General features: G+C 31.1%; 12 protein-coding genes and 2 long non-coding RNA genes across 19 annotated transcripts; 9 read left to right on the top strand and 5 right to left on the bottom strand.

Moving 5' to 3' along the window:
- Positions 1-2,684: 2,684 nt before the first annotated feature.
- On the bottom strand, positions 2,685-8,331 carry LOC148232435 (uncharacterized). Its single transcript, XM_088192108.1, has 4 exons — positions 8,247-8,331; positions 3,969-4,225; positions 3,611-3,904; positions 2,685-3,543 (listed from the first exon to the last, which is right to left on the bottom strand). Exons 2-4 carry the CDS (start codon positions 4,185-4,187, stop codon positions 3,124-3,126), a joined length of 933 nt encoding a protein of 310 aa, XP_088048234.1. The 5' UTR covers positions 4,188-4,225; positions 8,247-8,331; the 3' UTR covers positions 2,685-3,123.
- Positions 8,332-14,785: 6,454 nt separating this feature from the next.
- Positions 14,786-16,654, bottom strand: wal (electron transfer flavoprotein subunit alpha wal). The gene is made up of 7 exons (XM_088192421.1): positions 16,517-16,654; positions 16,172-16,312; positions 15,841-16,105; positions 15,546-15,761; positions 15,317-15,468; positions 15,134-15,244; positions 14,786-15,067 (listed from the first exon to the last, which is right to left on the bottom strand). The coding sequence occupies exons 1-7, from the start codon at positions 16,562-16,564 to the stop codon at positions 15,002-15,004; spliced, it is 999 nt and encodes a 332-aa protein (XP_088048547.1). The 5' UTR covers positions 16,565-16,654; the 3' UTR covers positions 14,786-15,001.
- Positions 16,655-17,607: 953 nt separating this feature from the next.
- DNAlig4 (DNA ligase 4) lies at positions 17,608-25,378 on the top strand. The gene is made up of 12 exons (XM_088192418.1): positions 17,608-17,671; positions 21,777-21,945; positions 22,016-22,328; positions 22,420-22,595; positions 22,656-23,028; positions 23,130-23,325; positions 23,471-23,597; positions 23,668-23,985; positions 24,078-24,215; positions 24,279-24,543; positions 24,615-24,901; positions 24,968-25,378. Exons 2-12 carry the CDS (start codon positions 21,793-21,795, stop codon positions 25,355-25,357), a joined length of 2,736 nt encoding a protein of 911 aa, XP_088048544.1. The 5' UTR covers positions 17,608-17,671; positions 21,777-21,792; the 3' UTR covers positions 25,358-25,378.
- On the top strand, positions 17,648-20,271 carry LOC148232438 (general transcription factor 3C polypeptide 3). Its single transcript, XM_088192420.1, has one exon. It carries the CDS (start codon positions 17,758-17,760, stop codon positions 20,197-20,199), a length of 2,442 nt encoding a protein of 813 aa, XP_088048546.1. The 5' UTR covers positions 17,648-17,757; the 3' UTR covers positions 20,200-20,271.
- A 1,010-nt stretch (positions 25,379-26,388) lies between the features above and the next one.
- LOC148232439 (uncharacterized) lies at positions 26,389-27,948 on the top strand. The gene is made up of 6 exons (XM_088191548.1): positions 26,389-26,523; positions 26,596-26,825; positions 26,891-27,041; positions 27,107-27,256; positions 27,322-27,516; positions 27,579-27,948. Exons 1-6 carry the CDS (start codon positions 26,448-26,450, stop codon positions 27,686-27,688), a joined length of 912 nt encoding a protein of 303 aa, XP_088047674.1. The 5' UTR covers positions 26,389-26,447; the 3' UTR covers positions 27,689-27,948.
- A 2,410-nt stretch (positions 27,949-30,358) lies between these two features.
- Syt4 (Synaptotagmin 4) lies at positions 30,359-38,459 on the top strand. 2 transcript variants are annotated; one of them, XM_088191992.1, is made up of 10 exons: positions 30,359-30,849; positions 31,972-32,106; positions 32,171-32,310; positions 32,369-32,613; positions 32,683-32,823; positions 32,885-32,998; positions 33,066-33,183; positions 33,281-33,408; positions 36,263-36,452; positions 36,522-38,459. In XM_088191992.1, the coding sequence occupies exons 1-10, from the start codon at positions 30,804-30,806 to the stop codon at positions 36,639-36,641; spliced, it is 1,377 nt and encodes a 458-aa protein (XP_088048118.1). In that variant the 5' UTR covers positions 30,359-30,803; the 3' UTR covers positions 36,642-38,459. The 2 variants fall into 2 exon arrangements, with proteins under 2 accessions (XP_088048118.1, XP_088048117.1); XM_088191991.1 differs by lacking the exon at positions 30,359-30,849 and adding an exon at positions 31,707-31,803.
- A 1,207-nt stretch (positions 38,460-39,666) lies between these two features.
- Positions 39,667-57,048, top strand: ClpX (Caseinolytic protease chaperone subunit). Its single transcript, XM_088191677.1, has 11 exons — positions 39,667-39,841; positions 46,034-46,204; positions 46,267-46,692; positions 46,929-47,117; positions 53,598-53,742; positions 53,812-53,903; positions 53,976-54,160; positions 54,262-54,432; positions 56,350-56,442; positions 56,521-56,649; positions 56,714-57,048. The coding sequence occupies exons 1-11, from the start codon at positions 39,757-39,759 to the stop codon at positions 56,888-56,890; spliced, it is 1,863 nt and encodes a 620-aa protein (XP_088047803.1). The 5' UTR covers positions 39,667-39,756; the 3' UTR covers positions 56,891-57,048.
- Positions 47,835-48,062, bottom strand: LOC148232442 (uncharacterized). The gene is made up of 2 exons (XR_015810598.1): positions 47,987-48,062; positions 47,835-47,954 (listed from the first exon to the last, which is right to left on the bottom strand). It is a non-coding gene; the product is annotated as an uncharacterized LOC148232442 (long non-coding RNA).
- A 1,357-nt stretch (positions 57,049-58,405) lies between the features above and the next one.
- On the bottom strand, positions 58,406-93,083 carry sigmar (Tumor necrosis factor alpha-induced protein 8-like protein sigmar). Its single transcript, XM_088191680.1, has 6 exons — positions 92,745-93,083; positions 90,589-90,674; positions 60,641-60,795; positions 60,430-60,567; positions 59,712-59,809; positions 58,406-59,643 (listed from the first exon to the last, which is right to left on the bottom strand). The coding sequence occupies exons 3-6, from the start codon at positions 60,791-60,793 to the stop codon at positions 59,466-59,468; spliced, it is 567 nt and encodes a 188-aa protein (XP_088047806.1). The 5' UTR covers positions 60,794-60,795; positions 90,589-90,674; positions 92,745-93,083; the 3' UTR covers positions 58,406-59,465.
- Positions 93,084-96,911: 3,828 nt separating this feature from the next.
- On the top strand, positions 96,912-110,292 carry LOC148232444 (OTU domain-containing protein 7A-like). The gene is made up of 7 exons (XM_088191455.1): positions 96,912-97,091; positions 97,393-97,533; positions 98,086-98,289; positions 99,271-99,457; positions 99,520-99,789; positions 99,860-100,031; positions 108,010-110,292. The coding sequence occupies exons 2-7, from the start codon at positions 97,407-97,409 to the stop codon at positions 109,483-109,485; spliced, it is 2,436 nt and encodes an 811-aa protein (XP_088047581.1). The 5' UTR covers positions 96,912-97,091; positions 97,393-97,406; the 3' UTR covers positions 109,486-110,292.
- LOC148232445 (uncharacterized) lies at positions 104,856-107,686 on the bottom strand. 2 transcript variants are annotated; one of them, XM_088191458.1, is made up of 6 exons: positions 107,442-107,686; positions 107,222-107,286; positions 106,833-107,132; positions 106,376-106,764; positions 106,095-106,294; positions 104,856-106,034 (listed from the first exon to the last, which is right to left on the bottom strand). In XM_088191458.1, the coding sequence occupies exons 2-6, from the start codon at positions 107,243-107,245 to the stop codon at positions 104,986-104,988; spliced, it is 1,962 nt and encodes a 653-aa protein (XP_088047584.1). In that variant the 5' UTR covers positions 107,246-107,286; positions 107,442-107,686; the 3' UTR covers positions 104,856-104,985. The 2 variants fall into 2 exon arrangements, with proteins under 2 accessions (XP_088047584.1, XP_088047583.1); XM_088191457.1 differs by having other exon boundaries at positions 107,222-107,375.
- Positions 110,293-113,178: 2,886 nt separating the features above from the next.
- LOC148232446 (uncharacterized) lies at positions 113,179-115,058 on the top strand. The gene is made up of 4 exons (XR_015810606.1): positions 113,179-113,272; positions 113,341-113,396; positions 113,460-113,511; positions 113,569-115,058. It is a non-coding gene; the product is annotated as an uncharacterized LOC148232446 (long non-coding RNA).
- Positions 115,059-116,800: 1,742 nt separating this feature from the next.
- Positions 116,801-119,745, top strand: LOC148232447 (uncharacterized). Its single transcript, XM_088191327.1, has 4 exons — positions 116,801-116,908; positions 116,975-117,036; positions 117,095-117,161; positions 118,477-119,745. Exons 1-4 carry the CDS (start codon positions 116,881-116,883, stop codon positions 119,622-119,624), a joined length of 1,305 nt encoding a protein of 434 aa, XP_088047453.1. The 5' UTR covers positions 116,801-116,880; the 3' UTR covers positions 119,625-119,745.
- A 5,155-nt stretch (positions 119,746-124,900) lies between these two features.
- LOC148232448 (uncharacterized) lies at positions 124,901-126,885 on the top strand. 4 transcript variants are annotated; one of them, XM_088191325.1, is made up of 4 exons: positions 124,901-125,020; positions 125,089-125,153; positions 125,214-125,289; positions 125,354-126,885. In XM_088191325.1, exons 1-4 carry the CDS (start codon positions 124,993-124,995, stop codon positions 126,607-126,609), a joined length of 1,425 nt encoding a protein of 474 aa, XP_088047451.1. In that variant the 5' UTR covers positions 124,901-124,992; the 3' UTR covers positions 126,610-126,885. The 4 variants fall into 4 exon arrangements, with proteins under 4 accessions (XP_088047451.1, XP_088047452.1, XP_088047448.1 ...); XM_088191326.1 differs by having other exon boundaries at positions 125,372-126,885; XM_088191322.1 differs by having other exon boundaries at positions 125,089-125,289.
- Positions 126,886-127,328: the final 443 nt, after the last annotated feature.

The raw sequence follows: 127,328 nt of genomic DNA on the forward strand, positions 1-127,328 counted from the left end.
GACTATATTGTTTTTTTGACCGTTTAAAAACGTCCATTTACTGTTCAAACCCAAACCTAACCTAACCTAACTTTTATTAGGGCAATTCCAAAATACAATCATAACCAACTCATCACTCAGGGTAAAATATGCGGAAGAATAAGTACAGACAGACATCGCATCTCACATATTGCTCCATAGTTTGTCTGCATTTCGATATTACACTTTGTTTTAAAAATACTATAGCTATCCTTACCGATATTACTATTGACTTCTAATATAATAGAGCGTATTAAAGTATATTAAAACCGAATTTTGGTCAATAGGAGAGCGCAAAAAACAATTATCACTTCTCAGAAGTCAAAAATTCACGTCAAAAGCAATAAAATCGTGTCGGCGCCGACGGCGACGGCACGATTTTATTGCTTTTGACGTGAATTTTTGACTTCTGAGAAGTGATAATTGATTTTTGCGCTCTCCTATTGGGCAAAATTCGGTTTAAGTGTGCTTCATTTGATTCTCGTTAGTAATACTATTATAATATAAAAAGTGTTTTTACATTTTCATTTGACTGAAATTTATTTTCAGTCAAATGAAAATTGTTAAAAGTGGATCTAAATAATATTCAGTTAAATGACATTTTTTTCTCCGACGCATTTATATGTATTATTATTATATATTTTTCCTAAATTAACCATTGCCTTAAGAAGTCTTACTATTTTTAAGTCACTGAGTTTCTCTAAACCTAAAATAATAACTTAACATCTACAGTTTGCACTATCTTAAAAAAAATGAAATAGTCTTTTACACTTATTTCTATTACACAATGAATTCGCGTCTCTAAAAAAATTTTTTTTTTAAAAACCATCTAAATTTATTTTAGAATATTTTAAAATAATTACGTAATCATTAAAATTAAATACTAACATGCTGCATGTTTTACGTGCTAGTAAATAATATATTTCTGTATTTACCCATTAGTGATTTATATAATAAAATGTATTAATATAAAAAAAATAGAACGTATCAAATAAGTTAATTATCTTTTATAACATCTAGGAAAAATCAGTAGTTTGTAAAAAAATTATTTAATTTATACGTTAACTGCAGTTTTTTATATTACTTAACTTTTTAATTAAAAAATAATAAAAAGTGCAAAAAACCAGAGCTTCTGTAATATTTACTAGAATGTATTACTTTGTTAATTTTTTTCTGGGATCTAAGACTTGTTTTTAATAATTTACTAAAAAATATCGGGACATTCATATTTACTTAAAATATTTTCAATTTAAATACTAATATATGAAATATAAAATGTATTATAATTTTAATTAGACCCTTTGAAAATATTCTCATTATTGTAAATTCGTTGTAATAAGAAAAGGGTTTTTCGAGTCAAAGCGTGATTTAGGCAAACAATCAAGTCTATATTTTTTTAATTGATAACTTTGTATTAAACCTTTATTTTCAATCTACACACTAAACATATTTTTTTTTATTTATGATGTTATTCTTATGGGAAACTATAAAAATCTCCATGGGTTATAATTTCGGTGCCTATTGAAATTTTATGTAGTAATTTTTTTGTGTCATACAAAAAATATTGATAATTTCTAAAATTATTAGAATATTAATCATACTATTTAGACACTCCTCCTAGTGATTGTTTCCAACAGGAACAATCAAGAAATATTTAAGTAACAATTCAAAATAGGAAAGGTTTTTAATTGTGCATGATTTTAATTGTGCATGTTGCAAAATAAGAATGAAATCCAAAAATATTTTAGATATAATTTTTTTAATGTATTCTATAAAATTCCACCATGCGGATGTGAAAAGAATTTAACTTTAATAGCTAATTATTTTAATTAAAATATATGGATATTATATAATTTTTTAAAAATCAAAAGCTCTTAAAAAATCTTGACTTTATAGTAATTCCGTTAAAAATTAAGAAATGGTTTATTTTGATTTTTAGTCAAATAGAAAAAAAATCATTCTAACAAACATTATGATGCTGTTAAATATGAAGAATACAATTTTATTCTTTTTTTCTAGAAAGTAAATGTCTTATAATACTAATACTAATTTAATAAATTTGTAGCGTCTGTAAAATTCACTTAAAACAAACAGATGTAGGAATTTTTTGTGGTAATTTATTAGTTAAGTTTAAGCTTAAAAAATATTTTTTATATGGGATTTTTTTTGCTGCTACTAAAAGTGTAGTGTTTGTGAATTATTTTTGATTGGTAACCAACAATTTTTAAAACAAATTTTTAGCTTTTATAAAATTCACGTTAAACTGAAGAAGGAATGTAATGAGCTTATTTATAAGTTATGCTTGAGCCGGATATTTTTTTATTTAGTAAATTATTTAAAATTATTTTTTTAAGGTGCTTAAAGTAATTAAAAATAAATACATATAGTTTACTGGATATTACTATTTTTAACTAAACTTATCGAGCTGTTTTGTTGCTATATTATAAAAAAAATATTCAATATTATAATTATATTAAATTACATATTGTTTTAAAATAGTTTTTTATAGCTTGTATTGAACATAAAGAAATAGAGCGACGGTCTAAATTTGCACACACTAATATACCGCAAATATTTGTTAAGTGTTGCACAAATAGCGAATTTATTATCAAGACCCTATAAAACTAATTTACCATTTATTATAATGAAATAAAAAACAATGACTCGGTATACGTAATTTTATATTTATTTAAATGCAGTCGAAATAAATCGACTTTCTTTACGTAGTTATAATAATATAATCGACATTTTTACGTAGTTGTACATTATACAAATTATTGTATAAGTATCGCCTATATAAGACATATAAATTTATCACAAGTTCTAACAACAAGCACTGAAATTTAATTTTGTTATTTGTTTATACATATATATATATATATATATATATATGGTATCTACAATATTTACAAAAATGGCTTTATTATTTTAAAATCTACCATTCAATAAATTAATTAATCTTACTATGGAACAGATCGCTTAAAACTAAAAAATACTTATCTTTTAATATTTTATAATGTTCATCATTATTTATAAATAATCACATCCACGGTTCGTATTTGTTTTATTATTATTGTCTATTTGCACAACTGTTTTATCACTTCACTACACTGGAGAGTTTCTCGATGATGAGTATAAACTACTGGATGCATCGTCGACGTCTGATGATGGTCCTCTATGAGCTGGCATCATTGGCGGTAGCAGAGATGGCAATGGTTGCATTCGCCTATCTCCGAAATTGCCTAGAGCTAGTAGTTCAAGGCCTAATTGACCGGCTGGTCCGTAGGCCAAAGGTGGTGGAAAAAGTCCACTCGGTATAGACGGAGTAGCCATCATGGGATAAGGTTTCACTAGAGAAGGCGTTCCTGAGCCTAGAGCAGCTAAGGCAGATGCGTATTCATATAGAGCTGCTTGTTGTAGAGGCGAAAATGCGTTGCAGAAAGAACCGCCTCCTAATCCACCCAATAAAGAAGGTTGCCAAGGGAATGGTTGCCTATTGATTTCACTAGGAGATTCCCATCTTATCTGCATAATAAAAAAAACAATTAGAAACAAATATTTTAATATATCGATTATAAATGTATAACAATACCTCTTCATTCCTTGTGTTATCAGACTGTATGATGCTATCGATAGTGAACGATTTTACTCTTGTTGAAGTAGGTATGGTAGTCGAAGCCGTCGCTGGTATCACCGGAAGAGGCTGATGAGGAGCTGTGATTGGCGGTGGAAGTCTCGCCAGAGACGCCATCTCTTGTTGTATATTCGCAGGAAGCTTGAATCTCTTCCTTCTTCTTAGAAAAGAACCGTTTTCGAACATGTCTAGAGCAGATGGATGTAAGGCCCAGTATGCGCCTTTTCCTGGCCTGTCTGGCCGACGGGCGATCTGTTATAAAAATAGATTGATTCTTTATTGTAATACAATGTAGTAGTTTTTGAGCGAATCTTACCTTGACGAAGCAGTCGTTGAAGGATAGGTTGTGCCTCAAAGAGTTCTGCCATCTTTGCGTATTGCGTCGATAGTATGGAAAACGGTCTGTTATAAAACGATAGATGTCCGCTAGAGGTAGCATCTTCTCCGGTGAGCTCCATATGGCCATCGCCGTTAAGGATATGTAGGAATATGGAGGCTTTTGTTCGCCGTAGGACTCTCGCGGGGGACGAGGCATGCTCCTGAGTCCAGGACCACTGGTTGCCCTTCCGCGACCTATGAAAAATATTCACGGATTAAAACCAACATCGCGTTGTTCACCGGTACACTACCGTACCGGTACGTGTAAGGGCACAGGGGTATTGGTTTGATTTTTTTGTGATCTTTCACTTTATTTTCATAACACAGAATATATTCTACAAACATCTATTATAAGTTTCATCTCGATTATAGATTCGCTGTAGGCTTTTGAATTAAAAAAAAACCTTTTAACACAGTTCAATGATATCACATTTTAGTTATGGTTATATATTATATTTAATATAATCTTTGCTTTGCTCTACGTATTTTTTAATATTTTTATTTGTTTCCAAAATGAGTAATGTCCTATTAATCATTTTTAATAAAATTCAGCCTTGTTCTTTTGAGAATAAATAGGCTGTAGTAATTTTTTGCTATTGTTACATAAATGAATCTTAATGTTTTTTTTAATTAAATAAATTGTCTATTTCTTTAATTATGAATAAAAAAACAGGATTTGTATGTAGAAATATATTATTTAGAAAGTCCATAAATAAAAAAAAATATTTAGCTACATTATTTATGTTAAATCTTTTTGATGTTTAGATTTTTATTAAAAAAAATTATGTTTTGCTAAATAATTTTTATTTTCCAGCCACAAGAAATCCTTACAACATCCTTTATTTAAATTATTTTTTTATATTGTATATTAACGTTTATCTTTTTGATCCTATGATTTTTATTAGAAAAAATATGTTTTGCTAAATGATTTTTATTTTCTAGCCACAAAAAAATATTTTGTTTTCTTCTCCCATCTAAGATTATTGAGTTTTATTACATATTTTTTGTAAATATGTTAAATATTTTTTATAATAATCACACTTGAGACCAGGAAAATCTAAGAAAACCTAATATGTGATGATAGATCAAAATTATATAATAATAACTACTTCCAATCTACCAAATTCAATGAAACATATATTTATATTACTCATTATTCATTTTGACACGCTGGGGTAATCTTTCATGATGGTCCTTTTAAGTAAATAAATATTTATGTTTTATTATATAATAACATTGATATTTGGATTAAAATATTTTTAATATATATTTATTTATTTTACTTATAAATTTTGCAGCACCTAAATTGCCAAAACTTTTTTTTACATATTTATATTTTATTTTTTATATCTTTAGTTGTAGTTACAACGAAGTAAACACAATCAACAACCAAGTAAATAATGAGAAGCCAAACTGAAATATTAAATACTAGTCTATTGACGATTCTCACTTACTTTTTATTAATATTTTGTCACAAATTTTAATCAGAGTAGCTGATTGGTTTTGAAAACAAAATCAGTGGAGCAAAAGATTAAATCAGTGAATTATTTTATTAATTATGAATTATTATTACAGTTTATAATTTATGCTACAATGTACAATTATTCATGAGATTAGGAAAATCTAGAAAAAACAAATCTGTAATGTTTGATTGAAATTATATGTACTATATAATAATCACTGATTCTAATCTCTCATACACGATAGAAATTAAAAGACCCAGGTTTTTCAGACAATCCATCCAGCTGATAAAATTTAACATAAAATATTTTTTTTTTTGGTGAAATTGTGTTTTGTTATATTCTTAATTTAATTTTGTATTATCATTCTTTCTACTCTTCCAATCTTCCAATCTTTCACTTTTACCGGAGATTAGCAAACTTTTGGTTGAGTAACCTATATATATTATTATAAATTGGCTTTGTACCAAAAAATATTATAATTTGACCAGCACAATAGAATAAATACTTAGATCTATATAGGTTCAAACCCCAAATAAATATTTGTGTTTTTTATTTCCTATATTATCTGAGAAATATAAATTATTGATTACTACATAATTATAATTCTGTTCGATTATCACAGATTTTCCTAATTTCGCATATGAATATTGTGATGCCTAATTTATACGAGTTAGGTCGTACATATTAGGTACATATAAAAATGATATATATAAAATAAAAAAATTGCTTATCATAAATAGATCCCTCTATATTTTAGATAAATTTCTAGCATCTAAAACATGGTAAAACCATTTTTTAGAAAAAAAAGTAATGTTTTTATGGATATTTTAAGCGTTATTAAATATAGATCAGAATATATTTTCTGGTGATGCCATTTATTTATAAAGATATTATTATTTTCACTGAATAGAAATATCATAATTTAGGACTTTAGATGAATAAATTTGTAGCTCGATTTTAAAAATCTTTGGAATCATTAATAACACAAAAAATATTTTTATTGATTTCATTATACAACAACGAAGCACTTTTTGCTGCAATAAAAAAAGGTAATAAATATACTCAAAAAAACGTCCAAAATTATGTTCTAAACAAAATATTTATTGATTTTGTTTGGCTAATTTGTTTTTAAATGTTTTTTTATAAAACTCGTATAACATATAATTGCGCAAAAAAATATTTTTTTAATATTTTATGCATTAAATATATTCTAATAGAACTAATAAAAGCCTTCTGATAGTCACAAAAACTTAGTAATATCAATAGTATTTGCACAACAATTGTGAAAACAATTCTTAAAATTACTATTTTATATAAAAGCAGCACGATAGAGCAGTGACTAATACCTGAAAGACCTGAGTTTAAATCCCATATTAATCCTATTGTTTTTCAATTTTTATCGCATCTGGGAGATCGTAATTGTATATTATTATATAATCTTAAATTAGCTTTTCCTAGATTTTTCTATTCTCACGGATGAATATCATATTGATTTATATAAATCGAGGTAGATCTTACGTATAAGGTAATAGTGAACTGTTTCAGCTCACAGAGAATATCATAAAAGTATAAAAAATATTATAAAAGTGACTATTATCAATAGTATTTAAGCCGTGAAATTAATGCTAACTTAGTGACGATTAACTTGGTAAAATGATTGTATATTATAATAAAACTTTATACATGCTTAGTGCAAAAATATTTTTTAAGATTAGTATATAATTTTAATAAATGCTTAGGCACTAATATAATATAACCAATCGCATTCAATTTATATTGCGTCTGTGAGATCGTAATTTGTGATTATTATATAATAATAAATCCGATCGATCATCTTAAATTAGGTTTTCCTACACTTTCCTAATCTCACGGAGGAATATCTATGCTAGATCGTGTATAGTAACATCTGTTGATTTTAAGCTGAAATACAATTTTATAATGAATAAAATAGATGACACTGATTTACAGATTTTAATTTCTGTCTGGTATTCGACTGATTTAAACACAAATGGATTTATAAAGTAAGAGAATTTTTTTTAAATAAGCATAATAGTTATTGAAATTATTTTCATGAAAGTGTATAATGAAAACTAGTAACTGCCTTACGTTTTTGCACACAAATGTTGCATTTTTAATTAAACTCATCGACTTACTGGTATTTTTTTAATGGCTAACAATGAGGACAATTTGATACAGTTAATATTCTAATGGACCAAAAACAAATACACTTAGTATCTGAATCTTAGTCCAGAGAAAAGCAGATGAGCTATTTTGATAATGGAGGAAAAATTTTCATATATAGTTATATACTAGATGGAAAATTTGAAGGGCTATGATAATCCCGATAAAAAAAAGTTGCAGAAATTGTTTCTAGTCTCAATTAACCTATTGGCGAAAATTATGAGAAAACACATGAAAAAAAAATACACATTGAATTAGTCACACCACGACAGTAACTACATCGAACAATAATATCATAATATATAATGATAGCGCCAAAAAAATCGTACTGATAACAAAAATCACAGATTTTCTTAATAAAAAAATCACTGTAAACATAAACAATAATTGTCTGTATTAAAAATACAAGTAAAAATTAAAAAATGAAGTAAAAATTAATAATTGGAATTTTTGAGTTTTCACTAAATTTTCCTATAGTTGTCTATGCTAATGAATATATTAACGCTTCGTTTAAACACACAAGCACCATCAAAGCATGGCTTTTTAATGTGAAAAATTGGCAATTTGCTCACCCAGACTCCCGACAGTGCCGTTGGTGTTTAGCTGGCATGTCAAGACGCAGCGGCCGGCAACCAGCCGACCCGAGGCCCGACCCAACACTGCAACGAGACGGCCAAACCCCACCCACTTTTCCCCCACTGCTTAGAAGGCTGGAATCGTGGGGCGGGGCTTGGCTGCTCAATTGTTTTATTATTTATCGGCGAGCGCTTTTCGCCAAGCATGGCGACTTGACAAACAATGTTGTTGTCAATTTTGCACTCGGCAAATTTATTGCACCATCTGAAACGAGTGTAAGTATGTGTGTGTTTGGTATGGTAAGATAATGCGGGAGAGAATCGCTTATCGGTTAAAAGCGGGAGGCGAGGATGAAATTTTTTTTGTACTGCGATGTTGGGATTTTGTGTATTTATTTAGAGTATTAATCGACTGATTTTTTTAATAAGCTAAGTCGAATACCACATTTGGTTAAAATATATCACATTCTAATAACCATGGAAATAATATTAGTATTTTTGGTTTCGTTAAAATATTATTGTTTTAAATTTCATTTATGGATCGAAAAATAAAATATTTTACTTATCTGTATAGTTTTACAATGATTAAGATAAAAGGTTTTCTAAGAGAATAGTCACTATACAAATACTTTTATACAATAGTTTTTATATATAGACAATTTTAAAATAGATTTTAATACCTAATGAATCTTACCATAATAACAAAATATAACTGGGAATTGTGATGACATATAGATTGTATATTCCAAAGTATATTGACTTGCAAAAAATATGTTACTATTAAATATTGTGAACGAAAGAGAAAGCATACATATTAAATTTAAAAAAATATAAATCTTATCCTATGTATATAATGTTGTATTTTATACAAATTGATTATTTAATATCTGACGATTTTGGGACACAAAAAAAATAATTTTGTATTTTATAAAAACAGAAATTATACCAATAATATAAAATTAAGTTATTCTATATTCTTACATATTTGTAAGCTCCCCAAATATACTCATCAATGTTATAAAAATAAACTGCATGTATGGTGATAAATGTTATATGTATAGTGTAATATCTTACGTTTCATATTAACTTACAAATTCTACATTAGATATTAGTAAAGGCAGATAAATAAATTACTTATGACTCGTTTTACTAAATAAAACTAGAGTAGTCAATAAAACATATTAAATTTGTAATAATATATCTACAAAAATATAAAATTATTTTTAAAGATTATTTGTTAAATAAAAAGAATTAGGATAGATATTTTCATAGTAGTATATATAATATTGTAATCGTTTACTAGAACCTTTAAAAAAAACGAACTTATAAATTTATAATAATCTTTTAGAGACATTTCTACTACAAAGCAATTTAAATAACCCTAATTTTTAATAATCATAATAAATAATACATTAACGATTAACAAAAAAAATATTACATATTTTAAAGAAATCATAAATAACAGGAAAAATTGTCTTTTAACATTTTAACGTTTCAGCAATTTTATATAATAAGGTAAAGTTTTTTTTTATAAATAAATATATTATATAAAATATTGTATTTTTAGTAAAAATGTTTTAAAATAAAAAAAATGTTTCTTATAACGGTATTATTTTTTAATCAAAATATAACTAACCATTTAATTATTATTATATTAAAACAGTATATAAACAAACTACTACCACGTAATTGTCAACAATCAGTATAAATACGTTAAAGAACACTGCATTAAATTTTAATTTAACAAATAAAAAACATAATTAATAAATATTAATCTCATTGCTTTTTTAATTAAATAGCCATCTATAAGTAAAATACGTTAAAAAAATGTGTTAATGCATTGCGTTTCTATGCTTTTATAAAAACATACAAATTTATGAAATTACTATTTTTTTTATTTATATATAATATAAAAAAATAGTGAATATCCCAAAATTGAGGAGAATCGCAATAAAATATTTAGAAATAAAAATATTCGCACTATGCGGCTAAAGAGAAATTTTAATACAATAATTAAAATAAACAAACAAACTGACCAGTTAAATACAAGTCATTTTTTACAGGCAAAATGTATATTGATATTTTGTTTATGTTCTTATCTTTGATGAAAACTGAATCAAAGAGTCGGAAAAAGAATTTTTTTTTCCAAAGATTTTTTTTATACATTCTTATAATATTGTTGATACATAAATGTATTTCTAATATAATATAACAACTTATTCACAATATTTAACAATATTTTGGGGGGATAAATTCAAGATGAACCCTTGTTTATTTCGACATCTATCGTATCTGGAAGATCAGAATTATTATATAATCATAATTCCGATTTACAATCGTAGATTAGGATATTCTTGAGTTTCTTAATTTTACAGATGAATACTGTATAAAAATAAATTATTAATATATCTAATAAATAAAAATATTTTTATTAAAATAATAATATATCTAACTAAGAAAAAAAATACACAATAAATATTGTTTTAACCCATAAGTTGTCAATCCTTTAGTTAATATCAATGTAATATATTGATGATATTAAAATAGATATTTTGAGTAAAATTATGTTTACCTCTGAAGCAAATACCTTACAGCTGATTAGAAAAGTCTATGATATTTTCTATAATATTGACAACAAGTCCTCGCCAAATTAGCAAAATAAAATACATACATAGGATTTCGGCAGCCTAAGTGTTAAATAATTATATTGTATGTTTTTTTCTATTACCGATAATTATGCAACTATACTTATAAAAACATTATTATTGTAAATCTACTTTTACAGTGGGGTAAAATCAACTCTAGCAAGATTGAAAGTGTAATTAAGTGTAAACTATTATATAATAATGCTTACATCCACTAATTAAATTGTGTAATCAAACCCACTAATCCTATGATTAAATCTTTAAAATGAGAACATATGAGACGTTGAGAATATTAAGGACAAACTCAAAAAATGCATATTTTTAAGTACTGATAAGTTATTGAGGTGTAAAATTCATCCGGCAGAAGAAGACTATTTTTTATTTTTACATGCCTTAATATATATATTTTAAAATCGGTTTAAAGAATATTATAATAATATGATAATATATAACATTTAGTTGAATTCGCTCTTAATATTTTTGACGCCTCTTAAGTACAAATTTGCACAATTGTACCTTGCTATAAATATTATTATAAAAATGCATTATCTCTCGATCGCATTCCGCACCACACATTGAAAAGCAATGCTCCTCTTCTGCAACGAAGCTTTTTTCCAGCGGTGGGGGTCGGCCGAGCTTCGATGGGCGCGGCTTCGCCGCAATTGGTCTAAAACTTTTCTTTGGGTTCGCCGACCGACGCATGTTTATATAATAAAGTCGCGGCTCGTTAATAAAACATCTCTCCCATCATAACGTGCCCGATGGGGCGAATTAGCCCCTCGACGATAATTATTCTCCTTGTTTGTTGCGTCTGTACAATTATCTCTTGTGTACGACAAAATAATAAATAATTTTCGCATCACGGAAAATAAACGATAATAAGCATGCGGTCGCATTTTTGAGTGGCACACGAAGATGATATACATAGTTACAAATGACGTCAGCGTCTAAATTTGAATAGTATAGAATAGTAATCGACGTTGTGTTTGTGTGTGTTAAGCTTTCGCTCGTTAATAAATTATTGCGCTAAATAGACGTGATCGAGTTATTGATTATTATTTTTTATGCTGATGGCTATACGAACAATTAATTTACTTTATAATATTATAGGCGGATAGAAATATGCTGATTCGATAACGAAATAAAAAATAATTTATTATATCATTGAAAAGATTAAATCAGAAAAGTTCTGATAAACATATATCAAAAATCATCCTATTAATTATTTTTTTATGAAAATGTTAAAGTATTAAAGAGCTGATATTTATAAAATAAATTTATGCTAAAGTATTAAATAATAATCAAACTTTGATTGTAAGAAACTCAATCGATCAGTTATTGCTGTTTAATATATGACGCTTTAAGTTATTGAGAAACATTGCCGTTTACTTAAGCTTTGTAGGTCACAATGTTGTACATTGATTGTATTTAAAGATGTGTTTAAATTACCGTAAAATATCCCAATATTATACCACTGAAATGAGAAACTACTGCTGAAAACAAATCAGGAAGTGACGTTTATGATGAAGTGAAATAAGATTCGTTGTCACTGATAAGAAAATAAAATAAAAGAAAAATAGTTGCATCATATGTTTAAAAATAGATTAAATATAGTGTGTAGTACTTTTATTTAGCAAGCACCCGCGTTACGCACAGGCAGAGCAGGCACCCGCCCGTGGCGGCCAAATCAAGGGGCAGCCCTCGCGTTCTTATTTAAAAAAAAATAAAAAACACTGTCGCTTATGATTTGTATATGATTATTATAACAGTATATTTTTCAATAACGAAAAAAACAAACTAAGATCGAGTCACTTGTTAAGTTATCAATTTAAATTAAGACAACCTCTTAACAGAATGATTGCCAGTCTTCTTCTATAATGTAAAGTATTATTTTTATATTATATAAAAGTATCCCCTTATTTTCAGATTTAGTTTTATTTTCACCTGTTGTAATTTTTAACTTTAATATTATTACCAGCCAAAATTATGCATCAAAGTGATACCAAAAATGTAGTCAGATAAGCTTTTGTGGAAGATATGCTATCCTTCCAAGTTTCAATAATTTCCTGTCATATCTTTCTACCCAGCAAGTAATGCATAATCTTCCTAACTTTCTGCTTAAAATATTTTTTAATCTGAAATTAATTTTTACTGATGCATGAAAGAAAGCAATAACTTATTTTATTATTCCAAAAGTGCACACTGTACCCCTACATATATGGACAATGAGAAATTTAATACATTGTGGGGGATCCTATTCTTCAAACTCGCGTTAAAATATGTAACAAAAAATGATCATTCATCAATAAGGACAAACTAGGATAATAAGACCACACAAAGTGCTCGTTACGACTAAAAAAAGGATTTCCCATAAATATCACGCAAAGATTATCCGGTGCATTGAATGAATATTTCTTTGCTACGAAACGGTTACAGGAAACAATATATCACCGTTAGGCTGCAACAGTGGTCGGCAAACTTATTAGCCAAAGAGCCAAATATGTACATTACAACGATTAACAAAAATTAAGAGCCAAATCTATTTATTAATTTAGCAAACCTTTGTTATAATTTTCCAAATCAACACAAAGACGTTCGAATTTAGAGCTCTATATTTTCTTGTTTTTTAAATCTGGTGCGAGTGCCCGTGGATATTTGTGCCAGAGCCGCACTTAAGGGGCCGAAGAGCCGCATGCGGCTCCGGAGCCGCACTTTGCCGACCTCTGGGCTACAACATTCCCGTTGCGCAATTCACTTCGGAGATGTCCCTCAAGCAAATGTAATTTTCTAAAGGCGTATACATATTTCGTTGTTCTAAGAAACGAATGCAACGATTGGCTGGATTGTGATTGGTCTACAAGCTTTGAAGCCCTGAATACATAAGGCTCCAATGAGGACCAGGCAAACACTTAAAGACACCGGCGAAAACTAGCAGACACTGCCCGCCCGCAGACTCTACCATACGAGCACCGCAACAGAGAGGAATCAACAATCAGATCTTTTATAGACATCATCCCTCCGCCAGCTTCTCCTCCACTACTTGCAGAATAATGATCTCGCCCATCATAATCTGTTGCAATATGTAATATAATCTAATAAAATTCTCACTATTCCACCTACCTCTTACTGGCTGCGAAGTCACACCCCTCATGATTAGAATCCCGAAAACATTATTGAAACAGGGTATTCTATTTAGCTGCATATGGAGTAGATTTTTGAATTCGAGTTACAATACTCACCGCTCAGTTTTAGGTTTATATTCTGTCTAAGTGTTACAATATTATCAATAATAGAAATGTCTTTTATGATTTTATTCAACTTGTTTCAATTGATTTAAAACTGAAATATTATATATTTCGTTTCGTGGCTTGTTTAAACAACGTGAAAAATCTTTTGCAGTTTGAGCTAAAATTTATTTATTTCGTTAGTGTATTTTTAATTTATTTTAATTATTCATCACAATATTCATCCGCGAAATTAGAAAAATCTAATCTGTGATGATTGATCGGAATTATAATTATTTAATAATCATTAATTCCGATCTCTCAAACACGACAGAAATTGAAAAATATTAAAGTTTATATGAGATTCAAATCAAGGTCTTACAAGTATTTGTCAGACTTACTTCACTGGTCTATCGTGCCAGTTATACAATAACACACTGTCTAACTTTATAAAATACAACAATAAAATATTATTTGCTGGTAATAAATACAGAAAACTTATGTTGTCTCTTATGTAAGATAGCAGCTTATTATAATAGATATTCTTATTTAATTCAAAACATTCACTTAATATTTAAATCAATATTTTTTAGTAATGTATAAGTAAAATAGACAAAATTAATTTATCTCACTTTTGACTAATATAAAATTAAATAAAAAACAAATTACAATTATATTTTATTGCTTTGGATGATTTAAAAATAGTATAAAAATATATTTATAATATATACTGAGTATTTGAACACAATTTTTTTGTGGCAGGTATTTTATAGCTTTAGATTGATAAAATCAAATAATCATGTATGTAAATATGCAGTAAATATATAACAGTTAAAATAGTGTAGTTTTTGTAGTTTAACAAAACGTATAAAAATTGTGCTTCTTATATCTTAGACGTAAGCTCTGGAACTGCTTTGAACAAATCAGCAACGAGTCCATAATCAGCCACCTATAAAACATACATTATATATTATACATATATCAATGAATAATACAAATGTATAAAAATACAGACTTGAAAAATTGGAGCTTCCGGATCTTTGTTAATGGCCACAATAGTTTTAGAATCTTTCATGCCAGCTAAATGTTGAATAGCTCCACTGATTCCGACAGCAATATACAATTCCTTGTAAATAAACAATATTATATATCAAATTAAACAGAATTTAGTTTATATTTATATGAAAAATATAATTACAGGTGCCACAATCTTTCCAGTTTGACCGATTTGAAGATCATTTGCAACAAATCCGGCATCTACAGCTGCTCTCGATGCTCCTACGGCGGCATTCAATTTATCGGCAAGATCGTACAGCAATTTGAAGTTATCTCCAGACTTCAACCCACGTCCTAGCAATAAAAATATATTTTAATATAATAATATAGATACATTATTGTATTATTTTTATTTATAAGATATAAATAACCTCCGGATATGATATTTTTGGCACTTGTGAGTTCCGGTCTATCAGATTTGGTCAATTCTTGAGACAGCCATTCGGTCAAATCTGATTTATAATCTCCTTCGGGAGCTTTTGCAACTTCAGCTGATCCACCTTCAGCGGCTACAGCTTCGAAAGAAGTTCCTCTAACAGTGATTACTTTAACAGGATCGGTTGATTCTAAAGTTAATATAGCGTTTCCTGCAATAAATTATATTTTGATATTTTCAGTAATACATTCTTAGAACAACCAGAGTATAAGCACTTATTGAATAATAACCTGCGTAAATTGTTCTAATAAAAGTATTTCCATCTTTAATGCCGATAATATCTGAAATAGGCGATACGTCTAATTTGGCAGCAACTCTTGGTAAGAGAGCTTTTCCAAAAGCGCTCGCTCCTGCTAAGATATGCGTAAATTTAAACTGTTGATGAGAAGCTAATACGAGGGGAGTGATAGATTCAGCCGTAAATCCTTTGAAAGCATCAGCTTCGGCCACCAATATGCGCGACAGGCCGGGGATCTTTGCCAATTGCTCTGCAACCTTAAAAAAAACATAAAAGAAATTACACAAAATAGATAAATTTTCATAATAACGTGAAATACTAACTGCTCCACATTGAGGACCAGCCACAAGAGCAGTCACATCTCCAGCTGGAAGCGACTTCGCAGCCGCGATTGCGTTTCTAGTAATAGACAACACATTGGTGCCGTCATGTTCTGCAATCACTAACGTGCTCTGTGATCGCGTCTGGAAAACGATAGCAATTTTATTAAACGTCACATAAAAGCGACTGTTATCTCTTGTTAATACAGTTAAATTGTCAAGGTCCAATTTATCTATCGAGTATATTTACATAATGGCATGTGGAATTTAATTGAGTGAAATTTTGCTCAAAAAGGGAATAAGCTCATGTTAAAATTAATTCAAGTGCAAAACATATTTTTGACTCACTTGTGATTGAATAAAGCGCAGCTGAGTGCGAAAAATGTTTCTCAACATGACGACACGATTCGTTCAAAGGGCAAAAACTGACTGACAGCTGTGCAGTCACGTGACACAGCTAAAACAGGGATCTATGCTACCGACGTTCAAACCAAAACACTTGAGATTTTGAGCATCAACCAGTATTATAAATTATAACAACTACAGATCCAAATAATTTTTCAGAAGTTAAAAAAAATTCAGTAAGACTATACTAGATTGTCTCACAAAAGTTTTCATAAAATCCTAAATTGCCAACTATACTAAATATGCCTAATAAATAAGATAAGACACTGATATGTTTAATGTCAGTTTTAAGTTAATTTAAATAAATAAATAAAAATATTATGTTGCAAAAAATACAAAATAGGGCTATGAGAGTAGTTTTAAATAAAAAAAGATGTACTAGTTGTAAAAGTATGATTGAAAGATTAGAAGGGTTTGATATTCAATAAATATTGAAGACGAATATTTTATTATTTTTATACATATAAGTTTGAAAATTATATGTTATCAGACAGGGTTGTAGCGTAAGGGGGATCAAAAAGAAGCATATCCCCCTGGATGCAAGATTGAGTTGGTTCTACCTACATTAATATTAAAATATGATATATTTGATTTTGCTAGGAGTCACATGGCATTATTAGTAAACTGTGATAACGATGGTTTAAATTTAACTGAAACACACCCACCCTAAGCGCATTTTATCTCGTTATTCGCTAAGAAGAATTAAAAAAAACTTTACTGTGTAAATGTAACTATGTTTGATGTAATCCAATATGTTTGTTTTTTTTTAGTTTTTTTCTATCAAATTTAATATAAATATTGTATTTACTATTTAATGTTTTTAACAATATAGTAATTTTTTTGTCGTGAAAATTTATGGCAATAACATTTTAAAAAATTCAAATAGTAAACATATTTAATAATTATGAAAAAAATAAGGGGAGGGCACCTAATAGCACTTTTTAAAAAACTTTATTTTTAATATAAATTGGTATTTATATTTAAAAATATAAGCTTAGGTTAAATTATATTATTTATATTTTATTGCTATCGTTATTAGTAACACAATTTTAGGCACATCACTAGCTGTTCCTGTCAAAATAAGACGTCAGAATTTAGGTTAGAATTTCATTTAGCGTCAAATCGTAGCGTTAGCGTCAATTCTTTATGACTATTTGTAGAATTTCTCGCGTGCGAATGTAAATATGGAACCGAAACGTAAAAATACGACGGACGCCGAACGATCGATAACCGAAAAAGAGTTAACCGATAAATTTCTTAGCGGCGAACTCACATTTTCCGAATATTCTGAACGTTGGTCACTCGAGCACGTGACCGAAGATGACGACGATGAAGAAACAGTGGAAGAGATCGAATTCGAAGGCGAAAGTAGTCACAGTGTGGTGGAGAAGAAAGTGCCTCAGCGTCGCATAAGGAAGCAGCTTCCGGCAGCGCTGTCCGGTCTGATGGGTGAAGCGAATCTGCGGTACGCTCGCGGCGATCGAGACATGGCCGAGAAGATGTGCTACGAAATCATTCGCCAAATGCCTCTGACTGCGGAGCCGTATCACACCTTAGCTCAGATATACGAGGCCGATCAGGACAAATCGTTGCAGTTTTCGTTGATAGCGGCTCATTTGAATCCATCCGACGGCGATCAGTGGGTACGATTAGCGAATTTGTCCAAAGAAAAAAACGATCTGAAACAAGCAGTCCTATGCTATTCCAAAGCTATAAACGCAAACCCTAAACAGTTGGCATATCACAACGGCAGATTAGATTTGATTAAATATATAGAGCAAAATAAGAGCAACGAAGAAAAGAAGGTTTTGCTTGCGAGTAAATTGACCTCTCAGATATGTTTAACTAGAATGATGGGATGGTATCCGGAAACTGAAGGAAAAACTGTTCTACACATCGGAAAGACGGTAGCGCAAGAATATCACGCAATGAACAATATAGCGAAAGCTTGTCACGTAATGGATAAGGCTTATTCGAGATTTCCTAAGCTATTCACGTTTGAAGATCTTAATTTATATTTGGAACTATTGCTCGCTATGAAGCAGTACGATAAATGTATCAATATTTTTGTTGCACATTGCGAAGTCGAAGTAGAAACTGAAATGCAGTACATCGTAAACGGAGATATAGGAGAAACAGTTACGAATATTGTAAATTGTTCGATTCCTGCTACGTTACCAATCGATTTACATACAAAATTATTCATTTGTTTGATACATTTGAAAGCCTTTCATCTGATCGAACCGTTTTTAGACGAACTCATATCTAACGAAGACGTTGAAACTACTGGAGATATATATCTTGACGTAGAAGAGGCTTTGACTAGTGAAAAATGTCATGAAAAAGCATTTCGTTTACTGCAAGTGTTGGTTAAGAGCTCTCGGTATAGTTTACCGGCCGTGTGGTTAAAATATGCGGAATGTCTATCAGCTCTAGATAGAAAGTTAGAAGCGATTAATGCTTATAAAACAGTCGTCGATTTAGCTCCACAACATATAGATGCACGTTTTAAATTATCTACGTTATTATTAGAAGCGAATAGGATGGACGAAGCTTTGATTGCTCTAGAGCAGAATGAATATACAGATGTTTTAGATACAGGTTTGTTGTATGAACGGTGTAAGATCTTAAAACAGAAAGGAGATTTGAGGCAATATCTTAAAGTCGGCGAATTGTTATTGAGTCGTCATTTTTTCGTCATTAGAAACAGAGATGAATTGGCAGCGTTTAAAACTAAAGATACGGGTGATACGTTGCGAGAAATTAGAGAAGCTCGCGGGGAGAATTTCGAAGAAGCAAACCCTTTCGTGTTTGAAGACGGACACGTTCAATTGACGCTGCAGATGGACTATGATTTATTGAACGATCTTCTCGAGACTGCATACAATATGAAAGAATACACCACAATGGAACGCTTGTCTTTCTCTGCCATGGGCAGTAAAAAATTCCACGAGCACAAAATGAAGCTGGAATTCTCTGCTCTTCTATCTTGTATTTACAACAAAGATTACAATTTCGCATTCATGATGATAAGAGAGTTTTTCATAGCCATGACTAGGAACAAAGGCGTTTTAAATACATTCAACATGATCATTCAGAGATCTCTAGCTCAGAAGCACAATAAATTCTTAACACGATGCATGCAAAGAGAAGAAAGCGAAAACATATCGTTGAGATTGCTCTACGCGAACTGTTGCTTAATAGCCGGAACATATAAAAACGCCCTCAAAGAATATATCAATTGCTATAAATACGAAGCGACTGCATTAAATACCTTACTTTGCGGCGTATCAATGATACACATGGCTTGCCAGAAATTCTCAACCAACAGACATACACTGGTACTTCAATGTATGGCATTTTTGTCACAGTATGAAAATTTGAGAGGACCTGATGGTCGACAAGAAGTGTTTTATAACATTGGAAGAGCGTATCATCAGTTGGGTTTGATGAATTTGGCATGTCAGTATTATAAACGAGCTTTGGAAGTCAAAGTTAATTTTGAATGTCCAGAAAGCGATGTGTTGGATCTACGGAGAGAGATTGCATTCAACTTGTATTTAATTTATAAAGATGACGCGCCTGAAGTATCGAGGATGTATTTAGAAAAATATATTATAATATAAATAAAATATGTTAAAAAAATCATTGTTCTTTCATTAGGCACAAAAAAACATTTAAAATTACACAATAACTATCTATTTCTAAAATAAATCTCTAAAAAGTATGATTAGTTTTTGACAATGCAACCATTCACTATACCTAGGAATTGCACGAGTTTGTTGAACACAAATCATACTCTAATTTTTCTATGACCATATTCGCTAATGATGAATCCAATTTAAGTCTTCAAAATTTAATTTTCTGCTAGGAATTTGCAGGCGGATCCATCAAATTGATTAAATTTGGTGGACATTATAAACGAGTATGTAGCCACTGTTACTTCGGCTAATTGTAATAAATATTATATGAATATGTATGTGAAATTACCTGCAGCTGCTGCTAAATATTATATGATTATGTACATGTGAGTACAATAAAATGATTTTTTAAATATCCAATTGTTGAATTTGATTTGTAAAAGGTTTAATTTGAAATGAAAAGCCTGTATAACAGATCTTAAAAACTAGCAATTATGAAAAATAGCTAAAATTGAAAAAGATTGTTCATTAACTGAGACGATAAATGAAGTAAAAAAATATGTTATTTAACAATTTAATTTTAAACAATAACATTATTAAAAAGAACGACAAGAGAGACATTTTTCTGGTGTGGTAAAAAAGGCAAGGATATAGCTATAATAATACCTAAAAATATGCAAAATGCAGATATAAACAAAATTGATTGTAATAATAAGACCGACAGAATTTAGAAGTAAAGCCCATATCTAAACGTGGTTTAATTATAATTTGTGAGTATCAAGAGGATGCATAAAAAATATAAGAAGTATTTAAAAAAATTAGGAGATATGTATGTACAGTAGACCCCCAATAACGCGGTAAATTGGGGACATGCTATTTGGGTGCCTATAGTTGTGGGACTAGAAAATACTCATACATACACATTTTTGCGATACATGTGGTGAGATATCCTCCTTTTGGCTTGCTCACACATAAAGTAACGGGCATCTAAATAGCACATCCCCAATTTAACGTGTTATTGCGGGGTCTACTGTATATCAGTGGCGTAGCCAGAATTTTGTCAAGAGGGGGGGGGGGGTTTGTCAAGAAAAAAGGCAAGATAATTCTTGAAATTTATATTTAATTAACATAAAATCACTGGCTGCGCTCCGCCAAGGGGGGGGGGCGGGGTGGTTCAGACCCTTCCCCTTCGTTACGCCACTGCTGTATATACAATATAAAAGTAGAAAATAAAAAATAATTGGAATTTCAGAACTAAAAAATATCCAATTAAAAAAGGGTATAATAAAACAAAATTCATGCATAATGCTTTTAGCAAGCCGTTGTGACAAATTTCGTCGCAACTGTCACGCGTGGTCCCGACAGCGCTTAGTATTTTTTTACAAACTTCACAAATTCAAAAAATCACATTTTTTCTTTGGTCCTTCGATCCATCCTTAAAAACCGACTCGGAAACATAGCTAAAAGCTGCAACAAAACCAATAACTAATTTTCAATCAGTATTAAGCCAAAGCAAAAATCTTTCATGAAAGGCTTCATATGTTTAAAATTTACTTTTTCAGACTAAATTTTAATGACATGGATGCCAAAAATAGTGATATTGGAAGTCGAATTACATTCGAGAACTTTTGCGAAACATGTGAAAAGCTAAAAAGCTTAAACGCGAATCAAAAATATGATTTTTTATCAAAGTATCTCAATGATTGCAGAAAATTATCAGACAACATTGACGTGAGTATTGTTTAGTATTTATTTATAAATAAAATAATTAATTTTGTTAAATTGTAATATTTTTTATTAGAATGTCGATTTGTATCCGATCATGAGATTGCTAATACCGCAAGCTGAACGGGAACGTCGAGCATACGGTATTAAAGAAAATACTTTTGCGAAGCTGTACATAAGAGCCATGAATATTCCGAAGCACGGTAATGACGCTTTGAAGTTAATAAACTACAAAGCGCCTTCGTCGACGGCTTCAACGAATGCCGATTTTGCTGAAGTCGCATTCTGGGTCCTAAAATCGAGGTGTCAGACCAGCAAAAGATTCACGCTTGATGATATAAACAGTCATCTTGATAAAATTGCTTCGTATCACGGAAAAAATCAACAACGTATGTATTTTTATAGTTTATTAATTGTTTCTCTAACTATTATGATATAATCTTTTTCCAATGAAACTATAAATTACGTATAATATTTAAGGCGCTATCGATGATGAACTAACAAAGATGATCACTGGAATGTCGGCAGCGCACCAAAAATGGATGATCAGAATAATCCTCAAAGATATGAAATTAGGTATGGGACAAACAAAAATATTGGCTTCGTTTCATAGAGATGCTCCCGATTTTTTCGACTCTACGAGCAGTCTACAAAAGGTATATAGACTTAAAATATATGTTTATTTATAAATAATTGATTGTGTTATTTATGTGTAGGTTTGCAGCACTCTTTACAGTTGGAGTGTCCATCTGAATGAAGTAGAAGTAGAAATGTTTTCGTCGTTTCGGCCCATGTTGTCGGAAAGACTCGATATAACAAAGATCAACTCGTTGATAAAGAACGATGACGTTTACTTCCTAGAGCAGAAGTTTGATGGTGAACGATTTCAAATCCACATGAAAGCCGGTAAATTCAAATATTTCTCGAGGAACGGATTTGATTATACGGATAATTATGGAGATTCGTTTGACGCCGATGGAGTGCTGACAAAATATTTGAAGGATAGTTTAAGTGAATCTACGTCTAGCTTTATAATCGATGGCGAAATGATGGGATGGCATAAAACCAAGGAGGTATTTAGTTCTAAAGGTGAATATTATATAAAACATATTATTTTATATATTGTAGAATCGTTAACAGGAAAGTTATGGTTTTTAATTATGCAAATCTAAATGTTTTATTTTTAATAGGAATCAACTTTGATGTTAAAAAAATAACTGATGATAGTAATTTTCGTCCGTGTTTTTGCGCTTTTGATATATTACTCTTTAATGATAAAATTTTAACAAACACTCCTCTTGAAGAAAGAATAATATATTTGGATAATCTATTTAAGAATGTAGAAGGAGTGATATTACACAGTGAAAGGCAAAGAATTACAGATAGGTTTGTATTTTTATATTAAAATACTTTTTTGCCAAAAGACGAGATAATTTAATTATTATGTAAAATTAAATGCCAGTTTCTGCTGCCATAGTTTCAATATATTTATAGTCGATATTGTTTTTTAATATGTTCTGCAAAATTTTAGTAAAAGTGTATTAGATAAATTAAATAGAGCAATTGATGATCAAGAAGAAGGCGTTGTTATAAAAAATGTTACTTCACTCTATAAACCCAATAGTAGAAAAGCCGGATGGTTTAAAATCAAACCAGAGGTTCAATATTAATAACATATTAAATTATTTATAATATATAGATTACATTTATTTTATTACATTTTTTTAGTACACTGAGGGGGTTATGACAGAACTAGATTTTTTGATATTAGGAGGATATTATGCAGAAAACAAACAACACGGAATCATCGGAAGTGTATTATTAGGTGTAGCCGATACAGAAGACAAAATAAATGATAAGCCTACAAAATTTCTTTCTTGCGGAAGAGTGAAATTAACAATCGCTAGGGATGAAACCGTAGAGTTGTGCACTAAATTAGAACCTCATTGGAACATTGTCAAGAAAGATGTACTACCTTCGTCAATTATTTGGACAAAAGATAAACCTGATTTGTGGGTCGAGCCAAAAAATTCATTCATTGTTCAAGTATAAATATATTATATATGTATATGTACCTACCTATATACATACCTATATACGAGTATTTTATATAACTATATTATATTGCATATTTAAAGGTTAAAGCAACTGAATTGGTACGCAGCACTCAATTTAAAACTGATCATACTGTAAGATTCCCGAGAATCGAAAAAATACGATACGATAAACCATGGTATGATTGTTTAACGTCAGAAGAGTTCATGCAATTAACAAAAGTATATTAAATATTATCAGTATATATAAGACATATTCTGATTGATGAATATATTACTTTTTAGTATTCACATGGAGTTGAAAAATTAACTGGTAGAAACATCTCCAGTGATGATCTTAAAGCAAAGAATGAAGTTTCTCCTAGAAAGAAAGCAAAATTTATCCATGTGGCTGATCAATTTCAGCCAGTGTGTGCCATAGACTTGGAAGAAAAGTCTAATTTATTTTCTGGTAAAAAATTTTGTGTCATAACCGGAAATGATAAATTCAGTAAATCAGATTTGGAGATGAAAATATTGGAGAACGGAGGTGAAGCTGTTCAAAATCCTGGTATTTTAAAAATAATTTTATTTATCATTAGCTTTTTATATATATAATAGTACTATCTGTGTATTTTTAAGGCAAAAATACATTTTGCATCATCGCTGGAAATCAAAACGTTAGAGTTGCAAATGCAGTCAATTCTAATTTATATATTGTTGCAACTGTTGAATGGCTAATTGAAACACTAGATGAAAAATACATAGCTGCCGGAAAACTAATGGATTGGAGTCCACAATATTTAATCGGTACATCATCTGAGGTTGCGGATGATTTGAATCTAAAGTATGATGAATTCGGAGACAGCTATACTGTACCAGCCACAATGGAGTCATTAAAACATTCATTTGCTAAAATTGAACAATCGGTAATGATTCTAAAAAAATATATTATTATTTAATTGCATTTAAAATTATAATATTTAAAATTTCAGATTCCAACTTATATAACCACAAGAGAAATGCTAGAGTTGGATAAAGAACTCTTCGGAGGACCAAGTCCTCATTCATTTATGAGATTGTGCTTTATTTACTTTGCGAATACTGAATTAGGTTCACGGTTTAAAAATATGCAATTTGAGTTTACAAAGTTGAATGTGAAGTTTTACGGCGGTAAATTTTGTAATGAAATAGATGATTGCACTACTCATGTGATAGTATCACTTGACGATGAAGCGAGTATTAGAAATATTTTAAAACATTTACAAAAACTAAATTACTTGATCCCCATTACAACGATGGATTGGGTTTTAAAATGTTTGGAATCGAAAAGTCTAATTAATGTTGGTGAGCATTTAGTAGATATTGAGAAGTATATAGATTAAAATTATTTTTGAGAATTAAAATGTATTTTATTAATAAAGAATATCTGTATTATTTTGTTTATAAACTAGATGTTATTTTTTTATTTTATTGTTGAGAAAAAATCCGCGTACTAGTGATGTACATGTAAAAGTTATTGAATTCAAATTGAAAAAAGTGTGTGAGTGGACGTTGCGTGAGGCCCGCCAGAGCTGCCACGAGAACAGAAGCTGTCCGTTACGCCAGTGCTACCAGAGTGCCACAAAGTTTTGACCACAATAAGCTTAAATAAATACATATATAAATAGGCAACGGCAATTAAGTAAAAAATATTAAAATAATACAACTTTCAATTGATAATGCACCAGTTAAAAGAATCCGCATAATTGTTAAATGGTTTATCAACACAACAGCTTATCAACAATTTAATCAGTATACGAATTGCCAAATTTAAATTTTTACAATCAAATTTAAAACCACAAAACTCAATTTCTTGAAAGTTGAGAACAAAATGATTGTGAAAACCAATTCCCGAAAAAAGAAAACGTGTAAGTATATAAATATTTATAAGAAAATAATAATTTCCAAAAAAAGGTTTTTCGGCTTTTATTATCAAAATGCATTAACGGAAGCACCGAAACGAAGAACAGTTTATAACACACTTCTAAAAAATTCTAGTTCTGTACACCTGTTTTTTAATATGAGACATATGAAAATTGCAAAAAACAGTATGTACTGTCAAAATAAAATATTTTGTTTGAATATAGATGATTAGCAACTTTGTTTTGATGACTCTTTCAATATTGGACCCGGCGTCGTTTGTCTCCTCTTTGCTACGGTAATATTTACATAATAAGAGAATATATACACTCGATGTACATCACGAGATTGCATAGGTTAATAAATAATAATAATAAAATATTTGTAATATTTTATTTTTTTCAAAGTTATCATATATTTTTAGGTTTAAAGTTTGATTTAAAATATAGAATGAGTATACATATAATGTAACTTTTATAACATATATATGTGAAAATATAAATAAGTTATGGCCGAAGTTATTGTTGTTATGGTCAACATATTTAAAAGTATTGTTTGAGTTTGACATTTGACATGATGATTCGGAGGTTGGCTCGCGGTTTCGACCCCTTTAAACAAATTAGACATTTATGTACAATACCACAAAATGGTAATCATTAAATTTTAATTTATTGAACAATATTTTAAACATTAAATTAAATTTTCAAAATACTATTTGCAGATGTAATCGTAGAATGTTCTGATTTAATAACTACTATAGGAATCAACAATCCATCAAAGAAAAACTGCTTGAACAGTAGTATAATAGAACATTTGAAAGATGCTTTCAGAGATTTCGATAACTCTGAATCCAGAATCGCTGTTCTTCATGGCGAAGGTGGTACATTTTGCTCCGGATTTGACATAAATGAAGTATTAGAAAAAGGATTTTCTCATTTTGAAAAACTAACTGTCAGTATATTTCATATATATTGTTTATACTAAAAAATATATTTTATGAGATTGAATATACTTAGGAAGAATGGAGAGCTGGATGGTTATGTAAAAAGCCAGTGATTTGTGCAATGAATGGATATGCTGTAGCTGAAGGATTTGAATTAGCATTAGTTTGCGATTTAAGAGTCATAGAAGATACTGCTTCTATGGGCTTTCTTGGTAGACGGTTTGGTATGATGTTCTCACAAATTTAATAATTTAATAAATGGATGTCATAATAAAGTTTATTTGTACAGGAGTACCATTATCATTGGGAGGAGCAAAAAGAATATGTTCTCTATTAGGTGGATCGAAAGCTTTAGATTTAATTTGCACTGGACGTTTAATTTCTGGTTTTGTGGCTAACGAATGGGGTTTGGCGGCCAGAAGTGTTTCTACAGGAACTGGTATATAAATTAAATAGAATTAAGTAAATTATAAATATTTTACATTTAATATTATTAATTTTTAGCTATCGGTCAATCATTTTCGTTAGCTAGTTCTATACAAAAATTCTCCTCTTCTTCTCTACAATATGATAAACTCAGTGCTATAAAAGTTATAATGCAGAATGAAAATATAAAAAAGGATATCGATAATGTTCTAGTAGAACTAAAAAAATCAGCATTTAAGGAAGCTGAAGAAAATCTACCTAAATTTTTGAAAGGTACATTGAGATTAAAAGTAATTTTTATTTTTAATATTTTAAATACATTTATTTTATTTTAGGTATCGGAAAACATGGAAAGTTTAGGAATATTAGAGATAAAATAATCCCGTCTTGGGATTCACTAGAAAATTCTGACGACTTGATTGAACGAGATGAAAAAAGCGTTTAAAATACAATTTCTATTAATCAATGAATTAACCATTAATTAAATTTTATTTAAAACCTTATTATAATTTTTTTATCTTAATTAGATGAAAATATCATGAGATAATAAAAAACATATTAAACAACACAAACTTGATATAAAATCATTGCTTGGATTTATTAGGAACATGGCCGTAAAACTGTTATGGTCAAAATAAGCCTACTTATTGTAAAATATGTACCAATATATATAAAAAAATACGAAATAAAAAATTTCAACAGTCATTAAAGTATTTCGCTGGTCCTTCCAAGCCCTATTGATGAACTAGAAAAACCCTGAAGGTTGAACTAGAATAAGAAGATAGCAAATTCTCATCGAAGAAAGAAGCCGAAACAATGATAACAACACGTAGTAGAAGGTCCCAATTCAGTCATATCAGCTGTAAATGTATACACTGGTTGTTTTAAGAATATATTTATGGCCGCGTACAGTAACGCTTTTATTAACCCCCTCTTCTTTCCCTAATAATGAATAATGTATTCACTGTGTTTACATATTTAGTGGACATCATGCATAAAACGAAATATTTTCCAGAACTAAAATTAACTATTGGTATTATTAAACTTGAACCTATGGAAAAATACAGCGCAAAATTTGTTGCTATTTTGCAAATATGGATATTTTTAATATATTAAACATATTTTTGTAAACTTATATTCTCTTAAAAATGTACAGAAGTACACATAGACGCATAGTGTTAATTTTCTGCTTTTTTGCTTATTTTTACACCAGCTGATATTTAATTGGTCCCGCAGTGAGAATATTTTTGTTAACTTGACTTCACTGATAATCACTGACATACTTAAACTGAACTTACAAAATATAATTTAATATTGTAATAATAATTACTGAAATTTATATAGCAGTGCTATCTATTGTGGATCAAGTTTACTAGCGCCAATTATTTTAAAATAGACTTAATAGATTCTCATCAGTTAACTTGGATCTGTAGACGTTTTCAGTATATTTATTTTATTTTGTATACAAAAATTCACATAGATAAGTAATTCTAAACGCAGAAAAAGCCAAGAGCATATTAATGTATCTTTAATTTATGAATTAGTAATTTGCCATTTTATAAGATCAAAGAAGACATTAGAATTATTTCTACATCAAATGTTTGCGTCATGGTCGTGGTGATTTTTCTACATTAATCAACTTGAATTGTAAAACTTCTGATGTTTTTGGTGGCTGATATGAAATATGTTGATAATTGTTGTGTATAATAGCTGTATTAATAATTAACTTATTAATACAGCTATTATACTTATTATTTTATTTCACTCAAACTAAAAATTAAATTCAGATATGTGGTGTTTTAAAATAACCGACGACTAAAATAAGTTTTTTTTTATTTTATATAATTGTTTTTTTTAAACATTTATTGTTAAAATTATAATTTTAAATGGAGTGGAATGGATCAGGTGTAGGGGTGTGTGGAGCCTGAATTTATATTACAGTAATTATTTATTTTACATATGCGTAAACGTATTTTTAATGTGCTTTAATTGTTTTTATAAAGTTATATTTCTAACAATTAAAGAGGAAAAGGCGAAGTATAATGGTTTGTGGAACTTATAAAAGCAAATTAACATTTTTTAAATGTTATTGACATAAATTTTCACGCCAGCAAAAATTGAATATTTTGTTAAAAACATTCAACAGTACGTTCAATATTTATATTAAGGCAAAAAAATAAAACACAAACGCATTGAATTATATCAAATATAGTTATCAAACATTATCCATAACCACTGGGAAGTTTTTAAGCAGATGTAAAAAGTGTTGTACATAAAAATCCACCTAAAAATTACAGCAAAATAAATAACATATAAAATAGCAAAACATCAGTAAGCAATTACGCTAATACTAACACTAACTTTAAAAAATAACAACTTTATAAAAAAATAAAAACAATACTTGTAGTGTATTGAAGATTAATTTTTTCTGATTTTGATGATGCAAACTGATCAATCACATAATCTAAATAATTTTTTTATGTTTATAGACAAACTATAAAGCAATATGCGAGATGCGACATCTGTTTGTACTTCTTCTCCTTATAATAATAATTAATTAATTCAAGGGGAGACAAATGCCCCCACCTGCTCCCCCCCCCCACTCCAAATGATGTCCCTGCTTAAAACTACACTACTAAAATTGTCCTAAAAATATTCGTCTATAATAAATAATTTATCCTCATTTTTACTTATAAACACATCGAATATTTCAAAATATAAATACATATGTTTAATAATAATCGTTGATATTGATTTCACAATAAAATTACATGAATCTATTTTTGTTTTGCTCGCCACAAAGGAACTACGCACATGCGCGTTTTTTTTCATTTACGATACTTAATAAATGTTTTTTGTATATTATGTATATTTAATGGTTATTATTTTTAGATAATCGTTATTTCTTGCTCCCTTTCTTTTCAATTTCTTATGATGATGAAATTTGCCCCGGTAAGTGTTTTCTGCTGTTTGATTCAGTTTGCAAATTTCATTCATCGAATAATTTCCAACGTCATTACAGCCCCCTCGCTCCAGCACTGACCTAGTGCACCCTTTACAAAATTGCCTTCTGAAAATTCTGCACGAACATCGAATCGAGCCAATTTTCAGGCTAGATCGTTAAAGAATAGGAAACAGGTTAAACGGGTCACCCGAGTCACTAGTCTTTCGATTTCATAATTGTGTCACGTAGATAGAGAAAGAGGGGAAGCTGGAGTGAGTACCGAGGTGGAGATGCAACATGCGCACGTTGCGCCCCTGCGGCGCCTGCGCCATCTTATCGATTCGCCCGCCTCCGACGTCGTCTATTTGTGTGAGCGCCGTCGCCAAACGAATAGCATCTCTATCTTCAACGTTTCCGTTTTGAGTTGGCCGCGGAAACAGCTAAATATCGCGAAACAGAACGGCAGGTGGTGAGCGGAAAAACCGTCGCGGCATGAGGGATCAGTCCCTCCTCAGTCGGTGTAAGATGTAAAAAGGCTCAAAGTGACTCAGATTCTTACTAGAATACGCCACATTCGACAATCGCACATTCAGACGACTTAAGAAACTCATTTGCCATGACGATGATCGAGGGTGGACCCGATATTAAAGCGATCGACAAAGGTAAGGGGAGTTTCATAATATAATATCGTCATCTACGCACTTAGAAGATTCTCGGCTTGTATAAACTCTACATTAAAATATATTATTAAAATAAAATATATTTAACAATATTACATACATATTACATACATATTAATAATTATTTATATTTTATAAAAAAATAAAAATAGATCATCTACGATAAATAATGTTTTATGATTTAAAAACATGCATTCATGCACATACAATATTGTGTTCATTATATGCGCTATTTATCCTTAAAATAATTTATTTTGCCCGCTAAACACAAATAATAAAAAATCTCAAATAAATAAAAACGATCATGCACTAAAATCGATGCTTTATGATTCATTAAAAAAAATTGTCACGTAGTCATTATTGTCAATCTTGATTTTGGCCAAAAAACTCTTTTTATTGATCACATTATATTATTTTATTTTTAACCTATTTACAACAATTTAAAAAAAATTGTGTTGATCATGAACATTATTTTTTTTTAATTTTGGTCGTAAAACATATTTCATTGATCATGAACATATGTAGATGTATTAAAAAACTTATAATGCGAATAAAAATAAAAATAGTAATATGTTAAATATATGTACATTATACCAACAGATGATGTATCCATGTAGGTACCTACGTTTATCTTTCCGCCCCCGCTTAACCTTTACAAGCCGACCCACGCATTTCTCCTCATATTATTCGCAATAAAGGGAGGATAATATCAAATGAAAAAAGAGATACTTATAATCGAGCATCAAACGCGTTTTTCACTTTTGCGGTTCTTATCGATTCATTTATGATTATGGAAACGATATTGAATATTAATAATATTCAGCGATAGGTATAGACTATAGACAAAGGTATGCATGATTAAAGAGTCGACAGTAATATCGCATTACAATGTAAACCCGCCTTTGTTTATTCTACCTGCGCACTCGTGTTATATAAGTACACATTCTCGCTTTTATCGAGGCTATTAAATTACCCGGCTAGATTAGTTGACATTGGCAATATACTATCTGGAAGGAAATCCTTTGTTTGGCCGTGATTCAGAATTTAGCGGTGCGAATACAATGGCAATTGAACTCTAATCGATAAGTAAAACTTATTTTGCAGTCTCGCCAGACGTTTTGACGGAATTCGACGGCGTCCTTGAAGCTGTTTTAGCTGGCGTTGCCGTTTTGGTAGCTGTCCTTACAGCTTTCTGCATTTGCTTACGCCGTCGAGGGATCGCTGCTGCTAATAAACTCGGTATATACTAATTTGCAAAATACTTTTAGTGGAATTAGATTATAAATAGATATTCAATTATTAGGAAAGCGCCATGGTCCAGAACGTCCATTGGCATTCCGCCCTCCTAAGCGCCCAACTGCTGTGCGAAGCCCTGGAGGCGGAGGAACTCATTATTTAAAGAAATCTCCAAGCCCTACCGGAACTGCCAAAACACCGCCAGGAGTATGTTCAATAATATATCAAAATATAAGTACTATGACTCAATAACCTATGTTTATAGCAAACACCCGGTCCATTGACACCAACATCGCCTCCGGCAGCCTCTTTAGAACAACCTAAAATATCATATCAAAATGAAACTGAAAAGGGAGCAGCTGAAGCCAAAACACCACCTACTCCCCTCAAGGAGTTACCTGGATCGCAAATCAGCATTCAAGAGCCTGTAGTGCCCAAACCAGGAGACAATGGAATAGTCGAGTCTGATGATACTCAAGTAAAACTTGGACAACTGCATTTCAAAATAAGGTATTACAACATTTAAATTATACTTACATATATAATTCAATAAACATTACTAATGCATTTATATATCAGGTATAAGCACGAAAAGAGTTCTTTGATTGTATCGGTCGTCAGATGTGAAGATCTACCAGCTAAAGATCCAAACATTGGCTCTAGCGATCCATATGTCAAACTACAGCTCCTACCAGACAAGCAGCATAAAGTCAAAACCAGGTAATAGTGCTAAAAACATCACATTTTGGAGACATGTTTATCGATCTTTATATATTTTTAGAGTGGTTCGCAAGACGAGGAATCCAGTTTACGATGAGGACTTTACGTTCTATGGAATCAACTTTAACCAGCTCTCTGCTATCACTTTACATTTTGTCGTTTTAAGTTTTGACAGGTATATAGTTGTAGATAAGGAAATCGTTTATTAAATGAATGATCTTTTAAAATGTGATTATTTTTAGATATTCTAGGGATGATATTATCGGCGAAGTGTTTTGCGCTCTGGGAAGTGTGGACTTATCCAGAGCTGGAGCTCAACCCATGTCATTGTGTCGAGAAATTCAACCGCGGAGCCTCAAAGTAAGTAATTAAAAACATGAAGCCAGTGCCTGCATGTCTGTGATGCAATTTATCTAATGTAAAGTCACAAGTTATTAATACCTAGTTTCTTATTAAGATTCGTTCGCAAGGAAGAGGTGAGCTACTTTTATCACTATGCTGGCAACCCGCAGCAAACAGGTTGACTGTTGTACTTCTGAAAGCTAGGAATCTTCCCAAGATGGACGTCACGGGATTGGCAGACCCGTAAGTTATTTTTACAAATACTTTTGTAGTTAAAAAATCGATATAATTTAGATGTTTATATTAAAGGAAGTCAATTTAGTATTTACCAGAGACAATTACTCGATTTATTAATACTTTTTGTAAGTATTAGATCATCATCATTTAACACTTTCAAAAAGTACTAGAGGGGGTCAAAAGCCGGCTTTGGCCTGTTCCAATATTATCTTCTTCCTTGCTCCACCCTGGCACACGCGGTACTAGTTGCTGCCGCTGAGTTTTCAGAAATATTTTACTATTTCATCCAGCCAATGCTTGCACTCTTATACTTAGGCTTACAAAAATTAAATTAGTCCTAATATGAGATCTCATTAAGTGTTAGATAATTGGATAATGAAGTGCTTCAAATATATTATACATAGAAACGATTGGTAGAACATTAATAAAATTAAAGATGTTAAGAGCTATATATGTATAAATTTGTTACATTAAAACAATATATAATATAATTTAATAGGTTTGTTACAAGTCAAAGCCGGTAATTCCTAAATGTTTGCAATTCCAATATTTATATATGAATCCATCAGTATAATAGTTATTCCATTTGTAGGTACGAGGAATTAACCCCCTTCGTAGTTTATGAATAAATAATACAAAAAATTATGAAATATTGAATGCAAATGCAAATTCATATTTTTTTCTTTTAAAATAATAATTTATACGAAAATTAACTTTCGTGGAATTAAATTTAGAAATATTAAATTTCGGGAAATCGTAATTATAGAGGAATTATTATTTCAAAAAATATTTTTCTAATATATAACGCATTATTATAATAATTTTAATGAATAAACAATAATTAAACATTGCATAAGGTATTAAAAAACATACACACATTTCCTGTATCAGCTCCAGCTAATGGCCAAAATGTTGACCATGTACAAAATTTAAACATATAAGGAATTTATAAAATAAATCGATTATTAAATAAATGCATATTTGAATGTGATTTTTCAATAATTTTTAATATGAAATCAGATATTTAAAAAAAACATTAAGCATTGCAACAACTCTGTTTACTAGAAATAATAGTGTTGCAAAAAAATTAATGTCTTCTTTTTAACATTAAAAAACTAGTTCACCAACTTATCATTAAAATTGCGATAAATGCCATTCCATACGGTTAGAGGAGAGCGATGTCGCGGTACTAAAAAGTGTTTGGAAGCTCTAAATTAAACAGTTAAATTATTACAATTTACACAAAAATCTTGAAAAAGTTATTTGATATCTCTAATAACAAAATAAAAATAAAATAAACCCACGAAGAAATCAATTTTACATAATATATTTTTATACATAATCGTAAATTTTCTTTGAATTAAAAAGTAAATAATACATTAATATACATTTTATTTATATATTATTACCAAAATATATTAACAACATTTCAAATGATAACACTATTTATAAGAGTTGTCAGAATATGTAATTTTAATTATTAAAAAATCGTTATATTTTCTAGCAACAATATATACCGTGATTATTACACAAATGATTAATATGTCCAAAGGAAATTTTGTCCAAACAAAATTTTGCATTTGAAGTGTAGATTTTATAACAATGCTAACACATATTATTATTCACAAAAATATAATTGTTTATTCTCTGTTTAATCCTCCCCTCGAGAGTCAGAGGTTTTTCTTCAAATTGCGTGCGACCTAGACCCTCGCGAGAAGATATAACAAGCGATATACTTTGAATCGTTAATTCTGTCTGATGTTTTTTCCGAGCCTTTCATACGCCAACGGTATAAGAACGGGCGGGAAACTCCTGCTCAGCTTGGTCCAAGAATCTTGGCCATAACAGTAGTTTTGCTGTTATTAATAATGATATTAGTGAGATATATAACCATTGTTAATTTATTCGTCGTTTCAGTAGATTTCCAATATAAATAGTATTATAAATTTTTTTTTTTTATTTCTCCCAAATGTTATCGATCTTGTATAAAACTCACAAATTTATAATTATAATAACTAATTATTGTTGAAATGTTAGATATGAATGTAAGCGTGACGTAAGCTCATTTGTAGCACTCGGCCGAGTAATCTGATGAGTAAAATCGGTCTATGCCGAGTAGCAGTCCGAGTGTCTCGGCCAAGCAATCGGCATGTGTAAGCTACGCTTTATTTTTTCTAAATATTGTTTCGTCAGTGCAAAAAAGCAACAAAAAAACGCATTCATGTGATCGCTGAGAACCAGGCTAATAAAACTATTAAAAAAATACACGTAAAACAAGGCGATGAGTTTTATAAATATAATATTGTATATTAATAATAATAACCTATCTCGACAACCACGTCTCGATAAAACCAAACCAATAACGCCCTGTGAATTTACACCTACTCATCAATCAGAGGACAGAAATTTAAGAGCATGTGATGATCACGCGTTGAGCGATCTTTTTGTGCACTGACTGTTAAAAATAAATACACTGTAGATATAAAGGGTTAACGTCGCTCTCCCGCTTATTGAAACGTAGTTGGTATGACAAGCTAAGGCGAATAGACACGCTAAGAATTCACAGACCATGGCCCTCCTTCTGTTGGAACGCCTTGCCGTGTGTTAAATTTAACGATTTCGCCGCGACACTTGTTTAGCGCGAGTGTTACCCAGCGTGGCTGATGTTTCATTGGACTAGATTTCCAGCGCTTATTACAGTTGAAATACACAATTTTACTGTTATAAAACAATAGGGTTTGTATGAGCAAAATAAAAGTACAAACAAAATTGTTTGATGGTTATATTCGGATTGGTTATATGACTTAAATACTGTCAACTTCAAGAGTAATTTAAGATTATTGCAATCTCTAATTTTCAGGTATGTTAAAATGTACTTACTGTACAACGGTCAGCGAATTGCTAAGAAGAAAACGCACGTGAAGAAGAGGACTCTCAATCCAGTTTTCAACGAAAGCTTCGTTTTCGATATACCAGCAGGCGGGGAAGGCTTAGAGAACGTTTCTTTGGAATTCTTACTTCTCGACTGGGACAGGGTGACCAAAAATGAAGTGAGTGTCGTTTAGCTCTTTGATTTTCCTTCTAGGATTCTACTTAAATATAATTTTCTCTTCGTTTAGGTTATCGGAAGACTGGAATTGGGTGGCACCAAAACAGTCGGCAGCGCTCTCCATCACTGGAACGAAGTATGCAATTCTCCGCGTCGTCAAATAGCCGATTGGCACAAACTTCGCGAATAAGCCAAATCAATCCCTTTTTCACACCAAACATAAACAAAATATACATATTTATATATAAATATACAATACATGGTAGAAACGCAAAATTAATAAGTGTTTGCTTATAGCGAACCTTCGGTGTTGACACTTAAACTAACTAAATAAATTAACATCTTCTGAGGCGAAACTTCTAGGATATAGCTTTTTATTACGCGTTTCATTATATTATTAAATTCTCATTGATAATATAATTTCTTGACCTTATCTACGTGGCTATTCCGACATAAGTATATCGTAAGAATAATCGGTGATGATGAACACCTGATTTGTATTGCTTTTGTGTGCTTAATTAAATAAAATGATTTTTTATATATGAAAAATATATAAATAAATCTTAACACACTATCTTATTATAATTATTTGTGGTTGAAATATTGTTTTTGAGTATTATTGTGCTAAGCACGTATTTGTATATTAATTTGACAGGAACGAAAACTATTGGAAGTTTGTACATAATAAAATATTTATGTATTGTGTAACAAAATTAATTATTAAAAAATGTTTCTTAGTATTTTAGTGAATTATTATCAAAAATTAACTTAGTTGAATGTTAATCTGTCGTTAACAGCTTATTCGTTATTTTGGAAGCCTTCTCTAAGCTATAAGTGAGATATTACCAAAATATACTCGTACTAGCACATTTGAGGCTTGGTATTGTAATATTTATTTATGATTATTTTGGCAGAATTTATTATCTTGTTATTTTTTATTATTTTAATTATAGTAGTATCTTCTATGAAGGTAAAAACAATGATTTACATCTGTATGTTACGTTGATATTATTTACAATTAAACTACATATCCAAATACTTAAAACTTTTTTATCAACATTTTTGTATATGTATATGTAAGATACTCTTATTAAATAATTTAAATCTTAAAGTTCTGCCATAATGCTTTTTTTTTAAAGTATTGTTTTAATTAATACCATATAACGAAAAACTCGATTAGTCGCGCAAAAATATGAAATATATAATAATATGTACAAAAATTGAATCCATGCTCGTAAACATTCCAAAAAGTAATATAATAACATTGACTTTACAAATGTAATGTTGTAAGATACGTAAATTAATAAGTTAACTTGCGCTATTAATATCGAAGTGCATAACGTAATAGCTTTATGATAAGGTAATCGAGAAGCAAATTATATATGTAACGTGTAATCTCCCTCTTTTGATTTAAAACATATTTATATGAGTTAATAATTGTAAATATGTATTACATCAATTTATATTTATTTTATGCATTTCAATAATGATAATATTTACATAAACATATTGCCACATATTAACACACAACACCCTCAATGTTTTTTGCTAAGCTTATAAATGGACGATTTTTTTAAAATACGTTTTGGCCAAAAAACGCCACATGCTCAACATAAATCACAACCGCATCGTATATTCCTGCATTTTATCAATGTTATATAGTCAATTGTTCGTAATAGGAAGATTTTAATACTCACTCGAATTACGACGTTATGATATTAAAATATACATTAATACGTTTTAACGCAAATTCAATGTCTCATATATGTGTTTGGGCTTGCGTCGCTTTTTTATTAGATTTATTTATATTAAAAAAATACGACATAATTATTAATAAAGAGTCATAGTAAAGATTTTGTCGTAGATTGTGATTACTTTTGTTTTCAATTGATATTTAGTAAACTTGCGTATTTTTTTATTAAATTGTACTACAAAGGATTAATTTTAATTTGTATGACGGTGGACGTATGTAACGTTTAATTTTGGAAATAAATATAATTTTATTTTATTGATTGTTTTAATTTAATTGAATAATACCAACATTTTTATACTAAGTATTGAAACACCATCAAAGTCCGGAGAAAAACTTCGTCGTCAGATTTGGTCCGGCCCAGTCATCATCTTTAAATCTACAGGAGTTTCATTTATTTTAAGAGATTAATCACGAATTTATATATAAACATAAATTAACTGCAGAGCCAGAACATAAATTGTTAAAAGTAAAAAGAATTTAATTTTTAAACTTGAACGCGTATGTCAAGCATAATTTTGTGGCACAAATGTTCTTTATTAAACTAATTTACAGTATTCAACCCATCAGTTTATTTGTAGGATTAGAAATTACAACAGACTTGAAATTAACTTTTATAACATTTATTTTATTTTTTATTACAAATCTGGCCATTGTGACTTAACAAGTTTATCCAATGCATCACGATGGTCATAACATAAACAATAATTATACCATAAAATAGTTTAAAAATAAAATAAAAATTAGCTACCTCCGAAAATATCGATGTGTTGGATGCGTCGTGCAAGAGGGGCGTTTATGCACTGACGCCTTGGCCGTGACGGGTAAGAATAAGAAACTTTATAAAATAATAATAAGTTATAATAATATCATCTACTGTTTTTAATAATAATTAAATCCTTTTATTAAATGCGAATTTTATAGTGTTTTTTTAATGATTATATACAATAATGAATAATGTGTTATGCTGTTTTATTACTAAATTTTTGAGAAGAATATTATATGAAAAATTATATTTATAAAATGTATTTTCAATGTACTAAAACTAATATTTTTATTATGACTTAAGTAAATTAAATATATATATATATATATATATATATTCATCAATTTTTATAACAAAATTCATATTTATACTCTCATTGCTTTCATACCTAGTTATTGAATTTTAAGATGATTTAGACATTTAGAGTATAAATATAAGATGATTCGTATTTAATTTATACTTGGTTTATAACCATGCTTAGCAACAATAAAAAAATATAGAAACGAATGTAAAATATATGTTCGTTTGTTTTTATAAATTCAAGAGGTAAAATTATTTCCATATTAGACGAGAAAATGTTTTCGAATTTGAAATTTTTATTCCGTTTCGCAATATGCAAAATGATGACGTAAGAAAGTGACTCGATGTAACGAAGATAACAGGTAAGCTCGCTAGAGCGTTTTGCGCGGTCACTGGAACATCTCTATCAGCGGTTGTCGCTGACGAGGGGGCTGTGTGTTGTGGCTCGTGTCAGGGCGCTAAGTGTCAGAGTGTCAGCGAGTAGCGGAGATGAGCGCCACGGCAACCGCCGCGGCCGGAGGCGCCAGACTGCTGCTGCGCCTTGGCAGGCCCAGGGGGCGCCCGTCCTCCGCAGGTACACTTCATAACCTCCGACTCTGCCCTCGCATATGTCGCGACTTGCGACTCGTCTTCCGAATATCCACGAAATACGCGCCCCTCATCTCCGAGCCTCCAAAAGCGACATAACATCTATATGAAAAGTTTAATTCTGCTTATCGAGCGCTTCTCATCTGTTTACACCAATATTATCTATACTGACTCAGCGTCGTGTTTTAATTGATACTGATTATATATAAAATAATGGTATAATTTAATCTTGTAAAAAAACACGCTTATACTGCGTCATAAATTCCATTTTACCTAAACGTCGATTATATTTTTATAGCAAAATGATGCTGGATGACATAACAAACAGTGTTGTGATACATTTTTAATTAAGGCGTTGTCATTGTGTGCTTAACTTTAGATAACATTGACTTTTCTGCTTATTTATCTATAAAAATATACATACATACGTGACCAACCGTTGAAAATAAAAAATGCTAATATTCCAACGTTTTTAATCCTTCGCGTTAAACTTGCGAAACATGGTTGTTAATTTAATATGTATTTATTTTATACAATACGTACGTATTTGTATAATGTTTATTAATTCATTTGACATCAGCATTAACTCTAATGACCTAGTTTTTTGACATTTAGTATTTTATATTTAAAAAGTGTAACAATATGGACACATACAATAATATCTTATGTCAAAATCGAAACAAAATTTTAATTATTTGATTTCTTTCAAAATTGATTATTCTATTTTTTAATGGTCGCGAAATTATATCTTTATGTCAAAATTGAAACGTAGAAGTATAGTCGACAATATTGCCATATAAAAAATATTTTTTTTAATTTAACCTTGGCCATCAACATCGATAAAAACGTTAAGATCAGTGATATCCAACCCTTTTAACCGAAATTGTCAATACGATTTTGCGAAGTTAATTTTATCGCGCAGCGCCAAATTTTAAGATACAAATATTCATGATAACATTTTGCTGATAAAATAGTTTTCTTTAACCTTTTCACTTACAACGCATGAACACTTGGTGTACATGGCAAATTGTGTAATAATTAATAATATAAAAAATACGAAAATTATTAAAATATTCATTCTCACTATTTTTCCTTCTTTTACTTTTTTGATTCTATGCACAGAGATTAGCATGGAATCATCACTTTTGCTAATTCCGTGCTAAGCTCCGTACTTGTAATTAGCGGGGAGCAACGCGGTGCGACGCTCAAAAACCACCGGTTTTACACCCCTACTGCGTGACACTACCGTGGTGTGTGTGTGTGGGTGTGGGTGTGTGTAACCATAGAATTCGCGCGTTTCTCAATTTATTATGTTTAAACCAAAACCTAACTAAAGAAATTAACCATTATTCATTGAGTATGTTTTGGCTTACACAGCAAATGGATGCTTCACAACTGTCAAAAATCGGTGGTTTTTAAGCGTTGCGCTCTGCTAATTAACAAGAGCTCGTATTTTTCGGGTCAGAATTTTAATACAGCTGTGGTCAGAATTCACATTAAAAGGTCAAAATAAAAAAATTAGATGGTCAGAATTTATATTAAATGGTAAGAATGATTTTTTCAGTCAATATTTATTCTGTTCAGTATTTATTACAGTCCATAGGTCAGTATTTATAAAGAATAGCTAGTATTATTATTACATGATCTGTATTTTAACCTCAGGGTCAGTTTTATGTTGACAGATGATCAGCATTATAATACATGGTCATTATCAATATGTTTTAAAGCCAACTTGTTTGGTTGGCCTCGCAACATTGTCAAATGTCAACACAACAAGCCAAGCATGCTCTCCCGCTTCGTTCGTCGCCCTGAATACCTTCGCGTCATGCATACAATTAAATATATTCGTTGAGTTTATTCATGGGGTGTTCAATGTTCAATGACTAAAGCTCGCTCGCTCGCACCTAACATGTCCAACGTTTTATATGATATTTTTAAAATAAATAATTTATTACTTATCCTATTTATTTTTATTTTACCCTGAATAATATAATTATGACCAGGCTTTTTAATAAAATTCTAACCGATATTTAGTTTTTATTCTGACACAAAGTTGATTTAAATTTAATTTATTGCCATCAATAATTACCCTAAGCTCTATGAAATATATACTTCGATTTTTAATCTGGGCATTTTTATTATTAATTTTCAGTTTCGACCACACATTTTGTTTGGCTATAATATATCATAATATTCGGTTCATGTACACTAGGTGTACATCACAGTAAGGCGAAAGTTAAAAAGGATCGCTATGAAATTTTTTGATAAAATTTAGGTCGACTCGTTCTGCGACACAGGCTAACATCTGATTCAAAATGTTCCCTGATTTATACAGAAGTAGTTATTTTATCATTTGCATTCATATATTTCTGCTACAGTTTTAAAAGCGCGCTAACTATTAGTAGGACTGAAACGAATAAGAAGCTCGAATATCGTCAACATTATTGCCATGTGTAATTTATTTATTATCAGTGGTTTTCAACATGTTAACAAATAAAAGATACGTTTTATTTTATATTTTTTTTAACTTTTACTTGTGGACAACTGATATTGGGATTAGCATATGACTTGTTACATATTTTGTTTTTGTTACTGTGTGAACGAAAATCCTCTTTCACACAAGTAAGTTGTACAAGAAGGTAGTAAACCTTGACTTTTTGATAAATTCGAATATTCTTCTGTTACGTCAAACCGAAAGTAGTTTAATGAAACTTCGTTGAGGTTAAATATCCTGAAATGATAAGATCTTCTTGCTTATCGTTAATATTGAAATGATTATTGTTATCTTTTATTCTAGAAACGATGTTTTTAGGCGATAAATTATTTATTTTTTATTTGGAAGTTCGTGAAAAACATCCATGTATTTTATTTGTGGTAAAAATATTTCTATTTTTTTCCTATAGCGTAAGAGAAACAATAAGTTTTGTGAATATATCCGCTAAATAAACATTTTTGAAGCGATCTATCAAGATGCATTTATATAGTACTAATATGATTTGCTGCTTTTCATACCTTACCCGATTAACTAATTTTAGTGTATAAGTATTCGTATTGAAAACATCGAATTTAAAATTAATATTTTTAATTATTTATTTTATGTTGGTTTATCCATATTATTAATATCTACATTACTTATCAATTGTTAATATTTTTCCTCGTTTAAAGTGTTCGGTAAGAGTGTCGATATTTTATATTTATAATTACTAAGTTGTGGGCAAACCATGTTGGCTACTAACTAACATGTATTAAATATTTAAAAGTACGTAATTTATTTTTGATATTTATCTTACTTTTACGGCAAAAAATAAAATTTTATTTTGTTTTGTCTTAGTAATTTTAAAAAAAATATCAATTTTATTTTTAAATACTAGAACTTTTAATTTATTTTAAAGACTATCAGCATTAACTTCAGCCTTATTAACTAATTAAATGAACACTATAAATATTAACAAATGATGATCCAATTGTAAATTTCTGTGTGGTCAACCACAAGAATCTAGTCAGATAAGCGTTTGTCTTTATCAACCGTGTAATAAGAATATATCAGTTTGACATTTAAAACAATTGTAACGTGATTGCTAATCACAAGATACAACCACGAAATGTATCACATTTACAAGTCATTCGTCCAATCAATGCTTCCTCCCGGTTCTTAACACTTGCACTTGTATAGACATTGACTGTCCTTTGTTTAGCTTCATTTGAAAGACGAATTTTCAAGTTGCCCTAATCCGTCCAAATCTCAGATCGTTATATGCGCGTCTATAATATAGAATCCTAAAATTATTTGGTATGTCAATGAAGAAGAAGAAGAGGCTCGATTATCATATTATGGCAATGAAACGAATGAAATAAAAAGTAACTCGTCGCCGGACCGGTTCGCGGTAATGCGAAAAAGGCATCGCTCGGTCGTAACGCCATTGACCCTAATAACAATCGAGTCGCTCGCGTTTGCGAATTGACAATATTTTTCCCTCCCGTGTTTACATGCGTCGCAAACGTCAACTGTTTCGCGCTCGTGCGAGGTGACGTAGCTGTATTGCTATAGCGAATCCTATGGAAATAAACCGATCGGGCTCTCGGCCAAGCATTTACGCTGACACCGAATTTCGTCATAATAATATGCAGTTCTTTTTTCACGGTTGCCACACAGCATTATTTGGCCCTAAGGCGACTCGGTCCGCCCTTGTCTCGCCCGTCAAATATTCAGCGAAATCGATTGCACAATAAATTATTATATGATCCAAATTTCGGCGATTCGATTGCGCAAAATCAGTAATCCGATTACGATCGTAAGTCCGCGCATGCGCGATTCTGCGCATCATACATGACTGACTTTGACTCGCTTTCGATTTCGATTAGCCTCTTCCGCGTATGCACGATAAACTTCGCGTTTAGATGGAAAAGAAAACGAAGAAAAAACATGTAGTGCAATTTTTCATTTTTGCGAAAATTTAATTAATTGAGTTGAAATATAAACGAATATGATCAAGTCGACGCGTCCAATTTAAGTCTATTCATTCATTGAATTCATTTTAAATTGGAACCAATAGGAGGCCATCAATATAAAGGCCGCTGAAAATCAATGTTTCATGCATGAGTGGCAGACGTTTTACTTATTTTTTAATCATAATTTAAAATTGTTCAATTTTTTTTAATATAAAAAATTTAAATAAATTATAGTTTCTTAAAAAATACATACTACATATTGCAGAAAGACTTACTGGAGAGAGGATACGATTATTGCGGTAGTTTTAATCAGATCGACATAAAAAATCTAAAAAATAGACCTTGTGAATATCTCAACTAAGTTCGTTAGCCAGTCTGATCTCCCATCTTGTTTCAACTATTCAAAAAAAAAATTCGTATAAACTTGAATAACAAAAGTAACAAATTAAATAGTCAAATTTTAAATCAATTTTGGGTCAGAATTTTATCAACAGCCTTCTCATAATATTAAGGTTAGAATTAATATCAAATGATTAGAATAAAAATATAGGACGGTCATGTAAATTAAAAAAATATTAAAACATTTATAAACATGAATAGGCATGAACACGAATCAAGTTCAAAAATATTTAATAATATAATTTTTTTGAAGGTTGTTATTGCTGTTTTATGGATATGTCATGACAACTGTAAAATTTTATTAAAAATATTCATAGATATCTCACACAAGTTCTTTATCTAATTTTCGTTAAAATAAGAAAAAACGTTAATGTGATTGACCGATGATTGAAAGCAGTACTCATTGTAGTGATGATATATTTTGAACATTATCCTAAAATGTCATTGAAATATGTGCGTTTGATTAAGTTTTTAAATAATAATAAAATGTCTGTGTAATAAAATCACGCCTTGTTTCAGTTTCTCTCGTAATTTTCGAAACAAGTTCTTCACTGACTTGCAAATGTTGCAGATTTTCTGCGTTGTGTCACATTTGAGAGCCACCAAACGAAATCGCATATTAAAAAACTCGCCGAGTGGCTGTTAGTTACGCATGCGTTGTCAAAATTTGCATTCCGAAATGAAATTATCTAACTTCATACCATCACGTCCCTTGAGACGCGAAAATAATGGCAAGCAGCGTTGCGAAACCTTTTTCATTTCGCAGTTTTCCAATTGTAATTACTCAATCGAAGCTCATTGTGTCGTTTGTTATCTTGAATTATTTCGATCGATTGAGTTACTAGATTTAGAAACAAACTTCACATGAGACGCAATTTAAGACCTTATTTTAAAAATACAACAATGACAAAGACCTTATTTTAAAAATTAAAGATATCACATATTGCATATCTTACAGGAGAGCAAAAACTGTTTAATATATGTATATCATTGAAATAAATTATTCTTATGGTAATAAAAATAAATTTAAAGTTGAAGGAGATCATCTGAATATTCAAAAAAAATATGTTGATTTAATCGCATACATTAATTTTTATTGTATATAAATAAACAAAGTTGCATAAAGCATCCTAATTAACCCATTTTTCTCAACAAGATTGGCATTGATACATGCAAGGTGATTTGTTGCCTGTTGAGTCGTATGTAACATTCATATGTTGAATGCTCGTAAAGTCGCAATTGCAAAACTGACATATGTATGCACATTGCTTAAAAAAAGTATTCTTACTAAATGCAATGTTTTAATTTTAAAATATATTCAATCTTTCAGTTACGACGTTTGCAACATCGGCGTCGGTGTGTAATACCGGCAATGGCAACATTTTATCAGCCGTATGGAATCCTGTTTCATACTCGTTACCGACTCCTGCCATAGGATGTAAAAGCAGTGACTTCTCATCGGGAGATCAATCGTCGGATGCAGCTAGTGGCTCATCATCAGGTATTTTCACTTGAATAATTATAGTTGTTCAACAAATATAATGTTTTTTTTTCAATACAAAGGCTCACCACCGTCGAACCCGAGCGGCTCTGGAAGCTCGACCGGAAACGGTAACGGCAAAAAGTCAACCCTGTGCTGTCCAAAGTGCGGAGATCCGTGCACCCACGTAGAGACGTTCGTCAGCTCGACGCGTTTTGTCAAATGCGACAAGTGTCATCACTTCTTTGTCGTGCTGAGCGAGGTCGATACGAAGAAGAGCCTCAAAGAGAACGGCGAGAGTAAGAACGGATTCTTCAGGAAGCCTCCACCGCCGCCCAAGAAGATATTCGAATATCTGAACAAACACGTTGTCGGACAAGAGTACGCCAAAAAAGTGTTGTCGGTGGCAGTTTACAATCATTATAAAAGGATATACAACAACATTCCTCCACCGGTGGTTTCGCCGCAGTCTCCACATGCTGATCAAACTCATTCGTTCACTCATAGAGGTATGTGTAAAAAGTTGCTATGAAACTTTTTCACTTTTAAATTTAAATATTTTAATCCTTAATAAAGTAAGCCAAAAAAACTGGTTGCTCGTACATTTTAATTTAAAAGTATTCGATAAAACGGCGAGTTTAACCAGTTTTCTCATGTATTGAATTAACCCGTTATACTTTCGCTTAAAAACTAAAATTTTTATTTTAAAAATTATTTTTGTTTCATATGTTTTTTTTTAATTCAGACTTGTTGCACATCACTGGCATCGGACACGGTCCTATCAGCTCCTCTGGCACGTCTCTGGGAAGCTCACCGAGTCCGACGAGCTCGTCGCCGACTGGGAGTCATTTGGGGTCTGACATATTAGACAGAGCTAGTCACGATCTACGACTAGAGAAGAGTAATATACTCTTGCTTGGACCAACTGGCTGTGGTAAATATTTTAAACAATATAATTTTTTTGTTTTCGTATCTTTTAAGTACAAAAATGGTATAAATTCAACGAAAGTTTTCTTTCATAGAACGACCTGAAATATTTTTATTTTAACACTTTACCGACCGCTCACGCCATATGGAGTGCGAGCCTGCCGAACGTTAAATACCGCGCACGCCATATGGAGTGAGCGGTAGCTATGATTTCGTTATCAAATTAAAAATATATGCTTAGAGATTTTTTAAGATTTTTTTTTGAAAAAAATTAAATATTAGTATGAAGTTTCATTTGATATTGAAAAAAAATATTTAATTACTGTGCCTGGCCTTATTATTAGACACGTTTGTCTATATATTATAATTTGTTTATATATTATAATTTTTAAAGCAGAAATTCGTTTTTTTGTAATTTTATTATTTTTTATAGCATTAGTTATTGAAAAAGAACTAATTTAGTTGTGAGAAGTCATAAATTCTATTTTTTTAATTCAAAACAAAAATAAAAATATTTTTCACTATGCAATTTGGGACTATATTTAAAATATTTTGTATGTCCTTCTTTAGATTAAATAAGTGCCTGAATTTACTTTATAAACGTTGTTTAATTTTTGAAGGTTCAAAGTATGATTCTATTCCCGAATCACCTTCTCGATTAGCTCTCTTTTAGTGGTTATTTCGATTTTATCAATCTCTTCTTCAAATGCTCCCAAATATTCTCGACGGTATTTTTGTTTTGCAAGTATGCAAAATATCTTCCCAGTGTTATCAGTAAAAATTAACAACAAAATCATATATAATAAAGATATAGTTCAAACATAATTGAGCTGCCTTTGTATTTCTTTACTTGTGTCTTATAATATAATCAGGTACTGTTTATCTATACAAATTCGAAAATCCATTTAAAAAATATATATTTATATCAAATATATTTTGTAAATTCTTTCTACTTTGCATTTTTTTAAGTACACTAACATTTTTTGTGAGTTAATCTATTAGATAGTACCGGTTTCCCGAATTTCAAAATTGACAGATTAGCGAGATTATATCGTATTTTTTCTGTCCTGTAATTTGGAAATTTCGACCGTTTATTTTATTGAGTAAATTTTATCTATCACGAGATAGCACCGATTTACTGGAAGTGATTCTCAGAAGTGACTCTCTTTTTGAAATTGGGAATTTCTTTTGAGATAAGAAATAATATGATGCACTTAAAAAAATATTAATAATAATTCAGTTTAGCTAACGCTGTCGTGTAAATCGCATCTTGTTTTCGTGTGCTCGAGTGAATATTCTAAAAATAATAAAAAAATAAAATAAATAAAAGGAACTTTGTGCTGCAGTGATTCTTTAAAAATATTACGCTTACGCCTCTTTATAAAATATAGTGTCTATAAAAATATAAATACAGTGTATTTTATATAACAGTGTTAAAAATATAGTTTTTATTTAAATATAATTATAACCCAAATAAATAAATGGCAGAAGATAGTTTTGTAGAGAAAAATTACGCGGACAATGATTCAAATATTCCCAGTGATAACGAAAACTTTAGTGATAGTGATACAAGTTCGAATGATGCCTATTAGCGATGAAGAAGATACTGAGGATGATGATATTCCATTAGATTGGTGTGAAACTGATACACCTAGGCAACTTTTGATGTTGATATCACGCGCCCTGAAGAAATCGCCGAAAAATTTATCGGTGATGACCTGTTCAGCATTATTGCAGAAGAAACAAATAGATACCGTGCTCAAACTTGGAATAAGTACAAACAAGAAGTTAAAACTAAAAAATGGATGGATGTCACCGTTCCAGAGTTAAAAAAGTGGTTCGCGTTAGTTTTGATTATGGGTCTTATGAAAAAGGGCTCTTTACATCTTTATTGGACAACTAATCCGCTTATAGAAACACCAATATTTTCAAAAACAATGACCCGCAATAGATTTTACCAAATACTACGTTTCATGCATTTTTCAAATAACGAAAATGTACCTTTGAACTCTGGACGACTATTTAAAGTTAAAAAAATTATAGACTATTTTTCTGAAAGATTTGAAAATTTGTATAAACCTAATCAAAATTTATCTTTAGATGAAGGGATGATTCCATGGCGAGGGCGATTAAACTTTCGCGTATATAATCCGAGTAAACTAACCAAATACGGAATTTTAATTAGAATGCTTTGTGAATCTAAGTCGGGATACATATCAAAATTTAAAATTTATTCAGGACCTGGGACTTGTTTAAAAGATTCCGTTTTAGATTTAACCTCAACTAGTACTAATAAATGGCACCATTTATATATGGATAACTTTTATAATAGTGTTGAGATGGCAAAAATATTATACAAGAAAAAAATAAGAATATGTGGCACTATACGAAAAAATCGGGGCTTACCGGATATTCTAAAAAAGGCTAAACTACGAATATTTGAAAGTAAATGTAAGCGAAACGGGGAAATTTTATTACAATTGTGGAAAACAGTAAAGAGTAGAGATATTCGAATGATATCAACAATCCATAATACAAATATTGTAAACACTGAAAAAACTGACAGAAGAACTGGGCTGCGTATAAAAAAAAACAATTTGTATAATTGATTACAATAAATACATGAAGGGAGTAGATCGGGCTGATCAATACCTTTCGTACTATCCAATATATCGTAAAACTAAAAAATGGACGAAAAAAGTGGCCATGTATTTATTTAACTGTGCATTATTCAATGCATTTACAGTGTATAGAAGTGTAAATTCAAACAGCAATATAAAGTTTTATGATTATTTAATGAAAATAGCAAAATATTGGATGGAGGAAAAAACACCAGAAACAGAAACACCAACAATTTCAGAAATGTCTGAAAATTCACAACAGACATCCACATTCGCCACTGCTCCCTCATTTCAAAGGCTTTCAGGCAGTTTAAAACAACACCAATTAGTCAGGATATCATCTACTAATGAGTGTAAAAGAAGAAGATGCATAGTTTGTATCGCACATAAAATAAGAAAAGATTCTCTTTACATGTGCAAAGAATGTAAAGTAGCTTTACATGTTGGTGAATGTTTCTCCTCGTATCATTTGAAGAAACATTACTAGGTAAATAATAAAAATAACGTTTGTGAATTTTGAATTTTATTTTTTTGATAATTCGTATTGGTATTATTTTAGAATTAAATATTGTGAAAAGTGAATTACAAGGGAAAGACATTGAATAATAATAAAGTGTCTACCTGAAAAATTTCGTATTAGTGTGGAGAAATTTATAATGGTGAGTGCACTTTAAACTTGCATTATATAAATAGTTATTGTGAAAAGTGATTTACACGTGAAAGACAATGTACAATATCTGTGTATGTGCCTGGAAGATTTCGCATTACGATGAAGCGAATTACAATGGTGAGTGAATATTTTATTGCAATTGAATTATAAATCAGTAAACTCATATTAGTAAAAATGTCATTTCTCATTTTTGTAGATAATCATTTGCACAAAATATCACAATACGAAAAAAAAGTGTGCTTGAAAAAACTTTTTTTAAATTTGAAAAAGTTTGAGAACCGCTGGATGACTCAATTTAAATTATTTTTATTTAAATTTCTAGGTTATTCATTTTTATAATTTTAAAATCAAGATAATCATTTTAAAAATCTAATAATAAGGAAATGTAATAATTAATTTTTATTTCCGGCGATCCACATGTTGAGAACCACCTAATAATGACTTAAATTGATGCATTGATACATTTTTAACATGTTTAGAAAAATTCAACTAAATATTCGGACCGTATCGAAAAATACATAAATTTAAATAAAAAAGGTAAAATTCGCGAAGATTTGCGAAAAGGTGCCGGTATTTAGCGTAAGTCTGGTAGTGAAACTGCCGGTCGGTAAAGTGTTAATATAATTTTTTGATGAATTTTTGCTGATGGAAGGCAATGAGACATTATATTTATTTACTGATTAATTTTATGGTTACGGAACAGCTTGGCTGAAGACAGTTGCTTGCAAAGCTCCAGGTTTGTCCCCCGCGGTACCTCCCCTTAACAATTGCGAAATTCGACTAGTTGGAATTGCTCTGTGGATCTAATGGGATATTAATCCGTTTCAATCTTTATTGTTTCTTCGCCTTCTGTACTAATCGTTTCACCTGTTCCACTCACATTCCAATAGTTGGTAAAGTAAATATATGTTGATATAAATATAAAAGCGGTACGCGACAATTGGGCGACGGACAAATGGGCGATTCCGGTCAATTGGGCGACGGTCAATTGGGCGATGGTTATTTGGGCGATGGTCATATGGGCGACAGAAAAAACTTGCACGCTTTGCTTTATTGTAAATATTAATAAAACATACATTAAAATGAAAAAGTATATTAAATGCTAAAAACAATTTTATTTTCAAATTATTAACTCATATTATAATTATATACAATACCATGTAAATATTTTATGATATTTTTTCTATTGTACCTCAAAACTTTTATAAAAATTCTTTGGTCTGTTCTTTTTATAAAGATATCCATTCCAATCATATTTTTCCTTGTCTTTTTGACTTAATATGCCTGAATTATCCATTTATGAAGAATATAAACTGTGGTAACTCAAATTAGTCGTTCTCAACAATGATCTATAAAAACCAATTATCTATAAATAGCACATAAAATATAACCCACATGTGAATAAAAAGACACATACTTATTTTCTTTTTACCAAAAACACAATGACACTGTGACAAAGTGTTTTAAAACCACGACAAAAATAATTTTCAAAGACGTGCGAACATTTTCAGTCAAAATTCAAAAGTATACTGAGCGCTAGTTATGGGTTTTTATATTTATATATATAACTACCCTATCTAGTTTTAAATAGATAACTGTAAAATATGCGATTTTTGTGAATTCGCAAAGTTTATTCTCACACTAATTTCCAAGGCGCAAAACATAAAAAAAATTCCCGTTAAGAGCAAAACCCACGATAAACATTTATCAGCGCTAGTTCTAAGTTATAATATTTATATATATAACTACCCTATTCAGTTTAAAATAGATAACGGTAAAATATGCGATTTTTGGAAATTCCAAAAGATTGTTCTCACAGTAATTTATAAGTCTCAAAACATAAAAAAATCGCGTAAAGGGCAAAATCCACGATAAACACTTATCAGCGTTAGTTCTGTGTTATTATATTTATATATAACTATCCTATCTAATTTAAAATAGATAACTGTAAAATATGCGATTTTTGGAAATTCCAAAGGTTTGTTCTCAGAGTAGTTTCCAAGACTCAAAACATAAAAAAAAAATCGCGTAAGGGCCCACTATAAACATTTATAAGGTAGTATACTTATAATAAAATTACCGACTTAAGCCGTGTGTTTTAAGTGTTTTATGATATCGGATAACTCTCTAAAATTCTTGAATAAAAAAAATCACTGTTTAATTTTTTATGATTAAATAAGCACAAATGATAAGTAAATATATACATACTATATCTTATGTAGGTATATTATATTTTGTTTAGACCAAATAATGTTTTCATCTTTTAATTATATTCTAAAAAATATTACTTATATTTTCGTATGTACGTATATATATAATATACATATATATATTTTTTTTAATATGTATTAAATTATGTTAATTATTTAATTAATTATAAGATCATGATTTACATCACATTTATTTGTAATGCATTATTATTCTATCGCCCAAAAGACCGTCGCCCAAAAGACCATCGCCCATTTGTCCGTCGCCCATTTTGAATCGCCCATTTGACCGTCGCCCAATCGCCGTCGCCCAATTGACCGTGTCCCATATAAAAGTTGCTCATTATTTTTTTTCAGTTTGTATCTAAAATGTAAATTAATATCTAAAACTTAGTTTTAAATTAATGAAATATATACTTTCTACCTTAAGACATAATCAATCATAAAAATGTATCAATTGCTAATTAGTCATTGCAATTTATCTTCTGTCGAATTTATATTCAAACTTACTTTTTATCCCGTTTATAAGAAAAATAAATATTATATAAATGTAAATATCATAATACTTATTTAATCGATAGTTTTCAAAAATTTCTATTACTAATAATTCATAATTACTAATATAAAAAAATGACCAGATCTTTCACATTGTGTCAGGCCATTGTGATTATTTAAAATACTTTTTATCAATTTAATCCCTCTTAGAAAAAATATAAAACTACATGGAAATGTGTGATTGGTTGTTCGTGGAAAGAGATTAATGATAAAAATCAAAAAGAAACAATATTATATTGTAGTGACTGCAATATCTAGCTTTGCATATATTCCAAAATAAATCATCAATAAAATGATCTGTTGAAGAAATTATTTTAATGAGAAAGAGTTAAAATAAAATATACAATATCTAAAAACGAGCCTTATTGGGAAAGATATTATTTATAACTTTATGTGTTCATTATAATTGATACTAATAACTTAATTTTTATTAGGAAAGACACTACTTGCTCAAACAATCGCGCAATGCTTAGATGTTCCGTTTGCCATCTGCGACTGTACAACTTTGACCCAAGCTGGTTACGTTGGCGAAGACATTGAATCTGTCATCGCAAAGCTATTGCAAGATGCCAGCTATAAGTAAGATAAATATGTAATTTAAATTGTTTATCTAAAACAGGCAATCTCTAAAGGGAGATGTGTTTTTAGCGTCGATCGTGCTCAGATGGGTATCGTATTCTTGGACGAAGTCGACAAAATAGGCGCTGTTCCTGGAATTCATCAATTGAGAGATGTCGGAGGTTATATATAAAAAAATATTTGCTTATTATTATAATTATAATTATTTTCATTAAATTAAATGTTTAATTTAGGTGAGGGTGTACAACAGGGTATGCTGAAAATGCTCGAAGGAACTATAGTGAATGTACCCGAGCGCAACTCTCCGCGTAAGTTACGAGGAGAGACCGTTCAGGTGGATACGACCAATATACTGTTTGTGGCCAGCGGAGCTTTCAACGGTCTGGATCGATTGATTTCTCGTCGAAGCAACGAAAAAGTACTTTATTTGCTTAATCACTTTATACGTTTAATCTTTGGGACATTTCTAAAAATGTACCATGTAATTTTGTAGGTGTAATTTTGATTGTCGCGTTACAGTATCTCGGTTTCGGTGCACCAGTAGTAGGTTCGCCAGGAAGACGCGCTGCCTCGCAACAAGCGTTGGCTGAACAAAGCGCTAGTGCTTCGGCCGAAGAAGAAAATCGAGAGCGAGACGCCTTCCTTCGGCTAGTGCAAGCTAGAGATCTAATTGATTTTGGAATGATACCGGTAATAAAAATTTATATAAGTTCTTTTTTTCAGATGTATATGATTTTTTTTAACCCTTTAATTGCCAAAATCCAATGTATGGGCTTTTGCTAATTTTGACTTTTAAATATCTTATTCAGTCGCTTCTTCTTTCTTGTGTTTGGTCTTAGTATTGACCAACAAGGTAATTGAGCATTTTGATCTGCTTTAAAGTGTATTTTTTATCTGATTCTGAAGACATTGTTATTTCACAAAAGTCACCTATATTCATAAAAAGGGTGACAAATTGTACATCAAGAACTATATACGTCGCAGTGTTGTCAGCTTTTGCTGCTCCATAGTTACATTTTTAATTACTTTTTGTCCCGCCGTTCTACTGTCACTAACCTCCTGTGTTTCACCTAAACAGTAACGAATTCTCTTGATGTAAAAATACGAGTAGACGTCGCATATACTGATTTTGAAAAAGCCTTCGACAAAGTTTGTCTTTGGTTAGGTAAGAAAATTGTCTGACCTCAGTCGCTTAGGTGGGCATCCTTTTCAGAGTAGTAGACCACATTCATTTTTTAGCTTTATTTACCCAGCCGCTCATAAGATAAAATCTGATCAATTCCATTGGATGATTTTTACTATATAAAATATGTACTTTCAACTCTGAAAAATTAAAAATGGCAACAAATTTTTAGTATTTTCCCATTAAAATTAGCTGCGAAGTAAAAAAAATGACCTAAATACGACAGTTACAAATGCCGATTATTTAACATTGTTTAGATGCATTCGATCTGATGCACTCTTTTTCTCTTTAGAGCGATTTATATTCTCTGTGGAAGTGGGCTTCCGTCAACCGCCTGCCTTAATGTCAGAAAATGCCATATTATGACAGTTTCTCGATCTCAGTGAAAACTTTTTAGCTAGAGAAATTTTCACTCTAGATTTCAGATACACTTTCGAGGTTCTCTACACATAAATGATAGCTCGACTTTGTTATGAGGAACGGTCCGTCAATTATATCTGTAGCCAATTACACTTAAGTTTGTAGCATTCTTGAATCGGAATCTATAATTTGGAATCACTCTTAACTGAATAGTTCAGAAAAGATTCTTAAGATACCTTTATATGAGGATGTTTTGTTATTATTCATTATTGTATCCCAGCACCTCTCTTATGAGCGTTAGGATATGATTCGCTAAGTTCTCTCAAAAAGTTGTATGTCCCAAAACAAGGGTGCTGTTAAGTTGTCCTGTCAAAAAAACGCTGGTGTCCTGGAAAAAGTGTGAATAAAAAATAAATTGATTTTTTCAATTAAAATAGCCTTTTTTGCGCTTTTTTGTCCTACGCCTTTTTGTTATGGCGCATTGATAAAATAACGCAAGGTAAAACGGCGCAACACATATTTATATAAAAAAATAAAAACATTAAGATAGAAAAATAAATATTAAAAACTGGAATAATAATAAAATAAAAACCGTTTTATTTTTTCTGTTTCTACGATATTTTTAATTATCGATTCTTATTATTCAAGTTTCAGTGTGAATAAAAAAAAATTTGTGCTATTTTGTCTGCACTCTTTTGTCCTGTGCCCTTTTGTTCCGGCACTACTGTTGACAGCCCAATTGTACTAGAGTAATTATTTTGGGTTCCGAAACGTCTGTCATAATCAAATCCTTTGGAGCCAGGACATCCGCACTAGTCAACTCGTTTATGACAGTCACCATCCAGCTCTTTAACATTCTGGCATTGCACATTGATCTTTTTAATGTTTGGTCCGCTTCATATCATTTTATTTTAATTTTTTATAATTTTTTCTCTCTTAATAAAATACATAAATATGTTTGAATAGAATGTTATTATTATATGGAAATTCTCACCGAAGTAGCATAAGTCGATATATTGATATTGGTAAAAAAAAGTTAATATTAATAAAAATAAATTTTACAGGAATTTGTCGGACGTTTTCCAGTATTAGTACCTTTCCATAGTTTAAACCAAGATCTGCTTGTACGAATACTCACTGAACCCAAGAATGCATTGGTAAATAAATTATTATATTTATAAATAAATATTTTTTTCATAGCTTTAACTAATATAATGATTAATTAATATAAATAGGTTCCTCAATATCAAATGCTCTTCTCCATGGATAGATGCGCTTTAAGTTTCAGTCCGGAAGCTCTTCGCGGTATTGCCCATCTTGCAATGGAACGCAAGACGGGAGCAAGAGGCCTAAGAGCCATTATGGTATATTATAAATTTATTAATATTCTTAGAAACATCCATACTAACATTTAGCATTTGATTTCAGGAAAGTATACTTTTGGAACCGATGTTTGAAATTCCCGGCTCAGACGTATTATCAGTTCACATTAGCGAAGATTGCGTCATAGGATCGCGGGGGCCCGAATACGTCCGAGGGTCTCGTCGGACGGATGCGCCCGTCCAGAACGAAGAACCGTGGCCGGGAGTGCGCGTTCAGAATTAGGTGAATTCATAATGAAATATTGTGATTTATATATATAATGATTGTGACATAAATAACGGTTAGTTGAATTATCGTTTTAACATATGTATATGTTTTTTAGTTATTCGGTTAACTTATTAAAATAGAATTGTTCGATTGTCGATCGATAATGGGCCAAATTGGCGTTTTAATAATCTTTAAAAGAATATCTATAGAACATGCAAGAGCTGTGTATTGTGATACATAGGAGTTAAATTGTGGTTATTTACAAATATGTTGTTGACGTTTTTCTCTTTTTCTATGCTTAATTATAGTGTTTTATTAATTTTTTGAGTTCTCAAACGCATTGTGAATTTTGAATTCGACATCATTTTACTACGATAAATCTAGAGGTGTGCGGGTTCATACACATACATACCTCTTTTAGTAGATCTTGGTACAAAATATATATTTATTGTATATAATAAATAAAAATGTTACAGAAACACAATATTTTTATATCCTTTGACCGTTTCAAAGTATGTTATATATTTATTTATATCGTTATTTTAAAATGATAATTATATATTTAACATCTGAGGTTATGTATGTTTTATTGTAATATTATATCTTATTATTTAAATTAGAATATATATATATATACATCTACATATATACAGGGCCGGTCCTAGGTTATTTGGCACCCCAGGCAAAAACTAAATTTGCACCCCCCCCCCCCTATTAATTACATGAGCGCAAAAATATAATTCAAATTAAAGTAATTTAATATTATATTTGACACCATACTCTTTTGCGATTGTGGGTATTTAAGAGTTTATAGTTTTATTTTCGCCGCGATTTTTTAGCGTAAAATAATCTAAAGAGTGCACAGTAGTGTATAAAAAAATAATATCAGATTATATTTTTTAACAATATTGTTTGATAATTTTAAGTGAATATTGCGTCTTTATTTGGTATCACGGCGCCCCAGGCGATCGCCTGTACTGCTTGCCCCTCGGGCCGGCCCTGCATATATATATATATATATATGAAACCAAACATATGAGATACTGAAATAAGAAAGTATTAAATCGATATTTAAAAAAAGTTTCACTCATCACACAATTAATTGTTTTACTTTAGCGATGCATCGCTTGTCGAGGTTTCGTTAAATCTTTAGTGTTATGTTCCTATAAAGTTTGGATCTTCGATCGTGAATACAAAATAAAAAGTTATTGATATAATGAATACGACTTGTTTTATTACTTCTCCATTATAATGCAACATTAAAAACATGTAATATATAATATAAAAAAAGTATATATGAAACATATTAAATAAAAAATAGGATACAAAAGTGGCAAGAATTGTGTATACAAGATTAAAAAATTTCAATTTGATTATGTTTGAGAGATAAGAATTTTTTGTCTTAATTTAATTACTGGTCCGAAAGTAAATAATCCTGATATGTTTATATACTTACCGGCAAATGAAACATTTCTTTTCTGCCGTTGATACATATATGTATTATAAATTAAATAATAATTAAATACACGTGTTACAACAATAGTGCGTATTGTATACATCTCTACTTGTCTACACAAATATACCTATTTAAAACATCTAATCGATATTAAATATACGTGATATAATTTACAATTTAATTATTGTTAATTTTTGGACATTCAGCTTACACGCTATTTATATAATAAATATACATAATAAATACCATGTATTCATACACATAATTCTTTGCTTAAGCGTCCATGTCGATTAAGAGTATGAAAGGTTTTTATTGACAATAAGTCGAAGGCCATTTACAAGAATTATAATCACTATAATAATGAAAGTTTGTACATACACAATATGTCAAAAACGGCAAGAATGTAAAAAAATTATGTAAGCTAGTTTTTGGTATGAAAAATCTAATATTTGGTTTTTTAGGGTAAAATATTTAGGCAAGATATGTCACCATAATGTACATTCATTCAAAGGCAAGTGGATAGATCTTACGTAGTTAAAAAAATAATATGGCATTGCAAAAATCGTTTTTTTTAATAACTTATCTACTTACATAACTAAACTCTACTTTTAAACGAGGACGGATCGAAATATGAAATCACGTCAAATCAAAACGACAGTTTTGGTCCGTCCTGAGTATCCACAAATAATAATTTTAATTTCTATTTAATATAAATTATCACAGTTAAATAAAAAGTAGACTTAATATGAACGATGAGTACTGAAATATGTGTTTAAAATTGTGCTTTTTTTTGACTTTGAATTACAAAAAAAACTTGAAACAGTATCGATAGTGTAATACTTAAACCTAAAGCGCCTCTCTTGAGCGCTATTAAATACATTGACTGTAATGTAGATTAGGGCCAGTGGAGAGACCCTATTAAGACACATATTTTTACATTCAACACATAAAAAATGGTCATCCGTTCGGATTCTTTACCAATGCTCAATTTTGAGAATTCTTACGACTCAACCATCAACGATCAGTGCAAATATTTCAACGACAACATCGAACTAACAAACGCCAACGCTAACATATATATTTTCAGTTATCCCAATCTCGTATATACCTCAACAACACGTTGATACTCAATAACTACAAATCGCCATTGTCCATGGCTTTGTGCATATCCGATACTAATTTTGCGAGTGTCTCGCTGTATTCCGAATCCTTTCTGAATAGAGCGTCTAAGAACTTTGCGTTATTGAAGAATCCAAAAACCCAATCTATCCGCGCTAAAGATTTATCTGTAAGATGCTTCTGGACGATGAATCTAAACCAAAAAATAAATGATTACAAATATTTCATAGAAAAATATAGGCAATTTTTAAACAATCTTACCGTAAAGCCTGATGCGATTCTTTGAACGCGTTCATCAAATACGGTCGGTCGTATGAGAAGTCGACTTCATAAAACGATATAATGGCCATTTGTGCTAGCTGAAATTATAATAAATCAAATTTTATTTAATATAAATCTCATACATTACAACTGGATCAACACAATCAACAACTTATAAATTATGAGGCAACAGACTAATCAAAATCTTTAAACTCAAAACTGGGCAGTTTTTATTATGTGATTAAAAATAGTTGATTCTGAATGGGCAGTTAAATTTCTTAAATCAGTATTTAAATTCGTTAAAAATAAAATTTATACTACTATACTATAAATTCATCACGTGCACTGGCTATTGTTTTCAAATTGATCCGTTAAAAACACTAAAATTCAATGACGACTTTTTACGTCACACCCGTTATGTATGAAATATGATAACGACGTCTTTATGCGTCATACTAGGTTAAAAGATTAAATCAATGACATATATTTCATTAATTATAAACTATTATTACACCTTAAAATAAATATATGTCACTATGCACGACTTTAATTTTTTTAAATTTGAATAAACTAGGATAACTTAATTTGTGATTATGATTATGAATTATAATTATATAATAATCACTAATTTTGATCTCCCGGATACGATAGAAATAAAAAAAAACATTAGGGTTCATATGGGATTCGAACCCAGATCTAAATAAAAATGTCTTCATACCTGAAATTTATTCCAAAATTTATCGGCGGCTTGCAGTTCCTCTTGAGAGAATTGTCCGTTTCTATACAGCACCCCAAGCTTTATGATCAGCTTTATTATGTTTTTGATGAGTTTTTCAGCTTCTTTTTTGTTCCCAGACTGCAAATATTTAGCCATAGTATTAGAATAGAAGACCAATCAAACATTGAGAAAATAGTAGCGTAACACTTACGTGTATTTTGGCTAGTTTGTAAAGATTGTCCAAAAGTGAGGCTGAGTTATCATCAATGAACACCTTGACCACGTTCTTGTTGGTCATGCGAGACAGGATCTTCTTTTGCGCCCTCAGGCCAATATCACGAGCTTTGAACGCGTTTTCTGTCATGACTGAAAAAATAAAACAAACAAATTTATAATCACCAATTATCGTATTTATCAGTTATTTTTGTTTTCTTGAAACTTGCGCATTCAATCACCGTAACCACCACAATAATAAGGATGAACGTGACAAAATATTGTAGCTGAACGGACCACACAAAAACCCTCGTTACATCCAGGAAAAAGAGTAACACATAAATAACACGTTGTAACCCTTCCATGCATAGAAACAATATATCACCGGACGACAAAAAGTACTGTAAAGCTACATTATCCCGTTGCACAATTCGGCTGCAAAAGATGTCCATCAATCAAATGTCACTTTCTAGAGGCGTCGCTGCATGGTTATGATTCGCCAGAACCAGAGCCTTATTTTGCAAACCACTACTTTTATTATGCACGAATGTGTAATGGGGTTTCCGTCCCTTATTCATAACTATTAAATTACCGGCTCTGTGTAACAATACTATTTTATTTACTAATTCTACCAAACCGGGGGCAAAAAAGGCATAGCGGTCCAACACTGACTAAATAAGTATGTAGATAGTTTTAAATAATGCATGAGCTTAACCAAATAGCGCATTTGCATTGTTAATTAGACCCGGTAGATTGTCTCGTATTTTTAAAATCCTATCCATCTCTCGTCAGTCGAATTTTCCGCCGTGAAATTAATTCCCTATCGATTTTCCCATTTCCCAAAATAAACAACGCCGCTATTCGTCTGAATTATTAAAAAAGGACAAAGGACGCGATCGGTTTTCCTGCCTTATTAGCCTGCGTCGTAGTAGAAACTCACCTTAACACACTTTCGATTGAAGCAAAAAATACGCAGATGGGGTCTGCGTAACCCCACGCATTGTTTTTCGGCAATTCCGTAACAATTTTATATAATTAAGTGTTACGTAATGCGTTAGTCGGTTGGGTTAGTCACGAATAGGAGCACAAGCACCAGAGCCGTACTCTAAACGCTTACATAATTAAATTACAGGTTTTCTTTCATACACAGGGTGGTTCATAAATCGCACATATTTATCTGCGGAGTATCCAATGCGTTATATACAATACATTGGCCATTTTTAAAGCAACTCCTAATATATCTCGATTTTATATAATTATTCATAAATATATTCATTATCAATATCAGCAGAATTTAGTAGACCAACAACACGGTTTTGTCCGCATCGTTCCACAGCCACATGCAATTTAAAGGCGGTGACAATGTCCATCGGTTATAAAATCCAGGTGATGTAGTCTTCACCAATTTTCAAAAAGCATTCAACAAAGTTCGACATAAACTGATTTTGGTAGCTGCTTTTCGAATTACATCAGTATATGAGCTATGACGAGTATTCCGTTCATTCTGGAGTACTAATTTTCTTTGTAGTGTTAGAACTAAAAAATTACCAGTCGTCAGAACAACATACAGTTGTATTATTTTTGGAGAGCTCGTCTGCAATCTTCACTGATTCTGCTCATAATCTGCACTCATTAGAGTCACAGTGCAAAAGTGACGACCCACCGACGTGATATGGACACGAAAATCTAATTAAAGCCACCGTGTTTCCTGGCATCCGTCACCATAACGCCCCTCAGGTGGGAGGGAGCTAAAGTGGTGACCTCCTGACGTGATCAAGTAAGACCAGGACAGGTAACCTGCCTACGTAACCTTCTGATATAGCCAGGATGGCGCTTGTATTGCCAACGCCATGATGACACAACCACTCACGCCCCTCGCCATCGCAAGCATCAGAGCACGCCGATGCCGTTGTTCGTTTTCTTCTCCTGGGTTGGGTGTGAAAATGACAGCTAAGTACTCTTTGATCCTTTTTACTTGCATATCCTTGAGTGGCGGTGTTTGTAGGATGGGACGTGTGATCGATTTCGTAGCTTTCCAACGCGATTAAAGCGAGGGTAGTATATGCTTGCAATTGGAATGGAGTATTTCTTTGCATTGATAGTTATTACTGTGATTTGAATACGTCACGTTTGAATTTTAATATCTTCATAATGATAAATATTTTTAGTATTTTAGGATACCACTTCCCCTCTTTTCACGGTTACTGGAATGATAAGCATGATAGAATATGTATCATTTAAGAATGTGTTTCAGATATAAGAAATATATCTATATTGCTACCTTGCGTTTGCGCATGAATCCGTTGACATTCCAAGCCATTATTGTTAGATTATTCATGAGTGATTTTTAAGTTTATTTTCGATTTTCTTCAATCGCTGATCCATGCTGTTATATTGGTTTTTCAATCGCTCAAGTTTGTTCATGATTTCTTTAAACATGTTTTCCGTTTGATTTTCTATGGGTGTTCTTTGTTTTATTACGTTTCAATGGTTCATATGTTGACGTATAGTTGATCCAAGTGGTTTTTCAACCACTTTCTCTGTATTTTGGTTACTGTTTTGTTGTTCGAACTCTTCTGTTGTGTTTTTGTTTTGTTTGTTCCGTATTGCTTGCATTCTTTTGCAACTTTAGCGATAGCTTGCAGGGTGATCTTTACAGTTTGCGCTGGTTGGTCGTCATTTCTTCGGTTAATGCAGTAGTCTTGGATGTGTCTAAAAGATTGACATTTTTTGAACTGGGAGATCATTTTAGAGATCTTCATTGGTTGTATTTCAATTTTAGTTTTGAGAATATCTGTGATTTTGTAAATGCTTTCTACATTTTCAGTGTAATTAAATGTTAGGATAAACATATCAAGGGGTTTCTTCTCCTACCATGATAGTTTAGGATCAGCCTTTTTAATTTTTAATCCTCTTCTGTTCAGATCATTTATTATGTCCTCTTGTGGCCTTTAGCCATAACTCGAATAGACCTATTTTGTTTGTTTTCATACGTATGGTATGAGTGGTGGTAATTCGTAAGGGCATGTATGGTTTCTTTGTATTTGTTTTCAGTCAAACAGATAATTTTGACCGCATTGTTGTTAAGTGATTTAAGGGTATAGTATTATTTTCCCTTAGTCATATCTAATTGTTCTGTAAAAATTTTATGATTTATGATTTTTTCCACAAATATTGGTGGTGGTCTTTTTGTTAATTTCTCACTGGAAAATATTGGTCTTCTAGGGTTTTTATTCTCTACTTAAGGTCATCTATTTCTATTAACGATTTTTTAAAATTATTATTTATTTATTGTTGATTTTTTTATTATTGATTATTGTCAACATCTCGCACAGTTTCACATGTCTTTTTCCTTTACATGAAAACATATAAAAATTCGCCTTTATTTTATTATTAATATTTTAACCTGACAGACATAAGCTCAATGCGTTACAACGGAGTAAATCTATACCAACTGAATGAGTCAATCATATATAATGAATACCCACAACTGAAAGTCTGGGAATCGGTGACATCTATATTAATAATTATAATTTATTATGTGTAATATAATTTATAACCAATATATGTCAATGCAGCCACTGCCGGGGCTCGAACCCGCAACCTCACAGTTACTAGTCTGAGACGTTACGGACTACGCTATTCCGTCTTTATAATGTAGTTTATGTAGAACGAAAATCGAAAGTGGTGAATCTTTTACACTATTTACTCTATGATGAGACCGCCGAGGGTTGTATGAATAATTCAGTAAATCAATCTCGCGACTCGAGTCTGTTGTGAATAATTGAACGAGCCACAGGTTCTCCTCGCTCGGCTGAATCGAATGCGAACCGCCGAAACCGTTCGTAACGAAGGACTTCGTCTGGATTGATACTGGTGCGATCCAATGAGCATTACACAAATGGGCACATTGCTATTTTAATAATGGCACGGCCAAGGCTAGTTAAATCGCTAACTTTTGAGGCGATACTTAAAAATAGACGCGTCATTTATAAAAGTTATTCAGATACGATTCCACGAAAACCATTAGCGTTCGGGATAACTGTCTAGAAAATTGCAATTCATGGCAAGAGTCCAATTGCGGGGCATCTGGAAATGCCGTTGGAGGTTTCTCGGCACTCGGGAATTCGAAAAAGCGAATTTGCATATAATCCGCACGAATGCAAATACAAGTGTTGGCTAACAACAATAATATTAATGCGGTAAGGTAATGTACTCTAAAAGATTAATGTTATAGTTTAAAAAAACAGATGTTATATTCATTAATATATTTTTAATGAGTTGGATCATATTTTAAATAAAATATATGTCGGTGTTTTTTTTACAACGACACGCGACTATAGTTTGCTTAATAAGCGTGAACCAAATAAAAACATCAATTTATTTACAATTAAATTGAAGAAAAATACTATAAATAAATAATTCTCAAAGTTTATTTATCTCACTACATATGATAGCAATATGATTTTACAGAATGTTCTGCTGCGAATTTATAAGTCAACGCAACTTTTTTTTATATAAATATAGGCACTACACTATAGTTTATATCTAAAACGTAATTTAAATAATCATTGCAATTCATATCACGAATGACTTAAAAGAAGATGCCAGTTGCAACACGTTCATTTAACTCAATTGAGTTAAATAACAAGATAATGAACCAAGAATGATACACTTATTACCAAGGATGTCATTTTTCATTTCATTATGATAGTACATATTTCATTAAATGACATGCATTTTTTTGTCGGATTCTAATGGAAATTTCACTGCTTATCCACGTCACAATCAATAAAATCGTGCCGTCGGTTAGTAGAAAAATAAAAAAATTACCTTCAAATTATTATTTTTATAAATTTTATTTTACCATAATTTAATTGCTTGTATAATGTAAGTACAAATATAGACCACATATTAAGATAATAAATAAATAGCACAATGAGACTTTATTCACACAATAAAATAAATAATACTTTCGCACGTTGTGTGTTTTTATTTTTATTTATATCGTTTCAAAGGGCACTGAAAAGAAACACCATAAAGAGATAACGCGTTGATTTTTTTTAATTTAGAAAAAATCAACATTCATTTACCTTTATCTCACAATCCAATTAGAAGACGAATGCGCGGTTCGAATCCGGCAACGAAAAAACGTGTGAATTAGGCCTCGTCTCCATTATGGATAATGAGCAATTGTGAGCTCGATGCCAATTATCTTACGTTCTCATAGATCGATTGTTTCGACGAATGATACGTTACGTACAGACAGTCCAGACAGAAAGAAAAAAATACTAAGTGCATCGAACACTTTTGCCTCTCCGGCTGAGAAAAATAGGAAAACAGGATAAGATTGAGATGTATGTATACAAAAGAAAAACATCGAGCGAAAGGGAAAGCTGGAGTGTTCTAGGAATAGCTCGGAAAAGGGTCAATGATTCGTACAAAAATATGGTATTCGAATGTTTCTGGATAACATTATATATAATACATAAAAAATTGTGTTGGTTATTGTAGAAGATAAAATATTTTATAAGACAATGACTGTTATATAATTTTCAATTTGTGTTATGTTACGAATATTATGACACGCATCTGCTTGCTGTGTTCGACAAGGTTGTCTACCCCTGTTATTGTACGCAGACAGTTTGGTGTCAATATTTTCAATTTCGCATAATATTATATATATTCGCATACCCTCTTTATCGACCGGTATGCATAATACACATTCGCAAGTAAATTGTTTACATGCTTAAAATAAATACTTCGCTTCACGACTGAGTGAAGCTAGCGAGGAGCTAATGTTTTTATAGTAAAATAATAGATATATATATTAAAGATAAAGTTAAACAATATAAATTTGTGTTATAAGTAGAAAACTATGGAGGTTGCAACAATTGTCATATACAAAGCTACAAGAACAAAGGTTTCGCTAAACAAAACATTACTGAAACCAGAATTCCAGAACACCCAAGAATTTCACAATTATAATATTTTGTAACATGACAGGGTAAACACAATGTTTTACAACAGGGTAAGTACAATCAACACCTATTAGTGACATATATTTTATTAATCATAAGCTATAATAACAGCTTATAAAAATATTTGACACTATGCGCGACCTATCTCAATTTTATTTTAATTATTCATTCGCGAGATTAATAAAATCAAAATTATAATCTGTATGGGATTTCAATTCATGTCATTCAGGTATTAAACGCCTACTAAACCACTGCTTTATAGTATTTGTTCCTCATTAACTAACACAAAATAAAAACTCTTTAAACCTATATCCATGAGCTTCGTATTATTGTATATTTACAATGGGAATGTATTTTTCAGTAATATTTTCACTATACTCTATTTGCGTTAACAGTCAGTTCGAGAGCTATCCATTATTTATCATTATTCATAATCGAGAAAGAGATGGCAAGTTTGGGTTTACGCCCCCCTATTATTAACTCTAAAGCATACGATACGGATATATGTACGTTCGATATACTTATCATAATTACATACAATATTTAGTTATATATGTATATAATCTAATATTGCAGTACTAACAGTACATATGTATAAACATCATGTAATTTTTATTTTTCTTGCCAAAATTTTATATGCAAACTAATTGGCTTTTCATACGTTCCTAAAAAGAACTATATGTATGTTACGCCGAATTTGTGAGAATGCTTATTACATGAAATAAACAAAAAATGCCTAAATCATAAAAATTGCTTATTTCACAAAGTCGGCAAAATGCGAATGCCGAATGCGTGAATTAGGCAATGACTATTTAATTCTCAAACTGTCAACACGACAGTTAAGAAAGTCATTTTGATATTATCTACTTAAAAAATCACTTGAAGTGTTGAGTATAATATGAGTACATGTAAGTTACAAGTAAAACTATATTTTTACTGTCATATCGAAATACATTTTCACCGGTAAATATATATTTTTACTAGCGAATATATTAAACTGATAAGCACTAGTAAAATTATATACTGTTCTAAAATTTACAGTTGTGAAACGTTCATTTACTGTTCAAACCCTAACCTAACCTAAACGAATTAACCAAACTGTCATTTAACACTAACTAGTTTAATTCATTTAAAATATTGTAATATTTATATCGAAAATTGACAATCACCTGCTAAGCACCTATGCACGTTGTAAATCGCGAAAATATTTTTTGATAAAATTCATAGGTATTACATATTACAGTTCTAGACTTTTTTTATTTAATCAAATGACAGTTCGTTTACTTAAAAGCGCTTATATCTCTATTGCCCGATGCATAGAATAGGCAGTGCCAATTCAAGCATTCGGCAGACAATATTCCGAGTTTATAAATTAAGTAACTTATGACTTAGGCAGTTTTTTGCCTACTTCATGTAATAGGCAATTTCTTAAATTCAACGTAGCATATATACAATCAATAAACACATTAAAATCAAATTTTGACTACTAGAAGAGCGCAAAAAACAATTATCCCTTCTCAGAAGTCAAAAATCCACGTCAAAAGCAAAAAATTGTGCCGTCGCATTTGAAACGCTCAGTGTTCATATTAAAACTTTTTATAACATTATTACGGTTTACAATAAGTTTGAATCGAATGGAGCACATCTAAACAGAATTTTCACCAACAGGAAAGCGCAAAAAACAATTATCCCTTTGATTTTATTGCTTTTGGCGTGAATTTTTGACTTCTGAGAAGTGATAATTGTTATTGCGCCCTCCTATTGACCAAAATTCGGTTTGAATACATTTTAATCAATACTCTCATATTACAAGTCCGATGTAATATCGGTAAGGATAGCTACCATATTTTTAAAACAATGTAATATCCAAGTGCAGACAAACTATGCGAAATGCAGCGTGTCTGTACTTTTTTTCTGCTTAGATTGTATTTTAGATTCGACCTAATGAAAGTTCTAAAACTATAATTATTTTAAAATTTTCATTAAGGCAAGTTGGGTTTGGGTTTTAACAGCAAATGTACGTTTCGCAACTGTTAAATTAGGTTTCATAACCATTTTAGAGCAGCATATAATTTCACTAGCGCCTATTAGTTAAATTATATTTTTGGAAAGGAAGTCGTCAGACTATAGGGTTCGACAAATTAAAACAAAATTTTTAGAACAACGTCAAAATAAATTGTTAGCTACCATCTAATATTTAAACAAGTTATTTTATTATAACAGTATTCATTTCAATTAATAATTAACCCTTTGTAGTCCAAAGTTTTTTTAATAAGCCATTTTTAATGAATATATTTAATTAAATAATTTAATGATCATTAAATACAGATTTATATATTAAAAACTATTTCTTTTAGTATATTATATGAAATAAATTAAAATTATATATTTATAATATAAATAATATTATATATATATATAATTTTAATATATATTATATTTTTTTTTATTATATAGTAATTTATTTATTACTGGAATTTTAAAAAAAATTATTGGAATTTAATATTAATTTTATTGGATTATTTATAAGAATTGTTTTATTAATTTCTTATATTATATTATGTAGATATATTTATATTATAAATTAAATATATTATTTATTTAATTTATAATATTAATAATGTTTTTAAATAAATTCAGAAAAAAATATCAATACGTTATGAACATAGGAGCTGCCAGTAAAAAATCCAATACGTGTGGACAAAGGACTCAAAAGGATTAAAATCATACCAAAAGCCATGCAGCAATAAATTAATCAACACTCCATGAATATTAAAAATTGTGAATTAGTTACGTTAGCTCATTAAAATGATATTAAAATGTTTATATAATAAAATATAGTAGCGTTGTATAAAAAACTGATTGTTCATACGATTAGCGTGAAAGACTTTCACGGTATATTCCTTATATGTACCTCAACCATTAATACAATTGCTTCTACAAATTATACTAGATACCATTGCACGATTTCGTGCATATCTATTCTACCATAGTTTATAAAGTAAGAATGTATCATTGTTTAGCAAGTTCCGCTGTGTATTAATGTAAAGCACATTGTGTGATAATGCACGCGCCTTATATGTAAAATAATCAGTCGAGCTCTTGGTGTATTTATGCATATATGTATTTATTAATAATACACAGACACAAATATAATGGAGGAAATTTCATTCGAGACACGTTAAATACCTGGGAAATTCAATGAGTATGGAAATATATTTTTCAATGAACATTGAATTAGTTATTATAAATATGTACTAAATACGCGTTACGTTATATATTTTATGTTTACTAATATATGTATTATACATTATAGATCGATCAGCCTTGGATACGTGTATCGAATATCGTTAGAGTTCCAACCTCTTCGAAGTGTCTATTGTATCTATTATGGTTGGATATATGTACATTGAAGCGTATCCATTATGTTCTGCTTAAAAGAGTATTTAATAGAAATAAAAATCATTGTATAGACATTTAGTAAAATGTTTATGGTTTATTCGCAGTACATCTAATGTTCATTTGATACAGCAGATAACAATTCGACTGATATCAAATCGATTATTTCAAGTGCTACATAATCTAGGTTTGATTAAATTATTATCAGGGCATAAGAGTTAATTTATAATTGTATTATAAACTCTACTCAGTGTTTTAGATGGGTCACTATAAATTATATTAGCTGCCCAAAATATTTTCTATATTTTAAAACCATTCTAAAAGATTTAGTAACACCTAACCATTTTACCTGGAATTGTTAAATTACTAAAAATCGTCGATGGATTTTGGAAACAATTTTTGGACCAGACTGTGCCAGATGGTCAAAACCTAGACGTGTGAATTGTTATCCATGGTTTTCAATCTAAAAAGTTTTGTTTTTAAATTTATGTACATATTTTCTTTAAATAAATTAAATTTCAGTTTTAAATTCAACTCAATATTTAGACAATATATTTTGAAAGCATTAAATTTTGAATCGTAAAGTTGATTTTGACGAATCGATTAGATCTATAACGTTGCAAGGATTAATTACGCTAAATGTTTTATTTTAATCAAGAGTTTAGTTGCGATACAATGTTCGTGCTGAAGGATATCATATATAAACTTTTTTAATAATCAAACACCAATTTAAAAATTTCTTCGATTTTTTTATATTATTCGAACATAAAAAATAATAATAATTAAGTAGCGGATGTTGGTTTTTATGTGCTCCAACGGCGTTACATTGCATGATCTTCGTGACCAGCTGCTCCCCCTTTAATTTGGCCAGAAAAATGCATGTCATTTAATAATATACTATGAAAAAATGATTTTAAATCAGAAATTTTCGGGTTATACCACAAAAAAAGTCTTGAATCTAACAAAAACGTCATTTCAGTGAAATTATATTGGAGTACATTTTCACCGATAGATATGTATTTTTATCAGTAAAAATATAATTTATCTGGAAGGTGCTAGTAAAATTATATGATTTCAACTTTTTCATATCTAGAAATATGTAAATATACATACTTATCATTATTTATTTATATGCGATATATAAATTTTACAGTGAATGTGTATTTTTTAGTGAAGTTATATTTTCAATAGTGAAGTCCAAAGAAGTGATTGTCATTAGTACACGTGTATCGTATTAAATATTTTATATAAATATGGAGCGATTTGAATAAATTAAAGTCATTAACTAGTTATATCATATACGGTTGTAATATTTTTGAAGAGCTCTGCTCATAATCTGCGCCCATTGGAGTATCGGCGCTAAAGTGGTGACCACGACGTGATCGGCGCTAAGATACATATTTCTACTATCAAAAATATAATTTAATTAATAGGCGCTAGTGAAATTATATGCAGTTCAAAAATGTTTATGAAACTCAATTTAACTATTTCGAAACGTACATTTGCTGTTCAAACCCAAACCCAACTTGAACTAAAACTAATTATATGTTTAGAACTGTCTTTAGCTAAATTCTACAATATTTCTCTCAGAGGGAAATAAGCGAAAGAAGTATGGTCAGGCGTCGCATCTCGCATATTGCTTCATAGTTTGTCTGCACTTCGATATAACCGATATTACTACAGACTTCGATATAGGATTATTATTCGAAATATATTCAAACCGAATTTCGATCAATAGAAGGGCGCAAAAACAATTATCACTTCTCAAGCAATCACGTCTAAAGCAATAAAATCGTATCGGCGTCGTCGCAGTGGAAGAACTCGTTACCATGATTCATGAAAATTCATAGTTTTTTTTTTTTATTAAATAACGCATTTTTCTGGCCAAATTCTTATGAAGAAAACTGGGTGCCAATGTCATTCCGTTGGAGCATCTAAATCCACCAAGTTATGGTCAAAAAACCGCCCGAAATATACGAAAAAGTCATCGAGAGAATCGGCCGCTGCAAGAGGTACAGAGGCGGCCATTTAATTGATATAATTTTTTATATTTAATAAAATACAGCAATGTTCCAATAAAAACTGAAGAAGAAACTGAAGTTGAATCAAGCTTCTGATATAAGAGTATTTGTCGAAGTATATTCAAACCGAATTTTGGTCAATAGGAGGGCGCAAAAACAATTATCACTTCTCAGAAGTCAAAAATTCACGTCAAAAGCAATAAAATTGTGTCGGTGCCGTCGCAGTGGGAACGCTCGTTACCGAGCGTTCCCACTGCGACGGCGACGGCACGATTTTATTGCTTTTGACGTGGATTTTTGACTTCTGAGAAGGGATAATTGTTTTGTGCGCTCTCCTACTGGTCAAAATTTGGTTTAGACGTGCTTCATTCTATTTTCAGTAATTGTCGTAATATTGTTATAAACAGTTTTATTATTACAAACGCTAGATAACCGAGCGTTCCCACTGCGATAGCGACGACACGATTTTATTGCTTTTGACTTCTGAAAAGGGTAAATGTTTATTGCGCTCTCCTATTGGTCAAAATTTGGTTTAAATGTGCTTCATTCGATTCGTAATATTGTTATAAAAAGTCTCAATATGAACGCTTGAACACCGAGCGTTTTAACTGTGACGGCGATGGCACAATTTCATTGATTTTGTCTAGAAAAATGCATGTTATTTAATGAAATATTAGAATATGAATGAAATATATATAATTAAAAAACGACCACTAAATAACCAATATTTGCCCCCCCCCCCATCCCCCCTGCATTTGATACTATAAACACGCGTGATTATTGACAGTTGTCTGATGTACAGTGCTGTAAACATAGGAAATATACTTTTGAAAATTATATTTAGCTAGTACAAATAGGTTTAATACAAGCAATAAAAATATGCAAATTGTAAAATATAAATGAACGAAGAATAATATTATAGTAGGCGTGGCTTATTAAAAAGATGCTATTCCTATATTAAAAAAAATATATGTTTATAAACGTAATTCAAAATCATATCTTCATATGGAAGATTGCTTTGAGAAATATCATACGATGGATAAATATAAACAAACATCAAGTATATAAATATGTAAGTAATTGTAATGTACATACATAAATATATTTAGTGTTGCATTTATCAAAGTAATAAAAAAAGCAACAATAAATTCTGTGTGATTAAAAATATGTTTCTGTGCGAATAACAATAGTGAACAATTAACTAAATACTATTTACAAGGATAGAGCGAAACATTCTTTCTTTTATCATTGCATTCTTGAGTGATTTATTTTCAGGTAGTGGTCCCAACATCTGGAACCTTTAATAAATTATATATAAATAATAAGTAAGTAGCTTTATCGTTTTGATTAAATAAATTGAACCGCAGTGGATTCAATAAGAAAAAAGGTTAAAATTGATTATAGTCACATGACATGACATGACATAATATTAATTAAAATCTAACCTAAACCAACAATACACCATATATGTAAAAATACATAACTTAACCTAACCAAACATAATATAGTAATAACCATAATTTAATAAATATAATTAAGGTCGACATAAAATCTCATCTAACATAAATTAATAATGTAACTAATTTATTAACCTAACATGTGTTATAATTAGTAGTATTGTGAATCTGTAGCTCATAAATATATTTTGTTTTTCATTACTAATTACATAATAAAATTCTTAAAACCACTTCTAGTTTGCTTCGAAATCAATACTATCACAACATACCAGTTAAATTGTAATACCACGATTCTCATCTGAAACCACATAGCAAACCAACGGAAAATACTCTAATTACAACAGACCTTTCTAAGGGTCAGGTTCTAAATACAATGTGAAACACCCTTGGGGATCAAATTCACACCCTAACCGCGTCCTCACCTGCGAAAACCGACCCCAAGCGACTTTACACCTCGCCGATCGATATCATACACATAACGCGCTTTTCTTTTTTCATACTTTTCTACAGTACGTGTATACTGTATACGTGCGTTTGAGTTGAAGATTGAGTTGCGGCTTTGGTGATAAACTTTGTGTAAAAAAGTTTAACTAAACCAATTACGGGGCAGAGTGTTTGCACGATAACAAGCTGCGAAACAGAATCAATCGCATCTGGTCTTGAATAAACCAAACTCTGCTGGAGATGAAAAGAAAGGGGAATGTTGACAAATCTGACAGTGACATGTTTTTGCTGCTACGAATGTGATGTATTCGTGTACGCAAATACATTTCTATATATGGAACGATGAGTTTTAACGATTTTATTTTAAAAGCGTAAAGCGATGTCGTGTTTCAATTGTGTCATATAAACAATTTTAGATTATCGATTGTGAGTTGTGACTGCGCTTTTAACTGTTGAAAAATTCAATAGCGTATATGAATAGCCATATCTAACCGTTCTTACATTGTAAGATGTCATCATTATTAAATCATGTTAAAGTTATAACTACCTTACACAAAAAAATTTTTAGAACTTGCGATTTTTAGAGACTCAAACAATATGTTTTTCAAATAATGTTTTAAATCAAAACATACCCAATGTGTTTCAATTAGTTGTAAAAGTGTTACTTGTGTTACGTTGGAACTTATCAATTAACACAAAAATCTATCGTGCCGACTAGAGTCTCCAATTCGAGTAATCGAGTACTCGATACTCGAGTATTTTTTTTTATTTTTCAAGTACTTGATAATCGAGTATTTTGAAAATTACTCGATTAATACTCGAAATTTTTTTTTTTTTAAATATTTCTGAAACAAAAATAACTTTAACTCGGTCCGGTAAAGGTTAACGTCTTGCTTTTATTTGGCGTTTATGCCCGAAGTCCCGAGTTAGAGCGGTTACTATCAGGTATAATTTTTTCATAGTTCCATAGTTGCATAGTTCCGGTCGTCGGCTATGTTAGTGGGTACGACGGAGAAATTTCTTTTGTGTTTTCTGTTCGACAGTCCCGACTTATCTAATTTATGGCAATGAACAATATGAAATATCAACAAAAATTTTTTTTAGGTTTTATGACTATGCAGTTGTAGCGTAAAGTGTTGTCAATTGTTTATACTGATCCCTCAGCTTAAAATATAAATCAAAACAATTGTGTTTTAAAGGCATTTAAAGTAAAGTCAGTTCTTTGCGAACCGTTTAGCTCTAGAGTGAAAGGGATTCAACCAAATACATCTTCGAAGGATATAGATTTAAATTCTTCGCATTAATCAGAAGGAGTAGAATATTGTATATTGTTAAGAAAAAAAATCTATTCAAGAAGAATTACAAAATGCTATTTTGTCAATAGTCGAAGGAAATAAGAGAAAAGCAGAGAAGGGAATGAAAGAAGAGAACATAAAAAGAGAGTTCAAAAAATGTTATATCTATAAAAAGCGAACAGATATAAATTAGAAGCCTTATCCAACGCGTTAATGACAATAAGACCAACATCAACAGCAACGTAAAGGGTTTTTTCCATAACGGGAATAATAAAACCAAAGGTTAGCAGTAATATTAAATTCGAGACACTTTTTACATTATTGTTTTTAAAAAGTATGTTCGTGAAGTTAAAATAATTGTAAAAATAAACATACCAAGTATTTTATTTATTTATTTATATGTGCACGAATTTGAATAATAGCTATTTTGGTACATTTGGTAAATACTCGAAAGGACTCGAGTACTCGAGTATTTTAAAATTTTAATATTCGACACTCGAGTAGTTGATGGTTCGAGTAATTGGAGACTCTAGTGCTGACACAAAAGTGAAAGTATGGGCACTTGTACATTTGCGTAAAATGTAATTATATATTTTTAATGTGCGTGTCATTCCCATAAATGTGCCAAAAATCCACGAGAGATTTATTTCATTAGTTTATTTTTTAAAAATTTCAGTTTTTGTGCCATTTTTTAGAGTATTTTTGAATTAGAAATATGTCTCACAAAATAATTATTATTTGATTTTATATAATATATGAATAAAATATAAAAACAAAACTTTTTTGAGCCCACGCGTTCTTTAGTTAACAGAATACTATTTACTCTAAATACCGTCCCCGAGCGAGCAGGTAGCGAACCATATACAAACCAACCAACCAACTTCAATTGAAGAGTGCAATACCGGTAATACCGGTATTGGGGCAAAAATGAATCTTGAAAATGAAATACCGGTAGTACAGAAAAAAATTTGAAATCGAAAACGATATGATCTGCTTCTACTTACAAACAATATTGTTTGTAAGTAGAAGCAGAGAATTCAATTATGCCAAAGATAGTTTTATCAGGGTAGGATATCAAATTAAAATAATAGTCCCCAGAGGGCCAAAATATCGGCCCGCCAAATTAAAAAAAATATTTAACATGTTTTATATTTTTGTACGATATATACGACGTGTCAACATAAATTTTTTTTTTATCTCAGGCAAGTCTAATAGTACCTAGCAGTTCCCAGTAATTTTGTTATGTATATAAGGGAAATGATAACGCCACCGCGGCTTGTCTGCCCTTTTTATATGATAAGGATGGCTGGCGAAGTGAAAACAAAAGCATGTATTGCATACACGATTTTTTTTACTATTTGTACATTTTTATTTCCATATTTTTAGACACATATATTGCATGGTAAATATGCTTCACTAAACATAATTTATTAGAATAACACACTTACAATTTTTTTTGACAGAAATTAATGAATAATATAGGAATATATTTCATTGGAATAAATTGGCCCCTGGTATAAAAATTTAGGAGGCATCCAGAAACGGTCGATTAAAGACCTAATGTTCCAAAAGAAGAAAGATTTGTATTTAAAAAAAAAAATCAACTGTATAGTAAATGAACGATAGTGAAGAAATAAATGTTTTTGTATATAGTTGTCTTGTTGATTTTTATTAGTACGCGTAGACAACACAATAAAAGATCAGCGTATAAAGTATTTTTAGAAGTGCCTGAATGTATGGAAGATTGTTTAAGAGCGTCTTATTGCTTGAAACACGAAATATGCATAAACAGAGATTGATAATTAGGCATAAATGTCGGTAGCTTAAGTCGAAATAATATCTGTGTTTCAACTCTTGAATCCTTAGATGCAAAATTAGTATCAACATTCAACAATAAAGCATTCATAAATAAAAGGACAATATTTTTTCGGTCTTTTTTTATTACCAATTATTAAACAAAATAAATTTATGTTAATACTGGTAATACCGGTATTGACTGTTTTTCTCCAGGTAATACCGGTATCGATAACAGTTATTGTATTGTTGGAGTTGTCGAGAGTTTAATTAGAATACATAAAAAAAACAATAATTCTACGAAGACTACATATTGAACGTTTTATGTGTTCAATAAATCATAGAACTCGCATGATAATTAACGAAAACATATTCATATCATATAATAAAAAAACGTGTAATATCTGTTGATAATACAAGATAATACAAATAAAATTATTATGTCCCAATCGTATCAATAAATCAAAACACTAACTTCGTACAATTTATTTTCAAACGACTAAAAACTACTTGACTATAAATTCGTAGATAACAACTTGACAACATTCTGAAGATAACGGGTTTTGATAATAAATTTAAAAAAACACCAAAATACACACACACACGCGCGAAATAATATTTTATTGATTTTATAGTTGCGTGACTAGCAATACTATATATTTTTAATCTATAAATATATTTCCACCTAAATCGTTTGGTAGATTTCCATAAAGAAGTTTTTAGACCATTAAATAGACGTATCCAACGACTGTGTGGGAATTATGCCTGGTTTCAAAGACCCCCCAAGTCGGAATTTTACGATTGCGATTGTAAAATAAGAGCAACGAATCAAAAAACATATTCAACGACTTTTACACAGAAAATTTAAGACTTAAAGCAAGGAAAATATACAACTATATGGATACATGTCGCATTCATCTCTCGATTCTCAACAATCACGACTGATTTTGAATCACAGTATCATGTTCTTGACCATCGATCTTGATCACGTGTTTACTGTAACGCTTAGCATTGTCAACAAAACTTAAAAATCAAACATCTACTAATTAATAATAGCTATTTTTTTACAAATAATTATGACTCATGAAAACAATGTGGTATTTTATAAAACATATTAGATTATTTTTACATACATATATAAACAAATTATACACTAGCGGTTAGAACTCATGCGTTACACATGAAAAACCGTGTTTATTAAATAAATTAACTTTGCAACTGAAACACGCCTTTGAATAATAAAAAATGGAATACGGCAAAGGCTCTCAATCAACTTACCATCACTGTCACGTTACTAGTCCTATCGATTCTACGTTAGAATTCACAAAAGTGTTTGACTTTGACCTCATGTAAAGCACACATGCCAACGTTTGTCCGCAAATATACTCAAGCATGGAACTTTTGCGGTTTTACGATCGAGGTCATGCAGCAGTCATCCAAAGATGATATCGGTTATCAAAGAATGGTTTAAATTAAAAATATTGCAAGCTCAAGGGTAGTTTCGAGGTTGCTAATTGGAACTAGCGCCACTAGGCGTTCAATTAGTGTCAACTTAGAAAAGAGTATTATAGTTGAGAATGTGAAGGACCAACTCTACAGATGCATAGTTTGAGATAATCGACTTCAAAGTTCTTTGAGCGTAAAGTGAAGACCAACATAGCTTACGGGCTTAATCACTACCGTCAAGGTCGGGTTGTTGAGTGGTGGGAGTATGGGGGAGCACGCGTTGCGTGTTGAGTTTGCTGTTTTTTAGCTTTCGAGATTATGATATCCATGCGCAACATAATGTTACCGAAATTATGAATTTATTCTTGAATGGAATATTATTATGAAATAAAAAAATATATTATATCAAGTTTGATTAATGTCAATTTTATTTGTATTAAAAACGTACATGTAAATCAAAGTCTTAAAACCAGAGCACCTACTCTTCTGATATAATTGTGCATTGAAACAAATTTTGCTTAGTTGCACTTTAGGACCATCCCCACCTGCCTAGAGCAAATTAATGCACAATGCAAGTTACATATTATACATATATTTTTAATTAAGTGAAAGATAAATATATTAGAAATATTTTGTATTAAAAAATGTCTGATTTCTTGACTTGTTTCAGTCTGAATATTGTTAACACATGTCATGTTACAGCGATGGATTTACATTATGAATAAATTAATTTCATTATGAAATTAGGTTTAATGGTAAAACATTGATTTTCATCGCTTGAGGTGCACGTTTATTGCGTGTTCGTTTTTATTCATAAGATGAGGATATCAATGAAGAGGAAATATGAAAAAATGGTTAATCTGCGATGGTTTGCAGAATGAAAAACGTTATTTGCACGAATGGTTGCACACCGCTGAACAAGAACCACTGAATCGTTTATTCGAGTGGATGCTACGATTGCAACACGTGTGGATATCGGAGATAATTAGCATTGAAAGCATGTGTGGGAGAAATTAAATGTGTGTTGTTGAAAAAGAAAGAAATCAGAGAGTAATTATGTGGTCCGTGAAAGGTAGATGGTTATAATGTGCAATACAAATAAGATTGATTGTTACAATAAGAAATTTTGACTCGCAATGTTCGAGATGAAATGAACTAATCCACGTTCAATTTATAATGTACATATAGTCATAAATATCCCTGGAATTATCAGACGTCAAAGAGGATGTGGTTTATTTTTATGGTTCATTTTGTGGCCAAGGATCGTCAACCCACAGTTTCTTGTATAAAAATCGAGCAAAGAAACTTTCCGGGATTTAGTAACACGACGGAATTCCAACTAGGCGGAAAAATCGTTTTTTTGCGTTTTCTTAGGGAAAAAATATCATTGATATACATATGTACATATGCTGTGTTTCTTAAGTTACACAATGTTGCGTTGTAGCAGTAAGTCAATAAATAAATCGCGATATCGGCAGTTCATACGATTTTGCAATATGATACCGACGAAAGGAAAGCTGCGATTTTGTTACAAAATTATATCTATAGAAGGCAAATTTATGACAAAAATAATTTATTATATAATAATCATAGTTACGAATCGTATTTTAATTACTCCACATTGTATGTACTGTTTTAATTATTTCAAATGAATCTAAAAGTATAAAATGTTATAAGTAGCACGTCTTTCGACCAAGATTATAATTTCTAATCGCACCAAATTTTGAGAGCCACTTTTTGCAAACGTTTTTTGATGCATATGTTTTTTACTTCATTTTTAATTAATACAGTGTCGAACATGTTCTTTGATACGTATATAAAAAATACAAATAAAAAACATTATTTATGGAATAACTTGTATGAAATGAGAATCTTCATTTCGCGTCGCTCATCGATTAAAAGCGGGAGAAGAGGACGAAACTATTTTCGTGCGTTGATTTTGCGATTTCAGGAAGTGAGCATATTTCAAGGTAATTCTGCAGCAAGAAATAGATTAACTAAAAAATGTTATCTATTCAAAAATAGATAACCGCGATTTAAATTGCGGTCGATACGTTGACTAAATGACGGTCAAATTGTAATCGGATAATAAAATAGATTACAAATTATCGAATTATTGTTATTTTTAATGATTTTTTAATTAAATTTTCATTTTGCCTATACTATTTATATACAAAGTGATACTTTATTGATTTTTTAATTACACTACAGTACATTTTTTTTAAAGTCGCACTTGTGGGCACCATATATGCCGCGCTAAGCCGTTTCCAAAAACCAGATAAAGGGTGACTACTTGATGAAAATTTCTTCATCAAAATCTATAAAGTTTCAGTTGCGAGAACCACACACCCTTTGTGAAATGGCAGTTAGGTTTTAAGGTTCTCGGTACCTATCACAGAAGACTCTAACCAAGTATATGGCCCTTGGCTGCTCGGATTTACACCAGAAAACACATTCAGAGATAGTGCCCCTAGAGTTACAACCACGGAGAGAGGGCTCCTTTGAGGGCCTGCGAAAAAATCGCATCTTATAGTGGGTACACCATTTTTTATGTATTTATAATGAAACTTAATCAATATATTTTTTCTAAATTTAAATAAAAAAAGAGAGAATAAATTATTTCAAGTAAAAGCTATAAGATGAAATGAAAATTAAATACAGATGACCAATTTCATTAAGATTCATAGTATTTATTTACATTACACGCATTTTTCTGGCCAAATTCAAGGAGGAGATACCTGCCCTCTCAAATGCCATCCCTGTTTAGAATCCACGTCAAAAGAAATAAAATCGTGCCGTCATAGTGGAAGCACTCAGTTATCTACCGTTCATATTAAAACTTTTTATAACAATTTTACGACTTACAATTAATAAAAATCGAATGAAGCATATCTAAACCGAATTTTGACCAATAGGAGAGCGCAAAAACAATTTTCTCTTCTCAGAAGTCAAGAGCAATAAAATCGCACGACGGCGCCGATACGATTTTATTGCTTTTGACGTGAATTTTTGCCTTCTGAGAAGTGATAATTGTTTATGCGCCCTCCTATTGACCAAAATTCGGTTTGAAAACACTTTAACCAATACTCTTCTTAATCAGAAGTACGTAGTAATATCGGTTAGAATAGCTACCACATTTTTAAAACAATATAATATCGAAGTGCAGACAAACTATGGAGCAATATGCGAAATGTGACGTCTGTCTGCAGATAAGTTGGTTTAGTTTTGAACAACAAATGTACGTTTCGCAATTGTCAAATTGAGTTTCATAGACATTTTAAAGCAGCATATAGAATCATATATCTACTGGTGAAAATGTATTTAGACTTCACTAGTGAAAATATAACTGAAAAATACACATTCACTGTAACATTTATACATCGCATGAAAATAAATAATAATAAGTATGTAAATGTATATAGCTCATAAGTATGTAAACGTATATAGAAAATATATATCTACCGGTGAAAATGTATTCTGATATGATTTAACTAAAGTATTTTTTTTCAGAATTATTTTAGGGACGGCATTTTAGCTTTTTCCAGGGGGAGCAAAAGTTGGCCAGTCTGTGGTCGATTTCATTAAAATTCATAGACATCTATTTTTCAGGGAAAATTCAAGGTGCCCCCTCCCCTCTAAATATCGTCCCTGCTTTAACATATTTGTTACATAAACAACAAAAAATCTATCAACTACGCACGAGCTTTTTCGGCAATATTCATAAGAATTATAAAAAAAAGATATTCATAAGTAAGAAAAATGATAATTTTACAAAATTCAAATCTTATAAAACCCTATTTGTTTTTTAATTTCTATCGTATCCGGGAGATCGGAATTAGTGATAATTTCATAATTATAATTCCAATCAATCATCACACATTAGGTTTTCCTAGATTTGCCTAATATTACGGATGAATAATTCAATTTGAGCTATGTCGTACATAGTGTGTCTTCTCGAGAATTTCTCGAGAAAAGTGTCAAGGCAATAGTTTTTATTTTTATAAAGCATTTTTTTATATAAAATTAAATTGTACGAATATTTTCAAAAGGTTTACAACCACTGCCCTTTTTATAACGCTGTATAAGTAAAGGCGTGTAAATGCCTATTATGCATACTTCTTGAAAGATTTTAATAGTTTACAAATTTTGAACAAAACACTCGAACTCGTCTTATGTTTGCTTAAGTGATAAAAAAGACACAGATAAGAAATCTTTCCGAAGGTGACAGATATTTGAAAATATGCACACTTTTTCGGAAGATCAAAAGTATTTAAATGCCGAATATTGTTTTGCGATTTTCTATTACTCTAACCGGCCGGCGGTTTTATCTTTGCTTAGGTGATCAAAGAACCCGCTAATAATCGGCAGAATGCAAAAAAAACTTTTTATATATAATTAAAAAAGTTTTTTTTATTGTTTTTTTAAAGTAGCAACAGCTGTTATTAACAGCCGAAGGAGCCTTAATTTTTTTTTAAAATAACCGAAAATATGAATTCTGAGCTAAACGCTAAATTTCATATTTTCGAATTATATACTCATAAAACACAGACACATGTCAAATATTTGCAAGACACAGAATGTTTCAGCAGTTAAAAATAGAATGACTATTATTCTTCAAAAGCAGAAATATGTAAAATGGGGAAAGAAATTATTCGCAGATTATTTATTGGCTCGACCCTCACATTAGAAAAAAAATTCTTTCAACCTTACAGAGTAGTGTAAGAAAATCAACATATTACGGATCAATTGAGAATGAATTCAAGATATTTGAATCGAAGAGTAAGAGAACAAATAATTTAGAATGCCTATTAGAAGCCTTGTTGTCGATTAAATAAACATCAACACAAAACGAGAGGAATTTTTCCACAGCCGAATTTTTTTTAACAAAAAAAGAACGAGGATGTTTGATTCTACTTTAGATGGCATGTGTTTTTAAAAATAATATGTAACAATGTATCTGCAATACTTTACAGTTTTTCATTAATCAAAATCACATTAATAATAAACTTCTTCAGCTCATATAAAATATCATAAAAAAACGGTAATGTTCAAGTTACAACCTCTATAGTTATTAATGTACAATCACAATTTAAACAATTTAAATTAACATTAATTAACAAAATGGTTTTAAATATTATTATTTATTTATGAAAAGGTTTCAAGTTAACAATATGTGTATAGTAATAATACATAATTAGAAAACCTTCATCCTTAAAATTGTGGAAATGCGCAGATAAGTAAGATATTTTATTATCAAAGCAATATAAAATACACAATAAAAGCAGAACCACTATTTTATAAACATATTTTAAAACACAATACTTCCTGTTTATTATGGTTAAAAACCTATAGCCAGTTTCATACAAACTACAATAAGATTGAGATAAATCACGTTCACTGCATTGCAATCGGTCGAAGGAATCGGTATTCTCAAACATACACCGAGGGTAAGACAATGAAATAGTTTATAAATTAGTGTAAAACGGGCTTAATGGCGAAATATAACCAATGAAGTGCTACCTAAATATGAATTGGAAGACTAAAAACTGAAGAAAAAAGATTAATTACTTATCATAGATTTTCCTAGTATTTACCTAGTACACAGTGATTAATTTATTAATCATACTTAAGTTTTTATTAAACACACATATATGTAATTTAACCGCAAAAATATTTGAACACAATAATACTTTTAAAGATAATCAGGCTCAATATCACTACTATTTAAGTAATTACTAGAACGAATACGTACGAGACAGTATAATAATCACAATATAATATACAGTAACGAAGTCAAATTGGTCCCAACGAGTTAGTAAATGAGTTAAGGGCATCGCAATTTAACAGCTCGCCGACGCCTTATATAAATTAGCTTCGTTAGCCGTTTTTCATAATCAATATTAAAGTGTAAACACAATCGAGCTAGATGATGGCATTGATGATGCCTTATTTTAGAATATTTAGATGGCATCGAAAAATAGAAGAAGGCGTCTACGTTCGCCTACTCTACATTCTACTACGTACATAGTCGACGTACATTAACGATGAAATCACCGCCCGCGTCAAAAACCATGCACATGCCATCGAATGATAAGCAATTGACCGCATTAACCTTTCAGGCACACCGATTCCCACACGTTGAACCAAATATTACCTATAGATATTTTTAATATATATATATATATATATATATATATATATATATATATATATATATATATATATATATATATATATATATATATATATATATATATATATATATATATATATATATATATAATAATAATAATAAGATCAATTTGTAGATGCGTATTTATTCATCTCCTTTGCCGATATGTTATGATTTTCCAAAAATAAAAATATACTGGCAGCCTATCCGTTCAAACGCCCCATCGAGTGAACGAATTATTTTAGATTTTCGCTGGTTTCCAATAGTAAAAATGTATTTTTAAACAGTTTGTGAACCACCGTTACATTATATAGCTCGCTATCATACCCAATCGAAGAGTCACCGTACATTAATCCGGCGATGGCGAGTGCCCTGGCGTGGCATAAAACATGCACTTCGATGGATGAAATGTCAATCCGCTTTTCTCTTGGGAAATGACATACATACACACATATATAGTACATATTTATAAATCCAATTTGCTCTCCCGCATCGTTTCATATATGCACACACACTATAGTGTGTATTATATGTATAACCTTCACACACACTTACATGCATACCACGTTTAGATGGATTTGCAAATTCTTCGACTTTCGGGCGCCATAATTTGCAAGGTTTATTATCGTTGTTGGTGAACGAGCGAGCAGGAATTCGATATACAATGCTGATAATTTGATTTTGATTAGGGGTAATCATGATGAGATGGTTTCATATTTTGTTGTTTCGGCAGAAGGCTGAAAAATGGGTCGATGCTCCTTGAACAGAAACGCTTACGATTTTCACGCTACATAACTCAATAACGAAATATAGATTGTATCACAATTTATATTCAAAATTGGATATAAAAAACAAGAATGAAACATATACTATTAAAAAAATCAACTTATATTTATTATATATTTTACTATTAAAAAAAATCCCTATATAAAATATTGTTTGAGAACAAAATTGAAATGTTTCAGCAGGCCATTGCACGCCGTCGTTGTTCGGACAGCGATAAATGTTATTAATATATGTTTTTATATACTGTTACCATTTTTTGCGTTTTTTTTTCTTTAAGTACTTATAAATTTATTTATTTCAACCGCAAATGGTTTTTAATTTAACAGCACCGGCGTACGAGCTCGCTAGAATCGACAAGAAAAGAGAGTCTGTTACGTCAGTATTTTTTTAAATATAATTAGATGATGCATTAGGTAGCAGATTTTTTATATAATTTTTAAATTATGTTGTCTTTATTACACTAAAAAAAGTGTTAATTTAAATTATATTTCAAATTGTCAGGACCACCCATAATTGTGGTGTCGAAATTATTTGTTCAAGACTTGTTAAAATAATAGATTTGTGTATACATAAAAATCGGAATTTTTCGGAAGAAATAAAAAAGTAGGTATGCATATTTGCGCTCATATTCAATAAGAGTTCCAAATCAAATTATTGGACCTTACTTTAACAAAAAAATGGTGAACACATCGCTGAATCAAATACAGCAACACCAAATTGTACACACGCTAAAGAGTATGTTTATATCTGTATTAAGCAATCGCTCCAAATTATCAACATTGATCAAAAGATCAAGAACTGGAAGGAAATTTGAATTCTCCCCCATTCTTTCAGGATATATAAACCAGAACATTGAGGTACGTATTCACTACCATCGAGCCTTTTCATTTGTAACTTTACCACATAATCACTTCACTTCCGACTTAAAATAAACCATTGGGTATCTAAGCGGTATCCATTAACAGTTTAAAAGCACTTGCAATAAATCCGTGAACCATGAAAGCCAAGAAATTCGGTACATATCTACGTCAAACAGATACGGGGCCATTCACTATTACGCAGGGGACGTTGATAATACCGCCTACAAGGAGTCTGTAACACTGCTGGTATTATCTTTTGCATTTTCCTTTACACAAATAAAGCTACCGTAGCCCTATATTTGAGTTAAATAATTTATCAGACAATAACAAATATTCTGGTTCCACCCCTCGAATCTTCGCATTGGCCAGATGATCAAAAAGCAGAAGACACTGAACCTTTCTTAATTCTAAAAGGTATATAAACATAAATACGGCATTTTAATTATAAAATAAACGCGTGTATTATCCAGATTACGCATATAACATTGACTATTTAACTTCAATATATAAATAAAAAAACAAGTCAATCTAACGCGTTTTTTATAATAAAAAAAATAAGTCAATAATATAAAATCAAGTAATGCTTAAAAAAATTGTGTCTCAGTATATAGCTCCCGGCTTTTTATTTTATAATAAAGTATAAAATAATATAATAAATCAACACAATTTTTTCAGACTCAAAGGGCAAAAAAACATTTTTTTTGCTATTTTATTCAAAGAAAACTTATATATTCAATTGGTTGCGTGAGAATATCATTAAAATTATATTTTTTTATGAACAGTATATTCAATCGCAAAGAAAAACAAGTTGTTTTTCCTTATTCTGTTTTAACCCGTTTCCTTACAGAAAATATAATTATTGCGAATCCATTAATGTGAAATTTAAACGTGGCTTTTAATTGTTTCAGATTTGTTTAATGTTTCAATTAATATGTTGAATGGTTTCATATATAATATGTAATGGAAATTCAACCATAATAACTTTTTAATTAATATTTTTTCTACTCGCTTCGATACACACTAATAATGTAGCGACACAACTTTAATTAAACGTTAATCGAGTTCGCCAGCGAGCTGTTATATTATACCTGCTATGTAGCCATTACCTAATATTAATATTTCCTTGAAGTATTTTATTTTGTAGAGCAATTTCTATTACTTTTCCAATACACAGTAATGCGGTATATTGGAAAAATTATAGGTAGGTATGTTTCGATATTATTCAAAGCAACGTGCGCTTTTCCACGTTATTTTGCTTTTGAAGGAAATTAATTAAGTGGCGCGATTGAAAGCGCCTGGCAAGACTGGTCGCGATCCGTGGCTGTGGTCAGGGGTATTCAAGAGGAAGGTCAGCGTCTCCGATGACCGACCCTGGAATGTGGCCTGAGGACGTATGCCATTTAGGCATTTCAATTATTTGCACATACCGCTATAATCGGATGCCGGACCAGCCAGATTAATATTATATTTGAAATTTCGTTTATCTTGGAAATTGGAAACTTGAGTTCGTTTTACTTGTGGTGGTTAAATTGGTTTTCAATGTATATATGTAACATTATATTTTCTTCCTAATAATATCATTTAAAAATCGAAAAATTTCTCAGAACGCATTGAATAAAATAACGATCTTCGTCAAAAAATATAGTGAATTTTAATAATTTATAACAAAAATATAAGATTTTGTGGGAGAAGAAAAATAATGTTAAGGATAGATATGTGTTATTTTATGCATTTTAATTTTCAATATACATATTTTAGAAGAAAATTATAATTAATTCTAAAAATACAGCTGAAACACCTGCAATGACTTCTGTTCAATGCTGAGTAAAAGCATTTGAATAATTTATTAAACTTGAAAGAATTAGATTGGAATGGTTGGATGTTTAAGAAATATTAAAGATTAATGTTTTAGTAAATATGTTACTATAAGCGCATGAGGCTTACAGATCTTGGGGACCTCAAAAAACATTATATATAACCCACGTATTTTTATTTTTTTATATTGAAACAAACTAAACTATAAATTCCCTTGGTACAGTTATGTGCGTGCATACACTCTTAAAAGAGACAAGTTATAGATTTAACATTTTAATGGTTAAAAAGTTACTCCAACTTAGGGGTGGGTACCGTTATAAATCGGCAAAAGTCATCTTTCCTGAGAGTGAGGTCACAAGTATGTTACATAGTTTTACATAAATATTTAATTTGTGCTCTGATTATTAAATCAGAGGTAAATTTTTTTTTATAACATACCGGATTTATTTTAGAAAAATGTCTAAGCTTGGACGAGGATTTCTCTTTCTTTTTAATCAAAGGAATTAGAATGTTTATAAATTTGTGAAAAAAAAGGTGAAAACGGTTTTTTAATTAATGCCACCATAAACATTTTTTTATGTGATTTTATAAATTTTAGTTAATTTTTAGATACATATATTACATACCAGTGGCGTACCGCCCATACATGCAGTAGATTCAAAACATCAACCGCATGTATGGGTGCATGCGGGTTAACGTTTTGAATCTACCGCATGTATGGACGGCATGCCACTGTTATATACATATATCAAAATCCTATTACCCCATGTCTATTAAGTATAATTCAATTTGTTAAAAAAAATACATATTTAAAATTGTTTAAATTTATATATGACTTTTCTGTGCATCACAAATTATGAAAACAACTTTTTATTATCAGGAACGTAATAATGTGTAAGGAGCAAATGCATCCACCAGCCCCCCCCCCCTCCATTGAATTTAGCTAGAAAAATGCATGTCATTTTATGAATTTTAATGAAATCAAAATATTAATAAAACGACCACTGGCTGGCTAACTTTTGCACCCCCCCCCTCCTAGAAAAATCTGAAATCACGTCACTAATTCTAAACCAGAAATTCTATGATTATCCATCAAAGTAAATCTAAAAAAAACAGACTCGAATCTATCTTGAAAATATTTTTTTAAATATATAATTCCAGTGAAATCATATTGGAATACATTTTCACCGGTAGATAAATACCAATGAATATATAATTTATTTTACAGATACTATTTATATATAAATTACAGCACTTATCAGTGTTTAATTAAATGGGATGTATAAATGTTACTGTGAATGTGTATTTTTCAATAGGTATATATTTAGTGAAGTCCAAATACATTTTAACCGATAGGATAACTTAATTTGACGAACGTCAATTTGCTGTTCAAACCCAAACCTAACCTATACGAATCAAACAAACCCATCTTGACCTAATGAAAGTTGTAAAACTAACAGACAGACGTCACATCACGCATATTGCTCCATAGTTTGTCTGCACTTCGATATTACATTGCTTTAAAAATATAGTAGTCTACAGCCATTGGAGTCTCGGCGCTAAAGTGGTGACCCCAACGTGATCGGCGATTTAGAGGCGGTATCGCTCACTTATTTTTGGAAACATCATACTTTGAGGTCTGAAGACTAGCAAATGAGCAAAAGGTTTAAAAATACTAGATTACATAACATTAGAGTTAATTTGCAATCAATAATCTTAAACATAAGGAAGAGACAATACACAAAGTAAAAGATTTAATTATTCTATTTATTTATAAATTTTCCTCATAACTAAATAAAAAGTTAGTCAGTACTTTGTTATAAGCATGTATCTTAAATTGTTTTTTTATTATTAATTAAATACTGTTGGAAACCTTAATATATTCAGTGCATTGTTCACAAGCTTCCAATTATGACTAAATATCAAATCTTTAAGAACACATACATATGTATATGTGTCTATCGAAAAGTCTCGACATTTCCATAACAACTACAATTGTACCATTCATTTATTAATGCGATTACAATTACGCAGTTTGTTGCTTGTTTTGCTGCGATTACACTTATCACAGGATGTACCGTATCAGGATTAGTTCATATAACAACAAAAAATGTACTAGCTTCCTGTCTTTCGTTGCGGAATTCGGTTTTGACTTTTTTCTGAGTGAAATCGCACGTCTTTCCCCCATATCGAGTATACGATAACAATAATTGAACGCGAATGGCACGTTTTGGGTCAAGGGTACGGCGAAAGTAGGACGTCAAAAACGGGGAGGATACGTTTTAACGTTTGATGTTTTCAGGACGTCGTTAGTGGTTCTGTTCGCGAAGGAAAACGATAAACTCGTTTGAAATACGTATAGCGTATACGTGGAGATAAGTTTGTTATGGCGATGTGGCTGAATGTCGAATAAAAATATGATAAAGCAATATGAAACATGTATTATAAAATAAAATAATAATAAAAAATACGTTACCTGCGCAAAATAATAAAAAACAGAACAGGAAAGACAAAAATCGATAGGTCGACGGTGATGCTGCATAAAATTAATGGCAGGTTCTTCTGCAAAACAATAAAACAAAAATTAAAATAAATAAAAACAACAAAAAAGTAGTAAAAATTCGTTATCAATATATGTACAATGTACATATATCTTTGTAATTTGTATATAAGTGGTGGTGTTATTATATATGCTGTAGATGCGGCGCCTCCATATAAGCTGTGGAAGCGCCGCTTCCTATTAATATACATAATAATTAAATTTATTATATTTCAAATTCATATTATATTTCGTTTGTATTTAAATAAGGATATATTCGAATCGATAATTTAATCATTATAATCTACTTGAAACATAAGACACACTATATGGATATTTAAACTTTAAATTTCAATCACAATACTAATAAAGTGTATCTTTGCCATTTTCTTAAACGCTTAGAATCAATGACACATATTATTATGATTATATATGTGTCCCTATATTATAAAGCCTGTTCATGTTAAAATAAAAAAATAAATTAAAAAGCATGTTAAAATACATATACATATGACTTATTCCACTCTCAAAATAACCGGCTCTTATAATCCCTATAATTATTAGGATTTTAAATATATATATGCATATAAAAATGAATTAGTGGTAGTATTGTGATAATGAGGGGTTAACCTTAATAATACACGCTGTCCGAACAGGGGGATGGCTAGACCCCAAAGTTTTATTCTAAATTAACATAGTTTTTCGACAAAAGCTGATGCAAAGATGCATTTAAAAATATTTATTTAACTGATCATAAATTAATTACTGATTGTTTCATTTAAAAATTTCGACAATATTTTGATGTAAACAGCTTTCTACCCACCCTTGTCCAATGTATTTACAATGAAAAAGTAAGTGTGTCAGTATTTTACGTATTGAAAATAACTTCACACTCACCTAAATGAGAGAATAAAATAAATTTAAATTATTAGGATACATAGCTTTTTATAATATAATTCAATATTATACTAGAATAAATAACTACGATACCCATTAAAATAAAAATGTAGCGGATATCCTTAATGGATTAAAGAATCACCTTACTGCATAAATAAATAAATTATAATATTAGTCATAAGTCATTTTTTATATTCTGTTTTGATTATATTTGTTTACTGTATAAAAATGAGCTATATAAGCTAAATAAAATAATATATATTTTTTTTAAGTTATCCCTGTAAATTGATCACTTACGTTATGTTGTAGAAGTAATAGATTATTAAGTAAAGTGTAAATATATATATTTATTTCACTTTTAGGATGACCATATGTTGTTTTTAGTAACAACATATGGTCACCATGAAATAATAGTATATTCGACAAAGCTGCTAAATGCATAAATTAAGATTAAAATTAGATGTTTACCGTTACACATATATAAAAATTAAAAACATATTTTAATATACTCTCATTTTTTGTGAGACGAATTTATTCTTATAGATTTAAAACCGGTCTTATAATGCAACAGGCAAACGTTCGCTAGTATTATATTATATAACGTTACTTCTTAAAACATTAACATTCAAATCTGAAAATGTTTTATGTGATTAATATTTTCCGTTAACTGTTATCTGAACAGAAGAAATTAGTACAATTTAACAATGAATCACAATATTGTGCGCTATCACCATCAAACGACTATGATTCAAATGCACTGCAATGAGCTGTCCTCGTGTGACTAGTTATTCCGGTAGATTTAAGATTCGCTCGTGTGAGTTTACCTTTTTTTCTATACAGACCCACACTCGTTCAAGTTGTAACGGTCTCAAATAACGATAGCATCGAAGGTAAGAAATAAAACATCCTTTATGTCAGTCAGGACTGCAACACCTGCCGTTTCCTTCAGTTCGCGAGTCCCCCCTTTCAAAACGCGTTAAGCACACTACGTCTGTCAAACGTTTGATATTTTTTATTATTTTAATCATAAGGCGCGTTATTTCGGCTATGTACATATTTCAAATTTCAAATTAAATGCACAACTCGAATTTATTTCGGTTGGTGGTTTAAATACAAATATGGAGGACGAAACCAAAACAACGGCGCGATTGTTTGTTTTCCGAAGACGAACGGTTTGTTATTTATTTTGTACTCACAATGACAGTGGCTGCATTCAGTCAGTATGCACTGGTACATGATCCAGGATTCCAATTCGATCAAGGCGGCGGTCATGGTCGAGCTTTCGGCTGTTTAGACCCAATTTCTTTATAAAATACAATAACAATCGAACGCGGGTGACGTTCGCATGGGACGAAAGCTCGCGAAGGGATGTGTGATTTTTCAGCGCCCACGATGTGAGCTTTTGCGTTTATAGAGCGGGGTCATTTATGCGTAGAGTGAAAAGCGAACGAGTGGCGCTTTTCCGAAGGGGTGTGTGCGAAAAGCTTGCGCGAAACAAGTTGCGACCGGTCCGCGTAACGAACGATACGCGACTGAACTGTCGTTCGTGCGCGAATACTATAGCGGCCAACCAGCGGCTCTCGGCCCGCGGCCCGTATACGGCTCGGACTTTTTGCAATGTAATATCGTTCCACAACAATTCATTACCCTTATGTTAATTTGATAAACTAATTGAAATTAAAACAATAAAATCTAAGCACATGTGCTAAAAACTTATTAATGTGCTTAATGTGCCAAGCAACACATGATATCAACCAAGGGTTTAAAATCCCATAAATAAAAATAGTATGTCTATCTGAACGTAAAATAGGTATGCTAAACATACATTTTTAGCAAGAATCTGTTTTTTTTGCTATGAGAAAAATCTGCAAATTCTCGGCTGCACTCGACATACTACTAACATACTTGCTTATGAAATGCTAAAATTAGTTTTAGATAATATTTTATTGTAACAGGATAATACCGTTACAAATTTATATTGCCGACTTTGGTGGAATTTTATTTCACTATTTTCTGTTTTAGTATTAGATTTTTCTAAATTAATGCTAGTCTGTCTTAAGCAATATTAACGTCGACTTTTGCTTTTATCCAGTCGAAAAATTAAAATTATATGGGATATAACACTTATGACAGTATTAATGCTGAAATATTTTTTATAACCAGTACGACAGAGCAGTGTTATACTCGATGAATAATACCTGGATTCGAATCCCATATAAATATTTGTGTTTAGTAATTTCCAGAGTGTCCGGGAGATCCGAAGAAGTAATTATTATATAATAATAATTCCAATCGATCATCGCAGATTAGGTTTTTATAGATTTTCATAATCTCACGGATGAATATCGTGATGACTAGGTCGTACATATTAGGTAAAGACGGCTACACAAAAAGTTAAAAAAATACCTAGAGAAAAACCAACTTAGTCAAAAATTATAATAGAAACATTTTTTGTATCCATCCACCTAATTCTTGAGGCCCTGGAAAACGAAAAAAATATGCATTTTCTCGATTGTACTCGAGAAACGACTAATGTACTTTTTGATGATATTTGATTTGATATTTTATAATAAGATAAGTACTCTTTCAAATCTATCTTACTATATCTGATGAAATTTTACTTCCCTGTCAGGTTTTGCTCATTTCAAGATAAAATCTCTTATGAAATATTTACGTCCACTTTGGTTATTTTTTTCAATCAGGATATGCTCCCGTCCATAGCAAATATACATATAATCCTCCTATATCCAGAAAATCCATTAATAGTTTAAAATCTCCTTGTTGACCTAATACACGAATATTCATTCATCATTTTATCGCCTGTGTCGACCGCACCTTTTGTTTGAATAGGTTTTTTTTTATTTAGCTTGTTCATTTCCGCATCGTAAAACTGAGTTGGTGGTAGCAAAACCTGTGGCACTTATAATTCGCATGTTATAGTTTGTGTAAGTAAAAGCAAACTACTGTATTAAGATATTAATTTTTCTGTAAATAACTGCTTGTGTATTTTCCTCTTATTTTTTTACAACTTTTTTTATTCAAAAAGGTGTCAATTAATAGGTAGATAAAAACTACGTTTATGTTTGCTTATATAATACTAACGACGGATGATCTGGTGATTTTCAGTGATTAGAGGAACATATTTTTCCCTATAAAGCTTCTCATCTCTGGTACAAAACGTTTATTAAACTAATATGTAAATATGTGTTTAGTAACCTTGTTTTTCACATTAGCTAACCAGTAAATCGATAACTTTCCTTAGTGCACCTTCTTGAGATTTTTGTTAATGAGCAGCGGCTTAAAGTCACACGATCCTTAGCAACATTAAGCCCTTTACCAATTTCTTTACTATGTACTTTCGAGTTATTCCTTTACAAAAAAATATCGGCTTCGTCAGAGATAACAATCTAATCCGGGGTATATCCACCCTATTTATTAATGATTGCCAAATTTAACTTAATTCCACGTTTAACTTTTAAGTTAAGTAGTGAATTTGAAAAGAATTGGAAAATTTTGTTGCAAGTTCACTAGACTATTTATTGAATATTTTGAATAAATAATGCGGGTCCAGGTCAACGAAGAGTTAACTTGAAGAGACATTTTTTTATTATAAGCGATAAAATTGTTAAGAATTTTAAGTCATTTGGTGAAGGTGAATTTCTAAAAAATTGCTTGATGTTGCAAGTAAAATATGTCCCGAAAAGAGAATGGACTTCGAAAACATTTATTTGTTGACGTACAACTTTGAAAAAGAGGTGTAATAAATTAAAGGCATTTTCAATTCCACTGGATCAGTGACGTAGCTATGGTGGGGCGAGGGAGGCGGGCCGCCCCGGGCGGCACTTGCTTGGGGGCGGCATATTTGCGATGGGATCGTCTAGTGTGGTACTTAACCCTAAATACAATTATATATATATATATATATATATATATATATATATATATATATATATATATATATCCACGAATAGCAAGAGCTTAACAATAACCAATTAATTATTTTAAGAAATGTTTATTTTATGACCATGCAAAAAATGTATAGAGGGGGTGGCAATTTTAAGGATCGCCCCGGGCACCACATACCCTAGCTACGCCACTGCACTGGATAAGCGTACGGATGCTTTAGATATCGCACAATTGGCGATATTTATTCGAGGAGTTGGCATAGACTTAAATATCTCAGAATACTCAATACTTAAGACTCTTCAGTTATTGAAAGTAACGAGCACTGAAAAATATATGTATGAAGCTGTAAATACAGTCATTAACAAATTTGACCTGAACTAGAGATCAATATGTTACGTATGCACAGATGGAGGATTTTTGAATAATTACATCCATTAAAACAGCACGCTAGACAAAAGTTATAAACCTCTAAATTGTGGAAAAAGGCATTGAAATGTGCTTTAGAAATAAGCGTCGGCTATTGTTTGATTTTAAATGGTCTGCAGTAATTTGCCAATGTCATCCAACTTCTTAAGTACCTGCGGAGTATTACTAATGTAAGTCACGTTCATGACTTATATTTTTTTATTTGTTTTCATTAATTTAATTTTTTCTTTACACCAATTTTTGGCGTCCAGGGCAAATGCCAGGCTTTCCTGCCCCCTTTCCTAGATCTGGACCTGGCGCAAAGAGATCACTGTATTTTTCACATATGATGCTCGCTGACTACCCCACACGGTGGGAAATGCCGTGATGATATGTTTGTGTGGATGGATATTTTGATATTTTGGCTCGCGATTCAGAAGAAAAATGATGATCCGGCCCAGACAAAAAGGATTACCTATGCCTGGTTTATAATATCCTAACAATCTTATATCAGTAGTAATACAAGTTTATAATTAATAAAATGTCACCGATTTACAAACGTCTCCTTTAGTTTGGTATGTCTGAATACCTACTTCTAGGTTCTAGGCTATGCATTGGGATAAAGTATGTAATGTTAAAATGAAAGATTTACGGTAAGAGAAAAATATGTGTTTTAACAGTCACTATAAAGTAACCCAATTTTGTGTAAACAGAACATAGAGATAAATGCGATCATATTTTACATTAGCTCTCGGTTGTTTTATTTGTTATACCTATATTAAAAAACTATAAATTCATTACGCTTTGGACTTATGTGTATGTATGTGAAATGTGAGTAGATATGATGTGCAAACCCCAAGTCAAAGCAGATTTCTAATAAATAAATATGAATTTTGAAAAAAATATTCAGGAAATAAATAGCATTTATTTTTTTGTTGCTAAAAAATATTTTTCATTTTTATATCGTCTTTACAATATTTAAAAGACATATTTTAGTGATTTTCTCTTAAAATAATATTTTATTTTTAATTTAGCGTTAATGGGCGCTAATCATAGTGTTATGGTCACTAATGAGAAATCGCAGACGAAGAAGTCTGTCGGAAGGTGAATCGCAATTTGGGCTGGTCGAGGGCATCGGCCGCGTCGTCGTCGGCAAATGCGATCGGGACGCGCTCCCCGTCGCTGAGTCGCCGCCCGGCGCGTCGCCCCACAGCCCCTCGCACCCGGCGATGGTAACTATCCGCCTTGTTGACAAACGTCAAACGTCAAAATAAAGACAAATTTACGCATTTCATCGTAACGAATCGATCTCTCGGCAGCATACCGCCGTCGCGTCGTCGCGTACCATCGAAAAGTCCGTCTCGGACGAAAATACACTTCCGCAAATGCATTCTGAGCTTTCGCGAAGGTCATCCTAGTCATATGATCCACCCACCTTGAACTGCGATTTTTAATTTGGCCTTCAAGGACCGTTTGCGATTACGCGCAACGAATCGTACATTGGCGTTGATCGAAATGTCATTTTCTCACCAGCGGAACGAGCAATAATGGAGACCAACTTGATAAACGAACTCAAGCGGCAAACTGGCGCATCGGAAGAGCTGTGTCATGTGTTGCTCGGTGATCACGAATGGGATCTCACATCGGCTTTGGTGGCATACATGCAACTCACTGGTATTTATATATTCAAAAATATTAGTCTGTCCCGAAAATGAATGAACTGATTTTTTATTTAAATCTATATAAGACAATGGAAAGTCACACATTTTTTATTTTGTTATTCTTCACCGAAAGCTTTGTATGAAACCAGTTTTAGATCTGTTTCGTAACATCTTTGTAGAATGCGGATTGACCTTCAATCCATCTCATATTAATACTTTATCCATAAATTTTCACTCAATTACGCCCTTTGAAAACTGGTCTAATTTACAAATGCCCTAGAGGCATATTTCTTGAGTATCACAATATTTGGTAGCGTAGCGTCATTTAATGTATCAAAATATATGTACACAAACAGAAGTAGTGCAGATATTTACCAATGTGATGTTACGTTATCTAGTTATATATATATATATATATATATATATATATATATATATATATATATATATATATATATATATATATATATATATATATATATATATATATATATAAAAATCAGTTCATTTACTTTTGTGACAGACCCATAAGGATTTGAATAATAATCTTATATTTTTATCTTAGATTCCAAAGAAAAGCTAGACGACGGTGCTCGTTATAACATATCTGGTAGCTGGCGTGCGTCTCATGACAAAGCCGGCGAAGATTGCGTAGACGGAAGCAGTTCCTTTGTGCCCGCGTTCACGCAACCGGCTACTGTTAATCTTCAGGGTGCTCCTAGTTCTAAACCTATGCTGCAAAAAATGACAGCTATCGATGCAACTAATTGTATGTTAAAATATCTTTAATTATCGTCGGCTTGGTAGAAGGTTGTCCAGATAAACTATTTTTTTGTTGATATTCCTAATATAAATTATAAAAAAACAACATTATATGAAAGATCAAATATATATTTATCATTAAACTTAAAAAATGTAATTTTAAATAGTACTTTTGAAACAAAAAAATATTTATTTGCCATTTCATCAAAAAATCATATTATCATATTTCTTCTAAAATGTTTATCCATATTTTTACTAAAAAGTTAATAATTTATAATTTCGTCTTGAATTTGTTGCCTTAAATACCTGACAGACACGTGCAATATTTAACAACTGAGCTACAGTTAATAATTTGTAATTATAAATTTCTTCAAATGTTATTTGCAATGTCCATGAAAAGCTGAACAAGTCTTAGAAAGAGCCAATGTTATTTGATTAGTCTTTCTAAAACTCGTTCAGCTTTATTTGACAAGCCTTTCTAAAACTTGATTCATATTGAAACCTGTTTTCAGCACCCTTGGCGATTGTTTAATTATGTTTCCAATTTTCATAAATATATATTTTTTTGGAAAGACCGCGCCAATACAACTCCTTGTTTACGCCAATTGGTATTATTTTCATTAGAGAATAACCAACGAGGCTCGCAATATTCAGCATCAAGTATAGAAGAGTAACACAGCCGCAATCTTTCTATATTCCCATATTTCGTAATAATTTTATAAAAAAAATATGAAATCTTTTTGTAAAACATCACGAAGAAAAGTTCCTTTTAATCTGCGAGGTGCAGATAATATAATATTTTTTCTAGTTCAGGAGCCAAATTATCATTCTGTTTCTGAGTCAAAGTTACTACTTGCAACTCTAGCAATTTTATATAAAAAACCTCAAAAGTTATTATTATTTAGTTCTGACACCGTTCTTCCAAACCGACAATATCTTAATTTATTATAAATTTGTAAAAAAATATTATTGGTTTGTGTATTTTTAGCTTATAAGAAACTAGCTAGGGGAATATCACGTGCAACTGATAACGAAAATATCATTTCACAAGTGAGATCTGAATGTGCACAAGATATTTCAAACAGTTTGAATGTAACTCCCGATCAGTTTTATATCGATACTCCGGAATATACGTTCATTCTTCCCAACATCACAATATATTCAGAGAAATTTAGGTAAGTCAAATGCTTTAATAATCAACCATCATTGATTATGTTATCTAACTCATTTCTTTTAGGAAATTTCTTGAAAAAGATCTGTTAGAGAACTCGACGTTAGTATCTTTGGAGCAAAGCGGGCGACTCAATTGGTGGAATGCCACCGGTGCTGCAAAACTATGGCCGTTATCCACATGCGGGGATGGGAATTGTCTTCCACACGCCGCTTCCCTCGGTTTATGGGGCTTCCATGATAGATTGTTGACGCTGCGACGCTTATTACACAACGCTTTACTATCTGCACCTTGGAGGGAAGCTTTGCGGCGTCGATGGAGATGGGCGCAGACTAGGTAACGTTTTTATTCAAATATATGGGTTTCGTATTTTTTCCGGCTCGAAAAAAATATAAGCAAATTTTAGGCAACATTTGCAATCTGGCTTGGTGTTGAGTGGAGCAGAATGGGATTCAGAATGGGCCGCTTTAGTAGCACGAGCGGCGCCAGCCAATCACAGCTTGGAGGAAATCCACGTGTTTGCTCTAGCTCATGCGTTGCGTCGTCCTATTATTGTAATAGCTGACGTTTTATTAAGGGTATGTATCATTTATTTAATTACATTGTATTGAAATTATGCACCTTTTTACCACAAAGATAAAATAACTATTGACATGTTAAATTACGCCCTGATTTTAGCTATATAGATCAATATCAGAATTTTTATGATTATGTATTATAATTAAAACTATAAATAATAATAATAAAATAGAACAATTTAATATATTACATGAAATCATATAAATTAAAATACACATACAGGTACAATGCAAATAACATTTAAATACAATCATTATACAAAGGTTTAGACCCAATAGAGTTATATGACGCAGATGAACAAATTCTATAAGAATGTTTATAATTTTAAATATAGAGTTAGGTTTTAAATTTTATATATTTATGAAAGTCGTCATAAGACCTGTATTTTTCGTTGATTTTTCATTATAGCAAAATCTGTAATTAATCCTTCTATGTTCAATTCTTTTAACTCTTTAAATGCCAGCGACATTTTAGTGAGTCACCAGTTATTCTCTTCTCATGTCTATATCTCTTTTTTTAAATAAATATAAATTACTTGGTTTACTCAATAATAAAGCTAATACAATAATCTTTAATAATTAATATGGATGGCTTTACGACGAATTTTAGTAATTTAACAATTCCAGATGAAATGGTTAGGAATTGCTAAATCTTTTTACCGTAATATATTGATAGAAGTATCTCTGAGTCACTAATGAAATAAAATACTAGAAAATTCATCATCAAGTCATTTAAAAAGGCTTCAGAAAATATATTGGGCATGACATACAGCTATCGCCACGAAAAACTACACACATGCATAATACTACTAAAGCGACCATTATATTGCATATTTCACATTTTTTCGACAATTTTTTGTTATAAATATGTTCATTGAAGGGTTGGCTTTCTCTTAAAGCAAAAAATAAAAGATAGATTTTGTGTTAAGGACAAATTAATTTTTAACTACTGCTTAGGGCTTATTTTCGGATTAGGTCATATTTTCGGGGAAATATGGTACTACTTAATGTTGTATGCTCAAGGCCGGTCCTGCATACTTATATACATATTTTGGGAAAATACAAAAATATTAACACTTTACCGACCGGCAGTTTCACTACCAGACTTACGCTAAATACCGGCACTTTTTCGCAAATCTTCGCGAATTTTACCTTTTTTATTTAAATTTATGTATCTTTTGGTTCTCAACATGTGGTTCGCCGGAAATTAAAATTAATTATTACATTTCCTTATTATTAGATTTTTAAAATGATTATCTTGATTTTAAAATTATAAAAATGAATAACCTAGAAATTTAAATAAAAATAATTTAAATTGAGTCAACCAGCAGCTCTCAAACTTTTTCAAATTTGTAGAAAAATTTTTCAAGCACACTTTTCTTTCGTATTGTGATATTTTGTGCAAATGATTATCTACAAAAGTGGAAATGACATTTTTACTGATACGAGTTTACTGATATGTAAATCATTTGCAATCAAATATTCACTTACCGTTGTAATTCGCTCCATCAAATTGGTTCTTTCTTTGAACGCGGTTCTTTCTTCTTCGAGACACATACACAGATATTGTACATTGTTTTTCACGTGTAAATCACTTTTCACAATAACTAGTTATATAATGAAAGTTTAAAGTGTCAGATGAATAAATTGGAAATCGATGCACTTGGAGATTTACAATACACATATAACGAACGTTAATTTTTTATTTATTTTTAAATGACACTAATAGTTCAAATGATATGAGGAGAAACATTTTCCAACATGTAAAGCCACAATCTTTGCACATATAAATAGTTTATTTTCTTATTTTCCGAGAGACACAAACTTTGCACCTTCTTTTAACATGTTTATTGTTATGTGCTATTTTGACCAATTGGTGTTATTTTAGACTGCCTGAAAGTCTGAAGTGAAGAAATAGTACTGTTTCTGGATATCGAAGGTGTATCAGATGACATAAATTCAGCTTCCATTTCTGAACCTCCCACTGTTTATGCTGATTCTATGTCCTATATCCAAAAGTTTGCGATGCTCATCAAATAGTCATAAAATTTATTTTTAGTATTTAAATTTACACTTTTATAGGCAGTAAATGCATTGAAAAGAGCCCAGTTGAAGTTAAGGCAACCTTTTTCGTCCACTATTTTGTTTTTCGATGTATAGAATAATATGAGAGGTACTGATCAGCCAGGTCTACTTCTTTCATGTATTTATTATAATATACTATAAGTCCAGTTTTTCTATCCTTTTTTCCAGTATTTACTATTTCCGAGTTATGTATTACTGTTTTCATATCGTTTATATTTGGTTTCAAATATTCGTAATTTTGCATTTTTCAGATATTCTGGTAAACCCCGATTCTTCCTTATGTTAGTTACCACAGATTCTATTTTTTTCAAATATAATTTTTTTGGTATTTCAACACTGTTATAAAAATTGTCCATATAAAGATGATACCATTTGTATTCATTGTCTGATGTTAAATGTGATATTGAATCTTGTAACGAAATTCCAGGTCCTCAATATATTTTAAATTTCGATTTGTATCCTGACACTAATTCACATACCATTATGGTATCTATTCGTTTCTTCTGCAATAACGGGGAACAAATCATCTACAATAAAGTTTTGTGTCTTGTAAAGTGTCTTCTAAATATTTTTCTTGTTCATCTTCCTCATTGCTTATGAGCTACATAGCACGTGGACGATTTCTTTCATGAACAGATGACTCTGAATCACTATCACTATAATTTTCATTGTGACTTGGAATATCTATATATATTTAGCACTATATTAAATAACATACACTGTAATTATTTTCACGTAGATTCTACACTCGTATGTAACTAAATAACTATGTTTTATAAACAGTCCGTAATATTTTTCGAATATTCACTCGAGCACACGAAAACCAGATGCGCTTAACACGATAGTATAACTAAAACTGAATTCTTATCCATAAGTTTTTATGTGTATCGTGCTAATAATTCAAAAATAATAACTCGAAAAAATTCCCACTTTCTAAAAAAATGTTTCACTGAGATTCGGTATTTCCAGTAAACTAGTAATATCTGACGGGAGATAATATTTACTCACAAAAAACATGTTGGAATTTCCTTATAAAAGGATAGAAAAAAAAAGCAATAGAATCTTACTAATCTGACAATCTTGAGATTCTCAGTAATCCAATACTATCTAATGGGTAATGATATGATAAATTTTTAGTGTCTTGTACTTTTTATATATGAACATCGAATTTTTTATTTTATGTAATTTGACTTAATTTCTAAATAAACCCATTTACCTAATAAATTATTTTTAAATAAACATATTTAAGTTTGTGTACAAAATATCATATTTTTTCTTTGTTTACACTGTCCAAAAAAAAAGTGTGCTGGAAAAAGTTTTTAAAAATTTGAAAAAGTTTGAGAACCTCTCGTTAACTCAATTTAAATTATTTTTATTTAAATTCCTACATTACTTGTTTTTATAATTTTAAAATCATCAATCAATTTTAAAATCTAATAATAAGGAAATGTATTAATTATTTTTTATTTCCGGCGAACCACATGTTGTGAACCACTTATTAATGACTTGAATTGATGCATTGATACATTTATAACATGTCTAGAAAAAATCATTAAAATATTCGAACCGCATCAAAAGATACATAAGTTTGTCTGGTAGTCAAACTGCCGGATGAAGAAGATACCGGAAGAAATACAAAATATATTTATAAAACCTTCGCATTTGTCTAAATATAATTTTTTAAAAAAATTTTCAAAATAAAATGAAAATTCATACATTTATTTAGTCATCTCTTAAAAAAAATCAAATAAAACACTAAACATTATTTTTAATTTGACATGGAAACGATCACATACACAGGACGCCAATTGGCGTCTGCGGTGTTTAACTTTCGGCACACTCAGGACGCCAATTGGCGTGAGCGGTAGGTAAAGTGTTAATATTTCATGTAAAATAGGACAAACAAATATATTAATTTTAAAACGTGTTGTTTGTACAAAATTCAGTTTATTTATTAAATATTTACATATACCTATAATAAAAAATAAAAAATAATCCTTTTATCTGTTTAAATACTATACAATTAAACAAAAATTGCCTCGTACATGTTCGCCCCCCCCCCCCCTCCTCGCCAGGACGCAAATTTGGACTGCCACTTGGCGAAAAGCAAGTGTAGTTGTATGCGTGCGTACGAACGGCTCGGCGTCGGTGCTGCCCCCAAGTGTCGATCGAGTGCAACTACAAACGTCAGAATTTACAATTATATTTAGTCGGTCTTCTCGTCTTCAATTCTAAACAGGGGCGGCAGCTCCTTGCTCCGATTGATCTCCTTCATTTCTTACAGGATATGTGGGATCCAGTCCAACACGTGGTACCAAAATAATGTACGGCATTCAAAATGACTACTAAATAAATGCACATACGTAATACAAAAATACGTCAAAATTAAAATAATTAAGAAACTTCACTTATTTAGTGGCAACGATTAAACGAACGTACCATAATGTATTCCAAAGACTCCATTTAAAATGTCACGACTCCGACTCCACAGCTCTGGTTTATGGTGTACATACATGAACAATTCATTCGTTATAAATTTATTCAATGAATTTTAAGAATGTTCCTTACAAATATTTTTTTCAATATTTACATTGTAATCCATATTTATAGTTCAGTTTCTGGCAAATGTAGCATATCCTTATTTTTTTGCTACATGTACTTACCGCTAATGATTGTAAAGATGATTGAACAAATGAATTGATCAAATATAAGGATAGTGTAAAACAAATGAAAGAATTGTTCAGTTTTAATTTTTTTTTATTTTATCCGCTGATTCTACAATAATTATCAGAAAGCATCAGCAAAGAAAACTGATAATGACAGGACATAAAAAAACAAAATAAAAAAAGTGCATACATATGTACATACATTAATGTGTTGCTCCATGTGACTTTCCATTAGGTTTATTATTTTTAATATTAAAACTTAAATTATGCAACCGCTTTAAACGTTTTATTTTTAATTTATTTGAAAGTGCTGGGCGACCGGAAGGTACAACCGAGTTGCCCCTAGTTATACCTATCCTTCGCCTACTAATGGCCGTTGGTTGAACTTTAATTTTGGCACCAGAATTACGTTTAATTCTATTTTTATGATCAGTAGTTACTTTTTTAAACACACCTTTAAAACCGTCCTCAAGTTTTTTGGCCAAATCAGGATAAAATACTTCCTTCATTAATGCAAAACAATTATTTTTAAGATCTAAAAAAAAATCGCCAAATTTTTCTTTCATGTCTACATTTAAGTTGTTATCAATTGAAATTATTTCTTTCTCTTCATTTAATTTAAAATCCCCATCAACAATGGATATGTCACATGGAGCAATATTAACGCTACTGCTGCTGCAACTAACTGAAACTTTAGAGTCACAAATATCAGGCAGTGGTATAAAAAATTCAATTGGTGGATTCTTTTCACCAAAAGCTAAATATGCAATTTCGTGCTTTGCCTGAGCAGTTAAAGGAGGTGAATTGGGAATCGAGGTATCATGATATTTGTATACCACTGCCTGATGTTTACAAAACTTACCGAACTTACCGTCCCCACATGAACAAATACCAATTTTGGCATCTATAAAATAAAATTGGCTTCGATCCGAACTGGGGACTTTATAAACGCCATCCCTTTCAAGAATGATATCCTCCGGTTGTATGTTAGCTGCTGCAAGTTTTTTTATTAGTAAATTCCTACCTTTGCTGCACCGACCGTTGGATACATCTCTCAAGCGCCGAGTATAGTATGTATCGAGCTCCGACACCACAAAATCCACCAAAGCTATTGGGTTATACGCCTTGGTACGTTGCAGGACGATATCTTTGAAAAGACGTACACTGACTTCACTATAATTATTGGTATGATGTCCGTGTGTCTTTTCGTCACGCCAGGCTAACGCCCAGCATTCGCGTCGATCCCAATAACCTAATAATGTAATTAAAAATAAGATTAACGAAGCATTTTTAAGTAAACATTTTTGAATACCTGCAATATGCTGTACCCATCTATCATATATTTTTGATACAATATTATTCGACAGATACTCATATGCCTTATGTGCTTCCTCTTGGGTTGGAGCTATTAGTATGTCGTGAAACATTGTATACAAAGGTTTACGGTGACCTTTTATAATCTCATGTTTGGCATCCCACAACCATCGCCAGATGGCTTGACAAATATGAAATCTAAGTCATCAAAGTAATGAAAACATATTAGCTATATTTTTGGAAAATTTTAGGAAATTATACAATTTTGGTAATTCATACCGGCACAAAAGTCTTTTAGATTCTGGCCATACGCTTTTAATAGCTCCTCGTTCAGCATTGGAGTCGTCAGTCATGACAATTTGTGGCGTGATACCTACAACAGAATTAAACAACTGAAATCCAGCCTGATATTCAGATTGTGTTTGCCCTTTTGTAATCAGAACGCCTAGAGGAATAGCTCCAATGCTACATGCCGTTAAAATAAAAGTAATTGAATGGCCTTCCGCATCGCAAGAGGAAGTGCTGTCTATGAACACAATATCGTTAGTCAAAGGCAGAGAATGAGCTCTTTTCATCATTGGCGTTACAATAACAAGAGCAAACGGTGATTGATTATATTTAATGAAATGTCCTGTTTCTTCATATAGTGGTATCTTCTCTTTTAAAATCTGTAATTAATAAATACATAGTAATTGATAGAAACATTGCGAACATATTAATTTTCAATATAAATTACCTGGAGACAGTCGTTACGTGGACCCAAAGTAGAATCTCTCCATTTTTGCCATAAATATACAATAGTATGCATTTTTGGGTTATTTGATGCATCTGCCATTTCAATGCAACAATTATCGTATTCTAAAAGCAGTCGAGCTTCGTGATGTCTCATAGCCTCGCCAACTTTTAATCCTATGTCAAAATAAGCATAAAATTTATTTTTGATCTCTTCAGATGGAGGCAAACAGGATAACGTCTCTGCGTTTATTATAGGGTGACTATGGTTTCCGATAAATTGTATTATTGTTTGATATCCGTCCTTAAAATTAAAACAGAATTCATATAAAATATGTACATATGTATAAATATGAATTATATATCAAAAGGAAAAAAACATATTGAAATTACCTTCAGATATTTATCATTCCTCATTGTGCTATAAGTAACCTTCTTGACAAGAACGTCCAGTTCAGCTTTGCAAAACAAATTTTTTGATTTGCCATGCTTTCTTTTCGAAGGGTCAAGTTTCCAGACTTGGGAATGATGACATACTTTCCTAATGCTACAATAATTGTCTATATAACAACTGTTATTTATATTATATTATTAGTTTAATTCGAGTACTTACTGTGAAATATATCTTGTGGGGTTTTTTATCATACTCTTACAATTCCAACTTGTTCTGGATAACGCACTGTATTATTTTATCCAGTGCTCCGCTTCCTCGTTCGTCTTTATATTACATCGAAAAGTTTTAGCGTCAACCTCGACGTAGTTAAAAGACTTGGGAAAATTTTCCATCGTGGTAGTTGTTTATTGAGCAACCCCCGCGTTGTAAATGACGCCCACGCGTAAACGACCGTTACAAACAAACGACACTACACTCGATCGACACTTGGGGGCAGCACCGACGCCGAGCCGTTCGTACGCACGCATACAACTACACTTGCTTTTCGCCAAGTGGCAGTCCAAATTTGCCGCCAGGACAGCCCTGTCTATGCCTGATTCATACTGCCATCTGTCAGCCACTCTTCAAACACTGCTGCCAATTTACAAATTTTTCTTTACTATATTTAAAAACGAAAACTTGCTTTAAAAAAATCATGAAGGGATTTTACATATGACTAATTATTGAATATTTGTGGAAAAACTGTATAGTGTTATTATTACATAATAATATATGTTATATTTAACAGGATTTAAACGGTGAAGCTATGGCTCCTATACCATTCGGAGGCGTTTATCTACCATTGGAGTGTTCACCGGACGAATGTCATAAGTCTCCGCTATTGCTAGCTTATGATATGGGTCACTTTTCCGCACTTGTAGTGATGGAGAGCGACACATCGGGCAAATCCAGTCCCTCTTTACCTCCCGTTATACCGCTCTGCGATTCCGATGGATGTTTGCTGCCGATACAATTTTCGGTCGATCCTGGGGAGAATTTTGAATGGAACGATGAAAACGATCAAAAGCTTATCAATAGATTGGTTTTGCCAGAGAAAGATCAAATCAGTCTGCTGTGCGATTATCTCGAAGTAGTGTATCTGTCGCCGTCCTCTAGTCCTGGACAAGAAGAGCCGGATATAATCGACGTGTCCGAAGAAGATATCACTAATCGGTTTACGGAGGTGTTGAATTTAAACAATGACTTCGGAGATCAGTCAGAGCATGGGATATTCGATAACAAAAGTAAAGCTGCTAAGCAAATCCAATCGGTCGCTAAGCAATTCGGCAGCATTGGTAAATCGATGAGTAACAAGTTGAAGAAAAACTTAGGTTCCATAACGAAAACGGGCAATAAATACAATAATTTATCAAAGAAACATTCGTCGAACAACGCTCTCTATTCGCCGACGAGACATAAAGTTTTGTGTTGCCAATTGAAAGCTAAACGTCACTCGTTGCAAGATCAGATGGTAAAGAATTATTTAGAATGCGCCGAGAATAGATTCTTAAATTCTGAGCAAATAAAAGAAATACAGGATATAGAACGGAAGCATTTTGAATTTCTGAGATTGAAGGAGCAAGCGATGTTGGAAGGTCCATTGAAATGTATTAACGTTGGATGTGAACAGTACGGTACGGCCTTAACGAGTTATATGTGTCCCGATTGCTTCCAAAAGCAGAAGCATCACGAATTATCCGAAGTTCAAAATGCGGCAAAGATGAGGAACAATCATTATTATAACAACGTGCCTTATTATAACACGGGCAAGTCAAAGTTTTACATCGAGGCCGACGGAGAGACGCACGATACGATCAGACGTATGCCGACAAATCCTGATCAAACTCTATACTTGGGCAAGTCGACGTTTTACAACGACACTATGAACGCCAAGCCTTCGAATAATTTGGACGATCAGAACTGGAAGTATACGACGAGCGACGATTTGAGGGATGACGGTTATTCGAACAAGAAGGACAAACCGAAGAGGAACACTTTGCCGGCTAAAGTGCACACGACGGTCAGCGAATACAAAACCGGCTGGGACTGCAACAAAGATTGTCTTCCGAGGAACGGCAACGCCAACGGCGGCTTGTATGATGAGCCGCAGCATTGCAAGACGCCGTTTTGTATGTATTACGGCAGCCCCTTGTCCAACAACTTGTGCTCCAAATGCTGCTTGATGGCCAATTCCAATCCAATAATCAATCAGCAGAAGCTATAAATTGTAACGATGATGAGGAACTCCCGTTTTTACTTCAATACAATAGCTCAATAGTCCGATTCAATAGTAAAGTCAAATTTGTGCAGTCAAATCGTTTAAATGTGAGATATTGTATTTTGGCTAATATATTATTAAATTATATACAAATATATTTATTTATACAGCGTTAGGCTTTTATATATCTAAATATATATATAAATACATATATTAGTATTATTCTTATAACTACTTAAGATTTGATTGCATAAACTTGTATATGAGCAGACATTAGGGAAGATTATTATCATCCAATATCAATAGGGGTATATAAACCACCCCATCCCGGACCGACGAGGGTAATACAATAAATCAAATGTTTAAATGGGGTTCCACTATTAAATAATGTACATATTTGTCTATTTTATAATACGAATTTTTGATGTATAAAAAACATATCTTCGATTTGATACCAACAATGGAGGATTTGACTTTCGCAAGCTGCACTTTTCAGTATTAATTGTATATTATCGGCTCTAAGTTTGATCAAAAAATACTGGAATATATGTTTATAAATATATATACAATATATACGACTCCAGAGTTTACTTATGTTAATTTCGTTAGTATTATTTTAAAAATTACTTTATTAGTATTATTTTATTTTTGTTATGTTTTTACTACTTTTGCACTTGATAAATAATTCTAGTCACCCAAAGCGAAAGTGTATATTGTTTGTTTTTGCTTATTTTTCAATAACAATAGTATTAGGAGCTTATATTTTTAGACGCCTTATACATTAAACTATTAAAGAGTATTCATACAAAAAAAGAATTATTTAGTAATCTCATACATATAGTATATCTTATAAATGCATAGTGTTATTTAATTATTATTTTAAAAATTAACTTTGATATTATTTTGTTGATTTAATTTTAGTACGCACTTTTAATTTGTTGTTTTAGTGTTATATACCCAAAAGTTTCCATTATTATTTAATAAAAAAAGTGTACTTAGAGGTCTGAAACTTGAATGTATAATACTTCCCATGTGACTTAAAGCGATAATTCCAGCGCCTCACACTGCTGGTTTATTTATGGTAATAAAAAGTCACAACGTTGATTTAAAACATGAGTTACCATTTTATTGCTCTCATTTTAATTTTTAAAAGTCTCAATCTATTATGTTATCCAACAAGAAATAAAACTTATTATACACGCGGGAGATTTGTATTCTGGAAACCTTTGGGTAACCCATCGTATACTTTACATAACCACCGGTTTTTTCTATTATACTTAAACCATTGCGAAAGCTCTCTTTAAACTTTTTTTAAAGCTATAAATACGATATTTTTATATATACGAAATATTACATTATAAATATTGCTTCTTGAATTAGAGTCTACGAATGTTGAATTTTTTTGGCTGTTGCATTATAGATTAAATATAATTATTTGCAAAATTTTAAGCATTATTACGCATGTTATATTAACAAATCAGTAACAAATTAATGATACTCATATTTATGATATATAATATTAAAAAAAATTGGCGTTATAATATACATATATATTTTTATTTAAAAAAAACTAGACTGCGATATTTTCCAGTATATCGACAATACTGCGGCGAAATTTTGGATTTTTAGTGCCAAATTTTCAAATGAATGAATTATATTGTCAGTACGTTCAATTTGGCGGTGAAGCGCAATATTTACGTGTCATTTTTTAACGTCGGCGTTGTCATCTTCGATTTGGGCGGTCGTTAAATTAAACGACTCAAATTATTTTCGTATATGTCGCATGAAAATAATTATTAACGTTATTCATATCTCATATATATATATTTATATTATATAATATATTTGTGTACTTAATTATATGTAAAAATATATACGAATATATTCTATCGAGAGGCATTATTAATGTATCGAGTCAAAATGAAAATTTATAATACTTATGTGCCTTTCTTAGCATGTTAGATGTCAAACGTCACATATTTTTGTAAACTCTGATGATGAAATCCTATCCTTTGTAATCCTTAATCGATATTTATTATATACATATAAACGTTGATATTAAAAGATATATATTCACCGCATTATTCGTTCTTATTTCTCCATTATATCTATACTGCAATCCTATAGCACATCTTCCATTTTAGAAGAGATTCTGGTCATATCCCAATAATCTAAAATAACTTAATAAAACCAGCATGCAGACAGAATCATTTTGCAGACCGACTTCGAGGGCGTATGCAGCAACGTTCATCTTCAAAGATTTACCGACGACGACGCACGTGTTCGTGAGACGTGACGCAGCGCGGGGACCTCTCAGTTCCCCCTACGACGGCCCGTATGAGGTCATTCAACGGCGACCCAAATGGATGATTGTAAACGTGCGAGGAAGCCACACGACAATCTCCATCAACCGTTTAAAACCGGCATATATACAAACGCCAGACCACACCCATACAAAACCAGACGCCCAAGCGTCCACGCCAAACAGCGTCAACTGGCAGCCAGCTATACTCGCGCCAGCGAGCTCTCCATCAACGCAACACCGCGCCTCCATCGGCGCCACATCCTGTAGGGCTGCGCCCCCGCAGCACCGCGCCCCCACCGGAACCACATCCTGTAGGGCTGCGCCCCCGCAGCTCCACGCTCTCACCGGCGCCGCATCCTGTAGGGCTGCGCTCCCGCAGCGCCGCGCCTACGCAGTGCTACGCCAACTATGAACGTGAGTGAGTGTCATGAGTGTTTAACATTATAGCAAACTTAGCCACTCCGACAATAGTATTGATATAATGCTTGTACTGCAAGACCCCAAACGCAATATGAGTTGAAGGTCCTGTTTTGTGCATGCTAAAAATTCGCAGGAGGTTTTTTCGGAATGTTTTGTGTCTCGACTAAATTTATAAAGAAATATTAAATAATTTTCAAATGACAATAAAAATGCTTCTTTATGTATCACATTTTGTTATGTGAATAACATTTACAGCTTCTCGAAATAATTTTCTTTATCTTCTCTACAAGTGCTATGAAATACAAAAATGCAAGATTATACAATTGCTATGTCTTTATTTTGACGCACTTCTGATCAGAAATATGGTCACCATATCTAATAATAGACGATGACGACGTTTTAATAAAAATAATTGTTAGTGATTTATGATGTTATGGCAAAAACACCTCGTACGCCCAGGTTGTCGTTCGACAGTCGTAGCAACTGGTCTTTGGAGCTGTGATTCCACTTGAAGGTGTTTATTGTAGGTCATCGAACGGCAGGTTGTATAAATTAACGCTTTTGAAGATATACGTTGAATTTCACTGGTCCTTCGAAGCTCCGTTTGAATGGTCTTCCTAAGAGGGTCATGGTTACACGTAAACATGAAGAATGCCAAATTATCATGAAGGGGAGAAGTTTCACACTTGGATATTTAAACCGAACATACCTACCTACCTATTCCAATAATTACGATTGTGAATTTTAAAAATAATAATAATTTCTTTAAATTTACAGCCATGAATGAAAAAAATAATATCCCGGTCGTATGACAAATTGGTTTTGATAGATTCGTGCTTATCTGTTAATGAATCAATTTAATGATCAAAGTAAAAGACTCTGTTTATTATTTGACCATGGTTTTTAGGCAATTTTGATAGTTTTTGCAAACATGTCAATAATAGACTTTATTATAACACACTTTCATCGACATTGCTTAGACCAAAATCTTGCTTAGGCCAAAAACGTCATCTGTCGTGCGTTGGTTTTATGTTGATACGATGCCATTTTCGCGTTTAATTAAAACGGGTATGAATCTAATAATCAATCATGTTATTTACGACGTGAAATATGATGATTGATTTATTTATTTGTAGAGCCACATACTGAAAATGAAAATGAAACATCTGAATCATTGAGTAACATAGTTAAGGTAAACTAAATTACAACTTCAATAATATGAATAGAGCTTTTTATGTGAACGTTTGGTTTTTAGCAAGAAGATGAAAAGACCGAACGTGAACAAATAGACGATCAGATTGATATAGGTTAGTCTTAAATTATCTCAATATAAAATTTATATTCTTGATCAATATTTATTTTAGATACACACGATGTTAAGTATTTACTTAGCACGGACGCAACAAGTGTGAATAATCCATCTCTTAATTTGACAAATATTACTCAAAATCAAGACATTAGTGTTAAAATTAGCCCTTTTTTGGCACTAGCGAGTAAAGGTTTTGATATGTGCACAGATTTATCCAATGTAAGTAAAATAAACAAGGTTGAAAAGAGTTATTTTCAATGCGAGAAATGTGATGTACGGCTTAATACCAAGAATGATATAAATCAGCATATGATTGTTCATGGTGACCCTTATGACTTTCACTGTGATATTTGCGGAAAAGCGTTTAAAACTAAACGAAATCTTTCCAAGCACCATAGAAATGTTCATTGTAAATCTAGCACAGTATACAATACATACGACATTAAATGTGAATCATGCGGAAAAGTGTTCAAAGACAAAGTAAAACTTAGAAATCATTTAAATATGCATAAATATTCTTACGATTTTGAATGCGATAAATGTGGCAAATTTTTTAAAGATAAAGTAGCCGTTGTAAGTCATATGCGCATTCACTCCGAGTTTACTGGTTATAAATGCGATAAATGTGATAAAACGATTAAAACTAAATCATATATTACACGTCATATGCTTCTGCATAGTGATAATTATAACTTTGAATGTAATAAGTGCGGAAAAGCATTTAAAACTAGCCGCAATCTTTTTGTTCATAACAAAATCATCCACTGTGAATCTATCAAATATAAATGTGAAAATTGCGAAAAGAAATTTAAAACTAAACAACATTATCAAAGACATATGGCTGTTCATAGTAATGCTCATTACTTTGTATGCAACCAGTGTGGCAAAGGTTTCAAGAACAAAACTCAAATCATATGTCACATGATTTTTCACAAAAATTCTTACGATATGAAATGCGAGAAGTGTGGGAAAATATTTAAACACAAAAAAAACCTCTTGGAACATATGCTTATTCACTTAAATGCTAGAAATTTCAAATGCGAACAATGTGATAAAACGTTTAATTTCAGAAGTCTATTGAAACGTCATATGAGTGTTCATAGCGACGTTTATGGTTTTGAATGTTCCAAGTGTGGAAAAGCATTTAAATCTCACCGCAACTTAATCGTTCATAAGAAAAACTGTAAATATAGCGAATTTGATTGTGAAAATAAAATACAAAGTTCATAGAGACTTACAATTTTGAACGTGATATGTGTGGAAAACACTTCACACACTAAAATAATATTATTTATCCTATGCTTTTGCAGAAATATATTTGATGAAAAACATTGAAAGACAATTAATAACTTTTCTAAAAAAGTATTTCAAAATATAATGATAATAAAAGATCCACATTAATTATAAGAACAAGTGACTTTATGGGTAATTGGCACTTTAGAGTTTTGTATAAAGAAATGTTTGGCGATACCTGAGCAGACCAAAAAGAAGATTTGCGTTTTATAATGATTTGCCAAACTTAACTCTTTTTTCGAAAGAAGAAAATTTAGCGACTTTTCAGTGTTCAGAATAGAATAAAAATATATTCAAGAAACAATTGCGATAAACGACTAACATCACTCGATGATTTCAATCGAAGATCATATGATTTCGAATATTATATATTTTAATGAAAAAGTGACAAAAGTTTTGGCAAGGAAAGAATAGAAATATGGATTTTATTTTAGTTATATATGTATATATATAAATGTATGTAAATATTATTAAACCAAATAAAGTTGAACTTCTGCTATTATTTATTCTTGTAGCACCCTTACTTAAGATTGCAGTCTTTATCCACACAAACTATATGAGAATTCACTTCTAGAATAATTCCATATTTGTATATCATTTAAAATACCAGTGCTTGAAAGTACTTCTCAACAAGTAAAAGTATAATAGTTTAATGACTTATTAGCTAAATTATCCCACAAAAGTCAATAGATCTTCAGCGAACGTGTTTCGGAAAACCACTGCACTATGAAGAATTTCAAAAAACGCCTGAGCTTTAATCTGATTTAGGAATATAAATAAACGAAAATGTCCACTTTAATCAATATTCTGTTCTAAAACAATGTATTACTAAAATATAAGATGACCAAACAAAACGGATAAAAACTTTTTTCTTTATTGTCGATGTAGAAAAATATAAAAATGGATTGTTTAAATTGTATAGCTATTTATTCGCATTGCCTGCGCATAAAGCAAACATAAAAAGAGATTTTTATAATTAAAGCACAATAGACTCAAAAATATCAATAGAAAAAAGTATATTTATATTAAATAATTATAGTTACCCGGTTGTGATTTTTTTATAATTTAATAAAAAAAAACAAAGAAATTATGTAAAATAGAAAAGGTTCATTAAAATATATTTGATTCCTGAAATATGCTATTTTATTATAAAATGTGAAAATATCTTCCCGCCGAAAATGTCCCGTATTCACATTTCCTAAATTTTACCATACACCAAAATCATTTTTGGATGTATTTTTTTTAATTGGTAAAGTAAAATAGGAGTGGTGATAAATCAAAGTCGGCAAAGTATGTATCGCGTGTAGGGATACGCGTGTTGGTAAGTTCTTATGTCTGAATCCAAAACACGTGTGATTGTATGTACACTTTATTTGAGTTCGGCGTGGCCCGACCGTTTCGTAACGACGATCGGAGCCGACTGGCTGTCAAAATGGGACATTCCCGAACGCTGTGAGACAGCGTTCGCGAACGCATACAACATGCGAAACGGGCGTCAACAGTATATTTTAAATATCGGTTAAGTTCAGCTCTTACAAACATACGCACGAGACGTATCGAGTGACGCTTAATAAAAACCGTTTGCTTGGATTAGGTAAAACGTATTAATTTGTGCTTACACGTAAAAAGTTATGCCTTTTTTTTTTTTTTTACTAGTTTTCTACCATTACTTTCACACCCTGTAACTGAACAGCCCATAATATTTAATACACAAACAAATTTAAAAAATAATAATATGGAGATCCGCCGCACACTTCGTGACAACGCCGTCTGACGTCAGTGATCAGAGTTACAACTTGGACGTAGTTTGTTTTTTACCGTAAACGCCACTTCTTTATATTCTCTGTTCTGTGGTTTCTTAGCGTGGCGTCAATATAATTAACAAGTACCTATTTTTTATTTGGTCAATAAAAGTACATACATATATAAAGATTGTACAAATAGTATTAAAAGCTATTAAAAAAATCCTAAATATAATTAAATATCTGCGACGAGGACGGTTATATTTAGTGCTTAGGCCAAAAATGTCATCACTGTTGTGATCAAGTGAGCCGAATTAATATTCACTTACACTATGCCATTTTCACACTATAGTTATTTGGGTATGAACTTTTAATAAATGTTTTTACACTAGTGATAATAAATTTAATTATTTGCACAACTTTCAGAACCAGTGGTCGAAAGTAAAGATGAATCTTATTCGCCTATGAACATCGAATATATAATCAAGGTAATTAAAATTGATTTGAGGATCGTCATTTAAGACTATAGAATATTCTGTTTTCTAGCAAGAAAATGTGAAGATAGAATATGAAAGCAGTGATGAAAATGAAGTGGACAATTTGACGAAAATAGGTTAAGAACATATTTATGCATACATATCGTCGACTTGGAAGCTTGTCATAATTCATGATTGATAGATTTTCACTAAAAGCATTTCACAATTAGTATAATAATAAAATATCTACATCTTGACTGAGATAAATAATAGTAAGGTGACCAGACACCTCAAAATGTTTGTCGTTTGTCCTTTGTCCTCCTTGAACAAAAATATGGAGACATTTATTTTTTAGCTCACATTATATCTGAATGAACGACCTGTTTTTAAGCTCTTTTAAGATTCATAAATGAACAAAAATTTCCGAGATGACTTTTTTTTAGTATCCTTTGATATTTTCAAATACTAGTCATCTTAATAATAGGTATAATCACTTCCATCAGTTTTATAAATTGACAAGCATTTTAAGTTACATTGAGGACTTAGTATTATACTACAACCCTCTCCATTTTCACCCATATATTTGATATTCTTGCTCATTTAATTATAAATTTATGATATTTTGGGTATTTATCATGGCTGTGCAGTCGGAGTTGTAAAAAATCGACCGACTCCGACTCCATTTTAACCCTTTCCATGTCGACCAATAATTTTTTAATTGTTCTCTGTGTGCCATGCGTTTTAAGTCAGTAATATGAAGTAAACAAAAGTTATTATGCACTTAATCAAATACAACAGCCGACCATAGACACATACAATGGCGCGGCACTAATCCTGAGAATATTTTTTATTTATTTTCATGTAAATAACAACAAAGAAGAACAAAAAATAATTTTAATCTTTTATGATTGCTTAACGAAGTGTCCGACCTTGCGAAAAAGTGAGAGTCAGAGTCGTGAAAAATTTTCAACGACTTCACAGCCCTGGTATTTATCAAAAAAATATGAGAAAATTAAAATAAATATTTTTTTATGAAATAAAAACATTTAAACTACAAGTTTTTGCAAACCTTTTTATATGTTCATACAATCAGCTTTGACAAATTATGAACAGGTTTATTTCAATCGATTAAGCTGCATATCTGCCCCCATAAAAATCAATTCAAATGAGTATGTTGTTCGCTGGTTTTGTAATCCTTCTTTGTGAATAAATTATGTGCATTTGAATAAGTACGATTTTATTGTTAGGTAGTGAAAAACGCTTTAAGAAATTCGTGCTCTGCTTATGTTTTCAGAACTGTGCTGATTTTAAATATTGTTTATTTCTATTGTTACATATAATTTTGTTAAAAATTACTATCTTGTGTAATGACCGTCTTCTTCCATACCGACGATAATGTATACGTATGATATTTTTTCGTAATATATTAATTATTAATGATGATGTTTTCAGAAGCACACCGTGTAAAAGACGTAGACAATATTAATGGCTTGGTACATCCTGATACGAATACAGATTTGTCTAATCCTATACACAATGCATTAGAAACTGAATCGTTTACCACAAACTATAACATCAATTCTAATGACTATGAATTCCAAAATCTTGAAAAATCAATTACAGTCAAACCTTCAAATTTTCAACACTTGATTATAAATAGAGATTCTTTTAGCTTTAGTTGTGAGAAATGTGGGAAAAAATTTAAAACCAAACATAACTTGAAACTACATATGAGTGTTCATAGTGAATCTTATGACTTTACATGTATCATCTGCGCAAAGGCGTATAAATCTAGATATTCCCTTACAAGTCATATGTATGCGCATAATACTACTATTGATTATGAATGTGACGTGTGCGGCAGATCGTTCAAAGCTAGACAACTTCTTATAAATCACTTAATTGTTCATAAAGATTCTTTAGACTATAAATGCGATAAGTGTGAAAAAGCGTTCAAAGTCAAGAGGAAACTATTCCGTCACATGAAAATTCACACAGTTTCTCGTGACTTTGAATGTGAAAAGTGTGGTAAATCTTTCAAAACCAAAAGCTATTTATCTGAACATATGCATCTTCATTCAGAATCTGTAGAATATGAATGCAACAAGTGTGATAAAAAATACAAATTAAAAAAATCGTTTTTACGCCATTTAAGTGTACATACTGATATTTTAGCTTTTGAATGCGACGAGTGTGGAAAAGCGTTTAAAACTAAATCTTGCCTAACACATCATAATAGAAACGTTCACAGTCGTTTGACAGATTTTGTCTGTGATATGTGTGGTAAATCATTTAAGACCATATGTCACTTGAAACGACATACAGCCGTTCATAGCGATTCTCATGAATATACATGTGAGCAATGTTCCAAAGCATATAAAAGCAAATACTCCCTTATAGATCACATTATGCACTATCATAACATTTGCTATGACTTTAAATGTTTAGTGTGTAATAAAGCGTTCAAAACCAAACGTAGTCTTTGCGTGCATAAGAGAAATGTTCACCTTACCTCCCATGTGCATGAATGCAAGTGTGGAAAAGTGTACAAAAATAAAAAATCCCTCCATCGTCATAGGAATACTCATAAAGATCATTAATAAGTTGTGTATGTATTTTAAATGATTTTACAATACGGAAAAAAATATGTAGTCATCAAATGTTAACATTTACATCTTTTATCACATTTTTTATTTTCTATACATACATATGTTATAGAATAATTAATAATATTAAATGTAAAATAAAATATTTAAAACAATACAACAATTATTTTATTTAGAGATTTTTTATCCTTCAGCTATTATTTGCCCAGTGGGTCAATAGGTTCTCGATAATTGATTAAAATGCATCGATAATTTTTCTTCGATCCTGTCTCTAAGTAAAATTTTTACAGCTATAAAAACGTTTCTGCCGAAACAATTAATATGGGTTTATATGTATATCAGACTTTTTTTCATTGGTAAAACTTTCTATATAGTGTGACGAAGATATGTAATAATACAGTTGCGTTCTGACCGCCGACAGAGATAGTCATTCTATCAGTCGCGCAAAGTGGCCACTCGTCGGGGGGTAATCCCCGCTGACTAACGGCCGTCAAAGGCTGTGTCGCGAATGCGAATATTCTACCAGTTTGTACGATTTGAGCTGACTAAATTATCGATAGCGCTCGCGAGTGTTGCGTAACCTGTGCTGTGGTGAGCCAATATTGCGTCGTATCAAATAGTTCCGGTGCAAACCATGGGACGTTCGCGGGACCCGTCTCCCGCTAATAGCTACCAGGATAACATGGAAATATTAGATATGGATGTCGTTAGCCAATTAAGGCTAGAAATAGAAAAATTACGCTGCGAACTCCTCGAGGAGCGGAGAAAGCGACTAGAATTAGAAAATGTAATCAAAAATATAGGAAAAAACTCAAAAAAAACATCAATAATAAAACCAAAGAAGAATCTTTAGTAAAAACTAAAATCGCTTCATTAACGTCTGCGACAGCGCCAGCGCCTTTACCTATAAAAACCACCTCAAAAATGATTGCATCACATCCTATAGTTACGAAAGTCGTGAGTCATCCGGTTAAAAAGAGAGCACGACCTAGCACTCCAACTAAAACATTGTTCGAACCCATGGTTCACCAGTAAATACTCAGTAGTCTGACCCTCGTCAAACTAATTTCTCAAAACCTCCTCCAATAATTTTGAATAAACCATCTGACTTTAAAGCTGCCAGACAAACAATACTAAATAACGGCCTATCGTTTACATCCGTACAACGCACTGACTGTGCCAAAATTTTCCCTTCATCAGTAGACGAGTTCCGTAAAATTACAAAACTACTTGAAAGTAGAGAATTCTCCTTTTACACCTATACTCTTCCAGATGAAAAACCCTTACGTGTGGTCATTCGAGGACTCAACGCAGAATACTCCTCTTCGGAAATTAAAGAGGAGTTAGTCAATCTTGGTTACGATGTAGAAAACGTCACTCAGCTAGTTAACCCATTAACAAAAAAACCCATGCTTTTGTTCGTGGTCTTAGTCAAAAAGAGCGACCATAATCGCAACATTTATAACTTGGGCTGTTTGCTGCATCAAAAAATAACTGTAGAAACTCAGCATAAACCAAAAAAGGTACTACAGTGCCATCGTTGCCAAAATTTTGGACACTGCTATAAATTGCAGAGCTACTCCAGCATGCGTCAAGTGCGCTGGGAGCCACGTATCACTGGACTGCCCATTTGGGAAAAAAATTGATACCCCGCTGTGCATAAACTGTGGAGGTAACCACCCAGCCAGCTATGCAGGATGCATGAAAAACCCTAATAACAAAAAACTTATACAACACAATAGAAATAAAACAAATAACCTAAAATCTACAAAAACTTTCACTAATGGGATTTCGTATGCCGAAAGTGTCAATATTGATAATAGTAATAATATCTCTAAACCCATACTTGTAACTAACGATAAACCACTGATGGTAAATTCCACAAACCTACCAAGCGCACCGCCAATGACTTCTCAGAATCGCGATAATATCATACAAAAATTTCTTGAAATGCAGAAACAAATACAAATTCAAATGGATTTCATAACAGCTAATCTTTTACCTGGTCTTTAAATGTCTACTAATAATAACTTAAACTCGAACTACGATCGTTTTTTAAAAATTTTAACTTTGAATGCCAATGGAATTCGGGATAAGAAAGGTGAATTTCATCAATTTTTAATTGACCAGAATATTGACATTTCACTCGTTTCCGAAACGCACTTAAAAAACTCGTTAAAAATGAACTTTCCTAATTATAAAACATACCGAACTGATAGGTTGATAGGCGCTGGGGGCGGAACCGCAATATTTATCAAAAACAATATTAAACATCATGAAATTGAAACGTTAACTATTCCAACTTTGAAGTAACATCATTGGAGATTAAAACTGATAAACAAAATACTATTATTATCCACTCAGTATACACCCCTCCCAAACCCAAGTATCCCATTGGTGATCTACAGAAATTATTTAAATTCAGTAAACCCACATTTGCCGCGGGTGACTTTAACTCTAAACATAAAGATTGGAATTGCAGAGCAACAAATGAAAACGGCAGAACATTGAATATATTTATTAATAATTGCTCATACATTAACTTAGAAATCCCGTGCGCACCGACACATTACTCCACACGTGGGGCATCAGATATATTGGATATCGCGATTTGTAAAAATTTGCCCGCATGTGAAATTGAGGTTCACAGCACCCTCGCGTCCGACCACAACCCGGTAATATTTTCTCTACCTGTAAACTACGAAAACAAAAATCTAATATCGCACACTAAAAAGATATTATGGGACTTCTTCCCATACTATGTTGACGAATTCGTTCCGGATCCCAACAAGCTTACAAACGAGTCAGAGATAAATGAGGAAATAGATATATTTACAAATACAATTAAACACGCAATGGAACGCTGTACAATTAAAAATAAAATAACTAAAACCGATCCTTTACCGACAGAAATAAAGGAAATGATTAAAATGAAAAATAAAACAAGACGACTCTGGCAAAATAATCACGAAAAATCTGTCAAAAAACGCCTAAACAAACTACAAAAGAAAATTAAAATTGCTATTTATAAACATTACAATAGTTGTTGGGAAAACAAACTAAATGATTTAAAGCCTGAAGACAATTCACTGTGGAACCTTTCAAAGATCTTGCGCCGGGAACCCTCATCAATTAAAAAAATTAAGACTCAATCTGATAAATTTGTATTTGATGTTGAAGATAAGGCTGAAACTATTGCTGATAGTTTGCAAAACCAATGCACTGTCGACTTAAATAAACTTAAAAATAATTTCAAAACTAACGTAGAAAGAAAAGTAAAAAATAACCTATCTAAACCTTTCGACATAACTATTACAATAACAGTTCAAGAATTAGAAAACCTTCTTCTTCGACTTCATAATCGTAAAGCTCCCGGCTGTGACTCTATTCCCAACAAGGCTCTGAAAATTCTTCCACCAAAAGCAATTAGTTATTTATTAAACATAATAAACTCCTCTCTTAGTTGCCATTACTTTCCAACCGCATGGAAACAGGCTATTGTAATAGTTCTTCGCAAACCGGGCACGGATCATACACTCCCCTCTAGTTATCGACCTATAAGTCTGCTTCCTGTCGCTAGCAAAATTTATGAAAAAATTATTCAAAATAAACTTCTTGAACATACTATTAAAAATAAAATAATACCGACCAACTACATCGAGTTGTTAAACATATCCAAAGGGGCTTCGATAAGAAAATGTCCACTGGAGCCGTTTTCCTGGACATTGCTAAAGCATTTGACCGCGTTTGGCATACAGGCATACTATATAAATGAATTAAACTTAAATTCCCTGCATCACTAGTAAAATTAATACACTCTTTCTTAAACAATAGATCTTTTAAAATTAAAATTGATAATCACCTCTCTAGTCCCAGGTCTTTATTTGCTGGCGTCCCTCAGGGTTCAATTTTGGGTCCACTACTATTTACAATATTTACAACTGACTTCCCAACTAAACCTCATAGAAATAATATCACTGCCCTCTTCGCAGACGACACTGCAATTCTTTGCTCCTATAAAAATCCACATCGGGCAATTGATAACCTTCAAAAGAGGATTAAAATCATCGAAAAATGGTTCGACAAATGGTTAGTCACTGCAAATCCATCAAAAAGTGTCGCAGTAATGTTCTCTCGCAGAAGAAAAAAGGCCTTTGCTGTCGATAAACTTACTAAATTAAAAATGTACAATAAATATTTAAATTGGGAAAATACGGCTAAATACTTAGGTCTTACACTCGATTCAAAACTTTCATGGAAGACCCATATAGACAAATTAATACTCAAAATTAAAGCCACTAGAGCTAAATTATATCCTCTTTTATGCCGTAAGCTAAATATTAAAAATAAACTCTTAATATACAAATCGATAATAAGATCTGCCATTTCATATGCATCTCCGGTATGGGGCTACATAACCAACTCTCGTAAATATCCAAAAAAACTTCAAGCCCAGCAAAATATTTCATTGAGAATCGTGTCGAATGCTCCTTGCTACGTTCGCAACTCGATATTACATAGGGACCTTAAAATAGACACTATCACTAAGCATTTTGAAAAATTAAATAATAAGCATCTCGAACGTATTAGATCTCACCGCAACAAATTGATTGCAAGTTTAGTTAATTAATTGATTGATTGTTTTAATATTGCACTAACATACTAATCTAAGGTGATGTTTAGATGAAATATATCCATGTATCCACCAACGATATGTTAAGCAGGCAAGAGACAAAAAGTCTAGGAACTGCTGAATAATAATAGATACTATTTACTATACTATATGTAATAATAGTATTATTACACTTCCTTGGTGGATTTCATAAAAACTGTGTACAAAACTATTAGTGTAAATCGGTAATTACACAAAAAATATAAAGAATTCTCACTCACAATCACAAAATTAACTTGAATTCTATTTCACTAAGATTCAGCACTTCTTTGTGCAATCCACTAAGAGTGTTGAATCACCGGACTTATCCTTGTGCCTGACCGAGAATGTGAGTCCAATAGACAAGATGGATTCCTTCAGGACTCCCTGCGGCACAACTTGCTGGAACTATAGTCTGTGGGTGCGCAGTTTTGTCTCAAACTTCTTTTAGCTAAAGGAGTGCACACTTAAATCTTAATTATATAATCCGAAACACAAATTTGACTATATTAGAAGTACGTTTTTGACCGTTACTGTGTTTTTAAACGTAGACATAAAAAGCTATGGATTTTATACATTTTTTAGACGATCTAGTTTTTGCTTAAACAGTATGTATAGCAAGGACAAACATTATAGTGTTTGGGCCAAAAATGTCATCTGACGTTTGCTGTCATTGAGTGAGCTATATTGTTTTTGTCAGATATTGTTACGATGTCATTCGCAGACTTTATTAAACTAGGTATTGCGGTAATAATCATATTATACACACACGTGTGTAAAATGCATAATTTATTCCATATTTTATAGAACCAGACATCGAAAATGAAGGTGAAACGTATACTACTATGAATACGATCGAATGTATAGTTAAGGTAATCAAATTTACTGTTCGGTTTAACTTTAAAAAATTAAGAATAACGCTTTTTTTCAAGCATGAAAATGTGAAAATAGAATATGATGGCGATTACGAGCAGAAGGTCAAGGTAGAAGACGATCTGATAGAAATTGGTAATATTAGTGTTTGTAATATCCCATTTAATATTTTTGTATATATCTATCTTATTGTTTTCAGAAACGCATGATATTAAAGATATACTTAGAAAGAGCACTGATGATAATTTAAATATTATACTTCATCATCCTGATATAAGTATTACAAACAATATATTAAACGTTCCAATTCTAGTAGGTCAAGTAAAAAATTTAGATAATCACATTGATCATAATGATTATGAATGTGAAAAGTGTGGAAATAGGTTCAAATCTAAACATCTTTTAACCAAACATTTGATCGTTCATAAAGATACCGGTGATTTTGAATGCGAAAAGTGTGGAAAAGCATTCAAAGTTAGAACTAAACTTTTACGCCACATGAATATCCATGGTGGCTTTTATAGTTTTGAATGTAAGGAGTGTGGTAAAGAATTCAAAAGTAAACATAATTTGACACAGCATATGAGCGTTCATAGTGATTCTTATGATTTTGCGTGTAGTATTTGCGAAAAGGCATATAAATCTAGGTATTCCCTAATAAGTCATATGTACATTCATAACACTTCCAACGACTTTGAATGCCACGAATGTGGGAAAGTGTTCAAAGCCAGACAGCTTCTTATAAATCATTTGATTGTTCATAGCGCTTCTTTTGACTACGAATGCGACAAGTGTGAAAAAGCTTTCAAAGTTAAGAGTAAACTTCTACGTCACATGCAAACACATATGGGTATTTATGATTTTGACTGTAAAATATGTGGTAAAAAGTTTAAAGCTAAGAGCTATCTAGCACAGCATATGAATATTCACTCCGATTACAGTGAATATGAATGCAATAAGTGTGACAAAACCTACAAATTTAAAAATTCTTTTATCCGTCACATAAAAATCCATAGCGATTCATATGGATTCAAATGCGACGTATGTGGAAAAACGTTTAAAACTAAATATTCTCTCTCACAACATAATAGAAATGTTCACCGTGATTGCGATTATTTTGAATGCAACACATGCGGAAAGTCATTTAAAACCAAAGATAACTTGATAAGACATCTGCTCGTCCATAGTGATTCTTATGCGTATGCATGTAGCAAATGTTCAAAAGTATATAAAACTAAATACTCTCTTCTGAATCACATGTATTGCCATAATCCTTGTTATGACTTTGAATGCAGCATATGTAATAAAACTTTCAAATCTAAACGTAGCCTTTTACAACATGATAAAAATGTTCATCGTAGCTCCGAGATGTATAATTGCAAGTGTGGAAGAATATTTAAAATAAAAAGCTCACTTTATCGTCATAGAAATTCTTGTAAAACTTTACGGATATAATCGTAAATCGGCCAAAAATTAAAAATTAGGATTTTAATTATGTTATCGCAATCTGAAAATTGTTTTATTCGATACATAGCTTATATGTCTTCTAATATAAAAAAAGTTTATTTGCTAGTTGTGTTTCAAATAATATATTAATGATGAAACAGTTTATAGCCAAGTATGAAATATTAGTGCAATACATATATTATCTCAATATATACAATATATGTACATAGATGCTTTATTTGTTAATAATGAAATTAAAAGAAGAATAAATAGAAATATAACATATTTTTGTTGTTTTAATTATTCACGTTTATTTTTTATGCATGCTCTATGTGTATATGTATATTTATAAAAAAAACAATCATATTATTTAATTTTTTTTAGATATTTAATTTAAAAAAGTAGTAAAACATAATATAAAACTTACAATTTTTTATATAATATCTTATTTTTCTATATTTAAACATGGTCGAACAAATTTATTTTAGACCATTTTTAAAATAAAAATTGATTGTTTTTTATTCTTAGATCAAAATAAACGTCATCTGACGGTTGTTATGATTTAGTGGAGTGTAATTTTTTACTAATAATTTCTACGAATAAGTTATAGAAAGCAAACATAATCAGGTACTTGTCAATTTTATCGGCACCACGTTCAAAAACATTGTTATGAACATTTGTTCTGCTTTTAGCCCTAACGTGTGTGAAAGTGGCCAACAACATTTTGC

This window comes from Plectrocnemia conspersa, unplaced genomic scaffold (genome assembly GCF_051122295.1).
Source record: "Plectrocnemia conspersa isolate PC_06_02 unplaced genomic scaffold, ASM5112229v1 ptg000009l, whole genome shotgun sequence".
Taxonomy (NCBI): Eukaryota; Metazoa; Arthropoda; class Insecta; order Trichoptera; family Polycentropodidae; genus Plectrocnemia; species Plectrocnemia conspersa.

Bases quoted from the DNA above. Each gene is read 5' to 3' on its own strand.
- LOC148232435 (XM_088192108.1), bottom strand. From the start codon at position 4,187: ATGCCTCGTCCCCCGCGAGAGTCCTACGGCGAACAAAAGCCTCCATAT. The intron at 3,905-3,968 runs GTAAGATTCGCT...TTTTTATAACAG, and splicing joins TCAACGACTGCTTCGTCAAG to ATCGCCCGTCGGCCAGACAG. The intron at 3,544-3,610 runs GTATTGTTATAC...TTTATTATGCAG, and splicing joins ATAACACAAGGAATGAAGAG to ATAAGATGGGAATCTCCTAG.
- wal (XM_088192421.1), bottom strand. From the start codon at position 16,564: ATGTTGAGAAACATTTTTCGCACTCAGCTGCGCTTTATTCAATCACAA. The intron at 16,313-16,516 runs GTGAGTCAAAAA...ATCGTTTTCCAG, and splicing joins TGCGCTTTATTCAATCACAA to ACGCGATCACAGAGCACGTT. The intron at 15,762-15,840 runs GTTATTATTCAA...AATTTATTGCAG, and splicing joins TATTAGAACAATTTACGCAG to GAAACGCTATATTAACTTTA.
- LOC148232438 (XM_088192420.1), top strand. From the start codon at position 17,758: ATGGAACCGAAACGTAAAAATACGACGGACGCCGAACGATCGATAACC.
- DNAlig4 (XM_088192418.1), top strand. From the start codon at position 21,793: ATGGATGCCAAAAATAGTGATATTGGAAGTCGAATTACATTCGAGAAC. The intron at 23,029-23,129 runs GTGAATATTATA...TATTTTTAATAG, and splicing joins GGAGGTATTTAGTTCTAAAG to GAATCAACTTTGATGTTAAA. The intron at 24,902-24,967 runs GTAATGATTCTA...TTAAAATTTCAG, and splicing joins TTGCTAAAATTGAACAATCG to ATTCCAACTTATATAACCAC.
- LOC148232439 (XM_088191548.1), top strand. From the start codon at position 26,448: ATGATGATTCGGAGGTTGGCTCGCGGTTTCGACCCCTTTAAACAAATT. The intron at 27,042-27,106 runs GTATGATGTTCT...TTATTTGTACAG, and splicing joins CTTTCTTGGTAGACGGTTTG to GAGTACCATTATCATTGGGA. The intron at 27,257-27,321 runs GTATATAAATTA...ATTAATTTTTAG, and splicing joins AAGTGTTTCTACAGGAACTG to CTATCGGTCAATCATTTTCG.
- Syt4 (XM_088191991.1), top strand. From the start codon at position 31,722: ATGATTAAAGAGTCGACAGTAATATCGCATTACAATGTAAACCCGCCT. The intron at 33,184-33,280 runs GTAAGTAATTAA...TTTCTTATTAAG, and splicing joins TTCAACCGCGGAGCCTCAAA to ATTCGTTCGCAAGGAAGAGG. The intron at 36,453-36,521 runs GTGAGTGTCGTT...CTCTTCGTTTAG, and splicing joins ACAGGGTGACCAAAAATGAA to GTTATCGGAAGACTGGAATT.
- ClpX (XM_088191677.1), top strand. From the start codon at position 39,757: ATGAGCGCCACGGCAACCGCCGCGGCCGGAGGCGCCAGACTGCTGCTG. The intron at 54,161-54,261 runs GTACTTTATTTG...GTCGCGTTACAG, and splicing joins CTCGTCGAAGCAACGAAAAA to TATCTCGGTTTCGGTGCACC. The intron at 54,433-56,349 runs GTAATAAAAATT...TAAATTTTACAG, and splicing joins TTGATTTTGGAATGATACCG to GAATTTGTCGGACGTTTTCC.
- sigmar (XM_088191680.1), bottom strand. From the start codon at position 60,793: ATGACAGAAAACGCGTTCAAAGCTCGTGATATTGGCCTGAGGGCGCAA. The intron at 59,810-60,429 runs GTATGAAGACAT...TTATAATTTCAG, and splicing joins AATTTTGGAATAAATTTCAG to CTAGCACAAATGGCCATTAT. The intron at 59,644-59,711 runs GTAAGATTGTTT...TTTTTGGTTTAG, and splicing joins GAATCGCATCAGGCTTTACG to ATTCATCGTCCAGAAGCATC.
- LOC148232444 (XM_088191455.1), top strand. From the start codon at position 97,407: ATGGAGACCAACTTGATAAACGAACTCAAGCGGCAAACTGGCGCATCG. The intron at 97,534-98,085 runs GTATTTATATAT...TTTTTATCTTAG, and splicing joins GGCATACATGCAACTCACTG to ATTCCAAAGAAAAGCTAGAC. The intron at 99,458-99,519 runs GTAAGTCAAATG...CATTTCTTTTAG, and splicing joins ATATATTCAGAGAAATTTAG to GAAATTTCTTGAAAAAGATC.
- LOC148232445 (XM_088191457.1), bottom strand. From the start codon at position 107,473: ATGATAAAAAACCCCACAAGATATATTTCACA. The intron at 106,295-106,375 runs GTATGAATTACC...TTGATGACTTAG, and splicing joins TCTAAAAGACTTTTGTGCCG to ATTTCATATTTGTCAAGCCA. The intron at 106,035-106,094 runs GTATTCAAAAAT...TTACATTATTAG, and splicing joins ATGGGTACAGCATATTGCAG to GTTATTGGGATCGACGCGAA.
- LOC148232447 (XM_088191327.1), top strand. From the start codon at position 116,881: ATGCCATTTTCACACTATAGTTATTTGG. The intron at 116,909-116,974 runs GTATGAACTTTT...CACAACTTTCAG, and splicing joins TTCACACTATAGTTATTTGG to AACCAGTGGTCGAAAGTAAA. The intron at 117,162-118,476 runs GTTAAGAACATA...TGATGTTTTCAG, and splicing joins GGACAATTTGACGAAAATAG to AAGCACACCGTGTAAAAGAC.
- LOC148232448 (XM_088191322.1), top strand. From the start codon at position 124,993: ATGTCATTCGCAGACTTTATTAAACTAG. The intron at 125,021-125,088 runs GTATTGCGGTAA...CATATTTTATAG, and splicing joins CGCAGACTTTATTAAACTAG to AACCAGACATCGAAAATGAA. The intron at 125,290-125,353 runs GTAATATTAGTG...TATTGTTTTCAG, and splicing joins AGACGATCTGATAGAAATTG to AAACGCATGATATTAAAGAT.